At 37.6% G+C, this 144,179-nt stretch overlaps 1 protein-coding gene and 1 pseudogene across 9 annotated transcripts; one reads left to right on the top strand and one right to left on the bottom strand.

Moving 5' to 3' along the window:
* The first annotated feature begins 47,958 nt into the window (after positions 1 to 47,958).
* On the top strand, positions 47,959 to 143,390 carry TNPO1 (transportin 1). 9 transcript variants are annotated; one of them, XM_035291428.2, is made up of 25 exons: positions 47,959 to 48,050; positions 79,001 to 79,114; positions 81,849 to 81,924; positions 86,418 to 86,567; positions 91,982 to 92,088; positions 95,938 to 96,071; positions 102,222 to 102,303; positions 104,942 to 105,064; positions 105,733 to 105,851; positions 111,458 to 111,518; positions 112,076 to 112,244; positions 115,647 to 115,799; positions 116,694 to 116,919; positions 118,443 to 118,614; positions 120,085 to 120,171; positions 121,347 to 121,454; positions 121,585 to 121,743; positions 121,824 to 121,911; positions 125,484 to 125,582; positions 126,350 to 126,445; positions 129,254 to 129,329; positions 130,215 to 130,314; positions 132,802 to 132,876; positions 134,697 to 134,839; positions 137,754 to 143,390. In XM_035291428.2, exons 1-24 carry the CDS (start codon positions 48,036 to 48,038, stop codon positions 134,802 to 134,804), a joined length of 2,697 nt encoding a protein of 898 aa, XP_035147319.1. In that variant the 5' UTR covers positions 47,959 to 48,035; the 3' UTR covers positions 134,805 to 134,839; positions 137,754 to 143,390. The 9 variants fall into 9 exon arrangements, 6 of the variants coding, with proteins under 6 accessions (XP_035147319.1, XP_035147321.1, XP_078221487.1 ...); XM_078365361.1 differs by lacking the exon at positions 47,959 to 48,050 and adding an exon at positions 78,725 to 78,863; XM_078365360.1 differs by lacking the exon at positions 47,959 to 48,050 and adding an exon at positions 78,725 to 78,867.
* On the bottom strand, positions 107,760 to 108,068 carry LOC118151509 (large ribosomal subunit protein eL33 pseudogene; annotated as a pseudogene).
* Positions 143,391 to 144,179: the final 789 nt, after the last annotated feature.

Genomic DNA, 144,179 nt, shown 5'->3' with positions numbered 1-144,179 from the left:
ACACAGAGACTTAATTTGAAAGTTGGTAATTACAAAGATGACAGGTGGATAAATTTACAATGATGGGAACAAACCAGTGTAAAAAGGCTGAGAATACTCAAAATCAGAATGCCTCTCCCTCTAAAGAGCATCACAGTTCCTCATCAACAAGGGAACAAGGCTTGATGGAGAACGAGTGCATCCCATTAACAGAATCAGGCTTCAGAAGATGGATAATAAGAAATTTCTGTGAGTTAAAAGAACATGTTCTAGCCCAATGTAAAAAAACTAAGAACTTTGAAAAAAGGTTTGACGAAATGCTAATGAGAATAGACCATTTATAGAGGAATATAAGTGATTTAATGGAACTGAAGAATACAATACGGGAACTCCGAGATGTATGCACAGGTTTAAACACTCGAATTGTTCAAGCAGAAGAAAGGATATCAGAGGTCGAAGACCAACTTAATGAAATAAAATGGGAAGACAAGATTAGAGAAAAAAGGATAAAAGGAATGAGCAAAGTCTCCAAGTATTGTGGGACTCTGTGAAAAGACCTAATTTACATTTGATAGGTGTACCTGAATGCGACAGAGAGAATGAATCCACACTGGAAAATATTCTTCAGGATATTATTCAGGAAAATTTTCCTAACCTAGCAAAGCAGGACAATATTCAACCCCAGGTAATACAGAGAACACCACAAAGATATTCCTCAAGAAGAGCAACCCCAAGGCACATAATCATTAGATTCACCAGGGTTGAAACGAAGGAGAAAATACTAAGGGCAGCCAGAGAGAAAGGTCAGGTTACCCACAAAGGGAAGCCTATCAAACTTACAGCAGATCTCTCAGCAGAAACTCTACAAGCCAGAAGAGAGTGGGGGCCAATATTCAACATCCTTAAAGAACAGAACTTTCACCCCAGAATTTCATATCCAGCCAAACTAAGCTTTGCAGCTAAAGGAAAAATAAAATCTTTTATGAACAAGCAAGCACTCAGATATTTTATTACCACCAAGAAGCATTACACATAGAAAGAAACAACCAGTATTAGCCTTTCTAAAAATATACCAAAAAGTAAAGAGCATCAACATAAAGAAGAATTTACATCAATGAAAGGATAAAACAGCCAGTTAACATCAAATGGCAATAATCCTAAAATTAAATTGACTAAATCCTCCAATCAAAAGATACAGCCAAAACCCAACGGTATGCTACATCCAAACCCATTTCACATGCAAGGCTACACAAAGACTCAAAACAAAGGGATGGAGAAAGATTTACCAACCAAATGGAGAGCGAAACTAAATAAATAAATAAAAAGCAGGAGTTGCAATTCTCGCATCTGATTAAAATAGATTTCAAAGCAACAAAGGATATAGTGGTAAAAGAATCAATGCAACAATAAGAGCTCACGATCCTAACACCCAGATACATAGAGACTTAGACTCAATGGACAGAAAATTAATATATCCAGGACTCAAACTCAGATCCGTAACAAGTAAACTTAATAAATATTTATAGAGCTCTCCACCTTAAATACACAAAATATACATTCTTGTCAATACCACATCACACCTACTCATAGGTTTAAATGAAATATTGATTGGCCATTAATAATACCCATTTTTTAGAATAAAGTAATATTTTCATTCCCTCTCCCTCTTTTTCTTCCTCCTTTTTCTCTCCTTCACTCCTATTTTTTTCTTTTCTTCTCTCCAAAAAAAAAAAAAACCCCTTATGTTAAGGAACCCTATGATAAGGCTTTCAAAGCCTCCAAGGAATTTGGACCCTCACCCTTTGGACTTTGCAAAACCTTTTAGAAACAAACAAACAAAGTAAGCTCCTTTTCCAAATTAATAAGAAAAAGGATATCCTCATGAAGGATATATAGAGTCCCTAGACAATGTTTGACCAACCCTTTCTTCACCAAGTGATTGCTGATCTAATGAAACTCCAGCCATTAGTTCTCAAGGCCACCTTCATCATTTTGGAAACTTATCTGGCCTATGCTCCCATATGTTCTCTATAAAACACTCCCTTATACACTCAATAAAAACAGACAATCCAGGATAAGATAAAACCCATGAAACAAGACTTTGTACATACAGACAAACAGGACCAAAGTAAGGCAAGCAGCAGAAGAATAAGCTTATAAGAATAAGGTAAATACATATAAATATATCAAATGACATACCTCCAAAACAAAAGATCTAGTTGTTGTCTTATAAAAAGTCCTAGGTCTAGTTGTTTATTATATGGTTTACATTCATTTATTTTTTATTGCATTTTAGGTTTTGGGGTACATGTGAAGAGCATGCAAGATTGTTGCATAGGTATACACATGGCAGTGTGATTTGCTGCCTTCCTCCCCATCACCTATATCTGGCAATTCTCCCCATGCTGTCTCTCCCCAACTCCCCACCTCCTGCTGTCCCTCCCCTATTTCCCCTGACAGACCCCAGTGTGTGAGGCTCCCCTCCCTGTGTCCATGTGTTCTCACTGTTCAACACTCACCTATGAGTGAGAACATGCAGTGTCTGATTTTCTGTTCTTGTGTCAGTTTGCTGAGAATGATGGTTTCTGGGTTCATAAACATGTCCCTACAAAGGACACGAACTCATTGTTTTCGATGGCTGCATAATATTCCATGGTGTGTATGCACTACATTTTCCCTGTCCAGTCTATCATCGATGGGCATTTGGGTTGGTTCCAGGTCTTTGCTATTGTAAACAGTGCTGCAATGAACATTTGTGTGCATGTGTCCTTAGAGCAGAATGATTTATAATCCTTTGGATATATGCCCAGTAATGGGATTGCTGGGTCAAATGGAATTTCTATTTCTAGGTCCTTGAGGAATCACCACACTGTCTTCCACAATGATTGAACTAATTTACACTCCCACCAACAATGTAAAAGTGTTCCTTTTTCTCCACATCCTCTCCAGCATCTGTTGTCTCCAGATTTTTTAATGGTTGCCATTTTAACTGGTGTGAGATGGTATCTCAATGTAGTTTTGATTTGCATTTCTCTAATGACCAGTGATGAGCATTTTTTCATATGTTTGTTGGCCTCATGTGTGTCTTCTTTTTTTTTTTTTTTTTTTTTTTTTGAGACGGAGTTTCACTCTTGTTACCCAGGCTGGAGTGCAATGGCGCAATCTCGGCTCACCACAAGCTCTGCCTCCTGGATTCAGCCAATTCTCCTGCCTCAACTTCCGGAGTAGCTGGGATTACAGGCACGCACCACCATGCCCAGCTAATTTTTTGTATTTTCAGTAGAGATGGGGTTTCACCATGTTGACCAGGATGGTCTCGATCTCTTGACCTCATGATCCACCTGCCTTGACCTCCCAAAGTGCTGGGATTACAGGCTTGAGCCACTGCGCCCAGCCCTCATGTATGTCTTCTTTTGTAAAATGTCCATTCATATCCTTTGCCCACATTTGAATGGGCTTGTTTGTTTTGTTCTTGGAAATCTGTTTTAGTTCTTTGTAGATTCTGGATAATAGCCCTTTGTCAGATGGGTAGACTGCAAAAATTTTTTCCATTCTGTTGGTTGCTGGTTTACTCTAATAATTGTTTCTTTTTCTGTGCAGAAGCTCTGGAGTTTGATTAGGTCTCATTTGTCTATTTTGGCTTTTGTTGCCAATGCTTTTGGTGTTTTAGTAATGAAGTCCTTGCCTACTCCTATGTCCTGAATGGTTTTGCCTAGATTTCCTTCTAGGATTTTCATGGTGTTAGGTCTTATGTTTAAGCCTTTAATCCATCTGGAGTTAATTTTACTGTAAGGTGTCAGGAAGGGGTCTAGTTTCTGCTTTCTGCACATGGCTAGCCAGTTTTCCCAACATCATTTATTAAACAAGGAATCCTTTCCCCATTGCTTATTTTTGTTAGGTTTGTCAAAGATCAGATGGTTGTAGGCCTGTTGTGTTGCCTCTGAGGCCTCTGTTCTGTTCCTTTGGTCTATATCTGTTTTGGTACCAGTACCATGCTGTTTTGATTACTGTAGCCTTGTGGTATAATTTGAAGTCCAGTAGTGGGTGATGCCTCCCACTTTGTTCTTTTTGCTTAGAATTGACTTGGCTCTGTGGGTTCTCTTTGGTTCCATATGAAGTTTAAGGTGGCTTTTTCCAGTTCTGTGAAAAAAAGTCATTGGCAGCTTGATGGGGATAGCATTGAATCTGTAAATTACTTTGGGCTGTATGGCCATTTTCACGATATTGATTCTTCCTAACCATGAACATGGAATGTTTTTTCATCTGTTCGTGTCCTCTCTTATTTCATTGAGCAGTGGTTTGTAGTTCTCCTTGAAGAGGTCCCTTACGTTCCTTGTTAGTTGTATTCCTAGGTATTTTATTCTCTTTGTAGCAATTGTGAATGGCAGTTCATTTTTGATTTGGCTCTCTTTAAGTCTGTCATTGGTGTATAGGAATGCTTGTGATTTTTGCACATTGATTTTTTATCCTGAGACTTTGCTGAAGTTACTTATCAGTTTCAGGAAATTTGGGGCTGAGATGATGGGGTCTTCTAGATATACAATCATGTCGTCTGCAAATAGAGACAATTTGACTTCCACCTTTCCTATTTGAATACCCTTTATTTCTTTTTCTTGCCTGATTGGCTAGAACTTCCAATACTATATTGAATAGGAGTGGTGAAAGAGGGCATCCTTGTCTAGTGCCAGATTTCAAAGGGAATGCTTTCAGTTTTTGCCCATTCAGTATGATACTGGCTGTGAGTTTGTCATAAATAGCTTTTATTATTTTGAGATACGTTCCATCAGTACCTAGTTTATTGATGGTTTTTAGCATAAACGGCTGTTGAATTTTGTCAAAGCCTTTCTCTGCATCAATTGAGATAATCGTGGTTTTTGTCTTTGGTTCTGTTTATGTGGTGAGTTATGTTTATAGATTTGTGTATGTTGAACCAGCCTTGCATCCCGGGATGAAGCCTACTTGATTGTGTTGGATAAGCTTTTTGATGTGCTGTTGGGATCAGTTTGCTAGTATTTTATTGAAGATTTTTGCATCTATGTTTGTCGAGGATATTGGCCTGAAGTTTTCTTTCCTTACTGAGTCCCTGCAGCATTTTGGTATCAGGATGATGTTGGTCTCATAAAATGATTTGGGAAGGATTCCCTCTTTTTGGATTGTTTGGAATAGTTTCAGAAGGAATGGTACCAGCTCCTCTTTGTATGTCTGGTAGAATTTGGCTGTGAACCCATCTGGACCTGGGCTTTTTGTGGGTGGTAGGCTCTTAATTGCTGCCTCAACTTCAGACCTTGTTATTGGTCTATTCAGGGTTTTGACTTCTTTCTGGTTTAGGCTTGGGAAGATGCAAGTGTCCAGGAATTTATCCATTTCTTCCAGGTTTACTAGTTTATGTGCTTAGAGTTGTTTGTAATAATCTCTGATGATGGTTTGTATTTCTGTGGAATCTGTGGTGATATCCCCTTTATCATTTTTTATTGCATCTATTTGATTATTCTCTCCTTTCTTTTTTATTAATCTCACTAGTGGTCACTTATTTTGATAACTTATTTTGTTTATATTTTTGAAAAACTGGATTTACTGATTTTTGAAGGTTTTTTTTGTGTCTCTGTCTCCTTCAGTTCTGCTCTGATCTTAGTTATTTCTTGTCTTCTGCTAGGTTTTGAGTTTTTCTGATCTTGCTCCTCTAGCTCTTTCAATTTTGATGATAGGGTGTCAATTTTAGAGCTCTCCTTGCTTCTCATGTGGACATTTATTGCTGTATATTTTCCTCCAGAGATTGCTTTAAATGTGTCCCAGAGATTCTGGTATGTTGTGTTTATATTTAAAACCAGAAGGCCTAATTTCTTTTTGCAATGACCTAGGCCTAAACAAAGACCTATTTAGCTGCAAATTCTAGAATAACAGAACAAATTCAGCACCAAGAACTCAAAGAAACTAAGCCAGAGATCAGATTACTATTGAGATTAACTCACTTGGCAACATATCTGAAGGGTAAATAGAATTTTGGTACAAGGTGTCCAGTGAGTGCATCTGTTGGCCTAATAGTCCTCAGGAAGTCTTCCAAATGAGGGGCTTTATAGCAATCTTGGTAGAACCTCCATGATTATCAAAAGACCACCACTCACTATCTAATATAAAAAGACAAAGTTAACTTATTGCTTGTAAGAGTAAGAGATGTGGGTCAGGCACAGCCTTTTCCGACAGAACAAATGGCTGATCTTATATAGTGTTTCAAGAAAGCATAGCATTCAGGAATTGGTTGACTCTCAGAAACATAAGTAGGTTGACATCGTCTGTAGAAATGTGAGGCTGTTGTTGATTGGGTATCACTCAAAGACATGCTTATTGGAGTGAGTTTGTCCCTGATTGGCTGACCTTCAGAAGTGAGATTGACAGAGTAGTTGGATTGTATAATTGTGTTTACTGAGGCAAGTTGTTTGATATAATAGATTTAAAACAAGTTATAGTGGCTTCAGAATGATCATTCTTTTCCTATGTAAGAACATTTTTTATTCTCAAGTTCAACAATATAATAAAGGGAGAAAGAAAAAGTCATAGAAATATTGGAGGCTATTCATGGTTCAGCATGGTGGAGCTCTGTCAAAAATGGTACAACTTACCACTTTTAAACAGGGTCAACCTTTGAGTAAGATGGAAAATCTTTGGTATGAGTGAGATTCCTATAGGTAGGCTATAGTTTGTATGGTTGAGACAGTAGAAGAAGGAAAAGATTCTTCTGAAAGAGTTACAATTGAAATTAATACATATTTAGACAATTTCAAAACTTCATTCCCTATTGGGATTATCACTTATTGTATACAATATTCCTTTTTAGAAAATATATTTGTAAACCATATATGTAAATTTGTTGAGAGAGTATTCTGTATTCTGCTTTTTAGTTCTCTTACTTGTTTTTCTTTTTCATTTGATCATTATGGAAGGGTTCTCCTCAAAGAACTTCATATTCTCTATGGTAAGACACTTCTAGTTGAGATTTATGATATCCTTTTCATTTCCAAAGCAACTGGTTATAATGTTATTTGTGACCATAGACTTAGAGCTTCATCATAGAACTAAGCATTAGAGACAGTAACTCCAAATTTACTTTTGGAAAAGAAGATGAAGAAAAAAATAGTGTCAGTATGATTAACAGCTTGATCCCTGGATTTAGACAGTTCCTGGCTCCTCCACTTACGAATTGTGTGTGACCTAGGGCAAGTGACTAAACTTCTCTAGGCTTCTATGTTCTCATCTGTAAAATGATGATAATAAATAATATCTACTTTGTATGGCTATTGAGAGGATTAAAAGCAATAAATTATGTAAAGAGCTTAGCATAGTTCCTGGCACATTGTATACATCTAATAAATGTGATGTATCATTTTTGTAGCTAATTTCTTTAAAGTTTGAAGAGACTTTATGCTAAAATACATAATTAATGTGCTTTTCTTTCCTGTTTCAATTTGTTTCTGCATAAATAAAAATTATTTGTAATATTTTGAAAACATTTACAACACATAAATCTTAGCACTTCACAGCCCTTTATAATAAAAAATGTTGATAATTGTGTTAATATATTTATGATAAGACACAGTTTTACTTGGATAAGGTAACAAGGATGGACCTGTGAGGTCAAAGAAATGTATGAGTTCATTAAGTGTGGCTTAAGTATCCAGGGAATGTGGCTATTTATACTCCTAAAGAATTCACACTCCAGCAACTCTCAGTACATCTAATGACATAATATATGGAACCACAGACCACTGCATTAGAAAATGATGAGGTGTCCATTTGGGGCAGGGCCTCTTTAGCCTCATAAATTGCTCAAATATGTGGGGGCATAGGACTGCAAAAGGGGAAATAATACCCTCGTGAAGTCTGTGGCCCATACCATTGCATCCTGGGTAAATAAAAGTTCTGAACAATACTGTTGAGCAATTACCTATTGAATGTATATGCCATAATATATTTAACCATTCTCCTACTGTGGAACATACTTTCCCCCCATATTTTTTCGTTTTACCTTATAAATGATGATGCCGCAAGCATCATCTTTGTATATAGAGCTCTTTTCTTCCACTGAAGCAGTATGGTGCAATAATAATGAGGCTACACCCTGGAGCCATTCTCTCTACCCTCAAATCCCAGCTCTTCCATTGACCAACTATGGCAATTCATTTAATCTTTGTTTCCCTATGTGTAAAATGGAGATAATAAAATTCCTAGTTTATATGGCTGCTATGAAGATTAAAACAGTTAACATATGAAAAGTACTTAGAAAAGTGCCTGGCATTAATTTAGCATCTAGGATTCAGCATCTAGCTGGTACCCAGAGATGCTCCTTGCCACTTACCATGGGGTTACATCCTGATAAATCCAATACCTAATGTAGATGACCAGGGGATGGATACAGCAAACCACCATGGCATGTGTATACCTAGGTAACAACCCTGCATGATCTGCACATGTACCCCAGAGCTTAAAGTATAATTAAAAAATAAAATAAAATAATACATCATAAATTGGAAATCTGAGTGGTTGAAAGTGCGTGGCTGACTGAGCGTTTCCATTTGCTTGCCCAGAATGAATTTTTATTTTTATACTTTATTAATTTTCTTATACTTTTAAATTTGTTAAGTGTGAGACATTATAAATTTACGGGTTTCCTTAGACCTTTAAATGTATTAGGTGTGAGACATTACCTGATATTTTTAATGTGAATTTATTTCATTGCTACTGAAGATGTTTTTGTAAGTTAAGTGACTGTTTTCTCTTATTTGAATGCAGTTAGAGCTCTTTTGTTTTTAGGGGTTCAGTGTTAGGCTTTAGGTTTTTTTGTTTTATTTTCTTTTTTGTTGCATTTTTGTTTCTTTGTTTCAAGACAGAGTCTCACTCTGTTGCCCAGGCTGGAGTGCAGTGGTGCAATCTCGGCTCACTGCAACCTCCACCTCCTAGGTTCAAGCAATCTCTGCCTTGGCCTCCAGAGTAGCTAGGACTAGAGGCACTCACTACCATACCCAGCTCATTTTTTTGTATTTTTAGTAAATACAGAGTTTTGCCATGTTGGCCAGGCTGGTCTCGAACTCCTGGCCTCAAGTGATCCTCCTGCCTCAGCCTCCCAAAGGGATTACAGGCATAAGTAACAATAGCTGGCCAGGCTTTAGTTTTGACTAAAGACTGACATATTCAAAATTTTATTACTTCATCTGTCATATTTAGTACAAGTATTTCTCACAGTCTGTTGTTTTCTTTTTAAGCTCCTTTTATTGTTTTTCACATTACAGACATTTAAAATATTTGTATAGTTATGTGAGTCCATCTTCTATTTTTTCATTTCTGATTGTTCTATTTTCTTCTGATTTTCTTACAATTTGATTTGTTAATACTTAACTTCCTGTAGTTTTCTCCTAAAGGGCAGAGACTCTGTTAGTCATCTTTGTATCTACATGCCTAGCCCAGTCCCAGCATGTAATGAACTATCAATGTGTTTGTGGGATGAATTGGCAAGTGAAGGAACAAATGAATTGGCCCCAGTAGTCCACAGACCACACCCACTTGAGATTACATAATGAGGTCACATTTTCTTTAATAGCCAACTTATAAAAACTATGAACTGACATCCTATAGGCTACAAGAAAACTATTCTTCCACAGGATTTCCTTTCCATGGATTTTTTAAATGTTCCATTAAATCAGCCAGGCGTGGTGGCTCAAGCCTGTAATCCCAGCACTTTGGGAGGCCGAGGTGGGCAGATCACGAGGTCAAGAGTTCCAGACCATCCTGGCCAACATGGTGAAACCCCATCTCTACTAAAAATACAAAAATTACCTGGGCGTGGTGGCGTGCGCCTGTAGTCCCAGATACTCAGGAGGCTGAGGCAGGAGAATTGCTTGAACCCAGGAGGCAGAGGTTGCAATGAGCCGAGATTGTGCCATTGCACTCCAGCCTGGTGCCTGGCGACAGAGTAAGACTCTGTCTCAAAAAAAAAAAGTTCCATTAAATCATGACTATAATCATTTGTCACCACATTTAGAGTCCAGCAAGTCACTTCACCATCAGATTACCAGCTTCTCTAGAATCCTACTCTACCCTATCAGTTACTCTCCAAGCACAGACTCTGGTCCCTCCCTTAATTATCTAAAGCACAGGTAACACGCTAATAAAACAATTAACAAAAATGTACTGCAGAAGGGAGGACTCAAGATGGCGCTGTGAGAACAACCCAGGATTGGAGCTCTCGTTGAATCCGCAAAGAGGTGAGTCGGAGCTGCATTTCCAGACTGATCTTTGTTGCCCACAGAACGGGGAAACTCCCAAGTATAAAAAAGACATGGGACGCCAGGCAGTAAGTCTGCCTGGCGAAGCCGGCAGCCAGGGCGGCGGCAGCCGGCACTACCCAGCAATCCCCACAGGGCGCGCTTGTCTGGGTGCCCTGTTGAACTGGCAACCTGAGACTTGAGAGGGCTGGACTTGAGACTGAACGAGACTTGGACAGTAGGCCAGCCCAGGGGATAGCAGGGACAGAGCGTTCGCGGTACCCAGTGGGACGAACAAAACCGTGATTTCAAACTATCCCGAGCAGATGGTCCGAGACGCTCTGTGGGGGAGGGGCGTCCACCACTACTGAGGCAACCCGCCCCAACTGAGATACACGCCCACTGCTGACGCAGCCAGCCGTTGCCGAGGCAACCCGTCCCTACTGAGATACACGCCCACTGCGGACGCAGCCTGCCATTGCCGAGGCAACACGCTACAATGAAGAGACTCCGCCGCAGGGCATGGCGGAGACCACAGCAGAGCCTGCAGGAACAGGGCGAATCACACAACAGCAGGGCGGAGACTCGGCAGGCAAACAGTGGCTAGTCTGCATCCTAGCTGGACAGGACACCTCAACAGACATCGAAAAATAAAGCCCGAACCCCCCAACACAGAGCATTTGAGAAAAAAAGGGTGTTTTTTAAATGAGCTCTGTTGCAGCAGAATCAAACATAGCAGCCTAACAGCCCTGAATGAACAACAGAGCTCACAGCTCAGCAATTGAGCTCCTAAAAAGAACAGACTGTCTCCTCAAGCAGCTCCCTGACCCCTCTCTATCCAAAAGACTGACATTTGAAAGGCATCATCCTGGGACAAAGATAGCAGAAAAAAAAAACGGGTAGCATCCCTCACTGTGCCACAGCTGCTAGAGGTGCACCCCAGACAAGCAGGGCCTGGAGTGGACCTCAGCAGTCGTACAGCGAAGGGGCTAGGCTGGTAGAAGGAAAACCAAGTAACAGAAATACTTCATCATCAACAATCTGGGTGTCCACTCAGAGACCCAATCGAAAAGTCAGCAACTACGCAGACAACAAGCGGATAAACCCACAAAGATGGGAAGAAACCAGCGAAAAAAGGAGGAAAACACCCGAAACCAGAACACCTCGCCTCCTAGAAAGGACCAAAACTCCTCACAAGCAAGGGAACAAAGCTGGACGGAGAATGACTGTGATGAAATGACGGAAGTAGACTTCAGAAGGTGGATAATGAGAAACTTTTGTGAGCTAAAAGAACATGTATTAAATCAATGCAAAGAAACTAAGGAAATTAAAAAAAGATATGAAGAAATGATAACAAGAATGGATAACTTAGGAATATGAATGAATTAAAGGAGCTGAAAAACACAATACGAGAACTTCACGAAGCATGCACAAGTTTCAATAGCCGAATTGACCAAGCAGAAGAAAGAATATCTGAAGTCGAAGACCAACTCAATGAAATGAAACGAGAAACCAAGATTAGAGAAAAAAGCGCAAAAAGGAATGAACAAAGTCTCCAAGAAATGTGGGACTATGTGAAAAGACCTAACCTACGTTTGATAGGTGTACCAGAAGGGGACGAAGAGAATGAATCCAAGATGGAAAATACTCTTCAGGACATCATCCAGGAAAACTTCCCCCACCTAGCAAGACAGGCCAACACTCAAATGCAGGAAATACAGAGAACACCACAAAGATATTCTGCAAGAAGAGCAACCCCAAGGCACATAATCGTCAGATTCAACAAGGTTGAAATAAAGGAGAAAATACTAAGGGCAGCCAGAGAGAAAGGTCAAGTTACCAAAAAAGGGAAGCCCATCAGACTCACAGCAGATCTCTCGGCAGAAACACTACAAGCCAGAAGAGAGTGGGGGCCAATATTCAACATTCTTAAAGAAAAGAACATTCAACCCAGAATTTCATATCCAGCCAAACCGAGCTTCAGAAGTGAAGGAAAAATAAAATCCTTTGCGAAAAAGCAAGTACTCAGAGATTTTGTCACCACCAGGCCTGCTTTACAAGAGCTCCTAAAAGAGTCACTACACATAGAAAGGAACAGCCAGTACCAGCCATTCCAAAATCACACTAAATGCTAAAGAGCATCAACATAATGAAGAATCTACATCAACTAACAGGCAAAACAGCCACTTAGCATCAAAATGGCAGTATCAAATTCACACATAACAATATTAACCCTAAATGTAAATGGACTAAATGCACCAATCAAAAGACACAGACTGGCAAATTGGATAAAAATCCAAAACCCATCAGTGTGCTGTATCCAGGAAACCCATCTCACATGCAAGGACACACAAAGGCTCAAAATAAACGGATGGAGGAAGATTTACCAAGCAAATGGAGAGCAAAAAAAAGCAGAAGTTGCAATTCTCATCTCTGATAAAATAGACTTTAAAGCAACAAAGATCAAAAGAGACAAAGAAGGCCATTACATAATGGTAAAAGGATCGATACAACAAGAAGAGCTAACGATCCTAAACATATATGGACCCAATGCAGGAGCACCCAGATACATAAGGCAAGACATTAATGACTTACAAAGAGACTTAGACTCCCACACAATAATAGTGGGAGACTTTAACACTCCACTGTCAATATTAGACAGATCAACCAGACAGAAAATCAACAAGGATATCCAGGGCTTGAACTCAGACCTAGAACAAGCAAACCTGATAGACATTTACAGAACTCTCCACCCCAAATCCACAGAATATACATTCTTCTCAGCACCACATCACACCTCCTCTAAAACTGACCACATAATTGGAAGTAAAGCACTGCTCAACAAATGCAAAAGAACTGAAATCATAACAAACAATCTCTCAGACCATAGTGCAATTAAGTTAGAACTCAGAATACAGAAACCAACCCAGAACCGCACAGCTTCATGGAAACTGAACAACTGGCTCTTGAATGTTGACTGGGTAGACAATGAAATGAAGTCAGAAATAAAGAAGTTCTTCGAAACCAATGAGAAAGAAGACACAACATGCCAGAACCTCTGGGACACATTTAAAGCAGTCTCTAGAGGAAAGTATATAGCAATAAGTGCCCATATGAGGAGAATGGAGAGATCCAAAATTGACACCCTATCCTCAAAATTGAAAGAGCTAGAGGAGCAAGATCAAAAAAACTCAAAACCCAGCAGAAGACAAGAAATAACTAAGATCAGAGCTGAACTGAAGGAGATTGAGACACGAAAAACCCTTCAAAAGATCAATAAATCCAAGAGCTGGTTTTTTGAAAAGATCAACAAAATAGACAGACCACTAGCCAGATTGATAAAAAAGAAAAGCGAGAACAACCAAATAGATGCAATAAAAAATGATAAAGGGGAAATCACCACAGATTCCACAGAAATTCAAACCATCATCAGAGAATATTACAAACAACTCTATGCACATGAACTAGTAAACCTGGAAGAAATGGATAAATTCCTGGACTCCTGCGTCCTCCCAAGCATAAACCAGGAGGAAGCTAAAACTATGAATAGACCAATAACAAGGTCAGAAGTCGAGGCAGCAATTAAGAGCCTGCCACTCAAAAAAAGCCCAGGTCCAGATGGGTTCACAGCCGAATTCTACCAGACACACAAGGAGGAGCTTGTACCATTCTTCTGAAACTATTCCAAATAATCCAAAAAGAGGGAATCCTTCCCAAATCATTTTATGAGACCAACATCATCCTGATACCAAAACCCGGCAGAGACCCAACAAGAAAAGAAAACTTCAGGCCAATATCCATGATGAACATAGATGCAAAAATCTTCAATAAAATATTGGCAAGCCGAATGCAACAGCAAATCAAAAAACTTATTCACCATGATCAAGTAGGATTCATCCCGGGGATGCAAGGCTGGTTCAACATACGCAAGTCTATCAATGTAATTCACCACATAAACAGAACCAAAAACAAAAACCACATGATTATCTCAATTGATGAAGAGAAGGCATTTGACAAAATTCAACAGCCCTTTATGCTAAAAACCCTCAATAAACTCGGTATTGATGGAATGTATCTCAAAGTAATAAAAGCTATTTATGACAAACCAACAGCCAATATCATACTGAATGGGCAAAAACTGGAAGCATTCCCTTTGAAATCTGGCACTAGACAAGGATGCCCTCTTTCACCACTCCTATTCAATATAGTTCTGGAAGTTCTAGCCAGAGCAATCAGGCAAGAAAAAGAAATAAAGTGTATTCAAATAGGAAAGGTGGAAGCCAAATTGTCTCTATTTGCAGACGACATGATAGTATACCTAGAAGACCCCATCACCTCAGCCCAAAAACTCCTGAAACTGATAAGCAACCTCAGCAAAGTCTCAGGATATAAAATCAATGTGCAAAAATCACAAGCATTCGTCTACACCAATAACAGACTTAAAGAAAGCCAAATCAAGAACGAACTGCCATTCACAATTGCTACAAAAAGAATAAAATAACCTTGGAATACAACTCACAAGGAACGTAAGGGACCTCTTCAAGGAGAACTACAAACCACTGCTCAATGAAATCAGAGAGGACACAAACAGATGGAGAAACATTCCATGTTCATGGTTAGGAAGAATTAACATCGTGAAAATGGCTATACTGCCCAAAGTAATTTACAGAATCAACGCTATTCCCATCAAGCTACCATTGACTTTCTTCCCAGAACTGGAAAAAACCACCATGAACTTCATATGGAACCAAAAGAGAGCCCGCATAGCCAAGTCAATTCTAAGCAAAAAGAACACAGCAGGGTGCATCACACTACCGGATTTCAAACTATACTATAAGGCTACAGTAATCAAAACAGCATGGTACTGGTACCAAAACAGAGATATAGACCAATGGAACAAAACAGAGGCACCGGAGGCAACACAACATATCTACAACTATACAATCTTTGATAAACCTGACAAAAACAAGCAAGGGGGAAAGGATTCCCTGTTTAACAAATGGTGTTGGGAAAACTGGCTAGCCATGTGCAGAAAGCAGAAACTGGACCCCTTCCTGACACCTTACACTAAAATTAACTCCAGATGGATTAAAGACTTAAACATAAGACCTGGCACCATAAAAACCCTAGAAGGAAATCTAGGCAAAACTATCCAGGACATAGGAGTAGGCAAGGACTTCATGAACAAAACACCAAAAGCATTGGCAACAAAAGCCAAAATAGACAAATGAGACCTAATGAAACTCCACAGCTTCTGTACAGCAAAAGAAACAGTCACTAGAGTGGATCGGCAACCAACAGAATGGGAAAAAACTTTTGCAGTTTACCCATCTGACAAAGGGCTGATATCCAGAATTTACAAAGAACTCAAACGGATTTACCGGAAAAAAACAAACAAGCCCATTCAAAAGTGGGCAAAGGATATGAACAGACACTTTACGAAAGAAGACATATATAAGGCCAACAATCATATGAAAAAATGCTCATCATCACTGGTCATCAGAGAGATGCTAATCAAAACCACATTGAGATACCATCTCACGCCAGTTAGAATGGCAATCATTAAAAAATCTGGAGACAACAGATGCTGGAGAGGATGTGGAGAAAAAGGAACACTTTTACACTGTTGGTGGGAGTGTAAATCAGTTCAACCATTGTGGAAGACAGTGTGGCGATTCCTCAAGGCCTTAGAAATAGAAATTCCATTTGACCCAGCAATCCCATTACTGGGTATATATCCAAAAGACTATAAATCGTTCTACTATAAGGACACATGTACACGAATGTTCATTGCAGCACTGTTTACAATAGCAAAGACCTGGAATCAACCCAAATGCCCATTGATAATAGACTGGATTGGAAAAATGTGGCACATGTACACCATGGAATATTATGCAGCAATCAGAAATGATGAGTTTGTGTCATTTGTAGGGACATGGATGAATCTGGAGAACGTCATCCTCAGCAAACTGACACAAGAACAGAAAATGAAACACCGCATATTCTCACTCATAGGTGGGTGATGAAAAATGAGAACACATGGACACAGAAAGGGGAGTACTAAACACTGGGGTCTATTGGGGGGAAAAGAGGAGGGCCAGTGGGAGGGGGAGGTGGGGAGGGATAGCCTGGGGAGAAATGCCAAATGTGGGTGAAGGGGAGAAGAAAAGAAAAGCACACTGCCATGTGTGTTCCTACGCAACTGTCTTGCATGCTCTGCTCATGTACCCCAAAACTTAAAATCCAATAAAAAATTAAAAAAAAAATATGTTAATGGGGATCTCTGATCAGAGATGTAGTATAATGTATCTTTAATCAAATGTCTTCTTAAGTACAAGTTAATTCTGTCTCTCTAGTTTATGACTCCATAAAGATAAGGATGTGAATGCTTTCACTACTGTATCCCTAATGCTTATTGTAATGTCTAGTAATGTCTTAAATGTAGTTACTGAAAGAGCAATTAGGACTTGTGGGAACATCACAAAGGACTAAAACAAAAACAAACAGAAAAAAACCATTAAATTTTAATCCAGGTGGGTTAAATTTTAAAATATTAAGAAGAGATATGATCTTACATAAAATTAACATATTTTTGTTTATTGAGAATCTACTTTAGCTACCTGTTTTTGAACATCGAAAACAATGATATTGGAGCAAGCAAAAGTGGTAAATAATATGACTTGTATGATTGGCTGTCCTTTAAAATGTATGTTTACTGTGTGTACGTGGGTGCACACACACACATATAAACGTGTGCATGCATGATAAAAAAATGTACTGCAAACTTGGGTATGAAAGAAGTACAGTGCAGGCTGGGCACAGTGGCTTATGCCTATAATCCCAACATTTTAGGAGGCCGAGGCAGGTGGACCACCTGAGGCCAGGAGTTCAAGACCAGCCTGGGCAACATAGCAAAACCCTGTCTCTATTAAAAATACAAAAAACAGCTGGACATAATAGTCCTAGCTCTTAGGAAAGCTGAGGCACAAGAATCACTTGAACCCAAGAGGTGGAGATTGCAGTGAGCCAAGATCATACCACACTGCACGGCAGCCTGGGTGACAGAGCGAGACTCTCAATGCAGTGTAGAGTCCAACAACTACTAGAAGGAGTTATTTTGGGAATACAATGTGGCAATAGCCAGCTCACCCCACCAATAGAAAATCACCAGGCAACTCCACACTCTGGAACACTGGTCCTAAGAACCACCATGGTGGGAGTATGTATGTATGCAGAGAGGAGAAAGAGCTGTAGAGACAGATGAAGAGATTCATAGAGAAATCTTTCCTCTTCAAATCCATGTCCTGCCTCTTTTGGCTGTTGCAAGGATTAAATGAGTTAAATTAAATAATTCACAGTGGGAGCACCTACTAATGCAGAGTACAGTCTGGCTCATATAGCCAGACAGACAATGGTAAAGGTCAGCGTGCCTTTTACAAGTCTGAGTTATTCTGTCTTAAATAACACTACATGAAAAGCACCAGTGCTCCAAATCCAGGTGGTATTATACTAATCCTAGTCCCCTGACTCCCTTTCACAATTTGAGTCTCCATAATATAGAGTTCAGATCTATACAACCCTCTTGGCACGGTCCAGTGAGACAGTCTCCTATTATCAATAACTTAGACAAAACTCACACTCTGTCTTCCAAAATTAATAAACAAAGAGTACTTTGCAAGGACAGTTCAGCCTAAATCCATATTCTGGGGCTACATATTTTCCCGCTCTGATTTTAAAATGACATACACAAGCCACTAAACCCAATTTATATTTCTAAACTAAACTTGTCAGCTTACTAGAAACTTCAATTTCCTCAAAAAGCAACAAGTGAGTACTTGCTCTAGGTGTGTAATTCAAAAGGCCCATTCTGGTAATTTTCCGAAAACAAAGAAAGTCTGCTCCAAAGATGAATCAATTACTCCAACTTTATAAAAAGAAAACATCTGGCAGTCTTAGTCTGTTTTCTGTTGCTGTAGGAAAATACCACAAACTGGGTAATTTATAAAGAAAAGACATTTGGCTGGGCACAGTGGCTCATGCTGTAATCCCAGCGATTTGGGAAGCCAAGGCAGGAGGATCACTTGAACCCAGGAGTTTGAGACTAGCTGGGCAACATAACAAGACCCCACCTCTACCAAAAAAAAAAATAGGTTTGGTGTCACATGCCTGTAGTCCCAGCTACTTGGGAGGCTGAGGTGGGAGGATCATTTGAGCTAAGGAGGCCGAGGCTGCAGTGAGCCATGACCATGCCACTGTATTCCAGCCTGGGTGACAGACTGACCCTGTCTATAAATAAATAAATTTGTTTCTTACCTTTCTGGAGGATATGCAATCTAAGGTTGAGGGGTCAGCATCTGTCAAGGGCCTTCTTGCTGTGTTATCCTATGGTAGAGGGCAGAAGGATAAGACAGCATGTGAGCAAGCAAGAGATCAAACTTGCAGCCTCAACTCCTTTTTATTCAGCAATAATCCATTCATGAGGGTGGAAAATAAACATCTCCCATTAGACCTCATCTCCCAACATTGCTGCATTGGGGATTAAGTTTCCAACCCATGCTTTTATTTATTTATTTATTTATTTTGAGTCCGAGTCTCACTCCGTCACTCCAGCTCGAGTGCAATGACTCACTGAACCCTTAAGCTCCTGGCTCAAGCAATCCTCCTGCCTCAGCCTCCCAAACAGCTGGGATGGCAGGTTTGAGCTACCATGCCCTGTTGGTTTGCTTACTGGTTCTTAAATCATAATTCTTTTCTTCATTACTTCACTACTTGAGTAAGCTGAGTTCATTATATCTTAAACATCTATGTAAACTAGGCTATGTATCTGTTCAATTACCTCTTACTTCATTTTTTCAACTCATTCCATATTATTTCCACTCATTTCATTTAAAATCCTAGCAGCCAACAAGAATAATTCTTCCTTATAATTTTTTTGTCTTAGAGCATTATATGAAAATATGTCCATTTATTTTGGAAAACAATTTTGGAATCATTATATTGAGTTCTATAAAGTATTCTCAGGTTTTTTTTTTTTTTTTTTTTGAGACGGAGTTTCGCTCTTGTACCCAGGTTGGAGTGCAATGGCGTGATCTCGGCTCACCGCAACCTCAGGCTCCTGGGTTCAGGCAACTCTCCTGCTTCAGCCTCCTAAGTAGCTGGGATTACAGGCACGCGCCACCATGCCCAGCTAATTTTTTGTATTTTTTAGTAGAGATGGGGTTTCACAATGGTGACCGGGATGGTCTCAATCTCTTGACCTTGTGATCCACCCTCCTCGGCCTCCCAAAGTGCTGGGATTACAGACTTGAACCACCGCACCCGGCCCCATTCTCAGGTTTTTTAAATAGGAATATGGTAAATCTATACATTAATTTGGTAAATATTTTCTTTACTATTCACAATCATATTATGTCTTCACTTTCACTTATTTTAAAAAATTATTTCATTAAATTTTTTATAATTTTGTGGATCCCAAAAATCTGAGACAGGTCTTAGTTAACTTAGAAAGTTTATTTTTCCAAGGTTGAGGATGCATGCCCATGACACAGCCTCAGGAGGTCCTGACGACATGTGCCCAAGATGGTCAGAGTACAGTTTGGTTTTATACATTTTAGGGAGACAGGAGACATTAATCAACACAGGTAAGATTAACGCTGGTTCCATCCAGATAAGTCAGGACAACTTGAAGCAGGGAGGAAGCTTCCAGGTCATAGGTAGATAAGAGACAAATGGTCGCATTCTTTTGACTTTCTGATTAGTCTTTCCAAAGGAGGCAATGAAATATGCATTTACCTTAGTGAGCAGAGGGGTGAACAAAATGGGAGGCAGGTTTGCCCTAAGCAGTTTCAAGCTTGTCTTTTCCTTTTAGCTTGGTGATATGGGGGCCCCAATATTTATTTTCCTTTCACAATTTATATGCTTTTGACATTACACATTAATTTCCATATATTTTATTATTTGCTGACATTGTGAATAAAATCTCCTTTCAATTAACTTTTCTAGTTGGCTATTCCTGATATGTAGGGAAGATATAGGTGTTTGCAGACTTATCTTGTATTTGCCCATTTGACCGAATGTTTTTAATATCACTAATAGTTTTGCTGCAGGTGGGAATGGTTTAATTTGGGTCTTCTATTTCTTCAAGTAACAACTTGTTTGCTCTTTTCTCAATATTTAATTCTCATTTCTTTTGGAGGACCTGTGATTAAAAGAAATTTCAGCATTAAATTGGAAAATAATGGTAACAAAAGACACTTTTGCTTTGTATACTTTTTTTTTCCTCTTTTGAGACAGGGTCTTGCTCTACTGCCCAAGCTGGAGTGCAGAGGCACAATCACAGCTCACTGCAGCCTTGACCTCCTGGGCTCAAGTGATCCTCCCACATCAGCCTCCCAAGTAGCTGGGACTACAGGTATGCATCACCACACCCAGCTAACTTTTTAATTTTTGCAGACACAGGGGTCTCACTGTGTTGCCTAGGCTGGTCTCAAACTGCTGGCCTCAAGTGATCCTCTGGCCTTTGCCTCCCAAAGTGCTGGGATTACAGGCATGAGCCACTGTGCCAAGCTGCTTTGTTCATTTTTTAAATGAACAAATGTAAAATGTTTCTATATTTGCTCTACCCTTTATAAAACTTTAAATTCTTAGTTTTTCCTTTTTTGATGTCACAAAATAGCAAAACTATATTCTAACTTAAGGTATTTTAAAACTGGATTTTGTGCTTTTAACGACATATGGTTTTATTACTGAAGTTACTGATCTGTGATTTTTGACAGTTTTCTTTTCATTGAATCATTCACAGATTTAGAGAATTTCCCTGATTCCCCAGTCTTGAGTAGCCTCCCCTCACTCTTTATCACATCCTTCATTTTGCTCTCTACATGGCAGTTATTATTGCTATTTTGAATTGGCTTGTTTGTTTACCTCAGGGGTCCCCCACCCCCTGACTGAATATTGGTACTGGTTCATGGCCTGTGAGGAACTGGGCTGCACAGCAGGAGGCAAGCAAGTATTACTGCCTGAGCTCTGCCTCCTGTCAGATCAGCAGTGGCATTAGATTCTCATAGAAGCACGGACCCTATTGTGAACTGCACATATGAGGGATCTAGGTTGCACACTCTTTATAGGAATCTAATGCCTGATGACCTGAGGTGGAACTGTTTCATCCCAAAACCCTCCTACCCACCTCCCCCATACATACCCACACCCCCAATACCCTCATACCCCCTACACAGTCCCCACCCCAGTCCCTAGAAAACTTGTCCTCCACAAAATCGGTCCCTGGTGCCAAAAATATTGGGGGCCACTGATTTACATGTTATTGTCTGTCTGCTATGCATGACACCCTTATTGGTATTGCTTGCTTTGAAATCTTCATTGGTCAGATCATCATTGCGATGCTAAATTGTGATTACCCTGATCTAGCATTACAGTACTATGTTGGAGCTAATAGAATCCAAAGCTGCTTCCTAAATTCTGGCTTTTCTTGCAGATTACTTTGCAAGTTATCTCCATGCAGAAGTGGCCTTTCTCTCAGCACAGAGTACTATATGGAATTCATGTTCCTCAATTTCTGAGCTAATGTTCTGACCTCTTCTAAATCTTGCTGCTACTGGACACTGGGAGACCTGGGATTTATGTATACTTTGATTCAAAGATTGTACAAACGAGAACCCATAATTGTTAAATATTTTTGGCAAAAGATAATGTATTTCTAAACAAATAATGAGATCAAGATAGCAGCAGTAGATAAAAAATAACACTTGGAATCCAGCCCAGATGTTTTCACTATTTAACATGATTTTGGTCAAGTTATTTATCCTCTTAGAATTCTCTTCTGTAAGATGAGGTAACTGCATTAGATTTATCAATGCTTTCCAGCTGCAATTTAAAATGAATAACCTATTAGGGAAATGTTTAAAATTAATATAAATAAACTACTCATATCTAAATTGTTAAAGTAAACCTTGGTAAACCTTTAGCTACTACTATCTTATCAAAATATGATGATGGGATAGTAAAATTTTTGTACCCAAACATCAAATCGTCTCTTCCAAGTAAATCTCATGAATCATATAATTTGAAGAAGTACTTCTGCAATGGAAAACTCTGGGGTAGTCTCTGGGGTAGCTTCTCTACTTATTCTAGGAACTGCTCCTCCCTCTCTTTTTCATCCTCCCATCACAGCGCAGCTGTAATGTGACCCTTCCTCCTGGCCACAGCAAATCATCTGTGATCCAGGTGTGGGTGCCTCACCTAATCAGAGCCAGTGAGTCTCATCCCCAGGAATTTGGGTCTTGGGTAGGAAATAATACGGAAAGCAAGCTAGTCTCTCATTCTTGAAGCCATAAAATGATAACCTTGGGTGTACTAGGCAGCTATGTTCCCAAGGAAAACATGGTCTACAGAAAAAAGAAGCAAGCAGAGAATCTAATATTGCTAATCCCTAGGCTAGCTGGATCCTTATCTACAATGTAGTTTATTCAACTTGTCCCCATATACTTTCAATAAATTCCTCCTTTTTTTTTTTTTATTCACATGATTTCTAAGTATATTTTTCTTCTTCTTTTTTTATTGCATTTTAGGTTTGGGGGTACATGTGCAGAACACGCAAGATAGTTGCATAGGTACACACGTGGCAGTGTGATTTGCTGCCTTCCTCCCCTTCACCCACATCTGGCATTTCTCCCCATGCTATCACTCCCCAACTCCCCCCCACTGCCATCCCTCCACTATTCCCCCCAACAGACCCCAGTGTGTAGTACTCCCCTCCCTGTGTCCATGTGTTCTCATTGTTCACCACCCGCCTATGAGTGACAACATGCGGTATTTCATTTACTGTTCTTGCGTCAGTTTGCTGAGAATGACGTTCTCCAGATTCATCCATCTCCCCACAAAGGACATGAACTCATCGTTTTTGATTGCTGCATAATATTCCATAGTGTATATGCGCCACATTTTCCCAGTCCAGTCTATCATTGATGGGCATTTGGGTTGGTTCCAGATCTTTGCTATTGTAAACAGTGCTGCAATGAACATTTGCATGCATGTGTCCTTATAGTAGAATGATTTATAGTCCTTTGGATATATACCCAGTAATGGGATTGCTGGGTCAAATGGAATTTCTATTTCTAGGTCCTTGAGGAATCGCCACACTGTCTTCCACAATGGTTGAACTAATTCACACTCCCACCAGCAGTGTAAAAGTGTTCCTTTTTCTCCACATCCTCTCCAGCATCTGCTGTCTCCAGATTTTTTTAATGATCGCCATTCTAACTGGTGTGAGATGGTATCTCAATGTAGTTTTGATTTGCATTTCTCTAATGACCAGTGATGATGAGCATTTTTTCATATGTTTGTTGGTCTCATGTATGTCTTCTTTTGTAAAGTGCCTGTTCAGTTCCTTTGCCCATTTTTGAACAGGCTTGTTTATTTTTTTCTTGTAAATCTGTTTTTGTTCTTTGTAAATTCTGGATATCAGCCCTTTGTCAATGGGTAAACTGCAAAAATTTTTTCCCATTCTGTTGGTTGTCGATTCACTCTAATGACTGTTTCTTTTGCAGTGCAGAAGATGTGAAGTTTCATTAGGTCCCATTTGTCTATTTTGGCTTTTGTTGCCAATGCTTTTGGTGTTTTGTTCATGAAGTCCTTGCCTACTCCTATGTCCTGAATGGTTTTTGCCTAGATTTTCTTCTAGGGTTTTTATGGTGTCAGGTCTTATGTTTAAGTCTTTAATCCATCTGGAGTTAATTTTAGGGTAAGGTGTCAGAAAGGGGTCCAGCTTCTGCTTTCTGCACATGGCTAGCCAGTTTTCCCAACACCATTTATGAAACAGGGAATCCTTTCCCCATTGCTTTTTTTTTCAGGTTTATCAAAGATTGAATGGTAGTAGATATGTTGTGTTGCCTCCAATGTCTCTGTTCTGTTCCATTGGTCTATATCTCTGTTTTGGTACCAGTACCATGCTGTTTTGATTACTGTAGCCTTGTAGTATAGTTTGAAGTTTGGTAGTGTGATGCCTCCTGCTGTGTTCTTTTTGCTTAGAATTGACTTGGCTATGCAGGCTCTCTTTTGGTTTCATATGAAGTTTAAGGTGGTTTTTTCCAGTTCTGTGAAGAAAGTCATTGGCAGCTTGATGGGGATTGCGTTGAGTCTGTAAATTACCTTGGGCAGTATGGCCATTTTCACGATATTGATTCTTCCTAACCATGAACATGGAATGTTTCTCCATCTGTTTGTGTCCTCTCTTATTTCGTTGAGCAGTGGTTTGTAGTTCTCCTTGAAGAGGTCCTTTGCATTCCTTGTTAGTTGTATTCCTAGGTATTTTATTCTCTTTGTAGCAATTGTGAATGGCAGTTCATTCTTGATTCGGCTCTCTTTCATTCTGTTATTGGTGTATAGGAATGCTAGTGATTTTTGCACATTGATTTTTTATCCTGAGACTTTGCTGAATTTGCTTATCAGTTTCAGGAGTTTTTGGGCTGAGATGATGGGTCTTCTAGATATACTATCATGTCATCTGCAAATAGAGACAATTTGGCTTTCACCTTTCCTATTTGAATACACTTTATTTCTTTTTCTTGCCTGATTGCTCTGGCTAGAACTTCCAGTACTATATTGAATAGGAGTGGTGAAAGAGGGCATCCTTGTCTAGTGCCAGGTTTCAAAGGGAATGCTCCCAGTTTTTGCCCATTCAGTATGATATTGGCTGTTGGTTTGTCTTAAATAGCTTTTATTATTTTCAGATACGTTCCATCAATATTGAGTTTATTGAGGGGTTTTAGCATAAAGGGCTGTTGAATTTTGTCAAAGGCCTCTGTGTCAATTGAGATAATCATGTGGTTTTTGTTTTTGGTTCTGTTTATGTAGTGAATTACGTTTATATACTTGCGTATGTTGAACCAGCCTTGCATCCCCGGGATGAATCCTACTTGATCATGGTGGATAAGCTTTTTGATGTGCTGTTGCAATTGGCTTACCAGTATTTTATTGAAGATTTTTGCGTCTATGTTCATCATGGATATTGTCCTGAAGTTTTTTTTTTCTTCTTGAGTCTCTGCAGGGTTTTGGTATCAGGATGATGTTGGTCTCATAAAATGATTTGGGAAGCATTCTCTCTCTTTGGATTATTTGGAATAGTTTCAGAAGGAATGGTACCAGTTCCTCTTTGTGTGTCTGGTAGAATTTGGCTGTGAATCCATCTGGACCTGGGCTTTATTTGTGAGGTAGGCTCTTAATTGCTTCCTCAACTTCAGACCTTATTATTGGTCTATTCATAGTTTCAACTTTCTCCTGGTTTATGCTTGGGAGGACACAAGTGTCCAGAAATTTATCTATTTCTTCCAGGTTTACTAGTTTATGTGCATAGAGTTGTTTGTAATATTCTCTGATGATAGTTTGAATTTCTGTGGAATCTGTGGTGATTTCCCCTTTATCGTTTTTTATTGCATCTATTTGGTTATTCTTTCTTTTCTTTTTTATCAATCTGGCTAGTGGTCTATTTTGTTGATCTTTTCAAAAAACCAGCTCTTGGATTTGTTGATTTTTTTGAAGGGTTTTTCATATCTCTATCTCCTTCAGTTCTGCTCTGATCTTAGTTATTTCTTGTCATCCTCTAGGTTTTGAGTTTTTTTAATCTCGCTCCTCTAGTTCTTTCAATTTTGATGATAGGGTGTCAATTTTGGATCTCTCCACTCTTCTCATGTGGGCACTTATTGCTACATATTTTCCTCTAGAGACTGCTTTAAATGTGTCCCAGAGACTCTGGTATGTTGTGTCTTCATTCTCGCTGGTTTCAAAGAACTTCTTTATTTCTGCCTTCATTTCATTGTTTATCCAGTCAACATTCAAGAGCCAGTTGTTCAGTTTCCATGAAGCTGTGTGGTTCTGAGTTAGTTTCTGAATTCTGGGTTCTAACTTGATTGCACTATGGTCTGAGAGACTGTTTGTTATGATTTCAGTTTTTGCATTTGCTGAGGAGTGATTTACTTCCAATTATGTGGTCAGTTTTAGAGGAGGTGTGATGTGGTGCTGAGAAGAATATATATTCTGTGGATTTGGGGTGGAGAGTTCTGTAAATGTCTATCAGGTTTGCTTGTTCCAGGTCTGAGTTCAAGCCCTGGATACCCTTGTTAATTTTCTGTCTGGTTGATCTGTCTAATATTGACAGTGGAGTGTTAAAGTCTCCCACTATTATTGTGTGGGAGTCTTAGTCTCTTTGTAAGTCATTAAGAACTTGCCTTATATATCTGGGTGCTCCTGTATTGAGTCCATATATATTTAGGATCGTTAGCTCTTCTTGTTATATTGATCCTTTTACCATTATGTAATGTCCTTCTTTGTCTCTTTTGATCTTGGTTGTTTTAAAGTCTATTTTATCAGAGATGAGATTTGCAACTCCTGCTTTTTTTCTTTTTTTTCCTCTCCATTTGCTTGGTAAATCTTCCTCCATCCCTTTATTTTGAGGCTTTGTGTGTACTTGCTTGTGAGATGGTTTTCCTGGATACAGCACAATGATGGGTTTTGGCTTTTTATCCAATTTGCCAGTCTGTGTCTTTTGATTGGAGCATTTAGCCCATTTACATTTAGGGTTAATATTGGTATGTGTGAATTTGATACTGCCATTTTGATGCTAGCTGGTTGTTTTGCCCATTAGTTGATGCAGATTCTTCCTTTTACTGATGCTCTTTAGCATTTGGTATGTTTTCAAAATGGCTGGTACTGGTTGTTCCTTTCTATGTGTAGTGCCTCTTTCAGGAGGTCTTGTAAAGCAGGCCTGGTGGTGACAAAATCTCTGAGTGCTTGCTTGTTTGCAAAGGATTTTATTTTTCCTTCACTTCTGAAGCTCAGTTTGGCTGGATATGAAATTCTGGGTTGAAAGTTCTTTACTTTAAGGATGTTGAATATTGGCCCTCACTCTCTCCTGGCTTGTAGTGTTTCTGCCGAGAGATCTGCTGTGAGTCTGATGGGCTTCCCTTTGTGGGTGACCCGACCTATCTCTCTGGCTGCCCTTAGCATTTTCTCCTTCATTTCAACCCTGGTGAATCTGATGATTATGTGCCTTGGAGTTGCTCTTCTTGCGGAATATCATTGTGGTGTTCTCTGTATTTCCTGGACTTTAATATTGGCCTGCCTTGCTAGGTTGGGGAAATTTTCCCGGATAATATCCTGAAGAGTATTTTCCAGCTTGGATTCATTCTTTTCATCACATTCAGGTACACCTATCAAACATAGATTAGGTCTCTTCACATAGTCCCACATTTCTTTGAGATTTTGTTCATTCCTTTTTGTGCTTTTTTCTCTTATCTTGCCTTCTCATTTTATTTCATTGAGTTGATCTTCGACCTCTGATATCCTTTCTTCTGCTTGGTCAATTCGGCTGTTGAAAGTTGTGCATGCTTCACGAAGTTCTCGTCTTGTGTTTTTCAGCTCTATCAATTTACTCATATTCCTCTCTAAGTTGTCCATTCTTGTTATCATTTCCTCAAATCTTTTCTCAAGGTTCTTAGTTTCTTTGCATTGAGTGAGAATGTGTTCTTTTAGCTCACGGAAGTTTCTCATTACCCACCTTCTGAAGTCTGATTCTGTCATTTCATCACACTCATTCTCCATCCAGCTTTGTTCCCTTGCTGGTGAGGAATTGTGGTCCCTTGTAGGAGGCAAGGTGTTCCGGTTTCAGGTGTTTTCCTCTTTTTTGTGCTGGTTTCTTTCCATCTTTGTGGATTTATCCACCTGTTGTCTGAGTAGTTGCTGATTTTCCAATTGGGTCTCTGAGTGGGTGTCCAGATTGTTGATGATGAAGTATTTCTGTTTCTTAGTTTTTCTTCTAACAATCTGGCCCCTCTGCTGTAGGACTGCTGAGGTCCACTCTAGGCCCTGCTTGGCTGGGGAACACCTGTAGCAGCTGCAGAACAGTAAGGCTGCACCAGTTTCTTCTTCTGCTATCTTTGTCCCAGAATGATGCCTGCCAAATGTCAGTCTGATCAGTCCTTTGTGAATTGACTCTTTGGATATACGGGGGTCAGGGAGCTGCTTGAGGAGAAAGTCTGTTCTTTGTAGGAGCTCAAGTGCTGAGCTGTGAGCTCCATTGTTCATTCAGAGCTTCTAGGCAGGTACGTTTAAGTCTGCTGCAGCAGAACTCATAAAGCCCCTTTTTTTCCTCAGGTACTCTTCCCAGGGAGTTAGGGCTTTTTTTTATGAGTATCTGTTGCACTGTTCTGCCCAGCAAGTAGGCAGTCTAGTCACTGCCTGCCTGCAGAGGCTATACTGAGCTGGGGTCCACCCTGCTCAGCAGGGGTCCTCCCTGTTGCCATGGGCTCCACCCTGCTGCCATGTGTAATTCCCTGCAGTCCTGTTTATATGAGTGTGGTTAGAACTGCCGTGGCGATGGTGGCCTGCCTCTGTAATGGCGGACTCTCTCTGTTATGGTGGGTTGCCTCGGCAACAGTAACCTGTGTCAGCAATGGCAGAGTACCTCCATAGGGGTGGAGTGCCTAGGTAATGGCGGATGCCCCTCCCCCACCGAGCTGCACCATCTGGGTTCAGCTGTGCTTGCCGTGAAACTCTCAACCCCGAGCATTTCCAATTGCAGTTTTTGTTTGTTTGTTTGTTTTCGTGGGGGTGGGACCCACTGAGCCTGATCACCAGGCTCCCTGCCTCAGAGCCCTTTTTTTTTTTTTTAAGTTGAACAGTTGACTCTCTCCCAGGTGTTCCAGTTGCCTGCTCAAAGGGTGCCGGGATCTGTTTGATATCCCATGCGGCGACCCACTGCGCTGGCTGAAACAACGTCGCTGGCCAGGAATCTCCTTGCCTGGCTTTATGTTTAAGTCCCATTTAATCAGATGAATGTGCTAATCTGTCTTCCAAGATCTTCAATTGCCAGTTTAACAGGGCAGCCTGACCAGTGTATTTTGTATGGAGTGCTGCTGCACTGCAGCGTGAGCCGAAACAGCAGCACCAGCCTGAAACAGCCGCACTGGTGACCCGTGGGGCTCCTACACCTGGGAATCTCCTCGTCTGTGGGCAATAAAGATTTGTCTGGAAATGCAGCATCCACTCACCCTCTGCACTTTCACTGGGAGCTGCAATCCTGAGTTGCTCCTACAGTGCCATCTTCTCTGGTCTCCTCAGTTCCTCCTTTTGCCTAAGCTGGTCAGAGCCTGGCTTTGTTTCCTTCTCCCCTGCAAAAAAAAAAAAAAAAAAAAAAAAAAAATCTAAAGTAACACAACTTCTAATAAGATGAAATCTCTCATCTTCAGACAATCTTCCCAGAAGGTATGATTACTTCTCCCATAGCCCTATTTGTCTCTGTGACTTCTATGAGAGTGCCTTGAGTTATCTGCTCACATTACACTTTCCTTTTAAGTTCAAATTTTTCCATTAGCTTAACTAGTATAAGATGTACTTCCTCCAGCAAAAATTGATCTGTGTGGCTTAGAGATATTTTCACCTTGAATCTGTCACTTCTGAGCCCTTCTCCTTCAGATCTCTTGCACAAAGTAATACAGTTGTCTGTTAAAGAATTTACAGGATCTTAGACACAGTAACTATGTATAGATGTCTCTTGCATCTGTGAGATGGGACTTAATTTCAGCTTCGCAGATCTCAAAGTAAGAGAAAAAATAAAAGATGTGTGATAATCTGTAAGGAATAATCTTTTGGACCAAAACAACTTAAGATTTACTAGAATCATGGTAAATCCTCAACATAGCAATGTGATGGCCTCCTGCTTCCTCATCAGTCAAATTCCAGTGTTATATCCACAAGAATTACAAAGTAATAATGTACTTTATATACAAAAACATACTTCTGAGGAAAGAATACAAATTAAACAAAAATGAGCATAAATATGACCAACCAGCATAGAGAAGAGGGTTAATGAGGAAGTGGGAAATGTGTTAAGGGACAGCAATTAATAGCTTATCCACAACTATTGTTGAAATTTCCCTTTGTTTTGAGTTTTGTAGATGTTTTATCAGCTTATATGTTCATAATAAAATCCCTAATGATTTTTCTTTGTAATTTATGCAAATACATATGCCCTTAGAAAAAATCCAGTTCCAAGATTAGAAAGCTTTCCTTCTGTTTAGTCCTAAGGAACCGTGAGATATGTTTTCCCCCATAGGCAACACAAGCCCTGTGAAATGGAGGCAGAACTTTCATGCTTTAAAATTCATTTCTCTAACTGTACAGTCATTACCAGTATGGGCAAAGCAAATCCAAATTACCACTTACACTTCAGGCCAACTAGAAAAGAGACAGTTCTCATTTTAGAAATCTTTAAATCTTCCCTGACAGGAGTGCTAGAAAAAGCATAACATACGGAATCACAAATTGGTCTTTTGACAAACTGCCAATCTATTGACTCTTAAAGGAAGAACAACAGTGAATACTAAGGATAAAACAGAAGTAATAGCTGAGAAGTGCAGTTGAAATTGATCTAAAAATGCAGAGGAAGAAAAAAAGGAGCCAGTCCATTAGAGGTATGACTTCAGAGCCCCAAGGGAAAACCTCATAAGGAAATCTTTCATTACTTTAAAAGTTTGGAAGACATCTTCGTAGTAGAAAGGCTCCATGGTTTGGTGGAATGCACTGCTGCTTGGATATTATGATTCCAGAATTTCTGGTAGAGAAATTAAAAATTATAAACAGACTTTACTATTGCCTTATTTGGTTTCTAGCTCCAGGGATAATTTACTTTAAGAGATATGTATACAGGAATCTTAAGTTTTTAATATGTAAATTTTGCTATAACAATCTATGTTTAAAAATATCAACTTTTCTGGATAGAATGTCTCTTTTTATGAAATCTGTGAATTCATGTATAAATTAATTTTGTGCAGAATTTTCATGACATACAAAACATGAAAAATGATAAGGGAGATTATTTGGATCAATTACATGGCCTAAAGATTATCTAAAAAGAAGGGATTTAGGAACATTGATAACTAAGAAAAAACATTTTACTCAAAAATATGGTTAAATACAATAGGCTTTCCTTATCTTGAGTTTTCTAAATTACTTTTGATGATTGAAAGATTACATTATCTGAAGTGATTCTAAATGTATTTAGCAGAAGTATTTAAGACAATTATAAAAAGAGACAGTAAAGAGATACCAGGGTAAGTTACATGTATGGTCTTAGATTATAGACTTAAGACTTTTCATCATTTCTAATGAATGCACTTACATTTAACCTAACATATGCTACAAATTTCCCTTATAGCCCTGCTTTAGCTGTGTCATGAAATTTTGTATGTTGTATTTTCATTTTGATTCAGTTCAATATATTATTAAGTTTCCCTTCAGACTTATTTGGCCCATAGATTATTCAGAAGTATGTTATTTAGTTTACAAAAGTTTGGAGAACATTTTGCTGTTATTGATTTCCAGTTTGACTTTGTTATGGTAAAAGAACACACACAATATTATTTTATTTCTTTGAAATTTATTGAGCTTTGTTTTATAACAAGGATATGGTCTATCTTGACATTTGTTTCATAAACACTTGAAAAGAATGTTAAGTCTGCTGTTGCTGGGTATATTATAAATGTTGATTTGTTGAGTTCTTCTGTATTCTTGCTGATTTTCTGTCTAGTTGTTCTATAAACTATTAAGAAAGAGATGCTGAAATCTCTAACTATAATTGTGGATTTGTATATTTCTCCTATTAGTACTATCTGTTCACCTAATGATACAGAAGCGGGGCAAGGAAGTGCTAGGAAGGAAATGGTGGGTCCCTGGTGAGGGCTCCACCCCTGGCTCTGTGCCAATGGACCTAGGTGAGGACAGGCACTCCTGTCTTCATACCCAAATATTGTACTTCCCAAAAACACCCTGACCCATCATGTCCCCATGTTGTGTGTATAAAAACCCTTGAGACTCTAACAATCAGGCACACAAGCAGCTGGATAGCAGGAGGATGGCAAGGGGAGCACACAGGCAGAAGAGCACATGACAGGTGCCAGGATGCCATCCACTGGGAGAATGAGGCAGAGTGTGGCCATGGCAGTCAATGGAGAGCCCAGCCACTCCCAACTCTGGGAAAAACTATCTCCCTTCCAGTTCCCCCATCTGCTGAAAGCTACTTCCACTCAACAAAACTTTGCACACATTCTCCAAGCCCATGTGTGATCAGATGCTTCCAGTACACCAAGGCAAGAACCCTGGGATACAGAAAGCCCTCTGTCCTTGCCATAAGGCAGGGGCCTAATTCAGCTGACTAGCAGAAGCTGCCTATGGATGACTAAATTAAAAGAGCACCCTATAATACATGCCCACTGGGGGTTCAGCTGTAAACATTCACCCCTAAACACTGCCACGGGGTCAGAGACCCACAGCATGCCCATCTGTATGCTCTCCTAGAGGTCTGAGCAGTGGGGAACTGAAGAAGTGAGCCACACCCCCAACACAAGCCCTAACAGGGGGACAAGGGAACTCGTCCTGTTCACTACTTTGCAGCTCTGTTGTTTGGTGTAGACACATTTATAATTACTGTGTCTTTTTGGTGGATTGACCCTATATTATTATATATCTGTACTTGACTCTGATACTTTTCTTTGCTCTGAAGCATACTTTATGTGATATCAATATAGCCACTCCTACTTTCTTTTGGTTAATTATTACATGATATAACTTTTTGTCATTCTTTTACTTTCAACTTGCCTATATCATTACACTTAAAGTGAGTTTCTTGTAGAAAGCATATACTTGATGCAGATTTTCTAATCTATTCTACTTGTCAAACTACAATGTTGTAGACCATTTATTTATTTTTGATGTGTTTTTGTTTTATTCTTATACTTTAAGTTCCGGGATACATGTGCAGAACGTGCAGGTTTGTACATAGGCATACATGTGCCATGGTGGTTTGCTACATCCATCAACCCATCATCTACATTAGGTATTTCTCCTAATGCTATCCCTCCCTTAGTCCCACATGCCCTGACAGGCCCCAGTGTGTGATGTTCCCTCCCTGGGTCCATGTGTTCTCGTTGTTCAACTCCCACTTATAGTGAGAACATGCAGTGTCTGGTTCTCTGTTCCTGTGTTAGTTTGCTGAGAATGACGGTTTCTAGCTTCATCCATGTCCCTGCAAAGGACATGAACTCATCCTTTGTATGGCTGCACAGTATTCCAAGGTGTATATGTGCCACATTTTCTTTATCCAGTCTATCATTGATGGGCATTGGGGTTGGATCCAAGTCTTTGCTATTGTGAACAGTGCTGCAATAAACATATGTGTGCATGTGTCTCTATAGTAGAATGATTTATAATACTTTGGGTATTTACCCAGTGGGATTGCTGGGTCAAAGGGTATTTCTGGTTCTAGATCCTTGAGGAATCACCACACTGTCTTTCACAATGGTTGAACTAATTTACACTCCCACCAACAGTGTTAAAGTGTTCCTATTTCTCCACATCCTCTCCAGCTTCTGTTGTTTCCCGACTTTTTAATGATTGCCTTTCTAACTGGTGTGAGATGATATTTCATTGTGGTTTTGATCTGCATTTCTCTAATGACTAGTGGTGATGAGCCTTTTTTTCATATGTTTTTTGGCCACATAACTGTCTTCTTTTGATAAGTGTCTGTTCATATCCTTTGCCCGCTTTTTGATGGAATTATTTGTTTGTTTTCCTACAAATTTGTTTAAGTTCCTTGTAGATTCTGGATATTAGCCCTTTGTCAGATGGATAGATTGCAAAAAACTTCTCCCATTCTGTAGGTTGCCTATTCATTTGATGATAGTTTCTTTTTCTGTGTGGAAGCTCTTAGTTTAATTAGATCCCATTTGTCAATTTAGGCTTTGTTGCCATTGCTTTTGTGTTTTAGTCATGAAGTCTTTGCCCATGCCTATGTCCTGAATGATGTTACCTAGGTTTCTTCTAGGGCTTTTATGGTTTTAGGTCTTATGTTTAAATCTTTAATCCATCTTGAGTTAATTTTTGTATAAGGTGTAAGGAAGAGTTTCAGTTTTAGCTTTCTGCATATGGCTAGCCAGTTTTCCCAACACCATTTATTAAGTAGGGAACCCTTTCCTCATTGCATTTTTTTGCCAGGTTTGTCAAAAGATCAGATGGTTGTAGATGTGTGGCATCATTTCTGAGGCCTCTGTTCCATTCCATTGGTCTATATATCTGTTTTGGTACCAGTACCATACTGTTTCATTTACAGTAGCCTTGTAGTATAGTTTGAAGTCAGGTAGTGTGATGCCTCCAGCTTTGTTCTTTTTACTTAGGATTGTCTTGGCTATTTGGGCTCCCTTCTGGCTCCATGTGAAATTTAAAGTATTTTTTTCTAATTATATGAAGAGAGTCAATGGTAGTTTAATTGGGATAGCATTGAATTTATAAATTACTTTAGGCAGTATGGCCACTTCCATGATATTGATTCTTCCCATCCATGAGGATGGAATGTTATTCCATCTATTTGTGTCATCTCTTATCTCCTTGAGCAGTGGCCTGCAGCTCTCCTCAGAGAGGTCCTTCACATCCCCTGAAAGTTGTATTCCTAGGTATTCTACTCTACTTCTTGCAATTGTGAATGGGAGTTCACTCACAATCTGGCTCTCTGCTTGTCTATTATTGGTGTATAGGAATGCCCGTGATTTTTACACATTGATTTTGTATCCTGAGACTTTGCCAAAGATGCTCATCAAACTCAGGAGATCTTGGGCTGAGATGATGAAGTTTTCCAAATATACAATCATGTCATCTGCAAACAGAGACAATTAGACTTCCTCTCTTCCTATCCCCTTATTTCTTTCTCTGCCTGACTGCCCCAGCCAGAACTTCCAATACTATGTTGAAAAGGAGTGGTGAGAGAAGGCATCCCTGTCTTGTGCTGGTTTTCAAAGGGAATGCTTCCAGCCCCTGCCCATTCAGCATGACATTGGCTGTGAGTTTGTCATAAACAGCTCCCATTGTTTTGAGATATGTTCCATTAATACCTAGTTTATTGAGAGTTTCCAGCATGAAGGGGTGCCAAACTCCATTGAAGGCTTCCTCCACATCCATTGAGACAATCATGTGGCCTTGTCACTGGCTCTGCCCATGGGATGGACCACATTCATTGATCTGTGTATGTTGAACCAGCCTTGCACCCCAGGGATGAAGCCAACCCAATCATGGTGGATAAGCTTCTTGATGTCCTGCTAGACTTGGCCCGCCAGCATTTTATTGGGGATTTTTGCATCAGTGTTCACCAGGGACATTGGCCTGATTTTTTTTTTCTGTCGTGTCTCTGCCAGGTCTTTGCACCAGGATGATGCTGGTCTCATAAAATGAGCTAGAGAGGAATTCCTCTTTTTCCATTGTTCAGGGCAGTTTCAGAAGGAATGGTACCAGCTCCTCTCTGCACTCCTGGTAGAATTCAGCAGTGAATCTATCTGGTCCTGGCCTTTCCTTGGTTAGCCAGGCTATTAATTACCACCTCAATTTCAGAACTAGTCATTGGTTTATTCAGTAATTTGACCTCCTGGTTTAGTACTGGGAGAGTGTCTGCATCCAGGAATTTATTGACCTCCCCTAGACTTTCCAGTTTATTTGAACAGAGGTGTTTATACTATCCTCTGATGGTAGTTTGTATCTCTGTGAGATCGGTGGTGACATCCCCTCCATGATTCTCTATTGTGTCCATTTGATTCTTCTCTCCTTTCCTCCCTATTAGTCTGGCTAGCAGTCCATCTATTTTGTTTAGATTTTCAAAATACAATTTCATGAATTCATTGATTTTTTATATACTTTTTATATTTTCAAAAAACATTTCCTGGATTCATTGATTTTTTTTTTTTTTTTTTGAAGGGTTTTTTTGTGTCTCTATCTACCTCAGTCCTGCTCTGATCCTAGTTACTTTATGTCTTCTGCTGGCTCTGGAATATGGATGGCCCCGCTTCTCTAGCTCTTTTAATTGTGATGTTAGGGTGTTGATTTTAGACCTTTCCCACTTTCTCCTGTGGGCATTTAGTGCTATAAATGTTCCTCTAAACACTGTTTCACCTGTGTCCCAGAGATTCTGGTATGTCATGTCTTTGTGTTCATTGGTTTCAAATAACTTATTTATTTCTGCCTTAATTTTGTTATTTACCCAGTAGTCATTCAGGACAGGTTGTTCAGTCTCCATGTAGTTTTGCAGTTTTGAGTGTGTTTCTTAATCCTGAGTTCTAATTTGATTGCACTGTGGTCTGAAAGACTTTTATGATTTCCGTTCTTTTGCATTTGCTGAGGAGTGTTTTACTTCCAATTATGTGATCAATTGTAGAATAAGTGTGAAGTGGTACTGAGAAGAATGTATATTCTGTTGATTTGGGGTGGAGAGTTCTGTGGATGTCTATTAGGTTCACTTGGTCCAGAGCTGAGTTCAAGTCCTGAATATCCTGAATTTTCTGTCTTGATTTGTCTAATATTGACAGTGAGGTGTTAAAGTCTCCCACTATTACTGTGTGAGAGTCTAAGTCTCTTTGTAGGTCTCTAAGAACTTGCTTTATTAATCTGGGTGTTCCTGTATTGGGTGCATATATATTTAGGATAGTTTTATTTTTGTGAGACTCAGTCTCACTCTATCAACTAGTTTTTGGAGACAGCATCTCACTCTGTCACCCAGGCTGGAGTACAGTGGCACAATCTTGGCTCACTGCAACCACCACCTCTAAGGTTCAAGCAATTCTCCTGCCTTAGTCTCAGGAGTAGCTGGGATTACAGATGCATGCCACCGTGCCTGGCTAATGTTATTCGTATTTTTAGTAGAGATGGGGTTTCACCATGTTACCCAGGCTGGTCTTGAACTCCTGACTTCATGTGATCCACTTAACTTGGCATCCCAAAGTGCTGGGATTATACGCATGAGCCACCATGCCTGGCCCTAGGATAGTTAACTCTTGTTGCATTGACCCCTTTACCATTATGTAATGCCTTTCTTTGTCTTTTTTGATCTTTGTTAGTTTAAAGTCTGTTTTATCAGAGATGAGGATTGCAACCCTTGATTTTTTTTTTTTTCATTTGCTTGGTAAATATTCCTCCATTCCTTTATTTTGAGCCTATGTGGGTCTTTGCACGTGAGATGGGTCTCCTGAATACAGCACACAGATGGGCCTTGACTCTTCATCTAATTTGCCAGTCTGTGTCTTTTAATTGGGACATTTAACCCATTTACATTTAAGGTTAATATTATTATTTGTGAGATTGATCCTGTCATTATGATGCTAGCTGGTTATTTTGCCCATGAGTTGATGCAGTTTCTTCATAGTGACAATAGTGTTTAAAATCTGCTGTTTTTGCAGTGGCTTATACTGGTTTTTTCCTTTCTATGTTTAGTGCTTCCTTCAGAAGCTCTTGTAAGGCAGGCCTGGTGGTGACAAAAATCTCTCAGCATTTGCTTGTCTGTAAAAAAGTTTATTTCTCTGGGTTGAAAATTCTTGTCTTTAAGAATGTTGAATATTGGCCCCCACTCCCTTCTGGCTTGTAGGGTTTCTGCAAAGAGATCCACTGTTAGTCTGGTGGGCTTTCCTTTGTAGGTAACCCAAACTTTCTCTCTGGTTGCCCTTAACATTTTTTCCTTCATTTCAACCTTGGTGAATCTGATGAATATGTGTCTTGGGGTTGCTCTTCTTGAGGAGTATTTTTGTGGTATTCTCTGTATTTCCTGAATTTGAATGTTGGCCTGTCTTGCTAGGATGGGGAAATTCTGGAAAATATCCTGCAGAGTGTTTTTGAACTTAGTTCCATTCTCCCCATCACTTTCAGGTATGCCAATCAAACATAGGTTTAGTCTTTTCACACAGTCCCATATTTCTTGGAAGCTTTGTTCATTCTTTTTTGTTCTTTTTTTCTCTAATCTTACCTTCAGGCTTTATTTTATTAAGTTGATCTTCAATCACTAATATCCTTTATTCTGCTTGAATGATTTGGCTATTGATACTTGTGTATGCTTCATGAAGTTCTAGTGCTGTATTTTTCAGCTCTATCAGGTCATTTGTGTTCTTCTCTAAACTGTTTATTCTAGTTAGCAATTTGTTTAACCTTTTAGCTTCCTTGCATTGGGTTAGAACATGCTCCTTTAGCTTGAAGGAGTTTGTTATTACCCACCTTCTGAAGCCTATTTCTGTCAATTCATCAAACTCATTCTCTGACCATTTGTTCCCTTGCTGGTAAGGAGTTGTGATCTTTTGAAGGAGAAGAGGTATTCTTTTTTGGAATTTTCAGCCTTTTTGCACTGGTTTTTCCTCATCTTCATGGATTCATCTACCTTTGTTCTTTGATGTTGGTGACCTACAGATGGGGTTTTTGTGTGGACACCCTTTTTGTTGATGTTGATGCTATTCCTTTCTGGTTGTTAGTTTTCCTAACAGTCAGGCCCCTCTGCTGCAGGTCTACTGGAGTTTGCTGGAGGTCCACTCCAGATCCTGTTTGCTTAGGTATCACCAGCAGAGACTGCAGAATAGCAGATTGCTGCCTATTCCTTCCTCTGGAAGCTTTGTCCCAGAAGGGCACCTGCCAAATGTCAGCTGGAGCTCTCCTATATGAGGTGTCTCTTGACCCCCACTGGGAGGTGTTCCCAGTCAGAAGGCACAGGGATCAGGGACCAACTTGAGAAGGCAGTCTGTCCCTCAGCAGAGTTCGAATGCTGTGCTGGGAGTTCTGCTGCTCTCTTCAGAGCTGGCAGGCAGGAACATTTAAGTCTGCTGAAGCTGCATCCACAGCTGCCCCTTCCCCCAGGTGCTCTCTCCCAGGGAGATGGGAGTTTTATCTATAAGCCCCTGACTGGGGCTGCTGCCTTTCTTTCAGAGATGCCCCACCCAGAGAAGAGGAATTTAGTGAGGAAGTCTGGCTACCCAGTAGCTTTCCTGAGCTGCAGTGGGCTCCACCCAATTCAAACTTCCTAGGGGCTTTGTTTACACTGTGAGGCGAAAACTGCCTACTCAAGCCTCAATAATGGCAGATGCCCCTCCCCCCCCAAACTTGAGTGACCCAGGTCAACTTTGGACTGCTGTGCTGGCAGTGAGAATTTCAAGCCAGTGGATCTTAGCTTGCTGGATTCCATGAGGGTGGGATCCACTGAGCTAGACCACTTGGCTCCCTGGCTTCAGACCCCTTTTCAGGGGAGTGAACAGTTCTGTCTCACAGGCATTCCATGTGCCACTGGCATATGAAAAAAAAAAGTACTCCTGCAGCTAGCTCAGTGTCTGCCCAAACAGCCACCCAGTTTTGTGCTTAAAACCCAGGGCCCTAGTGGTATAGGTACGTGAGGGAATTTCCTGGTCTGTTGGTTGTGAAAACTGTTGAAAAAGTTTAGTATCTGGGCCAGAATGCACCATTCCTCATGGCACAGTCTCTTACAGCTTCCTTTGGCTAGGGGAGGGAGTTTCCCAACACCCTGCGCTTCCCAGGTGAGGCAACATCCTACTCTGCTTCAGCCCCCCTGTGGGTTGCACCCACTATCTTACTAGTCCCAGCGAGATAAGCCAGGTACCTCAGTTGGAAATGCAGAAATTATCCACCTTCTGCATTTATCTCACTGGGAGCTGCAAACTAGAGATGTTCCTATCCAGCCATCTTGCCAGCCACCTCTAACAATCCTTTTTTCCATTTATATTTAATATAATTATGGATATGTTAGAGCTTAAGTCAGCCATTTTACATTTTGTTTTCTGTCTATTGTCTGTATTTCATTTCTCTGTTTTCTTTTCCTTATCTTCTTGTGGGCTACTTCCTGTGGGTTATTTTTTATGATTCCATGTTAATTTTTATTTTTGAGTGTATCTATTTCTTTTTTACTAGTTCCTTTAGGTATCAAAATTGTACATATTTTTATAACTTTATAACTTACATTTTTTACATGTTTGCTATGGTTTAAATGTATCCCCTCCAAAATTCAGGCATTGCCAATGTGATGGTATTAGGTAGTAAAGTCTTTAAGAGGTAACTAGGTCCTGAAAGTTCTTCCTCCTTAATGTTATCAAGGCCCTTATAAAAGAGGCTTCATGCAACAAGATGGCCCTTAGCAGACACCAGATGCTGATGGCTTCATCTAGGACTTCTCAGTTTCCAGACCTGTGAGAAAATCAATTTCAGTTTATTCTAAATTACTCATTCTCAGGTATTCTGACATAGCAGCATAAGTGAACTTAGATAATATCAATATCAAAACTATCCTAGTGTACTTGTGGTGTAATTTTGCCAGTTCAAGTGAAATGTAGAAAATCTATTTCCCTTTATAGTTCCTTACCTTTCCCCTTTTATAATATGATTATCTTAAGTATCTCCTCTACCAAATCAGATGTTACAATTTTGGCTTTAACCTTCAAATATAATTTAGAAAACTAAAGAGGGGCCGGGCATGGTGGCTCATGCCTGTAATCCCAGCACTTTGGGAGGCCGAGGTGAGCAGATCACCTGAAGTCAGGAGTTCAAGAGTAGCCTGGCCAACATGCTGAAACCCGGTCTCTATTAAAAATACAAAAATTAGCCAGGTGGTGGCAGGTGCCTGTAATTCCAGCTACTCAGGAGGGTGAGGCAAGAGAATTACTTGAACTGGGAGGTGAAAGTTTCAGTGAGCCAAGATTTCGCCATTGCACTCCAGCCTGGGCAACAAGAGTGAAACTCCATCTAAAGAAAAGAAGAGAAAAGGAAAGAAAGCAAGCTCAAGAGGAGACAGGAAGCCTGTTATATTTACTCACATTTTTACTTACTGTGTTTTTCTTGGTTCTTAATGTTCCAATATTCTTTCTTTTATAATTTCCTTTCTGTTTAAAGAATTTTCTGTAGCCATACTTCTAGAAAAAACCTGCTACTGACAAAATCTCTTAGTTTCCCTTCATCTGAGAATGTCATTATTTCCCCACCATTCCTAAAAGATATTTTTGCTGGATACTGGATTTGGGTTGACAATTTTTTCCTCTCAGCACTTGAAAGATGTTGTGTTGCTTCCTTATGGTATCCATGGTTTCTGATGTGAGATCCACTGTCATTCAGATTGCTTTTCCCTTACAAGCAAAGTGACATTTCTTGCTCTCTGCTTCTAACAATTTTTTCTATGTTTAGTTTTCAAAAGTTGAATGATATATCTTGGCATGAATTTTTGCATTTGTCCTATTAGGTTTCACTTGTCTTTTTTTTTTTAATAACAGCTTTATTGTGATACAATTTTTAACCATAAAATTCACTTTTTTTTTTGAGATGGAGTTTCACTCCTGTTGCTCAGGCTGGAGTGCAATAGTGTGATCTTGGCTCACTGCAACCTCCACCTCTCAGGTTCAAATGATTCTCCTACATCAGCCTCCTGAGTAACAGGAATTTCAGGCATGTACCATCATGGCTAGCTAACTTTTTGTACTTTTAGTAGAGATGGGGTTTCTCCATGTTGGTCAGGCTGGTCACAAACTCCCAACCTCAGGTGATCTGTCCACCTTGGCCTCTTGAAGTGTTGGGATTACAGGCATGAGCCACCATGCCTGGCCAAGAATAATCATCTTTTTAAAGTTTATAATTCAGTAATTTTTAGTAGTCTAATTTTAGAACAGTTTAATTACCTAGAAAATAAACTCTATACCTATTAGTCATCACTATTTTCCCTCTCCTGACCCTTGGAAACCACTAATATACTTTGTCTCTCTATATTTTCTTATTTTAGACTTTCACATAATCGTGTAATGTGGCTTTTGTAACTGGTTTCTTTCACTTAATGCTTTCAAGGTTGATTCATATTGTAGGATGTATTAGCACTTTATTCCTTTTTAGGAATAAAGTAATTAATATTCCATTGTATAGCTATACTATATTTCGTTTATTCATTTATCAATTGATAGACATTTGAGTTGTTGCACCTTTTGGGCATTACAAATAATTACAAATAGTCCTGCTTTTTGTACCACTTTTTGTGCAGACGTATGTTTTCATTTCCATTTAGAGTAGAATTCCTGGGTCATATGGTAACTCTATATTTAATTGTTTGAGGAACTGCCACACTGTTTTCCAGAGCAGCTATAGCATTTTACACTCCCACCAGAAATGCAAGGGAGTTCCAATTTCTCCATGTTCTCCCCAATACTTGTTATTTGTATTTCTTATTGAAGATATTCCAATGAGTGTGTAAGGGAGACCTGTGGGGACTGCTCCCATGTGAGGCCCCTAGGAAATGGGCCTCGCCATACGGTGAGCTTGAGCCCGGACACAGATCCCTGGTTGGGGGAGTCGAGCTGAGGGAAAGCAGGAACTGAGAGAGGAACTATATGTTATTCAAAATAATCAACAGTCATTACTTTATGGATATGAGGACTTGGGAGGCATTGTGTCTACTTTCAGCTTCTTATGGTTTATTATCTCATTGTGTTCATTTTGGACCCCTGTTACCTTCATTGCAAAATATTAACTTAAATATTTACACTTGGTAACTTACCGTAACTTACAGGGCGTGACTGTAACTTACTTACCTTGATCTATTGGGCATAACCTACTTACCGGAAGTAACCTACTTACTGGGCATAGCCTACTTACTAGGCTTAACTTACTTACTGGGCATAACTTGCTTACTGTAACTTAAGTACGTTAATCTGGTGTAAACAACTTTAACTTCAGAAAAGTATATAATGAAACACATTACAAAAATAAAATTGCTGCATGAGCATAGCGCATGTAGCCCTCCAGACCTCGCCTTTTCTATCTCCTTTTTTCCGGCGCACGCTCTCTTCCAGGTTTGGGACCCTCTCGCTGGACGAGATTCCTGGGCTCGCATTCAGTTCACAACAAGTGTGAAGTGTCATCTCCTTGTTTTGATTTGCATTTCTCTAATAGCTAATGATGTTGAGCTTCTTTTCATGTGTGTATTGGTCATTTGTGTATCTTATTTGAAGAAATGTCTATACCAATCCTTTCTCCATTTTTAATTAGGTTGTTTTTTATTAATTGAGGTATAAGAGTTTTTATCTATAGTATATATAAATCTCTTATTGGATATGTGATTTGCAAATATTTTCTCCCATTCTATATGTTGTCTTTTCATTTTCTTTCTTGGTGGTGCCATTTGAAGCATGAAAGTTTCAAATTTTGATGAAACCCAACTTGTTTACTTTTTCTTTTGTTGCTTGTGTTTTTGGTGTCATATGTAAGAAGTCTTTTGCTAACTCCAGGTCACAAAAATTTATTTCCATGTTTACTTCTGAGAATTTTATGGTTTTATGCTCTTATATTTTGTTCTATGATCCATTTTGAGTTAATTTTTGTATATAGTATGAAGCAGATGTCCAACTTTATTCTTTTGCATGTGGATACCCTGTTGTTTCAGCACTATTTGTTAAAAAACAAACAAACAAACAAAATACTCTACCTTTTTCCCATTTAACTGTTTTGGCTCCTTTGTTGAAAATTCATGCAGCTTCTTGAATCTGCAGGTTTATGTCTTTCACCAAATTTCAGAAGTTTTCAGATATTGTTTATTTGAGTATTTTTAGCCTTACCCTTTTTTCCCTCTAGGACTCTGATTTCATGAATGTTACATCTTTTGTTATAATCAGTTCCATGAGACTCTGTTCGTTTTAGTCTATTTTCTCTCTTTCGTTAGAGTGGATAATTTCTATTGTTCTATCGTCATTCCTTGATTCATTCCTTTGTCTCCTTTGTTCTGTTATTCAACTCATTTTTTTATTTTCATTGTTGTATTTTTCAGTTCTAAAATTTTCATTTGGTTTATCTTGATATCTTCTACTTATCTAATGAGACTTTCTATTTTTTTCATTTGTTTCAAGTGTTTTTGTAGTTGCTCACTGAAGCATTTTTATGATCTTTAACATCTTTGTTAGCTTTAACAAAGCTTTAACATCTTTGTCAGATAATTTTAACATCTTTGTCTTCTTGGTTTTGTCATGTATTAATGGTCTTTATTCATACACTTTAGGATCTTCCCAGTTCTAGATATGATGAGTGATTTTAGTAAAATCTGGACATATGGGATATTACAAGGTTTTAAACCTTATTAAAATTTCTTTTAGCTGGCTTTTTCTAACATGGTACCAGCAGGGGAAGTGGATATGGGAAGCAGGCACCACCTCATTATTGCCAAGTTGGAGGAGATATCCAAGTTCCTCATTTAGCCCCCACCAACACCCAAGATGGGAGACTCCTTGTTATTGACTTGTGATGATTAAAGTACTGGCTCTTTACTTGACCTTCTCTGATACCACCCTGGGAGGGAGGGGTTGGGGCACCTCTACATAGTTACTTAAATATTTTTCCATAATGCCAACCTGAAGATGTTTCAGGGTAAGGCAATTCTTTTAACTACCTAATAGTCTGAGGAGGATGGGAGTCTAGGCTGTCCATTAGGACTTCGCTGACATGAGTAGGATGGGGGTCACAATTCTGTCTGTAGTTTTGGCTAGAGTATGCATTTATTGTCAAAAAGTTTTCTGTCTGCTATACTCCTTTTCTGGTCCTTCAGCTGGAGAGCAGTGTTTTGATGGGGATTGTTTTGTCTGTGCCATTCATGTTTCTAGGTTGTTGATGTCTAAAATTTCAAGTCTGGTGTATCTAAGGCAAAAACAAAACACAGGGAATTAACCATCATGTTGTTCCTTAGGTCCCAAGGTCTCTAGTTGGTCTGTCTTCTTTCTACCATTTGGAGACTTTTATGGTTGTTTTATGTGTAATGTTCAGAATTTTTAATTATAATTAGTGGCAGAAGTAGGGACACATATATCTACTCCAGCTTCCCAAAAGTGGAAGTCTAAGTAGACCTTTTTATAAGAAGAATCATATTATAATCACTAGGACATATTAATACTTAAAGGAGCTTTAGTTAATTTTTCCTGGTTACTAACTTCCTAATTTATCTTTTTTTTTTTTTTTTTTGAGACGGAGTTTCGCTCTTGTTACCCAGGCTGGAGTGCAATGGCGCGATCTTGGCTCACCACAACCTCCACCTCGGGGGTTCAGGCAATTCTCCTGCCTCAGCCTCCTGAGTAGCTGGGATTACAGGCACCCACCAGCATGCCCAGCTAATTTGTGTATTTTGAGTAGAGATGAGGTTTCATATGTTGGCCAGGCTGGTCTCAAACTCCTGACCTCAGGTGATCCGCCTCCCAAAGTGCTGAGATGACAGGCATGAGCCACTGTGCCTGGCCTTATTCTATTCTAAGTTTGCCTGTATTTAAAAGATTACTTATCTTATTAGGTTTCTATATACTCAGCAATAATTGCCTATTAAAGATGTTTATTTAACAATTTTTGAACCTCCAGACCTATTTTTTCAATAACCGTTCCTCCTTCTCAAACATCTTTGATTTATTTAGTAATATTTTCATTCATTGCCCTCTAACAACCTGCCCCATACTCTGCTAATGAGTTCTTTATATAACGTATCTTATTTAATCTTGTTTCAGACAAAAGAAAGTGAAGCTGAGAAAGACTGAATCAAAATATCGTTCCTCTGCCTGCAAGCTTCACGCTTATTTTGATACCTGACAAAATAAGTATCTTGTCCTTCCTAGGTGAAAGTTTATAGGTATGTTTTCTCCCTCAAATGCTATTTTGTAAATGCTAACATTTTTTAAAATTGTTATCTTGGTAAATTTTTCACCTTTTTAGGTGAAAAATAAAATTTTATTTAAAAAAATAAAATAATTTTTATAATATTATATAATAATTTTAAAATAAATAAAAAATAAATTTGTTTAAATAAAATTAATACAGAAATTTAAAATATAAGACATCTATAATATATTTTAAAGGTAAAAACAAAGTTTATAAGTTTTAACTTCATTTAAAATGTATCAATAATTCTTCAGAGTTTTACCACATGAGCATATTTAGGTATAAAGAGAAAATACTCCTGGATAGCTGCTATTATATGTGCAAACTGTGCAGAGAAAAATAAAATAAGCCATGTTAATAATTTCTTGTTAATGATAAGAAGATTTACTGTTTAAAACATGTATTTTTAATTTGACCTAGAAGAGACAAAAAGGACTCATGTATAAGAATCTCTATTCAACACAGAAATATTTTATATTAATATTTTCAGTCACTTTAATTTTTACAAAAGAATAGATTTAATTTGCTTAACCTCAATTTTAGAACATCTGATAATCAACATTTTTTTCCTTTCAAAATATTTTGGCCAGTAAATCCCCTTATGCTAAATAATATGTTACTCTTTCTTCATTTCAATTATTTCCAAACTATAAATCAGGTGAACTCCTGCTAATTGCTTAGTCAGTAGTATTTATATCTGTCATTATTTGCCAGTCCTTTAGATTTTAGAAATATTTGTGTTTTTTCCTTTAGCAAAGTAGAATGCACATACTACACATCCTCTGATTTGTACAGATCCTAGTCCATGATGTAACTTTCCAAACGCAGAAATAAGCCATTTGTTATTTGGATAAATATACTTCTTCTGGATATATTTTCCTGCCAATAAACTACAATTTAGGAAAGTTTATATTACATTTTTTTCTTAGTAATCCACTCCTATTGGGGGGGAGGGACTGTTTACTCAAATACTATCAAATTAATGTTAGAACACGTTGAAATCATGAGTATTTTAGTTATTTAAAATATTTCCCCTTGCTAAGTTCAATTTCCCAATGATGACAAAATGGTACTTTTAGTCTCAAATTTTAAGTTATATAAACTAGTTGTACCTGCAAAATGACTGTAGTTCAAATGAAAATTAACATGTTTAGATGAACAAATTAATTATCTTAGTAAAAATGTACATTTTCTAGCATTGTGTACTGTAATTTTACCTAAACTAAGACAGGAAGGCAACAACTGTTACACATTTTCAAAACATATACAGCACTTCCAGTAAGAGAGTAGGAAATGCTGGGATTTCTAATCACATTGATCATATGAGGAATATTATCACCAGCATCATCACCTTAGAAAATAAAAACCAGCTAACTATTCAAATTTTAAGTATTTATATACAGTATATTTTATATATATGAATAATCTGGGGGAAGGGAACTGATACTTGTCTCATTACCGTTGTTGCAATTGGGTGTAAAAACGTCCACCATTCCCATTTTGAATCATTCGCTGTACAGAAAATAGAGGACATTTTAATTTCTCATGATGGCAGGTTAGGGAGAGAAGGACTTGTTATTTCGAAGAGCAAGAAACTACAACTTTATAGGATTGCACACCTGGAGACGTAAAAATTTTATAAATCACTGAATTTTAATTACACAGTAGTTTATATGCCAGATACAACACACCTCAAAAGCCTATCTCGTACTAAGCAGGCATCCACCCGCATCTACCTATCGAAGTCATTTCTGCTTTTGACCAGCGACGCTGGAACTGTGTTATTGAGGGACATGTTCGGTGTTGAACAGACTCCCAGGGCACGGCTGTCACTCGGGGGGTCATGCTGGAGTACAGAAGTTGGGCTGGGCAATCACACTGGTGGGCCATTTTGCTCACAGCCCTACCGCGCCGGGTAGCGTCAGCAGCTGCCGCGTGCTAGACCGGGAGGCTACGGTCAGCTCGCCTGCCGCAGGGAGGGCGAGCACTTGTGAGCCCCGCGCCAGGTCCGCGAAGCCTGAAGCTACCGAGCCCGCTTAGAAAGCTCCGCCGCGCGCTGCCGGACGCAGGCCGGCAGGCCCAGCCGACCCAGGCCACAGTTTTCCCAGCCCCGCCGCCGTTGCCAAGGCGACCGCCGCCGAACATTCCCGCGACGGGCTCCGCCCCCCGGCCAATCGGACCGGCGCTCGGTGGAGACCAGATTCTCTTTGTTCCGCAGCCATTTCAGGCCCCAGACTGGAGGCAGCGCCGCTTCGGCCGAAGGCCCGAGCGCCCGAGGCCTCTGGGATGGTGTGGGACCGGGTAGGTGGCGTGAGGGAGCGCGGCCCCGGACTGGAGGGGCGGGGGCGGAGGTTGGGAGCTTCGAAGCTGCCTGACCCGTCTATGGGAGAGTAGCTGGGCTTGCCTGCTTTCTCGGTGCCCGCCCGGCCGTTTGAAGCAGGGAGGCAGCGGCGGCGCGGTTCTAACCCTAACAGCTGCCGGCCCAGGCGCCCTGCGGGACCCGGGTAGGAGGCAGGCGAGGGCGAGAGGAGCCCGTTAGGGACGGCGGGAGCCCGTTACAGGGGGCGGGAAGGGAAGGATGTGATGATCAGGGGAGCGTTTGCCTCGCTTGTTAAGCTGTGGTGTTTGAGGGCCCTTGAGTGCTTCAGTCAGCTGCCATGGGACGGCTGCCTTTCACTGGTTCTGGGCGCTGGCGGGCGCTGCCTGAGATGGGCCAGTCTTTGTCCCGCTCTGGGCCCCTCTGCCCCGATCTGCCGGCTGCGCTCACAGAGCCCATCGTCCTCACATGCAGCTTTCCAATCTCCCTCCCGGCCGTTCTTTCTCCTCGGGGCTTCTTGGCCTCACGACATGTTTACATAATGTTTGTGACTGTACGGGTTTTGCGTGGGCTTGTGGGTTTTTCACTTCTACCTCCACTCCTATGCGTACAAGCAACAGGGAACAACTGCTGAGGAGCAGAACGGCCACCACAATCAAGCTATTTTCAGAATAACTTTCTTTAAAAATGATCGCTTGTTGCTTACTGATTTTAAAAATCAACTGGATTTTGCAAGGATTGCTTACGGTTTAGGTCTGTTATCTTAATTGCTAATTAGGTTGGTCTGTCAGTAGAGATAAATGTAAAAATTCGAAATTGGAGGCTATCTACAAATGGATTTTGACAGCTGTATTAAAAAGCTTAGTAACTGTCCTCTGAAACAGTAATGACTTAAATGATGAATGCGTAAGTGGTATTTTTTTTACCCTAAAGAAAATACACTTTTAAAATTGCAAGACGTATGGTGTAATAGGTGTTTGGAAATGAGGGTTGTAAAATGGCTGTCCTGACGTACTCCCTTTTGGAATAACAAAAGTTCCTGCAGGATTTTAAGTTTCCCTGTTATATCAAAGCTTTCATATGAGAGAGGCGAAGAAGCTATACTTAGTGGAAAAAGGGAAAGTTCCATATTTTGGGAAAGGATCTGTTTTCCATTTTTACCTTACCTGGCACCCTAGTCGTTCAGAGAGAAGGCTGTACCAGATTGAAAATTAGCAACTGCAGAAGGGAAATAATAGTTTGAAGGTGTGGACTTCTTTTTTAGTCTCTAGCTATGCAATGCATAAATGTATACTAGTTTGGCAGTACGATTTTTACTTCATGCAATTTAATGTAAGCCTAATGAAGTACTAGTGTTCTCTTTTTCCTAAAAGGGGTCTCCACCTTGGATTAGCCTTGATGTGATTGTATCTTTGTCCTAATCAGGAATTATTAAATTCCTCCCATTGGAGTATCTATAAAAATCGTTGTTGCACTTCTACCTCAACCCTCAATGGCTTTATTACTATTATATAATGTGAGCAGAATAAGATTTTTGTAAAAATATACGATTCTAATTGTAAGGTTTTCCAGTATCAACACTTGCTATTGTATTCATTGTTTTTATGACTGTGGTTTTTCTTATAATTTTAAAGCCATTCCATGAACTCAGTTTTTCTAAATGTTGTAAATGAACTACTACATTGAAATGTAAACATCCTATATTTAGAAGAATTTCTTGAATTTTAACCATGTTGGATTCTGCAAACATTTTTTTAAGAAAAGAAACCTGGTTATAAAGGAAGTCAAACCAAGTGGCGGATGTAATGAAATAAATTTATCAAATAGAAACTGCAGAGAGGAGCACAGCAGTAAGTGGGAGAGTTATTTTTGTTGCCCAGGGTATAAATTGTGATATTTTTTCCTGAGATTGATATTTGAATACATATTGGTATCAAAAAGATCTCTTCCCCCCTCAAAACAGTTTGGTTTACCAGCAAAAGGGTGAGAAAGCTGAGAGAATCAAAGAAACTAATGAGGTTTTCAAAAACAATGGAAAACAATGCCATCCTCAAAGAGAAAGGATCAGAAACACTGAAATTCCCATGGAGGTTGAGGATCTTTCTTAGTTGGCTGTATTGCCATGGTAAATGTGTTGAGTGTTGGCAGGTGAAGGAGTCTTCTGGGCTGTACAGGGGATGCACTTCACGATGGAAGACATGTTTGCAAGAGTGGTGCCTTAATGCGTATTGTGTTGCTGTAAAAGAATACCTGAGACTGGGTCATTTATAAAGAGAAGAGGTTTATTATTTAGCTCACGGTTCTGCAGGCTGGGAAGTACAAGAAGCATGGCGCCGCCATCTGGTCAGCTTGTGGTGCTGCATCATAAAATGCTAGAGAAGGTCAAAGGGGAAGCCCCTAGGCAAAGTTTGGGGGGAATCTGAGGGGAGGGCCTGGCTTTCTAACAACCCACCCTCAGGAAACTAATTCATGTCCACGAGATCATGGTAAGATTTCAACACGAATTTTGATAGGGACAGACGCACCATATTCACAGCAAGTGGTAACTGATTTGTAGTTACATGCGTACCTGTTAGGAGAAGTTTTCAAAAGCAAGTTTGATTGGGTTGTTTTGAAGGGTCCTTTGAAGTACTACCGTCAGGTGCTGTAGTGAGTAAGAATGTTAGAGTTCTAGAGTCTCAATGCTCAGATGAGATACTGAGATGGGAAATGGGGAGGCAAAGTTGTCTTGGAATTTTCTGGGGTCAATAGAATATAATAGGAATGGTAGCTACATCTTAATCCAAAAAGCTACTCCATGCTAGAGCAAATATTACAACTCAGTATTGAAAAAAAAGCTGATAACTGTGAGACCATAAAGTTGGGATTGATATATGCCTTTTTAACGGTTACTTTTTTAAAACAAAGCAAAACTTTGTGTAGTGTAGAGAACAAGTGCTTTTGCCACACTATTGGTATTCAAATTTTGGCACCTTCTGTGTGACCTTGGGTAAGTTATTTAATCTCACTCTTTCATCTTATAATGTTATGAGGATTAAATGATTTAATAGAATAAGCTCTTAAAACTGAGGCTGTCATGTATTAAGTGTTCTATAAATAATAACTGCTGTTATCAACAATGTCATTATCATTGTTAATTATTTCAGAAAACTATAGAAAACCATCAAATAAAAATTACAGATATCAGTACTACATGGTAACTACTGTAAGCCCTTTGGTGCATTTCTTTCCAATGTTTTTTCTAAGTTTATTGGATTTTTTTCACAGTTGGGACTTTCTATGTGAATAATTTTGTATTCTTTTTTCATCTAGCACCATAAGCATTTTCTTATGCTATTGAGTTATTTTGTCAGCATATTTAATGATTGCATGTTTGTGTGTATCTCTCATTATTAAACAGTTTCTAAATTTTTTGAAGTTATAAAAAAAACTGCAGCGAACATCCTCATACAGAAATCAATTTCTGCATTTTAGATTATTAAGTTAGAATCCCCAAAGCAAAAATATTGAGTCAAAGTAAACATCCAAAGCTCATGGTCCATACTGCCAAATTACTTTTACTTAAGGGAATTTAGTAATGAACTTATTAATATAATAAATCAAGACTACACAGTGTTTATTGTTCCTGTTGCTTGGGATTGGAGGAATAGAGAGTGGATTAACATTTTCCTTAAAATGTACTAGACATCATTTTTAGGCATTTAACCTATATTGTCACTTTCATGTACATTATTCTCATCTTGGCTCTGTGTTATACATGGGAGTTACTTCCATTTTAGTGATGAGAGAACAAAGCATAGATAGGTAAGTACTTTATGTAAGGGCTCAGAGCGTTCAAGCCTGAATCTGAATCTAAATCTGCTTGACTGCAAAGCTCATCATGCTCTTTTATTTGTATACTTTTATATCATATACATATTCAGAATTTTATACTATAACTACAGATCACAGACCACATTTTTAAGATAGTTAAACTGAGCTGGGAATAATGGGTAAGTTGCAAAGTTAAACAAGGCAGGGCTTAACTTTCCACATACATTTTAGAAAAAGAAAATCTTTACCTGGATGAGATATAATTGGTAATGAATATGTAAAACTGGGCTCTAAAGTGAATGCACCAAATATCTCTGGGTGCAACTCTTAATGATCTCAACACAAATAGGTGAGAGAAAACCAAAGAAATCTCAAATTTGATTAAATTTGGGGAGTAAGAGAAATAAAAAGGCCCATAAGTGCTTAAATTGAAACATACATTTAGTAAAACTCCTGATAAAGTAAATGAAGGTTTCACTGGGGAAATAAGCAAAAAAATAATATGTGTTTCCCTTAAGGAGATCAGAACTGCCTACAAGGTGTAGAAAGTTAAATTTAGACTGAAAATTAGAGAAGAAAAACAGACACTCACATTTGAATTATATTTTATAGATGACTCTGAAGCCATGAGTAAAATAATTTATTAGTGGAGCTCCTTTATCCTAGATACATGTTTCTACCACAGATGAAAAAGTTAATCCTAGAAAAGATAAGATTACACTACTTTTGTTTTTACTAAGAAAGGAATTAAGGAAGATAAGTATTTCAGCAAATCATAAATATGCTAAATAAATGAAATAAATTATTAGAATTAGGTGGTATATACCAACATTTTTAAAGAAATAAATATAAAAGTATAGAACTATTGATTATTATGCTACCATTAGAAATTATGTTTTTGAAAAATATTTAATGAAATGAAATATAATATTTTGGCTGAAGCATAGCAGAACTGGGAAATGGTGACAGAGATGGCAAACCATTAAGAACTTTGTATCCCATTTATTAGTGCTGGGATTCTCTTGTTAAGAGATTTACATACTAGTGGAGAAAGAGGTATGTAAATAAACAAGTTCAATAAATATATTTACAGCTTTATGATATAAATCTGTAAAGACACCAAGAAAGGCCAGTAATAGATTTCCTTGAATAGATTAGGGCAAATGTCTGGAGCATTTTGGGAATAGGAACAGCATTTCAGTGAGAATGTCGGGAAACATAAGGATCTGCTGTGTTCTTGGAACTCTAAGCAGTTCAGGGACCCTGGAAAGTATGGAGCAGGGGTCCACAAACTTTCTGTAAAGGGCGAGATTTAAATGTTTTCTGCTGTGCAGGCCATACCAACTCTACCACTGTAATGCAAAAACAATTATGAAACCAATGGTATACCCAGGTTTGACTAGTGGACCTTAATTAGACAAACTCCAATATTTGGTACAGAGGGATTTGGGGAAGAGAGAACCTACTGAGCCTTATGTCACGCTATGATGAGCCATTGAAAGGTATAAAATAAATCTAGAAGATTTATTTGTGTGAATCACTAAGAGCAGAATAAAATAGATTTTTGAAGCACTATACATCAATTTAAAAGGGAAAACAACTCAGTTTTTTAAGTGAGCAAATTCCACAGAAGAGGAAATACCACTAGCAGGTAAACATAGAATGATTTCCGTCACCAGTAGAAAAATGTAAAGTAAAGCAGTGATTTTTTTTTCTTATTATACTGGCAGAAGTGAGAAAAGTTTTGTTAGTATGTATTGACAAAGTTGTACTGATAACGTTGAATAATATCTCCATACAGCTATTTTAAAGTAAAAACATCTTTGACCCAGTGGTTTTTATTTCTTAGAGAAACACATGAAAATATCAGGAATCACATGTGCTAGGATTAGTCTTTGTCAGTAACCACAGACCCTCCAGACTTCCAGTTCACATTTTATCTCTGGCACCCCATTCATAAAAGGGTCTACACTTTTTTTTTTTTTGAAACAGTCTCGCTCTGTCACCCAGGCTGGACTGCAGTGGCATGATTTTGGCTCACTGCAACCTCTGCCTCCCGTGTTCAAGCAATTCTCCTGCTTCAGCCTCCCAAGTAGCTGGGACTACAAGCGCACGCTGCCATACCCAGCTAATTTTTTATATTTTAGTAAAAATGATATTTCACCGTGTTGCCCAGGCTGGTCTTGAATCCACCTACCTCAGCCTCCCAAAGTGCTGGGATTACAGGCGTGAGACATGATGCCCAGCCTGAGTCTACCTTTTTTGAGGAGTCTGACTCTCTTGCCCAGGCTGGATTGGGGTCTACACTTTTTTTAAACCCCTTTTCAACTCTTCATACCATTCATTCTACTGTGCCTTATGAAATTAACGGTCCATCATTGCAAAATCCAGTCTCAACCTATTGGATGTTGTTTTCACTTTCTTGCTCTAATGGAAACTAGACTCTTCCACTGTGCAGTTGTGGCTGTTTTTGTTTGTTTGCTCCATAACTTTCCTCACTGTTTCTAGAGGTGGGAAAGATAACTGTCACTAATCTCCTTACTTCTTTCACACTGTGCTTCCTCCTTTCTCCCTATAATCTTCAGTTTTGAATGATGTCATAAAGGCTCACTGTCCCTCTCTCCAGTCTTTATATTGAAATTGATAGGAATATACATAACTGATCCACCCAAGACCCTGGCCTCTGATTTCCTGGACCACTCTTCCAGTGCTCTTCCCGTCTATGCTGTCAGCCACTCATTCCACAGTGATACTCGTGCATTGTCAACAACTGCAGTCACTCCATACCACAGTTGCCATTTCATGTATTCTGCTCTGTTACCCCTCTTCCTATTTTTGCAGTTCACTTCTAGTGCCTCAGCCCCAACCATCTCCTGACTCCAATGGACTCCAACCCATTGATCCTATTACTGTTCCCCTGCCCCTTACCCTCTTGATGTTTTCACTTCCTTTTACATGGAATTTACTCATCTGAAATTTATGGTTAATCAGTTTAGTCACTTCTTTGGATCCCCTTCCTTGCTCTTTGCTTGTCTGGCAAAACCAGAGCCTTAGTTATAACTCTCTGGGGTTTTCTTGTACTTGCCCCTATGTAACTGAGTATGGCCAGAAAAAAACCACACATGACCACAAACCTCAAGTGGGTCCTTAATGCTGCCCTATGGTTGTACTGTATTTTCCTAGTCTGCTTCCTCTCCCACCTTCTAAATGACTATTTCATATCTTATTTTCCCCAAACCTTCTATATCTCTTTTCCCATCCTCACCTTCGGCTCATGACCTTGCTTCCCACTTTGCTAAGAAAATTGAAGTAATCAGAAGAGAACTTCTGTAGACTCCCCATCACGCCATGTACCTCTGGTACTCTATTCATAAAAGGGTCTACACAGCATCTGCTCAGTACATGGCTGTATTCCTGCCCATTGGTTTAACTGTTCATATTCTTGTCTGCCTTTGTACTAGACCCCATTCTCTCTCATCTGTTCAAGGACTCTGCTTTAGGTTCTCTCCTTCTACATCATCAATTTTGTTCTCTTTATTGAATCATTTCTATCAGCAAACAGATATGCTATTATTTCTCCCCTCTTAGAAAAAAGAAAAACTTGTCCCACTTCCCCACATTACCCCAGTTTTTTGTTTCCTCTGGAAGCAGTATTTCTCAAAATAGTTGTCTGTACTTGCTGTTGCCAAGTTCTCTCCTCTAGTACTCTGTTAAACCCACTCTAGTCAGGCCTTTGTCTGTACCACTCTCACAGAAATAGCTCCTCTGGTTCTTCAGTAGCCCCCATATTGGTAAATGCTCTGTTATTGATTCTCATTATATTTGACCTGTCAGCAGCATTTGACACAGCTGTTTGCTTCCCTTAGCATTGAAACCATTTCTTCTTTGCCTTCCAGGACATCACACATTCCTGGTTATCTGCTGCCTCAGTGCTGGTCCTTGTATTCTCTTTTTCCTTTATTTTCACTGACCTCTTAATATTGGAGAGCCCCAAGTTGTAATCCTTTTTGTTTGTTTGTGTATGTGTTTCTATCTATGCTCACTTTATTGGTAATCTCATTTAGTCTCATGGCTTTAACCGTGTAAATATCAACAATACCCACATTTGGATATTTAGCCCCTCTCCCCAATTCCAGATTTATATATACAACTACCTATTCAACATCTCCCCTAAATGTTTAATAGTAGACATCAAACTCAACATATCTAAAACTAAACTCCTAAACTTCCTCCCAATGCCTACTTTACCCACAGACTGTTCCATTTCTGTCAATGGCAACTTCATCCTCCTGTAGCTCAGACCAAAATCTTGGCCTTATTTTTTTATTTCACTTTTTCTTTTACTCTTCAGATCTGTTCTTTCAGGACAATCTGTTTCCTATATCATCAAAATACATTCAAAATCCTACTGTGCCTCACCACCTCCCCCACTGCCACCACCCTTGTCCAAGCCACTACTATCATATCTTGTTGGATTACTGAAATAGGTTACTACCTGCTCTGCCCCTTCTGCCCTAGCCCCTCCCAACAGTGTTTTCTCAATACAGTAGCCCGAATAAATCTTTAGCAAATTAAGACAGTACCTGTCACTTCTCCTGCAATGGCTCCTGTTATGGTCTGAATGTATGTGTCCTCCCAAACATTACGGGTGTGTGGTGGCACACACCCGTAATCCCAGCTACTTGGGAGGGTGAAGCAGGGGAATTGCTTGAACCCGGGAGGTAGAGGTTGCAATGAGCCAAGATCATGCCACTGCACTCCAGCCTGGGCAAGACTCCATCTCACAAAAAAAAGCCCTAGAGATATCCCTTGCCCTTTGTCTCTTGAGGACACAGCAAGAAGTCTGTGAGCTAGAAAGCAGCCCTCACCAGATACGGAATATGCCTTGACCTTGGCTTCCCATCCTACAGAATGGTAAGAAATCTATTTCTGTTGCTTATAAACTATCTCGTTTATGGTATTTTGTTATAGCAGTCCGAATGGACTAAGACATTCCCTTTCATTCACTCAGAGAAAAGCTGGTCTTTACCGTGGCCTGTGAGGCTCTACATAATCTGCCCAATTGACTCCACTTTCTCCTTACCTTCCTGACCTCATTTACTGTTATCACTGTCCTCCCCTTGCTCACTGGCTTCCTTGCTCTATCTGTCCTGTTCCTACTTTAGGAACGTTAGTTTACCTGGCTCCACTCTCTGAAACGTGCTTCTTCCACATGTCTGCTTGGCTCAAGGGCCTTACCTCCAAGTCTTTGCTCAGATCTTACCTTCTATGAACACCCTATTTAACTATATTCTATCTTGCCTTTCCCCCACCCCCCTTATCCTGGATTCTTTTTTTTTTTTTTTTTACATAGAACATGCCACCTTCTAACATACTATATCAGGGGTCAGCAAGCCACAGCTCCAAGAGCTTCTTTCCTGTTTTTGTACATCCTATTAGCTGAGGATGGTTTTTACATTTTTAAAGGGTTGTAAAAGCAAAAAAATACATGACACATATATGTGACCTGCAAAACCAAAAATATTTACTCTCTGGCCCTTTTCAAAATAAGTTGACACTATATATTTTATTCTGTTTATTGTCCTCCTTCTCCTCTTCCTGCAAGAATACAAACTCCAAGAGGACAAGGTCTTTGTTTTATTTTTTGTTGTAACTGCAGCAAGATACAGATACAGAGCCTAAATGGTAATTATGTTAAGTGTTCACCAATAGATCTATACATTGCAGTAAGTAACAAAATCTATATATAATGACTAGGAAAAATAAGGTGTATTTTGAAGTTTGTTAAAGAACAGGTGTAATTTTTGTTTCTACAGTATCTGTGTATTTAATTGCATAGAGAAGAGCTCTACAAGTATGCATAACCAAATGAATACTAAAGTACTTCTGGAGAGGGGACCAAGATTAAGGGCAATAGTTGAAGGGAGCTTGAATTTCATATATATTATTTGCTTTTCTTTTGTTTAGCAATGAGAAACAGTCACATGTCAATGTTTCACTTTAAGATTTTTTTAATGAAGGAACAAGAAAAGACAAATATATAATAAGAAAATAAAGTAATGAGAGGAAATGGAAAGTAAAGGATGGAGAGCAAAGGAAGAGGACATTACCTTTCCTATATGTGTTATTTGGCCAGCAGTCAATCTGAAAGAGGGGAAGGAGTGAGCAATGTAAATATGGGGTAAAGAGCATGCAAAAGTAAAGCCTCTTAGGTGGGAACAAGCTTAGTGTGATCTGGGGACTAAGATAACCAGTGTGACGAACATAGTGAAAAAGGGGACAGTGACTGTTAGGAGCTAAGTTCAGAGATGGGCGGGCACCCAGATTAGATACAGCTTTGTAGGCTGTGATGAGGGTAAAAGGTTTTCTGTGTGATAGGAAACCACTGGAAGATTTTGAGCAGGTGAAGACATGATTTAATTACAGATTTAATAGGATAATTTTTGCTGCTTTGTCTCAGAGAATGGGTTATGAGGGAACAAAAGAGGAGGCGAGCAGATCTGCCTAGACCATGGACTAGGGTGGACAGCAAAGAGGGTGAGAAGTGGTCAATTCAGACTATATTTTGATGATGTATTTTAAGAGCCTTGAGATATGAAGGAGATCAAGGGAAATAAGAATCATTGCTTCTAATCTACATAATTGGCCTGAACAACTGGGTGAAAACAACTGGTATTTAGTGATACTGGAATGGGATGGAGAAGAGAATCACGAGTTTTGTTTCAAGCCTAGGCGACATAAGGATTTTTAAAATTATCTGGTCATAATGATGTGTACCTATAGTTTTTAAAAAATTTTAAAAATTAGCTGGTCATAGTGATGTGTACCTATAGTTCCAGCTACTCAGGATGCTGAGGTGAGAAGATTACTTGAGCTTGGGAGGTCAAGGTTGCAATAATCTGTGGTCATGCCACTGTACTCCAGCTGGGCAATAGAGGGAGACCCTGCCTTAAAAAATTAAATAAAATAAAGAGTTTTGTTTCAACCAGCAGTTTGAGATGCCCATTTGACAAACAAGTAGATATCTTGTCAGATGTTGGATACTTGGGTCTGGAATTCAGGGAGCTTTTAATGTTGCAGACTGATGAGATTATATAGATAGAGAATAGAAGAGGGTCTAGGATATTGAGGGGAGCCAGCAAAGGAGACAAAGAGTAGCCAGTGAGATATGAGGAAAACCAGTGAGATGTGGCACCGTAAGAGGTGAAAGAGTGGTAATGGTAACCTGCATTCAGCACTGTGAAGAAATTAAGATGAGGCCAAGAAGAAATTGCTGGGTTTGGCACCATGGAAATCTCTCAGTGGAGTGGAGTACAATCAGAGACAGTGACTATTTACAACTTTCGAGATGTTTCTATGAACAAAGGGGAGTGGAGAAATTTAGTTGTGGAGGATGAACAGAGTCTAAGCTGGTTTTTAAAGATATTATTTTAAATATAATATTATTTAAACTTACAGAAAAGTAGTACAAATAATTCAGAGAACTCCCATATTTACTTTACCTGGATTCACCAATTTTTAACATTTTGCTACATTTGTTTGCTTTGCTCTCTCTCTCTCTCTCTCTACACACACACACACACACACACACGCATGCACGCACACACGCACGCAAGCACACATTTTTTTGAACATTTGAGAATAGCCTGCATACATCTGTGCCTCTTTAGCCATTAATACTTTAATGTGCGTATCCTGAGAGCCAGGATATTCTCTTATGAAACTGCATACAGTGAGCAAATTCAGGAAATTTTATTTTTTACAGCCCACAGTACAGTTTTGCCAGTTGTCCCAGCAACATCTTTTGTAGCATTTTTTTTCTACCAGTACCTGATCTGGTCTAGGGTTTAATGTTATATTTGTTGTCATGTCTTTTTGGACAGAGAGGTATTTGCAATGATCATTATTTCAAAAGGACAATTTAAACATTTCTGGATGTGTATTATAACTCTTCATAATGGTAGATCAGTTTAGTACCTCATCCTGATAAACATTAGGACAGAAGGAAGAGCAAGAAAAGTGAAGATTCTTAAACTTTATATGTAAATTTATCAGACTTAGGCATAAATGATGTGTTTTCAGAGTTATTGGTACTAATTGTTTAGAAAGATAAAACAACTTGGGATTCTTTTTTTTTTTTTTTTGAGATGGAGTTTTGCTCTTGTTACCCAGGCTGGAGTGCAATGGCCTGATCTCGACTCACTGCAACCTTCGCCTCCTGGGTTCAGGCAATTCTCCTGCCTCAGCCTCCTGAATAGCTGGGATTACAGGCACGCACCACCATACCCAGCTAATTTTTTGTATTTTTAGTAGAGACAGGGTTTCACCATGTTGACCAGGATGGTCTCGATCTCTTGACCTTGTGATCCACCTGCCTCAGCCTCCCAAAGTGCTGGGATTACAGGTGTGAGCCACCGTGCCCGGCCAACAACTTGGATTCTTTTGTGATAGGGTTGAGTTGGTAGTAGTATATGGACATGGTTTAAGAGTTTTTCAGGGAATTTGTTTCAGCTCTTAAAATGCTGCATGTCAAACCTTTATTCAAAAATATTGTGAGACTTAATTTAGGAAAAGAACATTAAAGAGTGAAACATTGGAACTACAGTGCTTCAGAATAGGCATTAGAATGCTCCACTGGGTTTTCGGTTCAGTGATGAACACAGTTTTCTGTTACACAGTTTTGACAGGTACCGAGTAAAGACTTCTGTTGGATAGAAGCACAAGTTATGATGAAAATTTGTCTCTGACATTTTCAACCAAAGATTGTTCCTGCTATTGAATATGACTTCTGCAAGAAGTCATCTAAGGCTACCACAGTATTGTGCTCTTTCACAGGATCCCAAGTATTTGCTGAAAGAATCAAGTGACATGTAGCTTTCACTTAGGTAACTTAGACCCAGAACTCTTGACCAATTGAGTTGAATACAAGTTTCCCTTAAGGACAGGAGTGGCTTGGAGAATTTCAGTAGCAAGTATAAGAAGTAATGCCAGCTTTTGCATGTGAATTATGACTAGCTTCATTATTTATAGTCATCTAAATGTTTACTTCTAGAAGCTGAAGGGAACATGGTCTTTAGTTGCTTTATAGGTGAGGAAATAAACCAAATGAGAGTATGTGATTGGTGTAGGATTGCCCAGCTTGCTATTCTTAATGCAGAGAATTGAGACTAGAGCCCCAGATTCCTGATGCCCTTTCTTTTTTTCTGATGTTATTTTGGCTCTTCTTGGCACAGAAGACTTAAAGACCCTTGGAGGAAGGTAGTTATCCCCATGCAGTTATCCTGGGCTGTTAGCTGTAGACAGGTTGTGGCTGTGAGTTAAAGTGTCTGCGTCATCCTTCCCTTGGCCTAATAACCCTGCCCAAATAAGAAACAGTGAAACCATAAAGGGATTATAAAGGTAGGAGATTTTTCTGGAGTCTGGCTTTAGCACAGATAATAGCTCTGAATCAAGAGAGTGGTATGGTAGTTTAATATTTAATGTAGGAATTTGATGGCGAAGCTCAAGAGTCAGTAGAGAAATAAAAGGATGAGACATAAAAAGGATCAGCCACTAATAAAAATTCTAGCTTTGTTTAAACCGTATGTCCTAATTGGCTAGAGACTTTTGTTAGATACATGGCAGGCAATTTTTATTTGTTTTTTTTGTTTGTTTGTTTTGTTTTGAGACGAAGTTTCGCTCTTTTTACCCAGGCTGGAGTGCAATGGCACGATCTCAGCTCACAGCAACGTCCGCCTCCTGGGTTCAGGCAATTCTCCTGCCTCAGCCTCCTGAGTAGCTGGGATTACGGGCACACACCACCATGCCCAGCTAATTTTTTGTATTTTTAGTAGAGGCAGGGTTTCACCATGTTGACCAGGATGGTCTCGATCTCTTGACCCTGTGATCCACCCGCATCGGCCTCCCAAAGTGCTGGGATTACAGGAGTGAGCCACCACGCCCGGCCGGCAATTTTTATTTGTAAAGCAGAAAACACACACTCTCACTGGAGTGCGATTCCCGTAGAGTTTAAATTGCTCAGCAGCTAGGGCAAAATTGTAATTTTAGATAAAATCGTTGTATTCTGATTCTGGGAAATACAAACTCCTGAACATCTTGAATGTTTTTGAGCAAGTTCATCAAATGCCTACCCACATACTGAATTATTGAATTGAATAAACAATTTAAATTAATAAGTTAAGAAATCTTAGGAATTTCTGAATTCATCCTCTCATTGCAGGTGTTTTATTATCATATTGGTAATTTCCAGCTGTGATATTACATCTCTTAGCTCCTTTGAGATATGGAGTGTACGAGCCTGGAAAATCAAGTATTACCTGAAAGTTAGCATCATAGGGAAAGTAAATTGCCACTATCCCTACATCTCTCCTGGTGTAAAGTGTTAGTAAAATGAATATTGTGAGGTGTTTTTTTCTGCTGGGTGGCATCAGTGACAGTGATTGTCAGTGCTCAGAAACAAAATAGTGTAATTTGGAAAAGATAGGGATAGAAAGGAGAGGAGAAGGATAGAAGTAGTTGGGGAAAGAATTCTGTTGTATATAAAGAGGTGTACACCTGAACTGGCAGATGACTTTATTCTGGGTTTTCTCTACTCTTTCCACTCAGTTTACTCTCCACCCATCTGGGTATATTCATTAGACTCCATACCTTTCAGAAACTTGCATGTCAGCTCTCAGATATATATTGGTGTTCAAACCTAAGGAAATTAATTCCCATGGCAGTCATCAGCCTTCATTGTACCAACCCTGCAGTTCCTAGAGAACTCCCTGATGCTAAAAACTGTCTTGCTTCCTGATAGCTTTCTCTCTCTCTCTCTCTCTCTCGAGGAGTTTTGCTCTTGTCGCCCAGACTGGAGTGCAATGGCGAGATCTCGGCTCACTGCATCCTCCACTTCCCAGGTTCAAGCAATTCTCCTGCCTCATCCTACCGAGTAGCTGGGATTACAAGCGCCCACCATCACAGCCGGCTAATTTTTTTGTTTTTTTTTTTTTTTAAAGATGGGGTTTCACTGTGTTGGCCAGACTGGTCTTGAACTCCTGACCTCAGGTGATCCACCCACCTCAGCCTCCCAAAGTGCTGGGATTACAGGAGTGAGCCACCCTGCACGTCCTGACCTTATATTTCTAATCCATGAATGACTTAAAATAAACCTACTCTTCTCTCCTAGACAAGCCGAATGAGTTATTCCCCCTCTTGAAAATAAGAGAACTTAGGCCAGGTGCGGTGGCTCATGCCTGTAATCCCAGCACTTTGAGAGGCCAAGGCAGGTGGATCATCTGAAGTCGAGACCAGCTTCACCAACATAGAGAAACCCCATCTCTACTAAAAATACAAAATTAGCTGGGCGTCCTGGTGCATGCCTATAATCCCAGCTACTTGGGAGGCTGAGGCAGGAGAATCACCTGAAGCTGGGAGGTAGAGCTTCTAGTGAGCCAAGACTGCACCATTGCACTCTAGCCTGGGCGACAGAGCAAGATGTTGTCTCAAAAAAAAAAGAAAAGAGCTTAATCAGGATAGCAGTATTAGATAAAAATTCAAATATATACCACATGATTATATATATTGCATAATTATATAATAAATGTTGTGACAAACTAGTCTCAAAATGTTTTTGCTTTAAGCAAAAGAATTTGAACATTTTTAAGGAGTTCTTCCACCTCTGCCTCCATATGTGCTGGGATTACAGGCATGAGCCACCACACACAGCCCCTTTTAATTTGTAATATTGATTTCTGGTCTCGATTTCCCCATTTTTAAAATAAGAGGATTGGATAGATGTTGTCTAATACTCATTTCATTCTGAAGATTAGATGCTACGATTGCCATTTTCTAATTACAGTTTAAGTTGATAAATTTTTATTTTGTGGGTTGAGGGGAATGGATGGTGATAAAGACATGATATTCAATTGGCCAATAACTTCATATCTATTTGTAAGATTAAAATAAACTTTTTAACCTAAGATTCAGTTTTAGGGTCTATGCTTATAAACCAAACACTTTCTTAATATGTACCGTAGATTAACATTATATTCTGCGTTCAGTGTAATTTCAGATTTCCTTCCCATCTCACATTTTATTCTATTTTTTATACTTATGAATTTTTATATGTCCCATTAATTTTGGTCAAGTCTCAATATTTCTTTATCACAGTAATGGAAAAATACACTCAAACACTTACAGAATATATGATGTTGTTTTTTCTACTAAACTTTTAGTTATATGATAGTCTATGATATGACATTATTTCCTACTGATTTTTTCCCATTTGTGAACCATCTCTATAGAATTTTCTTGTCTTGTCTTTTGCATATGAGGTTCACCCTTCGTCAACTACACTCATGCATTTCAGTGCATGATGGACTACATATACAACGGTGGTCGCATAAGATTATAAAAGGGCTGAAAAGCTTCTATTGCCTAGTGATGTCATACTGCAATGCATTATTCATGTCTGTGGTGGTACTAGTGTAAATAACTGCTGTATACTACTACACTGCCAGTTATATAAAAATATAGCATATATGATTATGCACAATACATAATACTTGATAATGATAGTAAATAACTATTATTGGCTCATGTATTTACTATGTTTGTTATTGTTATTTTAGAGTGTATTTCTACTTATTTTTTAAAAAGTCAGTTGTAAAGCCGTCTCAGTCAGGTCCTTCAGGAGGTATTCCGGAAGAAGGCATTGTTATCATGGAGATGACAGCTCCATGCTTATTATTGCCCCTGAAGACCTTCCAGTGGGACAGGATATAGAGATGGAAGACAGTGACATTGATGACACTGACCTGTGCAGGCCTAGGCCAACGTGTGTGTTCGTGTCTTCATTTTTAACAAAAAAGTTTAAAAAGTAAAATAAAAATTAATATAAAAAGCTTATAGAATAAGGATATAAAGAGAAGATATTTTTGTATAGGTGTACAATGTCTTTGTGTTATGAGCTGAGTATTAAAAGAGTCAAAAAAAATTTTTTTTGCGATGGAATCTTGCCCTGTCACCCAGGCTGGAGTACAGCATCACGACCTTGACTCACTGCAACTTCTGCTCCCAGGTTAAGTAGTTCTTCTGCTTCAGCCTCCCAAGTAGCTGGGACTACAGGCGCATACCACCACATCCAACTAATTTTTATATTATTGGTAGAGACGGGGTTTCACCATATTGGCCAACCTGATCTCAGACTCCCGACCTTGTGATCCACCCACCTGAGCCTCTCAAAGTGCTGGGATTACAGGCATGAGCCATCACACCTAGCCAAAATTTTTAAAAAATCTAAAGTTCATAAAGTAAAAAGTTACAGTAACAGCTAAACAATTAAGGTTAATTTATTATTGAGGAATGAAAATGTTGTTTAATTACAGTAGTAATTAAACTACAGTATTGTCCTAGGTGTTGGCCTTCACTCACTACTCACTCTCCAACTCACCCAGAGCAACTTCTGGTCCTGTAAGCACGCTATACTGATAAACCATTTTGTTTTGTCTTTTATGCTTTAGTTTTTATTTTTATGCTTATTATCTTTTTATGCTCTTTTTACTCTACCTTTTATATATTTACATATGTGTACATACACAAATACCTTTGTGTTATTATTGCCTACAGTATTCAGAGCAATGTGCTATACAGGTTTGTAGCCTAGGAGCCATAGGCTATACCATATAGCCTAGGTGTGTAGTAGGCTAGACCATCTAGGTTTGTATAAGTGTACTCTATGACATTTCTACAACAAGGAAATTGCCTAACAATGCATTTCTCAGACCGTATCCCTGTCCTTAACTGACATGTGACTATACTTAATTTTTGTACTGATTAAATTCATATCTGCTTTAATGTCTACTACTTGATTTCCATTTTTTTATTTGTTCTTACTCTTCCAGTATTTCTGTTATCACCTGCCTTAGTCTGTTCCTGTTGCAAAATACCTTATACTGCGTAATTTATAAAATAATAAAAATGTATTTCTCATGGTACTACACAGGCTGGGATGTCCAGCTCATTTGATGTCTAGTGAAGGCTTGCTCTCTGCTTCATAAATGGCATCTTCTTGCTGCATCCACACATCAATGAAGGGATGAACACTGTGCCCTCACATGGTGGAAGGGGAGCAGAAAGGCCAAACTGGCTCCCTTAAGCCATTTGATAAGGGTAAGGGTATTAATCCCATTCATGAAGACATAACTCTCATGACATAATCATTTCCTATAGCCCCACCTGTTAATACTGTTGCATTGAGGATTAGGTTTCAAAATGAATTTTGGAAGGACATAGACATTCAAACCATAGCGTTCTGCCCCTGGCCCCCCAAAATTCATGTGCTTCTATCAATATACATCCATTCAATCCCAATACATTTATTCTATCCCAATAGCCCCAGAAGACTTAACTCATTCCAGCATTCATTCAAAAGTGTGAAGTCCAGAATCTCATCTAAATCAGATATGGATGAGGCTCAAAGTATGATTCATCTTGAGGCAAATTGCTGTCCAGCTATGAACCTGCAAAACCAAGGAAGTCCAAGACCCAACAAAGCAAACAAGGTTAAATCTTAAGGCTCCAGAATAATCTTTGACTTTTATGTGTTGTCTTCCAGATACAGTTGGGTAGGGGTTGGTACCCCAAGGCTCCAGGTCATCCTGACCCCATGGCTTTACTGGGCACAGCCTATGCTTCAGCTCTCATAAGTCAGAGTCCACTGCCTGTGATTCTCCCAAGCTGGAATTGTATGCTAGTGGTTCTTTCAGTCTAAGCTCCATTAGGTATTGCCTTTATGTAGGTGCTCTGCTGTATCCCCACTCCCACTAGGCAGTACCCTAGTGGGGACTCTCTGCAGTGGCCCCATTCTGTGGCAGTGCTCTGCCTGAGCCCCAGTGTTTTTCAGGGTATTCTTTGAAATCTAGGTGAGGTAACAGTGCACTCACAGCTTGTGTATTCTATGCACCTGCAGTGTTAGCACCATGTAGAGACCACCAAGGTTTACCACCTATACCCTCTGGAGGGGTAGTCTGAGCTGCACCTGGGTTTGGTTGAGCCACAGCTAAGGTAACCAGAGTGCTGCACTATAATGTGTGTAGCAGAGCCCTGAAATCATTCTGTTCCCAAGGCAGTGGCATTCTGGGTTTATAATAGGCAAGTTAGTCACAGCCATCTCTGAACTGCCTTTTGGATCATTCATCCACTGTCTTGATGAATAGCACCTAGCTTTTTTCTTTCCATACTAATCTCCTTATCAAACAGGTTGAGAATTTTTCAAATCATTAAGTTCTGCCTTCCTTTTAAATTCCATCTTTAATTTGTTTCTCTCTTCCTGCATCTTATTATAAGCACTCAAAAGAAGCCATGCCACACCTTGAACACTTTGCCAAATATCCTATTTTATCACTCTTAAGTTCTGCCTTCCATGAAACACTAGGACATGAACACAATTCAGCAAAGTTCTTTGCCCCTTTGCAACAAAAATGGCCTTTCCTCCAGTTTCTAATAACATATTCCTCATATCTGTCTAAGAGACCTCATCAGAATAGCCTTTACTCTGTATTTCTACCAATATGGACAGGACCACTTAATAAATCTCTAAGAGGATTGAGGCATGTCATGCAGCTCTCCTCTTCTGAGCCCTTACTAGAATAGCCCTTTACCATCCAGCCTCTACCCTTTACCCAACTGCAAAGCCACTTCCACATTCTTAGATATTTCTTATAGTAGCACCCCACTTCTTAGTGCCAATTTGTCTTAGTCCATTCCTATGCTATAGCAAAATATATTTGATTGGGTAATTTATAAGTAATATAAATATATTTCTCATACTTATGGAGGCTGGGACATTCAAGTTTAAGGCACCAGTGAATCAGGTGTCTCATGAAGTTTCGCTGTCCACTTTGTAAGTGACACCTTGCAGCATCCTCACATGGAAGAAGGGAAAAACACTATTTTCTCACATGGTTGAAGGGGAGCAGAAGGGCCAGACAGAGTCCCTCAAGCCCTTTTGTAAGGGCATTAATTCCATTCATGAGGACAAAGCCCTCATGACAATGACAGTCACCTCCCAAAGTCCCTACCTCTTAATACTATCAAAATTGGAATTAAGTTTCAATATGAATTTTGGAGGGATACATTCAAACCATAGCATCACTTCATTAAATGACAAGTTAAAGAGCCCATTTTGATGTATACTCTTTGATCGTATAAAAATCATCTAAGAAATCTTCATCTTACTGTTATCTGATGGTACAAACTGCCATCAGTAAATCTGGGTCTTAATGACAATTTTAGTTGTGAGTGTGGTGTGCAGGGAACAAACATTAAGTACTGACTGTTGTGGCACTTTACATTCTCATTTAATCTTCTCATCAACCACATTTCACAGATGACTAAACTGTGGCTCAAAAGATTGGACGATTTTCCTAAAAAAGACAACGTCAATAATTAACAGAACTGGGATTTGAGCCAATGAGTGTATGACTCCAGAACTCATGCTTCCTCTACTCCATCTTGTTGCTTATCAGCAACAAGTAATGTGGAACAAGATTCATTTCAGGAACTAAACTTGTAAAAATCGATTCCCTTTCAAAAGTTTTTTCTGCTATGTCTGTGTTTTCATAACTGAAATCTGACTAATTTATGCCCCTGTTGTATGTGAGATTTCTATGAAGAAATGAACAGTTAGGTAAAAGCTAATGTTAATCAGCCTACTAACCACTTAACTTTTTTTTAACCTTTTTATTTTGCTGTCTGAACTGCTCTGATCCTTCTCTCATTCAGCCCTTACCAATAAACACAGTGCTATGTTCCTTTTTCTGCATACGCTTGAAAATGTGAAATACTATACTTAAGGATAGTTTTGGACATGAATAAGACATTTCTGGAGCCCTCTCCCTTCAGAATTTCAAGAGCATTCTAATACCAATAAAAGAATATGCTCGTAGTTATCAAAATGACCTACAATGGTTATCCCAATGTGCTAATTCTTTTTTAATTATCAGCTCAGCTTCCTATCAACTGTATAGGTATGTCTCACTTAATTAATATGTAATGTGGATTCTAAAGTATTTAATCATACCTTTTATTAACTTATAATTTCAGATGTGTTTCACAGGAAAATATTTAGCTATTTGCATCATAGCCTTTTTTACCAGCTCCTTAAATTCAGTAAATATAGCTATAATTCGTAATGTGCCTGGTGCTCATATTTTGTCATTCAATGCCATTATTTTACCAAGAGTACTTGCTAGAGTACTACAGCTTGACTCTATCTTTTATGAATATCATCATATAAATCAGCAGATGTATAATCAGTGTAGAGCAGTGTTACTTTAAGACAAGCTATTCTTTTAATTGATTATACTTACATATTTAATGAACTATGAATTAAAGGAATAGTTTGGAGTAGTAGAAACATTGGACCAGAAATAGACATTCATTCCAACCCAATTCTTAACAATTACTAGCTGAGTGATTTTTGGCAAGTGACTTAATATCACTGAGATGGCTTCCTCAGCACAGGGTAGTTTTTAAAATCAAATGAGGTAAAATATGAAAGTAATTTGAACCTTATTAAGCACTGTTTTTACTTAAAACCACTTGGCAGTGATAAGCCAATGTTCTGAAAGGAAATTTACAATCATGTTATAATACTCAAAGAAGGCTTTTAAAAAGCTTTTTTTTGTTGTTAAATCTGTGTCACAGAAATGGAAACTATTAGAGTAGAATTAACAATAGACATTGACAGTAGTCCATTGAACTACTTAACAACTAACTCTCCAGTTGAATGTAGCAGTGGGACAATCCCTAGTAAAGCACATTAATGAATTCTATAATACGAAAAGAATCAGGGACCTAATTATTTTGATTAATTGGTTTTTAATATGTGGGCTTATTTAGAAGAGTTTATTTTTCTGAATGACTTAATATTGCCATTTGAAGAAAGATGTAGTTATCATTGGCAAGATAAGTTGATTTGATATACAAATTTAAATCATATTTTGCCAGTTAAGGATCATAATTTTCTAGTGTGTGTTGTTATTATTTACTGGAGATAAACTTACTTCCCCCAAAACTTACTTTTCCCAAGTTCCCGTTTCTGTCTTAGAACTTAACAAGTTCTAAGGTAAGGGCTGAATGAGAGAAGGATCAGAGCAATTCAGACAGCAAAATAAAAAGGTTACAAAAAAGTTAAGTGGTTAGTAGGTTGATTAACATTAGCTTTTACCTAACTGTTCATTTCATCATAGAAATCTCACATCTCTACTAAAAAATATACAAAAATTAGCCGGGAGTGGTGGCACATGCCTGTAGTCCCAGCTACTCAGGAGGCTAAGGTAGGAGAATTGCTTGAATCCAGGAGGCATAGGTTGTAGTGAGCTGAGATTGCACCACTGCCTTTCTGCCTGGCAACAATGGAGACTCCGTCTAAAAAAAAAAATAACTGAAGTGGAACTTCTTTCCCTTCTCTGTCACTGTTAATTTACAAAGTAAATAAACATTGTACTTAATAGTTCTTACTATGAAGTACAAATTATTATGTAACTTTAAACAATATGTTCTTATGTTTTGGTTTTCATTAAAGACTTTTAGTGATTAGTAATGTTTCCCATATTAATCAGTGCAGTCTGCATTCTGTTCCTCTTTTTCTGTTTTCTGTCATTTCTGGTACTGTTAGAACAACACTGCTCATTAGAATAAGAAATAATGGAAGTTGCCAGGAGCAGATATATTGATTTAATATAATGGTTCTCAACTGGCTATAAGTTCCTAGTAATTATAATGTGCAGTAAGGGTTGAGAACCATGATTTAAGTTGCTTAAACATACATGGAGAGTGAAACCAACCGTGAAGGTTAAATCTATTTTAGAACTCAACAGGGAGCTGGTGTTTTGAGGGTGACAATGAGATAACCAAAAGTTAAATATATGGGAGGTATTACTCCTGTCAGCTTTTTTTTCATTAAAAATGAAAAACTTGTTCTCTGAAAAGCAAGATGCAGTTATCATGTCGGAAGTGATTGACCTGAAGTAGACATTCATCAAGATAACTGTTGAATTATTGGTGATGCATGGAATAGAAAGGGAAAGAGAAGTATAATGCAGACCATTCATAGTCTGCTTGCTGTTAAGTTCTCAAAGGGTAAGTCACATGTTTGTGGGGTGGCAGAACAAGAATAATACAGCAGAGTAGCTCAGTGCATGGGCTCTGGAGTTGGGTGCATCAGGGCTTGAGTCCTGGCTTTGTTTATTACTGTCTGTGTGACCTTCAGCACATTGCTTAAGTTCTCTTAAGCCTGTTCCTCTTCTGTAAAATGGAGATAATCATAGTACATATTCATGGAATTAAATGAGATCATATATTTAAAGAATTTAACATAATAACTGGCACATGGAAGAACCCATCAATGATAACAGGGTTGCTGTTTTATGAGTAGGCACAGTTCAGACTTTGGAATCACACAGGTTTCGTTTTGAATGCCTACTCTGCCACATACTAGCTGGGCAAACTACTTAACCTCTCTGAACCTTGGTTAATATAAAATGGAGTTAACATCTACCTCATAGTGTTGTTGTGAATATTAAATTGGCTAAAATATAGGAAGCATCTGGTTATAGATTGGGTTGAATTTTGAGATTAAGTTTTCCTTCTTATCACTCACTTTGATACCACACTTTTTAAAATGTTTATTTGTAAACTTTAATTAGCATTTGGTAGGCATGTCTAGTCATCTTCAAAGTTCTTCCAGAAAAGGCTACTTAAGAATACATTTATTCAAACTTTCCTTAGTACCTATTTTCCATTTTCTGTGTTCTGTTAATCTCTCAGCTCTTAGATGACAATAACTTTGTAATGCCAGAAAGCTAAAATTTTAATTTCTTAGCCTAATTTTTTCAAGTGGTGAACTAGATGATTTACCCATCAGTCAATCAAAGATGATTAAAACCCATGTGCCCGGCACTGTGTAACATGAATTATGGTCCCTGCCCTTTTAATCTAGTTGAGCTCATTTCCACAATTAATACAAGCTCAACAGTTAGTTTTGCATTTCCTTCTTTCTTGATCCGTAACCTCTGATTATAGACTCTCTTAAAAGACTTTCTAGTTGCACTGATAGCTATAATTTAACAAGTTTGTCAACATTTTGATTGTTTGACGTTTAAAAAAAATCTCATTTTTTAAAACTATTCATCAACGGCCTGTAAACTTTTCCTTCATACCTGAACTTTGTTTCCATTTCTCATAGAAGTTTTATTAAATAAGTATATTCTTTAAATTGCATGCTCTTTCTAGATCATTGGATATCTGATTTTTTTTTCGTCCTTGCTCATAATAGCATTTTTCTGCAAAAAAAAAGTATAAGAGACATTTTCTGTGGAAGTCTACATAGCTGATTCACATTCAGTAAATGATTCAGCAAATTTCTTAAGCTGTTTTGATTTATCTGCTTGTCAAATAAAAATAATACTTGCTACCTACTTACAGCAGAGGGGTGTTTTGAAGATTATATTTAGAATGTTTTTAATTCATTTACTCAATGCTATGGAAATATCTCACTTTTATTGTCATATTATATATATACTACTGCTTTTTTAGATCTATTATAGCTTTTATGATGGTGAAGTATGATTTTACTTTTCTCTTTTATCTCACCATAAAGGTATCAAAATATATGTTCTTTAGTATGCAAATGGTTGTATTTATGAGTAGTTTCACAATTTATAGAGATTGATGTTTCTTTTGGAAAGGCAGTAAGTATATCAAGGGCTTCCAGACTGGACACTGGAGCCAGATTAGTTGGATTTTCCATTTACTAGCTGAGCAACCTGAGGCAAGTAACTTCTCTGTGCCTCAATATACGTATTTGTAAAACGTAATTGATAGCGTTACCACCATGGAGTTGTGAAGATTAAATTAATTTAAATATGTAAGTGCTTAGATCATTGCTTGGTACTCAAAAAATATTAGCTGTCACTATTACTAACAAAATATTGCATGTGTTTAAGTCTTCAATACTTTAGTACCAGAGTTATTGGTACATGTTGGCTCTCTATGAAACATGCCTAACAAACTGGAATTCCATTTTATATGCTGATTGGACAGTTAGGTCTTCCTGTGACTCCTGCCCTCATTATAAACTGATGGGTTTTAAAAATTATCTTTATTATTGAAATATTACACATTCTAAAAATTGACATAATATTGAAGTTATAGGGCGAAAGATGAGCCTCACCTTCCCTGTTTCTGTTTTCTAAGAGGATTAATCCTTCTCCAGACTTTTGTTTGATCATGTCTTTTATTAATTTAAAACCCCTTTCACAAGCTTTGTATTATCCTTAAAATAGTCCAAGCTTCCTAACATAGTCTATGAGGTCCTCCTAGCCTCACCTTTGCTTTTTGGTAATTCCTGTTAGATGTCTGATAAAAAGTCACTTTCTCAAGGAAGTCCTTTCCTGACCTCCTAACTGGATTAGCATAATGTCTTCACAGCCCTTTGTACTTTCCCTACCATAGTCGTTCTCCGCTAAGGCAGTGCTACTCTCTGGAGGTATCCTAGTGACTGGGAGGTACTCTTGTCATTTACTGGGTAGTGCTGAGCGTTGCTAGATGTTCACCATGAAGAATTGTCCTAGTTTTGTATGACTTGTAAATGTCTCATTAGATAGTCACAAAGCTGTAAAAAATCTGTTTATAGATACCAGAGCCAAGAGCCTAACTCAATTTTACATATACACATGGAACTTTTTGCAGAGTTTTAATATATGTTGAATTTTCTAGGAATAAAAACTGTGATTGGGCACGGTAGTTCACGCATGTAATCCCAGCACTTTGGGAGGCTGAGGGGGGCGGATCACTTGAGGTCAGGAGTTCGAGACCAGCCTGGACAACATGGTAAAACCCTGTCTCTACTAAAAATACAAAAATTAACCGAGCCTGGTGGCGCATACCTATAATCCCAGCTACTCCAGAGGTTGAGGCAGGATAATTGCTTAAACCCAGAAGGAGGAGGTTGCAGTGAACCAAGACCACACCAGTGTACTCCAGCCTGGGTGACGGAGCTAGACTCCATCTCCAAAAAAAAAACTACTGTGTTATTGAAGTATTGAAGGACAATTGTACCTCGTTTGTTTGGATCTCTACCAAGAGTTGTTCACCAGTTGGGGAAATGATGTCACTAATAGTAACATTTCTCATAATCATAGTGATTCAACATATAGATAGAAACATTTAACTTTGAATTTCATTGAAATTAGAATGAAAAAATTTTAATTGAACTAGATGATGGGGGCGGGGGAATGCATCTCTCTCTCCTGGTGATGTATTTGCTTTTCTCTCTTTTCCTATTGTACTTTATCATATACTTCATTCATTGACAGCTCATCTTCCTCTCTCTCCAAATGAGAACTTAGTGGGGATAAAAACTGTATTTTACTTATCTTTGAATCTCCAAAATTCACTGAGCACATGGTAGTTGTTCAACTTAATATTTACTTGGTTGAATTAATAACAACAATAGTGTTTATTCAACAAGTATTTATTGAATCAGACTCTGCTAAGCAAAGAGAGTGAAAAGACACTGTCCCTGCTCTCAAGGAACATGTGATCTATTGCCAGGACTGACCTAGAAATAATTATAATACAATATGACAATTTCTAAAATGGAGATAGCTATAAACCATAGATCTGTAATAAAAAATACACTTAAGTCTTGTGGGGAGATCTTGGAATAATGACACAGAAGAGAAATAGTATCCAGTATCAATCATAGTGCCAAGAAAGACTCTCAATAAATATTTGGAAAATCAGTGAATGAGGGTAGCTCTAAAGAGTGAGAAGGAGTTTGCCAGTTGGTCAGGTTTAAAGAGGGCATTCGCAGCAGGAAATTACTATGCAAAGATTTCCAAAGTAGGAGAGGTTCAGAAAGACTTGATGGAGCATGAAGTTGGAGGTTGAGTCATAGATAAAAGTGTCCCTGAGGATGATGAACCAGATCACGAAGAAACTTATTCCATGAAAAGAAGTTAGATTTTATCTTGCGGATGCTAGAAAGCCCTATTTTTCAAATTATACATATTATGTGCCAGGTACCTATGATCCACATACAGAGTTAGTATATTCCCATTTTAGGTTTGGGAAACTAAGACTCAGATTAATTAACTTGCCCAGTTTTTCATGCTACTAAGTGGAAAAACTAGAATTCAAATGTAGGTCAGTTGAATCCACATCTCCAGACTGCTTTTTAAACTATACTTTACAGACTATCCAGCAAGGAAGAAGCTATATGTTTTTACTTTTCTCAGCCAGTCTGGCTTCTTTACCTCTTCTTTACATGATTTTTAACTGTAGCAAATTCAAAATTTTAATGTAAATTTAAGTTAAAAACTTGCTCATGTGTAAGCTTTAGTCTTCTGAAATTCCAAAATGGTATCAGTAACTCACCACTTGCAGGCTATTTTTTTCTGGCGCTATTTTCTATCTTGTTTTTCAAATAACTGTCTTTGGGTTGTTGAAAATCCTTTTTTTTTTTTTTTGGTCACCATTGAATGTCATGGGCCAATCAGGCATGAGTTATGAAGTTAATATTAATGGAGTATGATCTAAGGGAGCAATATTTGAAGTACTACTTCCTTTTTTTTGAGACATTTAGAGCTGAGCCTTCAACATGCCAAAAGTATACTCCAAGTAATATTTAAATTTTATAAGAAAATCCAATATCGATATTCTATTTAACTAATATAAATGTAGTTTACTATTTAAATAAATGATTTTTACCTCATATAATAATCCTGATGTGCTTGGTTCACTTGAAGTATTTCAGAGTTATCTAGTTAACCCTGCAATGTCTGGCTACCCTGGGGTATAAGATTTTTCCTGATTTTAATGACTTTTAAAATATGGTAAGTTTTGGAGATGGATGCCACTTACTGTATACTTAAAATAGTAAATGTTATGTGTGTATATTTTATCACAATTTTTAAAAAGATGTGACAGAAAAGTTCAAAGAGGTCTAAGATCTCTTATCAAGCAGTTATCTGAATCAAATACATATATATATATATATTTGAGACGGAGTCTCGCTCTGTCTCCCAGGCTGGAGTGCAGTGGTGCGATCTTGGCTTACTGCAACCTCAGTCTCTTGAAGCGATTCTCCCGCCTCTACCCGCTGAGTAGCTGGGACTACAGACGCCTGCCACCACACCAGGCTAATTTTTGTATTTTTAGTAGAGACGGGGTTCCACCGTGTTGTCCAAGATCCTGACCTCCATATCCTGACCTCATGATCCACCCACCTCGGCCTCCCAAAGTGCTGGGATTTCAGGCATGAGCCACCCAGACCCCCGGCCTGAATCAAATATTCTTGAGAGCCTCTTGTTACAGATAATTTGAGTAAGGTGTGGGGAAACACCTATTCCGTCATCATAGGCTAATCAAATTAAATGTTCTTAATACTAAGCTGTTTGAAAAGAAAAAGAACCCTATTTATTTGACAACAGAAATAAAAAAGGAAGCATGTATTGGCCTGATATTATGGTGCAGCCATCCTCAGGATGGATATGATAATGAAGATGCCTTTCAGACTTGACTGCTATTGGTTCCTTGCTTTAGTTTCTTGTTTAAAAGGGAAGCTAGGCGGTTAAATGGGCTATCTGAATGTCACCTCAGCAGGTGGGGTATGCCTGTAGCAGCTCCAACTCTAATATTACTAAGGCTCAGACTTTTAGGTTCCCCACCCCCACTAATATCAGGGGAAATTAAATTGTCATTGGTTAGCGTCATAAAAATTAAAAGAATGTGCTGGTGGAGATACAGGAAACATTCATATTGTTGGCATGTGTGAATTGCATAACATTTGGGAATGTAATCTGGTAATAACTGTTTAAAATTTTTAAATTCACAGACTTTTTGGCCTAATAACCCCACCAGGTTGCCACTATTATGTAGGGACATTGGTACAAGAATTTTTTTACTGGGTTGTTGGTAGCAGCAAAAATGTAGAAGCAATCTGGAAGCCAATCAGGAGGTCATTGGAAAAAATTATGCTCTATCCATTCTCAAGACCAATGTGCATCTATTAAAAGATGAGTTAAATTTGTATGTATTGGCCTGGAATTAAGGCCATGTCTTATTATGTGTAAAAAAAAAGTTGTAGAGTTAATATTAGTGTAGTATGGAGGATGATCTAAAATAAGAGGAAAACATATGTATGAGATTAGAATGTAGAAAGATTCACATCAAACTATTAAAACAGATTCTCTCGGGAGCCTGGAGATAGGATTTAATTAACTTGTCTTACACAACCATGTTGTTTTATTTATTATAATATTTGTAGTTTTTTTTAAGTTTCTGAAATTAAGAGAGGGAAGGGGAGAAATCTATAGTGATAGAGATTATATTAGGGATTATTTTGGGAAGGGTTGATGGCTGGGATTGGACACAAAAGAAACCTCTTCATACTCAATGATCTCTATCCTGAGGTGGGTATTGGTTACACAGATGGGTTCACTTTGTAAAAATCCATCTATGGATTATATGCTTATCATTTGTACAATTTTATGTCTATAGTGTATCAAATAAAAGTATATAAAATTAAATGATGGCATAGTGGTATAATGGAATACTATTAACATTTTATTGAAGTATTTTCAATAAATAATGATATATGAAGGCAAGAAAAAGGACAATCCTACTATAAAATGTAATGTGCATAAAAACACATAGAATGAAGACTAGAATAAAAACACTACAGTATTAATATATTTTATGTCCAGATGGTGATGGTTTTTGTTTTGAGGTTTTTTGTTTAAGAACAGTTTATTAAATTTGGTCATTTACGAAGTCATCAGAACTTCGTGAGCAAAGTCAGATTACAGAATATAAAGCAGAAAAATAAGAGTGAAGGAGAGAGGAAAAGACATTTAAAAAAAAAAAGAAGAAAACTAATTAGGTGAAAAGGTAGTTGTTTTTTTAAACCCCTACTAGCAAGGGACTTTTCATGTTAAAATTCCTCTCTATCAAACTGTTTGGTTTTTACAAATAAATCATGCTTGACACTTACATTTTGTTGTTTTTGTTTTAACGAAAATTTCAGTGATATGATAGCTTCAGTTGACTGTAGCAGATGTAACTTATAGTAGCTTTAAAAACCTATATTCGTGTCTCAGTCTTCACTGATTAAGTGTGGTAGATTGCTCAGATCTTTTTTCACCTTAGTTGCCACATGGAGGCAAATAATACCTCACTAGGTTGTAATGAGAATCAAATGAGAAAATGTAGTATGTGAAAATACTCTAATGGAATTAAACATTATGAAGTTGTAAAATTACATTATTTTACTTGTATTTCCTTCGACCCAAAGTCCATTACTTGTGGAATGTAGTTACTTCTTGATGGAATTTATTTCACTTAATAGGAGTTCAAAAATTGAAGTTTATGCAGGAATGCAATTTTTTTTAGTCAAGTTCTGCAAATGTTGCATTTAATGGTTTTCGAGGAGTCAGTTGTGACTGCATCAATATTTTAGACTAAATATTTTTAGTGCTTTATATATCAAATTGAAATGTAAACATTTTGATTGCTTCTCACTAATTATTAGTGAACTGTCAGGGAAAATAACTTTCTGTAACCTATTTCAGTCATTTTGCGTTAATTCACCATATTTTGTAAAATAATATACCCAAAACAGATCTCTTCAGGTGTTCCTCGGGTGTTTTGATAAGGGCTTGACTTTTTATTAGCCCTTAAGTCAGTAGTAATCTTCCGGACGGAATTAGAGATGGGTTGGGTTGGAGAAAACTGCATGGCACTAGGACCCAGGGGGCTCCGGTGAGCGGATCTTGGGGCCAGATTGCAAATTCGCGGTGACTCAGTCTGGTCGGCTCCTTGCGCTCGGCGGCCGAGGCGGCGGCAGCAATAGCAGCAGCAGCAGACGTTGGCGGCCGGGCTGCCAAGAGCAGTTCCACCGGGTTTCACCGTCTGAGACTTCCTTCGGGACACCCCAGGCAGGTCGGAGGCGTCTGGGGATCGCTGGGGTTGTGGTGGCGTGGAAAACAGGTCCGTTGCGCGCGGGAAGCCTCCGGGCCTATGCACCGGGAGTAACATTTGCTCGGTCTCTTCCTGTGTCTGGCTTTATTTGCAGCAAACCAAGATGGAGTATGAGTGGAAACCTGACGAGCAAGGACTTCAGCAAATCCTGCAGCTGTTGAAGGAGTCCCAGTCCCCAGACACCACCATCCAGAGAACCGTGCAACAAGTATCCTTTCCAAGGCCTGGCCGCCGCCAGCGCAGCTCGCCCCGCGCCGCGGCCCAGTTCCCGGTGGCCGGGGGCTCCGGTTGCCCCCACCTCTGCCCCTCCCCCGCCCTCCGAGCCTGGCCTCCTCCCTGTGTCCGCGCGCTGGGCAAGCCGTCGCTACCCCTGCCGGGCAACTGGCGAACGCGGCCCTGATGCCTGGGCCAGGGGCGCCGCCGCGTGGGGCTCACGCCGCCGAGGCCACCGGCTTCCGGCCCGCGGGAGGCCGGGGCCCCTGGCCGCCACCAGGGATCGCACGACATGTGCGCGGGCCGGGTCGGGCCGCCCCGCCACGTCCCCGCCCGCCGCTGACCTGCTGCGGGGTTAGAGAGCGGGCGGGCGGCAGCGGGTCCGGGCCCACACAATGCGCCCCGCGGGTGGGGGCGGCGAGCCGAGCAGGAGGCCGGGTGGAGGGCGCTCTGTGCGCGGCGGAGCTCGCCGCCTGACTGGCCAGAAATGGGTGGAGCTGGCGCGGGGTTTGAATTGCAGCTGTATGGGTCCTGGGTGTTTTACCAGGTCCTTGCCCTAAAAGGGCTGGGGACCTTACAGGTCGGGGAAAGGGGTCTCCGTGCCTCACCCTCGGGTTACTGGTGTTAACACCTGTTGCTGGCTCCCTGGCACCCAAGTTAGATTTTCTTTTTAAAGCTTTGGCTCAAGGCTGACTGAACAGCTATCTAGGTCTTTACCGAGTGTGCTGGTGTAGTAATCCTGTTGTTGGGGTTTTAGAGACCGAAAAGGTGAAAAGAACCAAAACTCTACTATGTATGCTTGGTGTTGTGCCCTAAACCGTGCTGAAATGGAGAGCTCTTACTGGATCCAGTAAAGGAAACATTCACTCATTATATCATGACTAACCTTTAAACCCCGATCTTTTAAGCCTAAAGAAGTTAAGTCTATTTTTTGCAGAAAAGCCTCTTGATTTCTATTGTCAATGAGCAGCAAAATTACTTAATATGGAGTTCGGTAAGTAAACTCTTCGTGTTTATTTAAATTCAAAACATCTATATACCTGTAAAGATGAAGTTACTTATCCCGAGGGATTCGAAGAAGTACTGCATTGCTGTAAGTTAAACCTTCAGTAGATAACAAAATGAGTACTTACTTTCTTGGTTAATGTAATACTTAGTGGAAGGGATAATGATTTATATCTGCTTGGATTTTTAAAGCCGTTTTGTTTGGATACTTCTAGTTCTGAGGAAAGAGCAGTTTTGGAGTGTATTGCAGTTTATGTCTTGTAAACCCTGCTATGGCTCACTCTTAATTTGTGTTGTCATAGTTCTAGGGATGATAGAAATTGTTGTTTGATTAATTGCGGGCATTATATGATACATTTACTAGTTTCTTAAATTAGCTAAGCCCAATCCCGCATTGTAGTTATTCTGTGGCAACATAAATCATAATTTCTTGTTTTTGTCTATATTTATTAGGCACCTTATAAATGCTGAGTGCTGTCCTTGGGCCGGTAGTCAATTTACAGTTTATTCTGTGTGCCTGGAACTTAGTATGTCCTCCGAGTAAGAACAAATTTCTGTTACTGTGAGAGGAAAACAACTTTAGCTAAAAATATGCACTGCTGTTTTCAGAGTGCCTTATTCTTTTGTCTCTCCTAAGAAGAGAATATAGGCTTTCAAGTACTTTTTGAAAGACCACTGTATGAGCATAATGAGATGTAGCTCAGGTTGTAAGAAGGTAAACCTTATCAGGAAATAGTTTTGAAAAATTCATTGGCATATCAGCATGCTGTTAATCTTGACCATTCTCTAAAACAAGAATTACTGTCTTGGTTGGAGAAAGTAGTTACACCTTGGAATTTTACTAGAGAATATTTTGCTGGTTCATTTACATTCTGACCCCTAAACATTGAGGGTTTTCAAGTGTGTAATAAATAGCTAATAAAGTGTTCCTACAGTTTGATTCTTGGATTTAATCAGAAATTTAGGTTTGTTGGGTAAAAAGCATTTTAATCTTTGTGTGTAGTAAAACACAATTGAGAAGCTTATTAGGGATTGGGAGTCAGGACTTGAAGAAAGATGTAATAGAGCATTTTCTCACAGCTGCCTCCCAGCAGCAATGAATTACATACAAATTGGTGTCACTGGAAATGTTAAATTTAGGGGGTAGGGGGAAACAGTTCTACACCTGTAGTGCAATAATCTCATAATGCTGACTTTATAATAAGATATATATAGCCTTGTGCATAAATGGCACTTTGTCTTTTTGGATGCTAAAGAACAAATGAGTCTGATAAAAGTATCTTTTTTTTCTTTTAAGTTAACTCATTCTATAAAGTTAATTTCTTTAAATGATCTTCAACTCTGAGAGACTTGTTTCCATTTGGAATGCCTTTATTTTTGTCCTTTTATTCCTAAATACCTTTCTGTTTAGAGTGGTTTAAAGTTGAAATCTAGGAATTTTTTTGAATATGTTTTGCTATATTGAGCATGCTGAAGCTGGAGCTTTATGTTGTATTGCATGTAATTGATACATATCAGCCGTAAAGCAACTAAGAGGTTTAGCAAGCACTAGTGTGTTTTTGAAATAGCATGTTGATAGATTTACTAAGACATCTTTATTCTTAGTTAAAAAAAAAAAAAGCAGGACTGAACATATCACCAGAGAGCCTTGATTTTTAGACTAAGAATGCTTAATTCTTCTTGAGATTACACAGAGAAGTTTCCTTAACTACTGTTTGTTCTAGAAACTGGAACAACTTAATCAATATCCAGACTTTAACAACTACTTGATTTTTGTTCTTACAAAATTAAAATCTGAAGGTAAGTAGGATTTGTATTGATAACTATTCAAAAGTTTCTTTAAGACCTGTTTAAATGTACTAAGAATTATTTCAAAAGATGTTATTTTGTCGTAACCATGTACTTTATAGATGAGGGATGAACAGTCTTAGTTACTACTACTCAATATTTACATGCATAATAAGCATTCCTTTTTTTATGTATATACAGAGTATCATTCTGTCACCCAGGCTGGAATGCAGTGGCTCGATCTTGGCTTACCATGACATCTGCCTCCTGGTTTCAAGCAGTTCTCATGTCTGAGCCTCCCAAGTAGCTGGGATTACAGGCGTGTACCATGTCCAGTTAATTTATTTTTTATTTTTATTTTTTTTTAGTAAAGACAGGGTTTCTCCTTGTTGGCCAGGCTAGTCTCGAACTCCTGGCCTTAGGTGATCCACCTGCCTCAGCCTCCCAAAGTGCTAGGATTACAGGCGTGAGCCAGTACTCATTTTTAATTGGGTATTTGTATAATAAGGTGCTTAATTCTTTACAAAAGAAAAACTTGTTGCAAAGTCTACTTTAATGTTCTGCTTCCATGCTTACAGATGGATATAACAGAGGTTGTAATACAAAGATTGAATGTTAGATTTAATAACTGAATATATGTATGTTTATTGTAGAAAAAATGGAAAGGTCATCTAATCAAAATGAAAAATTACTTATCCCATTTTCCGGAGATAATTATTGTTGATCTCTTGAATTATATATCCTTCTGTGCTCTTATATGGCCACATAATGTTTTTAAATTATTTAGCAAAAAGTGGGATTGTTTTATTAAAAAGTAGACTTTTGTAACTTTTAAAAATTCTAACAGTATACATGAAACTTTTTATGACTCTTAAATTTAAATTTAAATGATTTCTATAATAGTTTAAAGCCTGAATAGTCTGATTTTTAAATGACATAGTCATTTGATTATTTCTAATAATATGTCATGTATCCCACTAGACATTATTTCATAAATATTGCATCTCTTTGCCATGCAATTTGCAGGCTCAGGAGAGAAAAGTGGACAAAACAGACTGCCCTCAAGGAGTTTATGTTGTAGTGAGAGGTGTTTTTCATAGCCTTATTTGAGTATTCTCGTCTTGAAAGATTGTAGACACATAGAAGTCAATTAAATATTTATTAAGCAAATGATAGTGATTAGTGTTTTAGAAGCCATGGTGCAATTAATAAAATCACTGCACTTGGAATTGGGGAATAATAAGTTTTAGACAACCAGACCATCTGTAAAGTTTTGGCTCTAAATTCTGACAGATTAATGGTGTTAATGTATAGTAAAATCTTACTGATTTTGTATTCAGATTTTTATAATTCATACACAGAGTAATTTCTTTTGAATTATTTTCAGTTTATTTTGTAGTTAATTTTGGGGATTTTAATTTGTGAATGAAGGACACAATAGAAAATTTAGAACTCTAGATTTTAAGAAACTAGGAATTCTTCAGCAATTAATATTTCTAGTTTGACAAATATATTTGTGATACATTACTTTTTAATGTAGAAATTTTACTGACACAGTTTGTGATTAATCTGTTTCTTTTAAAGAACTAAGATATTTATAAATGGATTTTTCTAATCTGTAATTGTTTTTTTTTGAAATTTTTAAATTTATTTTCACCAAGCTGTCCACTTTCGTGTTCTCATCCTACATTTCAATTATTAAGATTGTTAGAATATTATACTCTTGAGTAAAGCTTTCTTGGGATATAAGGATACTTCAGGCCAGGCAAGGTGGTTCACCCTTGTAATTCCAGCCCTTCAAGAGGCCGAGGCAGGAAGATTGCTTCAGGCAAGAAGTTCAAGATCAGCAACATAGTGAATGGTGAAACTGAAAAAAAATTAGTTGGCATGGTGGCACACACCTATGGTCCCTGCTACTCAGGAGGCTGAGGTGGGAGGATCACCTGAGCCCAGGAGGTCAGAGCTGTGGTCAGCTGTGATCATGCCACTGCAACTCCATTCTGGGTGGCCCTGTCTCCAAAACAAAAAAGGATACTTCAGAAGTACTTAAAAAAAAAACACACACACACAATTTGTTCAGTAATGGCAAGAGAGTTTGGAAGCCATTGCTTCCACAAATACATTAATTACAAAACCATGAAATGTTGGAAAGGATTTTATTCAGATTATCTTGACCCTAAAATGTATTTTTTCTGTTCATTGTGCAGTTTCTCCAAGGATGCAGTAGTTTTACATTGGTATAACACTTGATATTTCTTCTTGTGTTTATGCATTTATTTTTTTTCCTTGGGAAGATTGGGACACAGGTTTGCTGCATGCTGTTTTCCATTAAAAAAAGAAATTTGTATCATGGCCATTCATATTAAAGCAGCAATACAAGTAACATTTTAAATGAAAATGCTTATTTGATCATCTCCACTGAGTAAAACTTTAGATTTGTAAGAGACCTCAGATCAGCTGGTCTGATTCTCTCACTTTACAAATGAACAAATTGAGGTTCTACTTAATTTTTTTAAAAAAGGAAATGGTTAGTCGTTGAATTTTTAAAATAGACTTTAAGAAAGTATATACTTTTAATTTTGAATTGTTTCACCTCATGTTGTGGTTTATTAAAACTCTTAATCTTGTAACCTTTATGGTAAAAACAATATACTGTATTTCTTATGAACAAAGTCACACCATATAAAATAATTACATGGATGAATTATGACCAGATAATTTAAGACAAGTTTATTGCTTGAAGAAGTTAAGTATCTGACTTCATTTATTTCATGGCTGTTTTTAACTTTTAAGAGAATTTAAAAGTATGTTTTGTTTTAAATTACTCATTGGAATGGGTTGTAATTGAAAATGGAAAGTAATAACTGTGATGACCTGGATGGAGTTTGTGTGCAGAGAAACTGCTCTTTTTCCCTCTACATGTGTTTCAATCTTGAGGATTTCAGTGCCAGAGTTTGGGAATATCATACTAACTAAAACAAACTTGGGGTATATTATTTTTTAATAAGACAGGTAAAACAATGGTATTTCAATAGCATATTCTGTTTAACACATCAGCTCTTCATCTTGTAGCCCTTTAAGAGGAGGAAAATACTAAAGAATGAATCAAAGTCCTTAGTTTTTTCACATGTGCAGTGGGGTGAATGATCCTTGCCTCATGAAATTGAAAGGATTAAATGCAGTGCCACTTGGAAAACACACAGTGTAATACATCATAAGCAGTTTGAAGATGTTAACTATTGCTAATATTGTTGGTGTTGATGCCAATTGGTAAACCCATCAGTTGTGCTCTACTAGTATTAAGTTGCTTTTTGAAAATTTGTAAATACTATCTATGGATTAAACTTATTTTAGGTAAACTCTTTTTAAATGTTTTTGAAGTTTTTTGTTTTTTTTTTTTTTGCTTTTAAGTTCAGGGTCAAATGAAAAACATGATATAAATTAACACTAATTATATTTGTTATGTGAAGATGATCTAATATATTCTTTTGTGCACTTAATTTTTCAATAGGATATTTTTTTGACACTGGAGGAAGAAAATTTTTTTTTTTTTTTAATTTTTTTTTTTTTGAGACAGTCTGTCGCCTAGGCTAGAGTGCAGTGGCATAATCTTGGCTTCTCCACTTTGCAGCCTCTGCCTTCTGGGTTCAATCAGTTCTGCCTCTGCCTCTGCCTCCCAAGTAGCTGGGATTACAGGCACATACCACCATGCCTCGCTAATTTGGGGTTTTTTAGTAGAGATGGGGTTTCACCATGTTGGCCAGTCTTGTCTCAAATTCCTGGCCTCCCAAAGTGCTGGGATTACAGGCATGAGCCACCATGCCCAGCACTAAAAAAAAAAAAAAATTTTTAAGACAGGGTTTCACCATGTTGGAGGCTGGTCTTGAACCCCCGACCTCATGTCATCCGCCTACCTTGGCCTCCAAAGTGCTTGGATTACAGGCATGAGCCACTGCACCCGGCCTAAAAAATAGGATATTTTTAGTGATTAATACTTCTAGCCTTATAATGATGTTTATATCAGGTAACAATAAAGTTTGAGCACAGTGGTCATATATATAAACTAAATTAACTCAAACTAAATCAGTGATTCTCAACCAAAGGCAGTTTTACCCCCACCCCCCCCCCACCCCCCCCCCCGCCCAAGACATTTGACATTATCTGGAAACATTTTTGGTTGCCACAACTTTGAGGGATGCTGCTGGCATCTATGGCTAATGATGCTATTTAACATCTTAAAATGTACAGGACAGCACCCTACAACAAAGAATTGTCAGTATGTCAAACTGTTGTCACAATGTCAGTAGTGCCAAGGTTGAAAAGCCCTGAACTATAAATCATAGAGCTAATCTTTTGTTAATCAGTTCTAATTATTTTTACCTGGTTAGAGCAAGTTTGAATGTCAATCAACTTTTGACTATAAATATTTTTTTAAATTACTGTTATTGGCACATTTTGAAATGAAAACTACTTTAAAACTCAATACTATTATTATTTTATTACAGATGAACCCACAAGGTCATTGAGTGGTCTCATCTTGAAGAATAATGTAAAAGCACACTTTCAGAACTTCCCAAATGGTGTAACAGACTTTATTAAAAGTGAATGTTTAAATAATATTGGTGACTCCTCTCCTTTGATTAGAGCCACTGTTGGTAAGTTCTGTTACAACAGTTTTACTTACTTTGTAACTGGGTCATTTTTAGAGATGACAGATTATTTTGCTAGGAATTTTTATCTGTTTCATGTTAAATTATGATGGGGGAATCCTTTCATTGCTTTTAAATGCTTTAAATGATGTGATCATGGTAAAAGCTCTCATCCAGTAAAACTGGTGACTTCTGGATAAGAGGAGAGCCTAATCAAACTTAACCAAATCAGAGTTGGTTAAAATGGGGCATCAACAAGTGATAATTATTTGCAGACACTACTTTTTCCTGAGCATGCAGATAAGAGGTGTTTTTTTTGTTTGTTTTTTGTTTTTTTGAGACAGACTCTGTTGCCCAGGATGGAATACATTCTTGACTCACTGCAACCTCCACCTCCCAGGTTAAAGCAATTCTCCTGCCTTAGCCTTCTGAGTAGCTGGGATTACAGGCGCCTGCCACCATGCCCGCCTAATTTTTGCGTTTTTTAGTAGAGATGGGGTTTCACCATGTCGACCAGGCTGGTCTCGAACTCCTGACCTCAGGTGACCCGTCCACCTCAGCCTCCCAAAGTGCTGGGATTACAGGCCTGAGCCATGGCACCCCAGCCTGGAGTTCTTATTTTTTCCTAGCATAACACATGGGATGTAATTTCTTGTTACACTTTCACATGTAACGAAATACTTTTTCATTGTTTATGAAAAATCTAAGTTTATAGGAGTCTAGATTTTTACTATTTTCTCTCTTGTTTTTAAATAGTTGCCTTAGTAATACAGCAGCAACTTTTTAGTCTTTTCAGCGTGTTCAGCTTATTTTCTGGGGCAATACAACTTTCTCTTAGTTTATGTAATACTGAATTAACATGCTCAATTATAGTAATGTATAAATCTATTTGGAAACACACACAGCTGGCTGTTGGTTAACACATTGACCAGCCAATGGAAGCAGTAATAACCACACTCTACAGTAGCCTACTAATGGGCAGCCTTTAGTATACCATGGGCTTAAGCAGCTAAATTTTACAAGGACCTGGAAAGCGTCTGTTAATCTACCCAGGTTGGTTAAATGAAAGTCAGTTTAAAAAGTCACATGCTTTCGTTAAGAGTTCCTTGCTGGGTCGGTGGCTCACACCTGTAATGCCAGCACTTCAGGAGGCAGAGGCAGATGGATCACCTGAGGTCAGGAATTCAAGACCAGCCTGACTGACATGGTGCAACCCCGTTTCTACTAAAAATACAAAAAAATTAGCTGGCCATGGTTGCTCACACCTATAATCACATCTGCTTGGGAGACTGAGGCAGGAGAATCACTTGAACCTGGGAGGTAGAGGTTGCAATGAGCCAAGATTGCGCCATTGTACTCCAGCCTAGATGACAAGCAAAAATCCTTCTTAAAAAAAAAAAAGATTTCCTATTTTGTCTTGTCAGTTTGTGAAATAGTCATCTCTTGCTTATAAAGCATTGGCTGTATGATTTCTCTCCAGACATTCTTGCATTAAACAGTACCATCATTGATACCGATTTTAAATGTAATGGGTAGAGGACATTTGTGGTTTGAGAAAAGGGACTCCCTAGATTACTCTGATGTACCCTTGTACCTTAAGTTTTTACGTACTCTTGACACTGGTCAAAAGAATGGTGGGTGTGTACCAGCCTTTTCCATTTCAGATCCAGGAGAGAAATCCCCATACATAAGTAGAATGGAATTTGGAAGAAAGGTGGGTTCCCTCTGAGAATTGGCAACTCAGTTGAAAGGAAAGCAGAGGATGTAGAAACTAGATATGAGATTGTTTCTTCCTAAACTATATTTCATTATAAACCTATTTTTAAGTGCCATTGGTCCAAACCACAATACTTTGTGTCTTTAAATTGGAAAGATTAGAAGTAATAGTATTGGGGAGAGAATAATTGGTTTTATCTCCCAATGAGTACTTTCACCTTCCATAAAGTTTTTGAACATGTTTAGGAGCTGATTTTATCTTGGGAATTAGTAAGCAGTTAAGTATCTTCTGACATATTTCACAACAAAGATTGGTGAAGTTGACTTACGTGGGCATAATTTTTATTTCTTGTTGTGTATTAGAATACAAAAGGTCTTTCATTTTAGTTTGTTTATGTTGAGTAGATATTTAAGTATTCTAATTGTGAGGGATCACTGGTTTTCAACATAGAAACAGCTTTTTTTTAGTTGCTTTTCTCTGCTTTACTACAAATAAAGGTGCTTCAAACAGCTGCAGTATATTTTCAAATAACATGTCTGAGATATGCTAAAGCAATTAGGAATGTGAAGGTGGTTGTGGGTAAAATTGTGGATGAAACAAAATTGACCATGTACTAATGGTTGTTAAAGGTGGCTAATGGATATATTTAGTTCATTATACTTCTCTATTTTTGTATATATATGTGAAATTTTCTATTTTAAAAAGTCTGTAATATTAACTAGATAAAACAGCTCTCAGCTTGAAATAAGTTAGTTAAAAATGAGAGTTCGTTTTTGTCCCTTCTCCCTTCACATCCCCCTCCTCCCCTGCTTTTTGATATGTATTAGTGAAGTTAGGAAAAGTATGATTGACAGATTCTTCCCAAAGACAGGGGAAATTATTTTGGGGGTACCAGCATTAAGACTGTGAAGTTTTAATTTTATAATTTTGTCTTGCTTCAGGAAAATCGATGAGCTTATTTAAACACATTGGTGTTTTCCAGCAAATCTGGGAAGTTGGTTTTTTTTTTTTTAAATCACCTAAATTTCTTAATCTTAGGTTATGTGAGAAAAATATTTAAAACACTTCTAGGAAAATATTTTGTGAGTGAAATAATTTTTGTGGGTTTCTGAAATCTCTAGGAATTGGCAACAGGCTCTTCATCACTTACTAACCTTCACAGAAAATTCTTGATATATGTATAGTAGTACAAGTACCCTGGCTCAACATTATCAGTTGGATATATAGGACTCTATTTCTCTAGACCAGAGTTTTCCAACCTCAGCACTTGACATTTTGGACAGGATAATCCTTTGTTGTTGGGCTATTTTTTCTGTGCATTATAGGATATTAATCTCAGCACCCCTGACCTCTACCCACTGGATATCAGTAGCAGCCACATACCCTGTTGTAACAACCAAAAATGTCTCCAGACCATGCCACATGTTGGGGTCAGGGAGGGCCTTACTAAGCTCCTTAAGGGCAAGGACCATGTGGTATTTTTATATTTCTTAGCACCTATTAATATTTACAATACTTAAATATTTTAATTTAAAGATTACTGACTATAAAAATAGACTTGCAGCTTTGGCTTTTAAAAATTTTATGAACCTTAACAATACGTATTGGGAATCTTATCAAGGAAGTCTGTTTGGAAGAGACCACATCTTAATGACTGTGTGGTAATTCATTAGATGAAGGTAAAGATGTACCTCTTATTTAGAGAGTATGCAGTCTGTAATTTTATTATTTCAAGGAGTATTTTCTTGTGTACGTTTGTACAGCTGAGGAAAAATTTCTATGGAGTTAATTTGTGTAAGTGGCATTACTGGGTCAAAGTGTGTTTAAACAGTTAAGATTTTACTAGGTGTTGTCCGGCATACTGATCGCATTCCCATATTGTTTAAATACTGAGAAATATGTGTCACTTTTCACTTTTGCAGCTGTGCTAGGTATTAGATGCTTCTTATATATGGATGAGATTATGGGTCCAGATAAGTTTGTTATTGTATCAACATTCTTTAGTGTTCTGCTAGCAGAAGTAATGAATGTCAGCAGTTTGTTAGTACCAAGTTGTAGATTGGGTTTAATTTTTGTTATTTATTGCTTGTTCACAGTCTTTCTTAAGTTATGCTTGGTTTCTTTTAGGCAGATCCAGATCTTTCTCATTCCCTTAGTTCTTGTAACTTTAGGAAAGGCTAATTTGCAGGAAGGATCGATCAGGTCTTGCTGCTTTTGGATTTTACTGGAAGGCTATTTTATTGTAAGGGCTCTATCTTGAAAATGCTATCAGTACATTAATTCATGTGTGTGTGGGGAATAAATTTGCCAGGAGCTTTACTTTCGAGATTTTTTTTTAAAGTTATTTATCATTGGGAACAACCTTCTCTAAAGGTAGAAAATTTATACACACAGTGGTATTTACTGTTCCGTAATAGTCATTGAATGTTTACTAGATGCCAGGCATTTTGTATATATCTAATTGAATTTTCAAAATAACCCTATGAAGAGGTTTCTTCTTTCATTTTTGCATACTCATATTTGCAGCTTAGAGTGCATATAATTTACCTATTGTTAGAGTGTATACTCTTCTAGCACTAAAAGATCCCTAATCACTAAGCATTTTATATCACTAACATATTTACTAAGACAGAAAAATGTTAACACAAAACTTATCTTACATTTTTGTGTATTTGCATAATCCATTGACTATCACAACTCAGCTGCACAACACAGTTGAGATAATCTGTTCAGTCACAACATGATCAGTGAGCATGGGCCACCCAGCCTCTAAGATCATCTTTCTGGCGATTCATTCTTGATCGAGTAAGTGGGAACTGTTGTAGGAGTGTGTAGTCTGCTTACATGAGGGAGAGTGTTGTAAACAGTAAAACATGTAGGATTATTCTCAAATGATGCTTATCTACTTTAGTTTTTCCTACCATGATCCTTGGCTCTGATTCCAGATTAAGTCAGGGAGCTATTTTTGAATTCTTAATGTATCTTGTATTTGAACCTAACAGACTCATAAGTTCATCACACAGTGTTTAAGTGCTACTAACATTTTGGCATATTTTCTTTCTGTTCTTTTGTATGGATGAATTAGAGCTAATTTTAATTGGTGGAGCTATTCTTGATACTATGCAAAAAAGGACGTTGCAGTCTTGGTAAATTTAACTCAAAAAAAAAAAAAAAACGTTGGGGGTGAAATGTTGAAAAACAGTACTAGAAACATCTGGTTTATGTGTGTTCCCCCTCCCCCCGACAAGATATGTAAAGGTGATATGGGTGTTGTTGGTGAGTGTTGTTATTGAGACAGGGTCTCACTCTACCCTGGCTGGAGTGCATTTTCACAATCATGGCTCACCACAGCCTCAACCTCCTTGGCTCAAGTGATCCTCTCACCTCAGCCTCCTGAATAGCTGGGATCACACGCATACACCATCACACCCAGCTGATTTTCTTGTATTTTTAGTAGAGACAGGATTTCACCATGTTGCCCAGGCTGGTCTGGAGTTCCTGGACTCAAGAAATCTGCCCACCTTGGCCTCCCAGAATGCTGGGATTACAGGTGTGAGCTACCACACCTAGCCAAATGTTATTATTTGCATAGTTTGGAAACTTTAGGCTTGAGACATTTAAAAATGTGTGTGTACACAGTTGCTCACATGGCAATACCTAACAATGCTATTGGATTTCCTAAAGAAGTTTGTTTTTGTCCAAGGTATTTTGATCACAACTATAGCCTCCAAGGGAGAATTGCAGAATTGGCCTGACCTCTTACCAAAACTCTGTAGCCTGTTGGATTCTGAAGATTACAACACCTGTGAGGTAAGGATATTTGCTTCAAATGTAATTGAGTTTTTTTCTATTTTTCTTGTCATGTTGTATATTAGCAGCTTTTGGGAAAAATACCTCTTGAACATATAGCTTCTCAAAACTTAGAATTACCTTTGTGTTATTTTACATTTGTAAATCATTTATTTTTTTATAAAAACTGTTACATTATAAACCTCTTTACTATATTTCACACAAGGAGGTATCTTATTTTTCTGTTCTAAAATTATTCTTAGATGTATATGTATGTAATAAACAGTTTTTGTCACGCTTAATCAGTTAAAGACAGACTGAACTTTACCAAATTCCTGGACCATGAGTATTTTTTTAGCTGTTCTAAATTGTTTTTACGCCTCTTATTACGTGAGATATCTAAGGGATGCTGAACTTTTGTTTTTGTTGTTGTTTTGTCTTTTGAGACAGAGTCTCACTCTTGTCACCCAGGCTGGAGTGCAGTGGCACCATCATAGCTCACTGTAGCCTCAACCTCCTGAGCTCAAGCGGTCCTCCTACATCAGCCTCCCAAGTAGCAGGGACTACAGGCAGGTGCTACCATGCCAGACTAATTTTTTCTTTTTTTATTTGGTAGAGGTGGGGTCTCACTGTTGTTCAGGCTGACCCCGAACTCCTGAGCTCAAGCAGTCCTCCAGCCTCCGCTCCCAAAGTGCTGTGATTACAGGCATGAGCCACTGCACTTCACTAAATTTGTCTTCGTTTTTTGTTTGTTTGTAACAAGGTCTCCCTCTGTTGCCCAGGCTGGAGTGCAGTGGTGCAATCTCGGCTCACTGCAACCGCCGCCTCCTGGAATCAAGCAAAACTCCCACCTCAGCCTCCGGAGTAGATGGGATTACAGGCATGAGCCACCATTCCTGGTGAATTTTTTTGTATTTTTAGTAGAGACAGGGTTTTGCCATACTGGCCAGGCTGTTCTCGAACCTCTGGCCTCAAATGATCCAACTGCCTCAGCCTCCCAAAGTGTTAGGATTATAGATGTGAGCCATTGTACTGGGCCATTGTCTTAATCATACGTTAACTCTGACTTGTGAGGGGGTTTTGCCACTTATTAGATCGTTAATCCTTTTCATTTGGGGAAAGAGAATGATTTCTCATGGTTAATGGATACTTTAAGTATCTCTTGTGGTAGCAGCCTTCCAATTTGGGTAGAAATCTATTTTATGTGGAAACCGTATTCAGTGTTTTGACTCCATAAAGCAGCGACTCTTCTACCTTTCAAAGAGCAGAGGTTAAAGGCAGGGCAGGCACAGGAATAGCCTATCAACAACAACAACAAACCACAGGAATAACCTAACCTAAAAGGGAAAAAAAAACCAACTGGGCTTGGTGGCTCACACCTGTAATCCTGAGGCCTACATGGATGGATTGCTTGAGTTCAAGACCAGCCTGGGCAACATGCTGAAACACTGTTACAAAAAATTAGCCAGATGTGGTGGTGTGTTCCTATGGTTCCAACTACTCGGGAAGCTGAGGTGGGAGAATGGTGTGAACCTGGGAGGTAGGCTGCAGTGAGGCAAGATTGCACTATTGACTCCAGCCTGGGCATCAGAGCAAGACCCAACTCCAGAAAAAAATACACCTAGCCACACATAAGGTGGTATTAGGACATGGCAGTTTGTTGCCTGACCTATCTTGGAGAAAGGGAAATAGGGAGAGAAGATAGGGAGAGGGAGAGTTAGCTAAATAGTGCTTAAAGCCACTTTTCTCCCTTCATAAAAGGAAAAGAAAAATTCTTAGTTCTCATATACATAAAAATGCTTTGGGGCCAGGTGTGGTGGCTCACACCTCTAATCCCAGCACTTTGGGAGGTTGAGGCGGGCAGATCATTTGAGGCCAGGAGTTTGAGACAAACCTGACCAACATGGTGAATCCCCATCTCTACTAAAATACCAAAATTAGCTAGGTGTGGTGTCATGTGCCTATAATCTCAGCTACTCAGGAGGCTGAGGCAGGAGAATCACTTTAACCCAGGAGGCAGAGGTTGTAGTTGGCCGAGATTGGGCCACTGCATCTCAGCCTGGGCAACAGAGCAAGAATCCATCTCAAAAAAAAAAAAAGAAAATGCTTTGGAAATACACTGATAAGATTATAGAAAAGCTAAATAATAAGTCATCATGGGACAGTTGATTGCATTTAAATAGTGCTTTGATATGATAGTAGTAACATAAAAGAAGATCAAAATTTTAAGCACTTTCCAAGAATAAAAAATTTAAGCTGCAGTAATTGTGAAATTGTTGAGCTACTGTATACTACATAGCATTCATAAACGGTGCTGCCATCCATCTGAACTGAAGATAGTGGTTTTCCAGATGTTTGTATGGAGTGATTGCTAAATGTTTGTTCTTATTTGAAATTTTTAGTTGCCACATGGGTAAAAAGTTACATTTAATTTGATGTAATAGGCTTTCAGAAGTAAAGCTTTTTTTCTTTTTTTCAAAAAAAACTTAAATATGGCTAGTTTCGCACGACAATTAAAGTTCCTGATGTTTAATGCATATTAAATCAAAGACTGAAATTATTGATTAAATTTTAGTCTTAAAAATATTTTCAGATTTAATATTTTTAAGACATTATAAAGTCTAAAAGGATGTTGGGTAATTTCCTTAAAGGATTTTACCTTCTGTTGAACACTTTAAAACTGTACTATGGAGAATAAGCACCAAATTGCTGCAGATGGAATTATATAATATAAATAGTAAAGTAGGTGTTTGAGGTAACTAGTAGGTTACATGTTATGTACAAAGGCTCTGGATTGCTTCCTTTAGTATTAAAATGGTTATAGGAAATGGTTGCCAATTTGTGTTGCCTGCCCTTGCAACAGATTTTGTCGCCAGTTACCTGATGAATAACTTTTATTTTTTGAGATAAAGTTTAGCTCTGTCACCCAGGCTGGAGTGCAATGGCCCCGTCTCGGCTCACTGCAACCTCTGCCTCCTGGGTTCAAGAGATTCTCATGCCTCAGCCTCTGGAGTAGCTGGGATTACAGGCATGTGCCCCCGTGTCTGGCTAATTTTTGTGTTTTTAAACAGCCACCTCACCATGTTGGCCCGGCTGGTCTCTTAACTCTTGACCCCTGGTGGTCCACCAACCTCAGCTTCCCAAAGTGCTGGAATTGTAGGCTTGAGCCACTGGGCCCAGCCTAAGTAACTTTTTAATGGTATTAATGACCTCTCTATGCTTCAAAAAGAAAAGTATTACAGTGTTTAAATACTGTTCTTTGTAAATGTAGTTTTATATTTAATTTCAACAAACTGGTATTTAATCCTTGCCAACCAAAATATCCTTCACTTCTAAGTCATTTAATGCTAAAACTAAAATGTACCCTTGTGTTTTAACTGAGATTTTACATACTTGGTGGTATAATAATTTGTTTTAAAACTGAATGTCAGGGTGGGCGTGGTGGCTCATACCTTTAATCCGAGCATGTTGGGAGGCCGAGGCAGGCAGATCAGCTGAGGTCTGGAGTTTGAGACCAGCCTGGCCGACACGGTAAAACCCCATCTCTACTAAAAATACAAAAACTGGCTGGGCACTGTGGCGCCCACCTGTAATCCCAGCTACTTGGGAGGCTGAGGCAGGAGAATCACTTGAACACAGGAGGCCGAGGTTGCGGTGACCCGAGATTGCACCACTGCCCTCCACCCTGGGCAACAAAGCAAGACTCCATCTTAAACACAAAAAATTTGAATGATTAAATTTACGGATTTTAGAAGGAATTTTATGTGGGCTGAGAACATTAATCCATACAAATTAGTCAACATTCTTCAGTTTCTTTTTAAATGGCTTCGTTTTTAACAAATTCTAATCTTTTAAATGTGTTTTTTACAGGGAGCATTTGGCGCCCTTCAGAAGATTTGTGAAGATTCAGCTGAGATTTTAGATAGTGATGTTTTAGATCGTCCTCTCAACATCATGATTCCCAAATTTTTACAGTTCTTCAAGCACAGTAGTCCAAAAATAAGGTACTTATATTGCCAGTAATTCTTTAACTCTGATATAAACCTGACCATTACCTTAGTTTTCATTACCTGATATTTTTGAGATTAGCAGAAGATACTGGATGTTCCACCGAGGTGAACATATGTAATTGAAATTAACTAATAACAAAACCTGTGAAATGTTGACTCTTCATGAGGAAATTTTCATTAAACATAAAAGTTTTCTGCCTTTTAGAGTGGTTAATTATATTCATGATAGTTAACAGGCATCTTCTAACTTCTTTTATTTAAGGCTGAGATTAGTTGTGATTTTTTTTTTTTCAGCTTTGATTTTAGAATCAGTATACTACATGCACAGGTTTGTTACAAAGGGGTATTGTGTGATGCTCGGGGTTTAGAGAACAAATGAATCCATCACCGAGGTGGCAAGCATAGTGCCCATTAGGTACTTTGGCTCTCTCCCTGCCCCTTCTTGTATTCCCATGTCTATTGTTACCTTCTTTACGTCAATGTGTACCCAGTGTTTAGCTCCCACTTACAAGTGAGAACATGCAGGTATTTGGTTTTCCATTATTATAACATTAAAATAATGTTATTCCTGGCATAGTTAACTAGATAGGAGTTCATGTTTCCAGGAAGTCTCCCCTTTTTAACATTTTCACTAAGATAATGAAAATGTGGTAATATACATACTTCACTTTTTGTGACCAATTCTCAGTAGCTGAAAAAACAGCTGGGCCTGGTGGCTCATGCCTGTAAACCCAACACTTTGGGAAGCCCATTTGGGTGGATTGCTTGATCTCAGCCTGGGCAACGTGATGAAACTCCAACTGCACAAAAATACATAAAAATTAGCTGGACATCTTAGAACGAACCTGTGGTCCCAGCTACTTGGAGGGCTGGGGTGGGAAGATTGTTTAAGCCTGAGAGGAGGAGGTTGCAGTGAGCCAAGATTGTGGCACTGCACTCCAGCCTGGGTGACAGTCCAAGACGTTATCTCAAAAAAAAAGAAAAACCAAAATCCAAAAACCATGTTTCTGGTAAATGATGCAGAATTACCAATTGCTAGTAATTAAATATTAATAAATATTTTTTCACGATTTTTATTTTGTAGATGGTAATTTGATTAAAACATTAGGTAAAGTTGAGTGGTTCAGAAGTATTTCTCATAAAATCACAGCCCTTGGGGATGCCAAGGCAGGAGGATTGCTTGAGGCCAAGAGTTAGAGACCAGCCTGGGCAACATAGCAAGACCCTGTCTCTACAAAAAATAAGTTAAAAAATTAACTGAGAGTAGTGGTGTGTATGCCTGTAGTCCTAGCTCAAGCTAGGACTTGAAGGCTCAAGTGGGAGAATCACTTGAACCCAGGAATTCAAGGCTACAGTGAGCCACTGTGCTCTAGCCTGAGTGATGGAATAAGACCCTCTGCAAAAAAAAAAAAAATTCCATTCAGTGAATGCGGATTAATACCCACCTGAGAGTCTGTTGTACATACTCTTAGCATTTTTCTTTTTAATGTATATTTGGGTAAATATCTACTATAAATATATACTAAACATATCATCCATCTTTATGTTATCTTATTCTACATTATTATTTAATACCTTATTAATGTAGTTTAACTGGCATTTACTATGTACTCTTAAGTGGTCTTCCCTCTCAACATAACTGTTGGACTTCAAGAATATAGAATTAGGATATAGGAAACTATACTCTATTGCCTAGTTCTATAGGCAATGACTAAACAATTTAAAAATAAGAACCACTTTATCAGACTTGAGGCACACAGACTTGAATGATCATTCTTAGCTGATGACATTCTCAACATGGCCTACTTGTATTTAGCCTTTAGTTATATATTAGTTATTTTTAATAACATAAGCACTCAGATCCACCACTTGAAACAAAATGAAGACCTTGACGACTGTCTACATCTAAATCCCAACTTCATACTTCCCTTACATTTCTTGTTAGATAATTTTATTACATGCATCTACAAAGAGTATGCAATACCTCTGTTTTTAGCATTATAAGAACTGCACAGGACTGAATGTAGTTGTAAGCAACTTTAATGTTGTTAAGATTCACCTGTACTGAATCACTATAGCTCATTTTGACTCCTGTGTAATAGTCCATTGCATGATGATTAGACGGCTTATTTATGTACTTTTCCCCAAGGCCTATGGGTGGCCTCTAGGTTTTCAGTAGTGCTGCCGAAAACACTTGTATACTTTCCTCTGTCCATCCTGTAAGAGTTCTCTTAAATAGAGATATAAAATCTAGGAAAGAAATTTCTGGGACACAGGCAGGGCAGCTCCTCAAGGAAGTGATATCAAACTTTTTCTAAGAAGTTGCACCATTTATACATTTTAAGTGTTGCCAATCAAATATATATTTGATGTTTCATTATAGTCTTGATAATACTCTTTGCTGTCATTAATGATGTTGAGCATCTTGTATGTTTATTGCCATTATCTTGTTCTTGTCTTCTGTACTTTTTTCCACTAGGTTATTTGTACTCCATTGATTTACAGGAATTCTCATTCTTTATCAGTTATGTGTGTAGATAATATCTTCCCCCTTTTTGTCTTTACTAAGAGTTTAAAATGTTAAGGGCTTTTTGACATTTAAGAGCTTAATATATCTGGCATCTGTGGGTGTGTGCTACAAGATAGGGAAACACTCTGTCTTTTCCATTGAGGTAACTTTTTCTTGTTGTCACATTTATTTTATAGTTCCTTCCTTTTCCCCATACATTTAAAATGTCACCTCTGTTATATACATAGTTATATATGTGCATAGATCTATTAATGGACCTTTTATTTTATTCCACTGCTGTTTTATGACTAAAACTTCAAATTGAATTCTGATATGTCTCAGAGCAATACTTGGAGAGTTTGAGGCTGTTTTTTAAAACAAATTGCAGTTACTTAAAGTTTATAACATACTGCAGTGAATTTCTACACAGCAAGAAAAGGTTTGTACAAACAGTTCAAACCCTATGAAGATAATTTTTCCATATTTTTAATTGTGTTCTGGGATATTTCAACTTTAAAATTTTGGTTAATGCTGCTCTTATTTATAAAGGTAAATTTGTATTCTGTCCCAGAATGGAATGAAAATAAGGCCTACAGTTTTACAATGTATAAAATTGACAGAACTTTTAAAATAATCATAAACGGCAGGCACAGTGGCTCACACCTGTAATGCCTGCACTTTAGGAGGCCGAGGCGAGTGGATCACCTGAGGTCAGGAGTTTGAGACCAGCCTGGACAATATGGCAAAACCCTGTCTCTACTAAAAATACAAAAATTCGCCAGGCATGGTGGCATGTGCCTATAATTGCAACTACTCAGAAGGCTGAGGCAGGAGAATCACTTGAACCTGGGAGGCGGAGGTTGCATTGAGCTAAGATCACACCACTGCACTCTAGCCTAGGTGACAGAGTGAGACTCCATCTCAAATAAATAAATACATCTTCTTTAAAGAGTTTTACCTTCTAAAAATATGTGTTGAAGAAAGGCTAAAAATCAGAATTTGACCTGAGATATGCAGACTTTCAGGATGAGAAATTAGAACTGAAAATATACTTCACTTAGCAGAATGACCCTGGGCTTACTAAATAACCTCAGATGTTTCTAGGGAGGATATTTTCTTATAATCTATGAGGAAGAGATCATATTGGAAAAAAAATCATTTTTTAGAAACAAATGCCATTTATATGGTATCAGACTTATCTAATTAAGAAATTGATATTGATTATGAAGATGTGACACAAGTAATTATTCTGCCTTTGTTACAGCCTTTGATCACCAGAAATCAATACAAGGAAGTTTATTTTTATATACAGAGATATCCACAGCATTCCAAGTTTATCATCTATGTTTCTAGCCTAGATCTGATTCCTTTTATTGGGAAATGATACTTAAGAGCTTACAGTATGAATGCCTTTTATTTATAAATTCTAAAATTGTCAAGGTTTATGAAAACCCTTGTTGGAATTTACATTGGAATAACGTTAAATCTGTAGATCAATTTGGGAGAAATAGGTCATTTTCACAATACTAATTGCTTTTTTTTTTTTTTTCTTTTTTGAGACGGAGTTTCGCTCTTGTTACCCAGGCTGGAGTGCAATGGCACGATCTCAGCTCACCGCATCCTCCGCCTCCTGGGTTCTAGCAATTCTCCTGCCTCAGCCTCCTGAGTAGCTGGGATTACAGGCATGAGCCACCCTGCCCAGCCGATTGTTTGTATTTATTTGTTTTGAGATGGAGTCTTGCTGTCACCCAGACTGGGGAGTGCAGTGGCACAATCTCAGCTCACTGCAACCTTTGTCTCGCAGGTTCAAGCAATTCTCCTGCCTCAGCCTCCCAAGTTGCTGGAATTTCAGGTGCATGCCACCACACCCAGCTAATTTTTGTGTTTTTAGTAGAGATGGAGTCTCACCATGTTGGTCAAGCTGGTCTCAAACTCCTGACCTCAAGTCATCTGCCCACCTTGGCCTCCCAAAGTGCTGGAATTACAGTCATGAGCTACCATTCCTGGACTACTTGCTTGGTTTCTGTTTTGTTTCATTTTTGAGACATTCTCATTCTCTTGCCCAGGCTGGAGTACAGTGGCACTGTCTCAGCTCACTGCAACCTCCACCTCTCAGGTAGCTGGGATTACAGGCATGTGCCATCACACCCAGCTAATTTTTTTGTATTTTTTAGTAGAGATGGGGTTTTGCCATGTTGGCCAGCCTGGTCTTAAACTCCAGACTTCAGGTGATCTGCCTGCCTCGGCCTCCCAAAGTGCTAGGATTACAGACTTGAGCCACTGCTCCCAGCCAGTAGTATTTTTATAGAATGAGAAAAACAGACTTTAAAGGATAGGCAGCTTATCCTGTGCTGCACATTTAAGTGGTTGAGTTCCCCATAGTATGCTTTTTTCACTTAATGTTATGTTAGTAAATGTTTATGTGCTTTGCTATAACTGCAGAACCAAAAACCAACTGTGTTTTTGGCACAGTGGTTAAGGAAAAGAAAGGTTCTCATGGGGTTATATTTCAGAAGAGGAGACAGGACAGACAGTGAATAAGTAATACAGTTTCATACAGTGATAAGTGCAATGGAAAAATAATGAGATCAGGGATAGACTGATTTGGAGATATTTTATATAAATGGTTCTCTGTAAAGGAAACATTTGTGCAAACTGTGAACAAAATAAGGAAGTAAGTCTATAAAAGATGGTGAAGAATGTTTAAGACAGAGAACAGCAAGTGAGAAGGCTCTAGAATTAGGAATCAGCTTTTTAGAGTGACAGAAGAAAGAAACTGGGCTGTAGCAGCGTAATAGGAATTGAAGTTAGGGGTTAAGGGAGGAGTCACAGTATAAAGGAATATCTAGGCAAATGGTCAGCAAACTATGACCCAGAGAGCCAAATTTAGCCCACCCATGACCTGCAAGGTAAGGATGATTTTTAAATTTAAGTGGTTGTAATTAAGAGGGGGAGAAAAAATGACAACAAGGTTTTAATGTGGCCCATGAAGCTTTAAATATTTACTGTTGGCCTTCTATTTTATTGTAGCAATCTGAATGAGGGTGTAGTGTGGTCTGTGTGTGTCAAACAGGTTGTAGTGGCTTTTGGCACAGTGGAAATCAGGAAACCAATTACAGCCTCTTTCAGTAACCCTGGTAAGAGATGAGAGATCATGGCTTGAATGAGAGAAGTGAGGCAGTGAGAAATGATTGGATTAAGAATAAATTTTTAAAGGTGATGCCAATAAGAACTGCTCAACAATTGAATTGCATATTCCAGAACACATGGACTATTCTCCATTTTTAGTTTCAAAAGGAATGGTTACCCATTATTTTTAAATCTGTGGGTATCTTAAAAAAAAATGCCCCTTGCCCAACCTCCCACTCTTTAGGGGTATGCACTATTAAAGATTTGCACATGCCCTTTCCAACATTTTTCAGTTACTTAGAAACACATAATGCTCTGCAACTTGCATTTTGACTTGATATATCGTTCAAATTCTTTCTTTGTTGATACAGAAGTTTGACTCTTTTTTTTTTTAGTGGGTATATTAATAAACATACATAATTTTATGGAGAAATGATTTTGCCAGTTTTCTATAGATAGAAAAAAGTTACAATGAGCATATGTTAAATGGTAAACTTTGTTTCTAGGTCTCATGCTGTCGCATGTGTCAATCAGTTTATCATCAGTAGGACTCAAGCTCTGATGTTGCACATTGATTCTTTTATTGAGGTAAGACTTGTCCTCCCCACCCCCAACTTTTTTTTGAGAAGGTTAGGTGATGCTAACTGCCTATAGTTTTGCTTTAAAACAATAATCACTTAGAATTGTAAACTCAACATTTAATTAAATGATTTCTGATAGTATTAAAATTGGATAGAGATAGACTATTTATTGTTAGCTGAAAAAGCACTTCTTTTACTAATGTTTCTACTTGTATCATTATGTAAATGCTGATTAGGGTGGTGGGGGGATTGTTTAGTATCTTGACTACTTTAAAATTTTGTCCTTCAATATACTGTTCAAATTGCATATGGAAACCAAATCCCTCAGCTAATGCAGTTTTTGAAATGTGAAAAATTGGTGAGGTTAGATTAAGTTGATTTGGTAGAATCTGAAGGCACAAACTATAAGGACAGTATTTTCCATTGGTTTCCATTGTAAAATTAGAGACATCAGGAAAAATTGACTTTAAAGGCATTTTGAACTTTCTGATAAAAGCAGAAAGAAAAGAGCATAATTTTCTGGCCAGGAACCATAAGCACCACAATTTATTTTCAAAATCTCTGCTACTTGATAACAGTTAGAAGGATTGTTAAAGTTCCTTAAGCACCTTCATTTTTATTTTCATCAAATGGATTTTTAAAAGCCCTTTAGAGGTCAGACTGCTGATATTACTGTTGGGAAATTCTAAGGAAGCGTGTGGAGGAGATCACATTACATTTTTTTCTCGTCAGTTAAATTGACCAGGTTCTTTCTGAGCATCTATTACCAATAGTCTAAGAGTAGTAGCCATAAAGATCCTTTAGCCAATTATAAGTTAAAACCAAAATGCTTCTTAAATAGTTTTACTGACTACTACCTACTATGAAACAGACATTGTGCTTGATTCTAGGGATACCTAAATTTTATGCATGCAAGAAAAAAACAAAAGAAAATGTTTTCTTTCGGTCTAGCCTTGTCTAGTCTAGAGGTGGTATAATGTAGTGGGTAATATTAGAGGTCTGGAGTAGATTATTGGGTGTTCAAATCCCAGCTTCTCAGTTTAGTAGCTTTGTAAGCTTGGATGCTTTATTTAACTGATGTTATCTTTATATCATCTGTCAAATGAGCCAACGATTGACCTACCTTGTTGGATTGTTATAAACCTAGTTGATATAAGTAAATTGGAACAATGCCTGCCACAGAAAGTAAGCACTTCATATTAGCTATTAAAAGTATTAATAGTAGTATTTCTGTTGTAATTATCTTGGTGTTTCCTTTTAGTATTTTTCTTCCACGACTTAATAAAGGGAATAGTGATAGACATACCAGCAGTTTATAAGGGAATATAATTTAAAATAAATGAAATTGAATTCTCTCTGAAAATAAAAATTTCACAGGACTATACTTAGCAAGTGAGGCAGAAGCATTTTCCAACATTTTAAAAAATATTTTGCTTTACTATTAATATGTTAATATTACTTTATTACTTAATAGTGTTACAGGATTTAGCCAGTTCTTCACCCTACAAAAACAGTAAACCTCTGGAGGAAGTGCCTCTAAAATATAGTAGGCCCTCAGTAGTAATTTGCCAAGTGAATAAGTAAACAAGTTTTATTCATTTGCCATTGTTTTCATGGTATCATGCCCGCTAAGTCTAAATATTGATGAAAAGTTTATGGTTACCAGTACATGGCTATAACGTATAACCTTGGCAAAGCTGGCTATTCAATGACAGTAGTAACAAAAGTGACAAATGCAAGGTGATGACATTGTATATCCCCACCCCCAACCCAGTTGCTATTCTCTAGAGTAAATTCTTGAAATTTTTAAATAAAATTTAATGGAGGATGCACTGTTAATGGCAATGCCTGCTGGGAAAACAGTGCTTTTCTCTAAAATGTATGATGAAAACAGGAACGACATAGTTTTGAGAGTGTCAAATGTAGAAGCAGAAACTGGAGAAATGAAAATTTTTTAAATGCTGCATTAATACTTCACACAGTGTCCCATTTGATCATTGGATTTCTCTTTCTTTCTGGTGGTTAGCAAGTTACTTAACTTCTATTAATTTGTTTCCTAATTTGTAAAATTGAATAACATCTTAGAGTTTTGAAGATTAAACAAAATAGTCTATTGTCCATTCAGACATTGTTTTTACCTTGCAGACGTACTTGTAGGAAGCAGCGTAATATTTATTACTAATTTTATTGACCAACATCAGTTTAGGGTTAAGTTGGAAAGTCAGTATATATTAATATTTGTCGATTATTGAACCTTTATCACCTTTTTATAGAACTTGAACCTATTACCACCTCTCACCTTAAAAATCAGGCTTGTTAAGGAATAGTCTTTTGTTTCTGCATCTGGGTAAGCTAACAAATGCTCCTGTGTTCTAATGACATGGTTTCTTAAAAACTAAAAATTTGCTCAAAACACAACTGATTGTACTCTCACAGAAAAAAAATAGCTTTTCATCTTTTATCAAAATCATAATCTTTATCAGTTATTCCACATTTAATTCTTATAATCTAATATTGTAGGCCAATTCAAGTCAGTTTTTGGTACCCTATCTTCATAGGGTTAATTTAAATGTCACCAACTTGCAGATTACTTACTGTGTGTAAACCTTTCTAAAACTAGAAAAAAATTATTTCTTATGCAACAGAATCTCTTTGCATTGGCTGGTGATGAAGAACCAGAGGTACGGAAAAATGTGTGCCGAGCGCTTGTGATGTTGCTCGAAGTTCGAATGGATCGCCTACTCCCTCACATGCATAATATAGTTGAGGTAACACTGGCAATTTAAAGGCTCTTTCCTCATCTTTCCCCTAAAAGAAATACTAGATACAAAATACAACATACTGTATGGGGAGGGGACTATAAAGTAATTATGATTGTCTTAAAATTATAAATTATTTTTATGGGGATTTTCATGTTTCTGTGTATAATTATACATAGTGTGTATAGCTTTGGAAGTGTTTTAAGTAGAATGTTATTTAGAACCTCCTTTTCACTTCCAGAGTTCCATATGGTAGAGAGAAGGGAGGATCTTTTTCAAAGGATGCAGTCTAAGATCTATTAAAAGCCTAGCATTCATGATATGCAGCAACTCATGCTAAAACTTTAGGAAACACGCAGGTGCATAAGATAGGCCTGGTTGAAAGTTTAGCGGTAACTAAAGTGAAGAAATTTTATCAGTTTTGAAATTCACATTTCAAAAATCTCACTGGTATCATTAAAAAAAACTACACAGAAACAGTTGATATATTCACTGAACGCTTTTCATTGAGTAACATTTTAAATTTAACTGTACCTTATAGTCAGTCACTCAGGAAACTTTTTAAAAATTCAAAAGCCTTGGTTGAAAACCACAAAGTCAGAAACTTGCTAGATAATAGGACTGAGTTGTTATTGTGTGATTTGAACTGACTAATATTAAGGATCCTGTGTTTCTAGTACATGCTACAGAGGACTCAAGATCAAGATGAAAATGTGGCTTTAGAAGCCTGTGAATTTTGGCTAACTTTAGCTGAACAGCCAATATGCAAAGATGTACTCGTAAGACATCTTCCTAAGTAAGTGTTCCCTCTTAAAAATGCTGCCTTGTTCTTTAATTTCTTAAGTGATCCTTCATTTTCATATTTTTAGAAAATTCGTTCTTGCCATCAGGGAGTGAGATTCTAAAGAAGCCAGACTTCATTTTATTGTGGGTAGAGAGATTTTTTTCAAAAAGCAATTGTCTATTTTAATTTTTAAAAATTATATAAGGATGGTTTGTTCTGAATTATAATTGATTTTGAATAATTTGTGGCACAGTATTTTGTGTTTTTTTGTTTTTTAACAATCCTTGGGCCGGGCGCGGTGGCTCAAGCCTGTAATCCCAGCACTTTGGGAGGCCGAGGCGGGTGGATCACGAGGTCAAGAGATCGAGACCATCCTGGTCAACATGGTGAAACCCCGTCTCTACTAAAAATTACAAAAAATTAGCTGGGCATGGTGGCGCGTGCCTGTAATCCAGCTACTCAGGAGGCTGAGGCAGGAGAATTGCCTGAACCCAGGGGGCGGAGGTTGCGCTTAGCCGAGATTGCGCCATTGCACTCCAGCCTGGGTAACAAGAGCGAAACTCCGTCTCAAAAACAAAAAACAAAACAAAAAAAAAACAACAACAACAAAAAAAAAAACAATCCTTGGTATTTAATCACAGACCCTATTGTGAGGTGGTTTTTTTTTTTCCAGAAAAGAATTTCCCACTAGTTGTCATGCAACAAAATTTAGTTAACTTAATGTTAAGCCCATGTTTCTAAAGTAAAGTAATAAAAGCTCATGGGAGAAAACTAAATTGCAGAGAATTTTGTATTTTCTGCATTTTCACCACCCTGAGTCATCACATTTAATATTTTTGATGTCATCTTTTAATGTTTTTTTCTGTGAAAGTACCATATTCTGAATAACATGTATTCAGGGTATTTGAGAAGAAATTTGATTTAATAATGCATAATACATTAACATGACATCTCGCCTATAGTTAGTGCTTGAAATTTTAAATATACTATTTAATGGTTTGTTCTTTTCAGTTATTGTATACTGTGTACTTTCCTCCACGTCATTAGTCTTTAAAACTTCAGTGGAGGTATACTGTTCCATCAGGGAATACATAACCATATTTACAGCAATTATATATGTGTACACTATAGAGAGAGGGAGAGACTGTTCTCTGCCATTGAATATTTAGGTTGTTTTGGCTTTTATTTTTCTTCATAAATAATCCTAGAGTGAACGTCTTTCTTTTTCAATAAAAGGTTATTTCTTTTTGTTCGAATTCCTACGAGTGATTTTTTTCCTCAAAGAGTATGAGCATTTTAATGGTTCTTCATAATATTCCAAATAGCTCTCTAGGAAATTTGTAGGACTTTATATCCTACTATGTCTAGTCTATCACAACTTTGCCAGCCATGAATTTTAATATCTCAAATCTTAGCTATCCAGATAAGGGGAAAAAAAGGATTTTAGTATCTCTTAATATTAAAGGGTTTGTTTTTGTTTTTGTTTTTCAGATGTTTATGGTACTTGAATGTTCATATTTGGATATAGTCAACTGAGTTTTTTGTTTGTTTGTTTTGGTTTTTTGTTTTTTTCCACCATCAAGAAAGCAGCAGTTCCAGGCAGTTTATTTGGAGGGTAAGGTTAAGCAAGGTGTGGTGCTTAATTTTAATTAAATTAAATTTTGAACATTTGTCATGTCTTGCTTAACCTTACCCTCCATATACACTGACCAGATTTTTTTCTCTTTAGGAAATCTATTGGTTATTCTTTCTTGTCTCTTTATTTTGCAATACCACTTTAATGATACATTTGGGTTTCTGTGGGGTCATATAATTCTAAAAGTAATAGATACTAATTTTTATAAAAACTGCAGAGATTTTCTTTTTTTCTTCAAGAGCACAAATCCACTTTTATTCATTGATTTTTCAATAGTTTTAATCTTAGGGGTACACAGTCATTCCGACTTGGTGTCCAATGGCCTCAGCAGGAAGATTACTTTGAAATTTGGCACGAACCATGCCATTGTTTCCATGGGCCCACATTACTCTGGTTTTGTTTGGTTTGCCTCCAGGAGTCTCTGTATTGTTCTTTGTTTTATATACATAAGCACATCTCTTTCCCAAAGAGAATTCTGTTTCATCTCATGCATAAACATCTTCAATTTTAAGAAGAGCTATGTGCTTCCTTTGGTTTTGAAGACCCTGCTTTTAGCCAGCAGAAATGGCCTTGGACCACAGCATTCCAGACATATTTCCTTTTAGAAGTCCTATTCCCAGCAGGCCCCAGCTATTTGCCCCCAAATTTCAGCAGCAGATGCTTCATTTTAGAGATTTTATTAATGAACATCTACAGTGTAACATTAGAGATAATGCTGAAAATACGGAATTATACCTGGGTACTCTAACTCCATCACTACGCTAATATAGTTCAAATATTCCTAAAATAAGCAGGAAATTAAAAGATTAGCACCACCCATTTTGCTGTGCTAATTAGTGCCAACATTAAACAACTCAAGCCAGTCATGACTGAGCTTGACTTATGTCTTCCCTACTACTGTTAGACGAGATTTCACTGTATTGCCCAGGTTGGTCTTGATCCTCCAGCCTCAAGCAGTTCTCACTGCATGGCCTTCAAAGCATCAAGATTATAGGCATGAGCCACTGCACCCAGTGGGAGCCATTTTTATCTATAAAACAGCTGTTTTTATTTTTTTTAGATAGTATGTTGACAGGATAGCAGAATATCAACATCAATCTGATTCTGAGATTAAAAAGCACATCAAAATAACTTGTTTTTCCTACTTGTTAACCAGACTTGCTTAGTATAATATGAGCAAAAAGTGTTTCCATAGGAATTAAAATTGTATGTGTTACAAGATCGCTCATAAATATACACTCATTTAGAAAGCATCAGTGTAACAGTGATTCATACCTATAACCCCAGGACTTTAGGGGAGTCCAAGGCAGGCAGATTGCCCTAGCTTAGGAGTTCAAGACCAGCCTGGGCAGCATGTGAAACCCCATCTCTACTAAAAATATAAAAATTAGCTGGGCATGGTGGCACATGCCTATAATCCCAGCTACTTGGGTGGCTGAGGTAGGAAAGTGGCTTGAACCTGGGAGGTGGAGGCTGCTGCAGAGTGAGACCCTGTCTCAGAAAAAAAAAATGCACCAATGTAACAATTTTTTTTAACTAGTGCTATTTTTATTATTGAACATTAATGTATTTTGTGATCTGGTATAGCAGCTCTTGATTTCTCTTGTTTTTACAAAAACATTTTGGCTTTTTCCCCACCTTTATTCTTGTACATTAATGTCTGATAAGGCTGTTGTGTGGATTATTCCTGTAAAACAACCCAATGCCCAGCGCATATTTAAGTCTTTAGTAAATGTTTATTGTCTGTATTATTAACTTTATGTGATGTTGCATTAAAAAACTCATTTTTGGTTAGGTACAGTGGCTTACATCTGTAATCCCAGCACTTTGAGAGGCTGTGGTAGATGGATCGCCTGAGGTCAGGAGTTCAAGATTAGTCAGGCCAACGTAGTGAAACCCCATCTCTACTAAAAATACAAAACATTAGCTGGGCATCGTGGTGCACACCTGTAGTCCCAGCTACTTGGGAGGCTGAGGCAGGAGAATCACTTGAACCCGGGTAGCAGAGGTTGTGGTGAGCCAAGATCGCGCCACTGCAGTCCAACCTGGGTGACAGAGCAAGACTCTGTCTCCAAAAGAAAAGAAAAAAAAAAAACTTTTGTTTTTTATGACTACATATGGGCTTCAGGATAAATTTTCACAATAAGACCTGTTCAAAAATAATAATTTGTCTAACATGATTAGACTTCATCAGGCACATGCCAGATTACCACGTAGTCACAGTTAATTTCCCTATCTTACTGTCTGACTTCATTTTTTCTTACTTGCCCAGCTTTGCCAGCCAGTCCTTTATTTCCTGCAAACCTTACTAGGCCCATCTGCCACCCCATGCCAAGGCCCTCGATCTTTTTGTGTTTAAAGTGATTCTTTTATTTTGAGACGGAGTCTGCTCTGTTGCCCAGGGAGTGCAGTGATGAGATGTCAGCTCACCACAGTCTCTGCCTTCCAAGTTCAATGATTCTCCTGCCTCCCGAGTAGCTGGGACTGCAGGCGTATGCCACTATACCCAGCTAATTTTTGTTTTTAGTTGAGATGGGGTTTCACTGTGTTGGCCAAGCTGGTCTTAAACTCCTGACCTCGTGATTTGGCACTAGGCCTAATCTGATTCTTTTTCTCTCTTTATCTGACAAACATCAGAACCACAAATAAATTATACTAACCCAAAACATCTGTCTGCCCTGCTCTAGACTAATTGAACTCTGAACTCTCTTTAACCAAGCCACCAAAAATTTTCCTTTGGGGAAGGTTACACTCCCCTGGGAGAAGGTTGGCTGTAGAAATCTGTGGTCTTCAACCACAAGTGGACCCTTCATGATCTGCTAATTCACTTTCCAGATCAGCTTTTATCCTTTATTCACCAGGAGCAACTGTTTCAAACCTTTATCACTCTTTTGATGTTCTCTTAATTCACTTTGAGCAGTTATAAAGAAAGCAGGTGACCCTTTATCTTGCCCCAAAACTTACAGATAATCTTTTCTTTTTTTCTCTCTCTTTTTTTTTTTTTTTTTGAGAGACAGAGTTCTCACTCTGTTGCCAGGCTGGAGTGCAGGGGTGCAATCTTGGCTCACTGCACCCTCCACCTCCTGGGTTCAAGGGATTCTCCTGAGTTAGCTGGAACTGTAGGCAGGCACCACCACGCCCAGCTACATTTTGTGTTTTTAGTAGAGATGAGATTTCACCATATTGGCCGGGACGGTATCCATCTCTTGACCTCGTGATCCGCCCACCTCTGCCTCCCAAAGTGCTAGGATTACAGGCATGAGCCACTGCGCCTGGCCCACAGATAATATTTTCATATGAGTTGTCCTCTCCTAACCAATTTTCTATTTAAGGTCTGTAGAGTGTAATTTTTTTTTAATCCCCCAGAGACCTCACCGTACCAGATATTCACTCTTAAATTCTCTCTGTTGCCTTATTTTCCATAATTTTTAAACATGCTGCTGTTTTTTCTGTATTCAAAAATAACTAAAACAAGTGGGACTTACTGTCTTCACTTCTGTAACCCACATCTTGTTAATTCCTCATTATATTATAGTCTGATGTCTGTTCTCACCATTTCCCTGAAATTGTTGACAAAGATCATCAGTGATTAACTCTTAGTGATCCAGATACACCTGGTTCTCCTGCAGAATGCCTGTAGCTTTCAAATTATAGTTCTGTGTAAGTCTTACCTAGTGAATTATGCTAGCTATAATGTTTAATTACTACTAATCGTTCTGTTTTAGAATTTAGAAGGACTTTGAGCGTGAAAGTTTGGCTGGCCAACATTTCTTAAACCTATCCAGGGGATTTTATATTTCACTGCTTCCTTTTCTCAACATTTCTTCAGTAAATGAGAGCAGACATATATCACTGAATAGGTTCAAAAACAATATTACCAGTGATTATCTCACTGGTTTTATTAGCACATATAAGGTTAAGTCTTCCTAATTATTCTGTTGAGATCTTTAGGTCTTTGTTTCATTAATTTCTTTCTTTATAGGTTGATTCCTGTGTTAGTGAATGGCATGAAATACTCAGATATAGATATTATCCTACTTAAGGTAAGAAGGCTTTTTTTGATCAATAGTGAACATGCTTTTTATATTGACTTAGTACATCTTTGAATTTGGTCAATAAAAGATTCATTGAGAATAGATCTCCTGTAAATAGACTTCCTATTACCCATAATGGGCTATAGAAGTTTAAAGATGGAAGCAGTAAGTTTGAGTAATGATAAATTCTTGCTTGATTTGGTACTAGATGGTGACATTGGTAGGGTTATCATTAATTTCCCCTTAATTACTTGGAGTTAATTTTAAAATTTTCTTACATATGCCCCTCTGAATTTGATTCAGATATACTTAGATTATACCAGCCAATGAGGCCATCTAGTTGGCTGAAAGGGCCATATAATCTAATAAATGTGTTATGTCAGTGTATTCACCCCCCTGCAAGTAATACGTTCTATACATGGGAGTGATTCTTAATCACTCTGGAAGTATACTTAAAAATCCTGTGCATGACCACATCTCTGTATATTCTGTTTCTCTTGCTCATGTATATATTATTAGCATCTAATGAAAGCCACCAAAATTTTCCTTTAAAAAAAAAACAACAGGGTGATGTTGAAGAAGATGAAACGATTCCTGATAGTGAACAGGATATACGGCCACGTTTTCACCGATCAAGGACGGTGGCTCAGCAGCATGATGAAGATGGAATTGAAGAGGAAGATGATGATGATGATGAAATTGATGATGATGATACAATTTCTGACTGGAATCTAAGTAAGTAAGAAAGGGAACAGCACAGTTGCCTACTTTGGTAACTTATTGGGATATAATTCATCTGTTTTACAATTTACCCATTAAAGTATATAATTCATTAGTTTTTAGTATATTTAGAGAGTTGTTTAATCATTACCACAGTCAGTAGAATGTATTTTCATCACCTCTACCCATTAGCAGTCACTCCCCATTGTTTACTAGCTCTGGGCAACTGCTAGTCTATTTTCTGTCTCTGGGTTTGCCTATTCTAGACATTTCATATAAATCGCGTCATACAATGCATTGTCCTTTGTGACCATCTTCTTTCACTTAGCATAAAGTTTTCACGGTTCATATTGTAGCAGATATTAATACTTCATTCACTTATATTGTGAAATAATATTTCATTATAGTAATATGCCACCTGTTATTTAAACATTCATTGGTTGGTGGACATTTGTGTTTCTCTTTTTGTAGCTGTTGAGTAGTGATGTTATAAATACTCATGTACAATTTTGAGTGTAGATGTATGTTTTCTTTTTTTTTTTTGAGATAGGTCTCTGTCACCCAGGCTTGCACAATTGTGCAGTGGCACAGTCATGGCCCAGTGTAGCCTTGATCTCCCCAGGCTCTGGTGATCCTCCCACCTCAGCCTCCCAAGTAGCTGGGACTACAGGTGTGCACCAGTACACCTGGCTGATTTTTTGTTTTCTATTTATTTGTCTATTTTGTAGGGACGGTTTCACCATGTTGCCCAGGCTGATCTTGAACTTTTGGGCTCAAGCGATCCACCCACGTTGGCCGTGGTTGGATTATAGGCATGAGCCACCATGTCTGGCCCAACATGTTTCCAGTTCTCTTGGGTATACATTGAGGAGAAGGATTGCTGGGGTCATACTGTATGTTTAACCTTTTGAGAAATTACCAGGATGTTTTCCAAAGTGGTTGCACCATTCTGCTTTCCTAGTAGCGTTGTCTGAAGGGTTTCAGTTTCTTCACATGCACACTTGCCTTATATCTCTTTATTATTTATAGTCATTCTAGTGGATGTGAAGTGATATTTTATGGTTTTGGTTTGCATTTTCCTGGTGGGCCTGCTCTTACTTTATCATCATTACATTCTTAAACTATCTTAAATATTCTTAAACTATCATTTCTCAAAAGGTTGTTTATGTTTTAATACTGTAAGAACATTGCCACAAGCTTTTTTGGTTTTTCTAACATGAGTATTTTTTGTGTGGTAATTTGCATGAGAATTGGCTATCATAGGTAATTCTAAAATAATATAAGTTACTTTGTTATATTTTAAACTTATGAAATATGCTTTTTAAAATATGTTAATTTCCAACCTTAGCTGCAGATCACATCACCTGTGGAGCTAGCATTCCAGCCCACACTTCCTAATTGGGGATGAACCTAAACACCTGTGTTCTGATTTTGCTTGCTTGCTTGCTGATTTTTAAATCTCTACTGCCCTAGTTCAGGGTGTCTCAACCTTAAGACTATTGGCATTTTGGGCCACATAATCCATTTTTTTTTCTACGTATGAATGCCACATCATGCACTTAATTCTTTGTTGTGGGGGCTGTCCTGCACATGTAGGGTGTTGAGCAGTATCCATGACCTCTGCCCAAAGATGCCAGCAGCACAAAACACAATTGGGACAACCAGTGATGCCTGCAGGCATTGCTAGATGTTCCCTGGGGGAACAAAATCACCCCAGTTTAGAGCCACTACTCTAGTTCAAAGTGTTTTTAATAATTGTGATTAAAGCGATTAAGGACAGTCATTACCAGTCTGGGCTGTGTCATTCGTTTGGTTATATAATGTAGTTCCTCTGTTGCCTCTTTAGTTTCCTATAACTAACATTCTATTTTAGAGTGCCTCATGTGCCAAGCACTAGACCAAGGACTTTGCACGCATATCAAAATCCTATTTAATCAAAGATAAGCATAAAGTCATATTTATATTTAAGATTTCCAACAACCTTGAGTAAGCAAGAAAACTGCAGATAGAGAAATTTACCCAGGATTGGCATAGCTAGTACTGACAGCACATTTAGTATTGGAATACAAGTCTCACTCATTTAGACAACCCATGGTGTTCACTACTATTACAAATTACCTCCCAGCATATCCCTACTTTCAGATTGGGGAAGCAGGATGGCTTAAGATAATTACACAGATAACTCTACAAAAGTAATATACATGGATGGGTGAACACTTCGTCTTCACATCCCGTTCTTTATATCCTTCCAAAGCTTTTCTGTGCATGGTTGGATAAACATACATAGATCTTTTTTAGAGGAGAAGCCAATTTCTAAAAGTGAAATCAGATTATATGTACTCTTCTGCTTTCTTTCTGTATATCGTATGCCTCATTCTTCATCTGTACATACAGATTTAGATTTCCTTCTGTTGCATGTCAGTATACTATTTAGTTGTGTGGTTTTACCATGTGGTATAACTAAGATCTTTATTGATGGGTAGGTGTTAATTTCTGGCCAGTGTAATAATTTTTTTTTAAGGATTTTATTATTGTCTAGTAGTTTGTGATTAACTATTTGCTATGCCTAGTTCACATCGGAAAATTTTGGTATTTTCTTAGTCCACTTTGTGCTAGTATAACAGGCTACCTGAAGTTTAGAATGGAGGAGCTGCATCTGGTGAGGACCTTCTTGCAGCATCATCTGATGACAGAAGGACACACATAAGAGAGAGCTCAGTTCATGTTTGTAATAAGCCAATTCTTTTGATAACTAACCCACTCCTGCAAATAATGATATTAACCTATTTATGAGGGCAGAACCCAACCCTTAAGACCTAATCATCTGTTATTAGACCCCCACCTCCCGTGTTTGTTGCTTTGGGGATTAGTTTTCCAGTACATGAACTTTCAGGAACACCTTCCTACCCATAACAGAAATGATACCTTGTTGTTCTTTTCATTTTTCTGTTCTTGTCTGAATTATTATGTTAATAAAATCTGAGTTGATTTATACTTCCATAATCTTTTTAGCATTTGTTTCTCTTCATGTGCTAGTGACTGTTGTTGCAAGTTTTGTGTCTAAATTCCAGCTAAGTAATTGTGTATTTAATTCTAGATGATCTATTGCTGTAAATGTTAAGTAGAATTAATAATGTTTGTTTTGCTGCATGATTCTAACATGATTGTATCATACTGAGTGGGCATCATATTATAAGCATTGAATTGAATGTAACAGTATTTTAGTTTTTCTGTGTAGACAGAATTCTAGTATGACAGTCGTGTACAGAATACAATGTCTTCACAATTAATTTGCCAAGTAAGTTCTTGTCATAAAAAGTATTCATCTTAATAGAAAATGTTTTAATGTGACAGACTACCTCCTATTTAATTGAATAAGAAGTTAATGTAATGTTTTTGAATTAAATATTTCCTTAGGAAAATGTTCTGCTGCTGCCCTAGACGTTCTTGCAAATGTGTATCGCGATGAACTTCTGCCACATATATTGCCCCTTTTGAAAGAATTACTTTTTCATCATGAATGGGTTGTTAAAGAATCAGGCATCTTGGTTTTAGGTGCAATTGCTGAAGGTGAGCCTAAGTCCAGTTTGAATTATATAAGTTGGCTTCTTACTGCTATTAGGTACTAATAAGCCTAGGCTACTTTAAGGAATTTCTATTTTGAACCAGTTAACTAGTATTAAACAGCCATGGGTTGGCTTCTAACCCCAGCCATATATTTTGCAAAATGTTTTTGTTATAATAAAGGGAAAAGAGGACATATAATAAAGGGAACAGAGGCTGGGCATGGTGGCTCACGCCTGTAATTCTAGCACTTCAGGAGGCCAAGGTGAATGGATCACCTGAGGTCAGGAGTTCAAGACCAGCCTGACCAACATGGTGAAACCACAGCTTAACTAAAAATGCAAAAATTAGCTGGGCATGGTAGCACATGCCTGTAATCCCAGCTACTCAGGAGGCTGAGGCAAGAAAATCAGTTGAACCCAGGCGGTGGAGGTTGCAGTGAGCCGGATCGCACCATTGCACTCCAGCCTGGGTGACAGAGCAAGACTCCGTCTCAATAAAAAAAATTTTTTAAAAGGGAACAGAATGGAAGGGTCTGATGTCTGAAGCATCCCCATTCCTTTAAAAAAAGAAAAATTCTTGATTTCTTAGGTAGTTATAGGAAACATGATAAGGCAAGACTGTCATCATTCTCTCTATATAAAGGGTTATTATTGATTCTGTCCTGGCAGTAAACATGTATTAAAAGAAATTAAAACACTTTATAGGCATTTCTGAAAGCCATAATTTGTACAGCAGAGGTAAAATTAGGTCCTAACCCTACTATAAGATGCTTATTACCGTATGTTTATAGCAGTGGAAATATTCTGAATTTTTTCATAGATGCATGTTTTATTTTCATAATCAACCAAAATAATGTTAACCAAAATTTAGCATTTTGAAAGATTTTTTTTTTTCTAGGTTGCATGCAGGGCATGATTCCATACTTGCCTGAGCTTATTCCTCACCTCATTCAGTGCCTCTCTGATAAAAAGGCTCTCGTGCGTTCCATAACATGCTGGACTCTTAGCCGCTATGCACACTGGGTAGTCAGCCAGCCACCAGACACATATCTGAAGCCATTAATGACAGAATTGCTAAAGCGCATCCTGGATAGCAACAAGAGAGTACAAGAAGCTGCCTGCAGGTGGGACAGATTCATAATACAGTGTTCTTTGTGGAAGTGAAAAACTAATTTTCAACGTTGTGATTGAGTGTTGGTGTTAAACCTTTAATGAAGTGTTTCATAGTTGAAAATTTTCCAGTTACATCAGAAAGCTTAGTTTTCTTCTTCTTGGAGTTTTTTGCAGGATCTATAGCTTTTGGGTTTGCATATTAGCATATTTTATACATTTTGTTTGGCCAGAATAATTTTGTCATATGTGGCTTTTACCTGATGATTTTATAGATCTAAATGTGACACTATACATCAAACTTTGCTGTTTATTCCTTGGCTCATTTTTCTTACTCAGTAGTTATTATAACAGAATTATTTTATGCCCTAATTCCCTCAGAAATCTGAAGTAGTGATGACAGGGCTACTATCTTGAAGGAATAATTAAGTTTGAGCAGATTGACATCCTTAGACTACAGGTCAAGCACCCTAACTCCATAGAAAGTCCCACATGGACCTGCAGTCAGTCACTTACCAGTTACAGCTCTTGGGTGCTTAGTAGTTCTGCTCCAGTAGCCATTCTGTTGGTTGGTTTGGAGGCTATCTCTTTAGATCAAAGCAGCAGTTGCTTTTATTACTTTAAATATTCCAGTTTCCTGGAGCAAACCTTTATGTTTTAAAAAGGCTTTCTGCTTATGTTTATAGCTCTTACTTTTTGAGTAGATTTACTTTTACCATTGACCTTGGGTAGTAGGAAGAAATCACTGTTGAACAAAGGAAAGTAAAATTTTATTTTTTTCAAATGGAGTCTCATTATCATCCAGGCTGGAGTGCAGTGGTACGATCTTGGCTTATTGCAGCCTCCACCTCCCGGGTTCAAGTGATTCTCCTGCCTCTACCTCCTGAGTAGCTGGGACTACAGGCATGCGTCATCGTGCCCAGCAAATTCTTGTATTTTTAGTAGAGATGAGGTTTCACCATGTTGGCCAGGCTGGTCTTGAACTCCTGACCTTAAGTGATCCACCCACCTCAGCCTCCCAAAGTGCTAGGATTACAGGCATGAGCCACCAGGCCCAGCAGAGAAAGTAAATTTGAGTTTGACCTTGATCATCTGAAGCAGTCATATTTGGAAGATATTCTTAGTAAAATGAGACAAAGTTGAACAGGGGAGCTATGGTGATTAATACAGCACTAAATATTTTTAGGGGAGGGAGGATATAGATTATGTTTGGGATCCTATAGTTTATTCATTCAGTATATAGTTTTTTTAAGCTATTAATTGTTAAGCATATACTAAATGCTGAGTTTACAGTCCCTGCCATCTTGAGACTTATAGGCTAATAGGAAATACAGAACAACTACATAATTACCATTTATGGTTAAGTGCTACAGAAGAAAACGGTAAATAATTCACAGTGCTGATTACCAGGGCTTTCATTAACAGATGGCTTAGACCATTTTAGGAAATTTCTGATTGGGCAAAATGGAACATCAACATTTTAGAAATTAAGAGATATCTCTTACAATCAATAAGTATTTTTTTCTTTTATTAACAGTGCCTTTGCTACCCTAGAAGAGGAGGCTTGTACAGAACTTGTTCCTTACCTTGCTTATATACTTGATACCCTGGTCTTTGCATTTAGTAAATACCAGCATAAGAACCTGCTCATTCTTTATGATGCCATAGGAACATTAGCAGATTCAGTAGGACATCATTTAAACAAACCAGTAAGTATCTGTTAAGAACTATTTGGAAAATAATCTGTAGCATAGTTATAATCAATAGGTTAGCATATATTTAGAGATGAAAATGTTTGAGAAGGTGTGAATAGTCTCTGCTACTTTAAGAGTATAGATCGTACAAAGGCAGCAAGTATATCCCCTTTCAAATGATATTCTTCTAAGTATATACTTGGTGCGGAAACTACAGCAGCATTTCACATGAATGCTCTGATACTTCTTAGAATGACTAAAGCAAAGGGGTAAAAAGTTTTTATAAATCTGGATGTCTACTTTGACTTAATTCCTAGTGTTTTTGTATCTACCATATCTAGACACCTTTGTTTTCTCAGCAGATATGGGGAGTACACTGTATAAAACAATTAGAAATTGGGTTAATAGGTTTTAAAATGCTCAATAATAGTGTAGAAGTGCCTTGTTTCCAGTAGTGTTACGAGGAGGATGGATTTGTCTAAGGATTTAAGTGGTATTAGAATTTTAATATAGCTCCACATACCCTGCTGAATAAGACTTATTCTATATGATTACTGTATCAGAAGTCTTAAGAAATTGTTTTATTTTTAAGTTACACTTAAAATTTGGTATGGGACAGTTTGTAGGTTTGCTGTGCTGTTGGTTGTTTGGTTTGGTTTCATGGGGGCTTGTTTTCTGAATGTCTTTAGAATCTGTGCCCTGTTTACATGATGTTTATTTACTTCATTCTATGGATCATTCTTTAGTTGGACACTTAAATGTCTGTTTTCCAACAAATGCATCTATGTAAGTTTACCTGTTGATTTTAAAATGTACTATATAGTAATAGCCATATTACTTGTTAAAGCTTCATGACTAAAAAGAATTTTTTTTTTTTTTTTTTTTTTTTTTTGAGACAAAGTCTCACTCTGTCACCTAGGCTAGAGTGCAGTGGCATGATCACAGCTCATTGCAACCTCCACCTCCTGGGCTCAATCTACCACCATTCCTGGCTAGTTTTTTGTAGAAATAGGGTTTTGCCATGTTGCCCAAGGCGGCCCCAAACTCCTAGGGTCAAGTGATCTGCCTGCCTCAGCCTACCAAAGTGCTAGAATTACAGGTGTGAGCCACCATGCCCAGCGCCAGAACTAAAAATACTCTGTAACTAAAGAGAAAAGCTTAGATCTTCATTGATTGTGATTTCAGAAGTAATACATTTTGATTAGCTGTGTATTTATTGATAGACATTTTATTTCAAAAAGGCTGAAAGATCACTATATCACTAGTTCTAGATCTAAAACTAGAACATGGTCATGTAAATATAAAGGTAGGCAAAAGAAAGGAAAATTTTAAAAGGGACTATGTAGAGGGAAGGATGACTCTTAAAATGCCTTTTGTAATGATTTGACACAGTTGCTCAAAATGGATTTTAATTTTCAAAGACTCAAAATGGTGTTGTTTGCATATGATAGTAGAACTTTATATGTGTTTCATCATTGTAAATAGGAATACATTCAGATGCTAATGCCTCCACTGATTCAGAAATGGAACATGTTAAAGGATGAAGATAAAGATCTCTTCCCTTTACTTGAGGTATGCAGGACTAGTAATATTATCTGTTACCAAAATACATGTTCAAATCCAAAATGGGTATGTGATAAGAAAAGTGTTGATAAATTTATATTCTGAAGTAGATGAAGGAAATTATACATGTTATTCTCTAAACTGTTCTACTTAATTGATAATAAATTATAGTTTTAAATTCTCTTATGTTATCTACTCTCTATACCAGGAGACACATACACAGGGTATATATATTTTTACTCATACGTATATGGGAAGTAGTATTGGGATTTGGTGCCAGTAAGGAGGTACTTTATTTATAATTTTACAATTTGAAAATGTTTCCATGTGTACTTACATTTCTTTAACACCCCTCCCGTTGCAAAATGTTATATGGTGCTCTAGTAACTGAACATACTGTGAAATGCTGTCACTTAAACTTAGTTGAATTGACATTAATAGAGCCAGTTCAGTCTTTTTCATTCTTGTTCCCCATTATTTCAGGAGTCACCAACTCCTACCATGGATTGTCCTTAGCCAGAGAAGTTAAATTCTGTGACCATGAGCAACAACTATTTCTGGGCCCAACAAAATAAGAAGAATCATATGGTTCATTTTTTGTATACAGTTGTCCCTTAGTTTCTGCAGGGGACTCTTTCCAGGACTCCTTGTGAATACCAAAATGAAGGGATGCTAAAGTTCCCTATGTAAAATGGTGTAGTATTTCCATATGACCTATGCACCTCCTCCCAGTATACTTTAAATCATTTTTTAATTCTAAATACTTGATTCAGGATTGGTTGAATCCATAGATACAGAGAGCCAACTGTGTATATATTGCTTTCCAGCAGGGTCTCAGAATATGCCCAATAAAGTCCATTCACAGCATTGACCATGATGGGAGCATGAAATGAGCCTCTTAAATTAGAGGAAAATATATGAACAAATGATAATCAATCTGTCCTTGAAGGATAATGTTTTTTGTAAAAACTTTTCTTCTGAGTAAACCTGACCTGATTGGCTGGCAAACTAACAACAGTGAATGACTTCCAAAAAGAGGTTTGGAAAGAAAAAAAAAATGCTACTGTAGAAACTAGTAGAGTAGGCTCCTGAATGACCAGGATCCTGTTAAGCACAGTTTCAAGCATTCATCATCATCTTCAGTATACCTAGAAAATTTAGCATGTGTACTTTATTCTTTCTAGTGCCTATCTTCAGTTGCCACAGCACTGCAGTCTGGCTTCCTTCCATACTGTGAGCCTGTGTATCAGCGTTGTGTAAACCTAGTACAGAAGACTCTTGCACAAGCCATGGTAATTATTTTAAAATGTCTTTCCCTTCTTGATGTTGTGGATGTTTTTCTAAAGATAGGCATAACGTGTACAAACTTTTTCAGTAGTTAATTAAAAACAAACTTTCAAAAAATATTGTATCTAATTTCAGCTAAACAATGCTCACCCAGATCAATATGAAGCTCCAGATAAAGATTTTATGATAGTGGCTCTTGATTTGCTGAGTGGCCTGGCTGAGGGACTTGGAGGCAACATTGAACAGCTGGTAGCCCGAAGTAACATCCTAACACTAATGTATCAGTGCATGCAGGTGAGACTTGGAAGATGAAAATGAATTGAAACCTGTTTCTCTGTGTCACATTGGGGTTAATTTCTTCTTCTTTCTTGTAGGATAAAATGCCAGAAGTTCGACAGAGTTCTTTTGCCCTGTTGGGTGACCTCACAAAAGCTTGCTTTCCGCATGTTAAGCCTTGTATAGGTATGAATATTTTCTACTGCTATGAATATGATTTTTTAAAGTTATTTTTACATCAGCTTTGTTTTTTATTATTAAACTGAAATTGCATGGAATCCCAGCAGTTACAAATGTACACTTTATTGGTTAAAGTAAAGCTGTTCTGATTGAAACAGACAAGATGGAGGGAACCCCTGATATTTCCTGGCACTTGCCATCATTTTAGCTTTTTAGGCACTTCTGTGACTAGAGGAAAGCTTAGTAATAATGCTTTAGGGTAAAGGACATGACCGTCATCAGGGAAGCATTGGTACCATAGGCTAGTTCATAGATCCTTTTTTGAGTAGCCTCCTTTTTGGTAGAGGTACACAGAAATAGTAATAATCAGGTTTTCTTCTACAATAAACCAGCATAGCCAGGCGCAGTGGCTCACACCTGTAATTTTAGCACTTGGGAGGCCAAGGCAGGCAGATCACCTGAGGTCAGGAGTTCGAGACCAGCCTGACCAACATGAAGAAACCCCATCTCTACTAAAAATACAAAGTTAGCTGGGCATGGTGGCACATGCCTGGAATCCCGGCTACTTAAGAGGCTGAGGCAGGAAAATCATTTGAACCTGGGAGACAGGTTGCAGTGAACCGAGATCGTGCCATTGCACTCTAGTCTGGGCAACAAGAGCAATACTTCATCTAAAAAATAAAAAATAAAATAAACCAGCATTCTTTTTAGATATTGCAGAAAACTTTTAACAAATGTCACTTTAAATAATGAGGACAGGCATGGTTGCTCACGCCTATAATCCTAGCACTTTGGGGGGCCAAGGCAGGCAGATCACTTGAGATCAGGAGTTTGAGGTTCAAGACTAGCCAAACCTAGTCAACATGGCAAAACCCCGTTTCTATTAAAAATACAAAAATTAGCCAGGCATGGTGGTGGGCTCCTGTAGTCCCACTCACTCAGGAGGAGACTAAGGCGGGAGAATTGCTTGAACACAGGAGGTGGAGGTTGCAGTGGGCTTAGCTCTCGCCACTGCAGTCCAGCCTGGGCAACAGAGTGATACTCCATCTCAAGAAAAAAAAGTAAATAATGAGTTGTTTCTGTTTTAATAGCATAACATTTGTCTTGGCCTTTTGTGACAATGATAAGGAATTTCTTGAATATTGTACCCTGAATTGTTCTCAAACTATGGATTATAAACGAGTTATGGGATTTTTTTCCCGTTTTCTGTATCAGCATGTTGGGTAACAATTATTTGAACACTTGATTTAAACCTTAATTTAAAATATTAATTGAATGTTTTATCATCTGACATAGTCATTCTTTTGAATAACCATTTCTAAACTTTGAATAGTAACATTAATTATGATATATTAGCAACCAACAAGTTGGCCAGGTATGGTGGCTCACACCTGTAATCCCAGAACTTTGGGAGACCAAGGTGGACGGATCACCTGAGGTCAGGAGTGCAAGACCAGCCTGGCCAACATGGTGAAACCCTGTCTCTACTAAAAATACAAAAATTAGCCAGGCATGGTGGCAGGCACCTTTAATCCCGGCTACTTGGGAGGCTGAGGCAGGAGAATCACTTGAACCCAGGAGGCAGAGGTTGCAGTGAGCCAGGATTGCGTCATTGCAGCCTGGCGGATAAGAGTGAGACCGAGTCTTAAAAAAAAAAAAAAAAAAAATCAAGTTTAAGCCTAACAGTGTAATGAATTCTTTTGGGAAGCTTATCATTCTCATATTTATCATCTAATCTAGTTTTTTAGTTGAAACTTACATGAAAGGATTTAATTTTTTTATTATAAAGTTTTTAAGACATAGAAAAGTAGAAAAAATTTAACAAGCCTCCTAGCATCAAGCTTCAACTGTCCAGTCATGGGTCAGACACACAGATCTCAGATATTTTGGAGCAAATCTCAAACATAGCATTAGAAGTCTTAATATTTCAGTACATACTATCTCTTCTTGTTTTTTTGTTAAACCATGTTTTTTTTTCTAAAGAGTTTCCCATTCTGTGGATTTTACTGATTGCATCTTTCTGGTGTCTTTAACATGTTCCTCTGTCCTTTGTATTTACTGTAAATTGTTTTGATACAGAGACTGAGGTTTAATGAGATTTACATTGTTTTGTTTTTAAGACTTTATCAATGGTATTGTGTACTTTCTTAAGGAGGTACATAGTGTCTAGTTGTCCCTCCCTTTTTTTTTTTTTAAATGTTATCAATCATGATAATTTTCTAGATTAGTGATTCTCAACCAGGGGCAGTTTTGACATTCAGGGAACATTTGCCAATGTCTGGAGACATTTTGTTTAACACTGGAGAGGTGCCATTGATGTCTAGTGGGTAGAGGCAAAGAATGGTGCTAAACATAATACAGGAGACAGCCTCCCTTCCCCTCAACAAAAAATGATCTGGCCCAAACTGTCAATACTGCTGAGATGAAGAAACCCTGGCTTACTTCTCCTGATTTATTAGGAGTTAAAAAATTATAATATACTAGCTGGGCATGGTGGATCATGAGGTCAGGAGTTCAAGACCAGCCTGGCCAACATGGTGAAACCCCATCTCGACTAAAAAAATGCAAAAATTAGCCAGGCATGGTGGCACACACCTGTAATCACAGCTACTCGGGAGGCTGAGGTAGAGAATTGCTTGAACTGGGAGGCGAAGGTTGCAGTGAGCCAAGATCACACTGCTGCACTCCAGCCTGGGTGACAGAGTGAGACTTAATAATGAGAATACCTATATAGAAAGACATTTCCTATATCAATAAATTACTACCCTGAGGTAAAATCATATGGCAGAGGCAGGATAAATACTTGATTCTTTTTTTTATTTACCCATTTTCAAAATAATGAATTGATTCCTAGCATCCTCCAAAGGTATCTGTTATGTTTCAGAGTTTAGTTTTCATTTGGTTTTTTTTAGTGCCAGTATGACTTCATGATGTTCAAGCTTTTGTACTGCTTGCAGTGAGAACTTATGTTGGCTCCTGGGTCCTTCATTATGACAAGATAGTCCACTTATTTTGTACATTTTCTGCCTTTGCCTGTAGTGTGGGAGTCCTCTTTTCTTAGTGGAAAATGATATTCAGAGACCACAGAGCACAAGAGTGAAAGTTGCTTTAAAAGCCAAAATCATTGTTTTTTTTTTTTAAATTTGTGTATGAAATACTAACTTTGAAGAAAATTCCATTCTTTTATGTTTTCTCCTCTTACAGTATGACTTTTCTTAGTCTGATGACAAGAGATTACTCTGACCAACTCTTTTTAGTAGTATGTAAAATATAACCGAACTTGTATTTTCTCTTCTTCTTCATATGAAAGTTCATTGGCCAGATACTGCTTTCTTCAGTTTCTTAAGATAAATATTACCAACCCTTTAAGAAAATATTTTTAAATACAATTGCCTAGATTTTTTCCACTAGTTTTTAAATTGCTGTTGCGATAGGGATTTTGTTGTTGTGGTGGTGGTGGTGGTGGTTTTTTGGTGAAACATTTCTTGCTTGGATTTCTTTTTCAACCTAGACTTCCTTTAAAGTACAATTATACTGCTATTGAACAGTTTGTTACATAGTTTAAATTTTTTTTCTAGCTGATTTCATGCCAATATTGGGAACCAACCTAAATCCAGAATTCATTTCAGTCTGCAATAATGCCACGTGGGCAATTGGAGAAATCTCCATACAAATGGGTAAGATTTTTTTCCCTATTTAAAAGCATAAGGCCCGGCACAGTGGTTCACACCTCTAATCCCAGCACTTCAGGAGGCAGAGGTGGGCAGATCACTAGAGGTCACAAGTTTGAGACCAGCCTGGTTGACATGGTGAAACCCCATCTGTACTAAAAATACAAAAATTACTTGGGACACAGTGGCTCATCCCTGTAGTCCCAGCACTTAGGGAGGCTGAGGCGGGCGGATCACAGGGTCAAGGGATCGAGACCATCCTGGCCAACATGGTGAAACCCTGTCTGTACTAAAAATACAAAAATTAGCTGGGCATGGTGGCACACACTCCCAGCTACTTGGGAGGCTGAGGTAGGAGAATCGCTTGAACCCGAGAGGCGGAGGTTGCAGTGAGCCAAGATCATGCCATTGCACTCTAGCCTGGCGACAGAGTGAGACTCCATCTCAAAAAAGAAAAAAAAAATACAAAAATTACCTGGTATGGTAGTGGGTGCCTGTAATCTCCACTATTTGGGAGGTTGCAGTGAGCTGAGATTGTGCCACTGTACTCCAGCCTGGGTGACAGAGTGAAACTTTGTCTCAAAGTAAATAAATAAAAAAGTATAAATTTTTAGGTTTCTTGATATTTTTGTAATTGCTTTAACTTTAATTATTTGTATTTCTTTGTTTATATGACATGTCAGAGTTAATAAGGGAAGCAAAATATTTCACATTGATGTTTTAACATTCAATTTTTTTCTTTTTTGTTTTTTTCTTTTTGGGATGATCTCTAGGTATAGAGATGAAGCCTTATATTCCTATGGTGTTGCACCAGCTTGTAGAAATCATTAACAGACCCAACACACCAAAGACATTGTTAGAGAATACAGGTACCATATGACTGAACTGTTTCAGTGAAGAAAACATTTGTTGCCTTTTAAAATATGCGTAGAGAAACCAAAGCAAAGCTAGCTTTTAAAATCAAGCTTATTTTGTATTTAATTGCTATATTCTCAGTAATAAAATGTACTGTTTTAGCTACATTCTATAACCAGTTTTCAGTGGTTATATATTCAGTGGCATAACCATTAAAACACCTTTCTCCCCTATTCCAGTGTTTTAATACTTCCTAAAATGGATCCCAGCTAAGATAACTATTGAACCATCTGAATTTTGCTTTTAAATTAATTCAGAGAGTTACTGGGAGCTGGGAAGTAATATATTCTTTTTAAATCTGTCCAAATGTGGTCAAAAAGATTCAGTGGCAAATTGGTTAACAATGACATATGTAGTTTGTATGTCATCATATAATATTCTTTGAATTGGGAATTTAGGCAGTATGTTATGGGATTTTTTTTTTTTTTTTTTAATTAGGAAGCTTGTTTCTCTTTTGCATTTATAGAGAGCATGTTTATCTTAAAGAGTACCTTCCATACTATAGAACACCTTTGTGGGTGGATTGGATCTTTTCCTTTCTACCCTCCCTCTTTGCTGCTAACAATGCAGAAAGACAGAAGTTTTGTTTTCATTCAGGCACATTCCTTTCTTTACATACCAAGATAATTCCCATAATTTATTTATAATTCATGAGTGTTCTTCCAAAATACTAGACAAAGGTTAAAATAGGGTTTTCCAAATAAGTTGCTTTTCAAAGGCATTTTTATTTGTATTTTTAGATTATAGAAGGTTTGTTTTATTCTAATGCTATTTAAATTGATAATGTTTATTGGTATGGAAGGAAATCTTTTAATTATGAAGCAGTTATCTGGCTGTTTGGCTGTATGGGTACTGTTTATTTCACAAAGTGAATTAGATTTTCTTGCTGAAAAGTACAAAAATCTGTATAGGATGGATAAGAAATCTTGTTAGAATTTTATCTTTTCAGAATACAGTACCTATACATGACATTCAGATTTTGAAATACTTGCCATTATAAAATTATTGTTGAACCTAGAGAAACTTCTATTTATTTTTAAATGTGAATGCTTAACTGCAAATAAGTGTTGAGTGTAATGTATATGAAAGTTTCTTGTGGGATATCAGCTGGTGAATTTGTTTCATAGTTCGTTAAACAAATTGGCTTTATGTATAAGATTATATTTTAAGTATGATTATACCCTAAATAAATTAGTTGGCAATACCCTAAAGTTGATAGATTAAATTGATATTGAGAAACACATTTGGGATTCATTAGATTACCTCTTATCACAAGTAGCTGCATAAAGAATTGCCTTCTTTATTTCTTACCCATAAAAGTGGGTTTTTTTAATTATTAAAATCATTATGAATGTCTAATATCTAGATTTTAGCAGCTTTTAATTGCCACTGTCTCAGTATTTTATAAAGCCAATTCCTTAGTATGCTGTTAAATTTGCTTTTTTCCGATTAGTATATCCTACACTGAACTTTTTCAATGGACCATCATCTGCTTTATTGCATGTTTCATTGGATTGTTCATACTTGCCTGTTTAATGAGAATGTTGCATAGTTTGTGTCTTTTGAACATAGGTTTTCTTTCTCTTGCTTCATATGAATCTGCTGGATTTTAGTATTATCTGTGTAGTTTGCTTCAAGTAATCCTAAACATTTTTCTTTATCCCCACCCTTTTTTTATGAAAGGTTAACCTGTAAGTTTTTGAGAGAACACCATTAAAGCACTTCATGGTTTGTTTTCTGTTTGTATTTTTCCCCGTTGTGTATGAATGTATTTATATGTACGTACCTTTGAATTGCAAAATGCAGTTCTGAGTTGTACTTGTTTTAGCTCTTTGTAAGTTTAAAGACTTCCTGAATTTTTATGGTGAATATATGTTTGCCCACTTTAAAATTGTAAAAAATAATAGTATATAATTAGTAGTATAATGTGTTATCATTTATTTTGTGCTATACCTTTAATAGCAAACACAGAATAAGTATTTTTTCCTGTAGTCCACGTATCATATGTCATTGCAGTGGACTGTAAATTTCCTTTCTTAGAATTTGATTTCAAATATGGCTTAAATGAACTTTTATGAGTTATCAAAGAGGTTTGTCAAAATGAGATTCGACATTGTAGCATAGCAATATTTGAATCCATTCATTTAGTGAGTATCATGAGACTTAAAATCTGACAGTTGATTTTGATATAACAAATTTCCACTGGTTGGTTTGGCAAATGTTAAAGAAAAAAATTTTTCTAATTACCAAAAATTTGGTTTAAATTCCCTAGATAATTTCCAAAGAATGGAAATCACTTTCACTTGTATTAGTTTGAGATCGTTGATAGATATAATCACTTTTACTGATACTTCTTTAGAAAAAAACCATAGATTTTATTATTAAATTCTGAAATTTTGGCTGGCTTTTGAATGATTAGCCCGTTTAACTGCTCATCTTATTAACAGAATGATACCTTGACTCTTGATTGAGCGAGAAAAGCAATTTATCATGGTTTTTGGTGTTCTCTCAATCTTTAGATTTTTTTACTTCCTTTTGTTTTTCTTTTTCCAAGAGTATGCCATATATGTTGCTGCCCCTTATTTTAGGGGGTGGTAATAAACAGCACTGGTGAAATCTTATGTTTATTATCATACACAAATTCTGTTGGTTTCTGTTTCTGAGTTATTTGTTGTTTTTTCTTTATTTTTTCTCCTTCCCCCTCATTTGCTCATGTCTTGGTTGGCGTTTGGTGGTGTATAACCGTGATTGCGTTACCTTAGCAATAACAATTGGTCGTCTTGGTTACGTTTGTCCTCAAGAGGTGGCCCCCATGCTACAGCAGTTTATAAGACCCTGGTGTGTATTATTCAATCTTTTTTTTTAATTCATTTTTCTTCACTCTTTCTTTCTCTATCTCACTTTTAGATATATTTTCAGTTGGTTACAAAAATCACAATCCTTTATCATTGCCAACCATGTGACTAATCTTGTCCTATCAGGTTTGTGAGGTTTTTCAATAGCATCGTCATGTATATTTATTTTATGTTGTGGCTAACGACTAATTGATGCATGGGATAAGATTGTCACATGCTTGCTGTGTTAAAAAGCTTGATTATACAGAAAAAGCATTTAAATATCCACCAGAAAAATAAAGATGCATGCAAATTCTATAAATTTAGGTTTTTGCATTATGTTTCTTTTTTAGAATTAATTTGGAAACTTGGATTGCATTAAGAAATACATGTTTAAATTTGTTATGTATAAAAGTCTTATTTGCTTGTTAATGTAAAAGTTAAACATCTACACCATAAGCTATATAATAACAGTTTATATTGTGGCACAGTATCCTATGTTCTGCTTCTTTCAATTGATAAATCTTTCAATTCAAATCATTTTAGTAGTGTTTAATGGAATACAAGTCATGAGTACAGTTTTAAAAGTTAATTTGGTAATTTGCTCTTGGCTCAGACTCATTAATAGTTTAAATGGGATATTCAAATTAGTTATCTACTTCATAGATGCAATTTGTTAAGAAAATGTAGATTTCACTGTTTCTACTGTATTGAGATATGGGCCCAACATACAGGAAGTATGAGTAAACAAAACTTAAGCTTTCTGAAAATTCTTTTAATATAACCATTATCTATACTGTGGTGCTTATTCCATTAAATACTGTCCATTAGTATTGTAATTGAATCTGCTTGTTACTTAAATGCTAAACTCAATTCTGTAATTCAATAGGTGCACTTCTCTGAGAAACATAAGAGACAATGAGGAAAAGGATTCAGCATTCCGTGGAATTTGTACCATGATCAGTGTGAATCCCAGTGGCGTAATCCAAGTAAGATGTTCACAAAGATTTGTTTTTAGTGTCTGGTTAATACAGTTTTAAAGGAAGAATATTTTAATACTTTAATTATAAAAAGTTAACTATTTTCAAAGATACTGAAATACAATTAAACCTATCTTGAAATTGTAATGCCTTTTTTTTTTTTCGCTAATTTTTTTTTTTGTCATGAAATATTGGGATTCCCACAGCAGATTGGGACAACAAGGTTATATTTTTGTCTTGAATCAGGCCATGGCTTCTTTCATCTAAATTTAAGACCTTATTTATTTATTTTGTCCCTGCCTCCCATCCTTGGATATCAGTTTGCTGAATTTGAGGATATCTACACTTAAGAGAGTGATCAAATAGTGGGAATATTATATCTCTGTTCTAAATAAAATACTTTGAATCAGACTTAGAAATAATGAATAAAATGAAATACAAATCATTGCTTTAAGTGCTTTAATTTTGAGTGCTTATGATTTATTCATCCTTTGTTTTCTAAGTTCAAGTTATATGTAGACATTTTAACTATTTCGCAGTAGTATTGAACATGAGTCCAGTTAAGGATTTGGATCCAACTGCCAATTTTCTAGACACACAAAACAAAAGCATATTGAACTATACCATGTATATTCAGTGAACAAATGCTAACTGTAGGACTCTAGGTTAATACCTGGATTCTTTAGTAGGCATGTTAAGGAAAAGAAAGCATGGAAGGAAACCTGTATACTACAAGAGACCCAAGATACATCAGAGCAATTTAAAAATATAGTTGAGGGAGGGAAGCAAAGAACTAAATTTCGGTGTCCAGAAATACACACAAGAGTTACAAAACTGCCCCAGAAAAATGCTTTTATAGCAGTACCTCTCTCACATTTCTGAATTTTCAAGAAAATTGAGCCGGGCATAGTGGTTCACACCTGTAATCCAAGCACTTTGGAGGCCAAGACGGGCGGATCCCCTTAAGTCGGGAGTTCAAGACCAGCCTGACCAACATGGTGAAACCCCGTCTTTTAAATAAATAAATTAATTAATTAAAATAAAATAAAATAATAAAAATAAAAATTGAAAGTTTCCACTTCCAAGAGGGGTGTTTTGAACATTTTTAAATTGTGACTTTTTGATGTTTCCTAGCTTATATTATGGGTTTTGTTAACTTGGGTTTAGAAATATTAATTCTCAGTTTTATAACATTAAATTGATGTAGGTGGTAGACATTGAAAACCTATAAGTTAGAATTAGAAAATAACTTCTGACTGATTTCACATTTATAAAGTATTTATAACTTACTGTTAGAACAAGCCAGTGCTATCTTGAGAGGTTTCTAGTTACAAAATAAGCTTTTGGCATTTTCTGGGTTTTTTTAAATACTTAAGAATTTTGTGTGATCTCAGATGTGTGTTAGAGGTATCTGATATGACATGTACTACCTTTTTAAAAACCAGCTTCTGACCAGGATTTTATTGTCTTTCTCTTTGAATTAATGTTGTTAGGTGATACATGTGTGATCATAAAATTGCTACCAATTTAAGAGTTGGTAGAAATTTCTGTTTTTTAATTTTTATTCATATACCTTATTTGGCTGTGATTAAAATAAAATGTCATAGGCTTGTTTACATTTAAATTTTTAACATCAGATTTGTATTCAGAAGACATAATTTGAATAAATTGTGTTAAGCAAATGACATTTTATGTTTGCTTAAACATTTTATACAGATACTGTAGTATTACCAAATTTTTTTAAATTAGTGAAGTTTTTTTAATTTAATAGTAAAATTTATGGTTCACATGTCAAAACTTCAGCAATATGTTGAATATTGTTTGTTGAACTGTTAATGTTTCAATATGATAGGCAAGATTGAGCGAATATTTTAATGAAATGCTTAAAGCATATTGTCATCTTGTTCTTGTAGTCAGAATAGCCTGATTATCTTTTAAGTAACTGTCCAAAAGTAGGGTTTTTTGTTCTTGTTTGAATTGGGTATTTATAATTACATAGTTTTTCTTCTAACTTTTGGTTGTTTGTTTAAATTGTATCTGAAAATGGATCTTGAAATCATTAATTTCTATATTTCAAATCAAGATCATTTAATATATATTTAGCTAGCTCTAAGTTGTTTCTAGGCCACTCAGAACTATAAGATCATTCATTTTGTTTTTCTTTAATCCAATAAATGAAGAGGTATTTTTATGGATGTCGATTTGGTGCTTTCAGTTCATTTCTGATGCTGAACATTTACTGCACAGGGGGGTTATTTTGTTGTATGATGCAGGACATTAAATTCCAGTATAAACTGACTGAGTTGAGGTTCCTTGACCGTGGGCTAATAGGGACAGCAATTAAGGTAATTTCTTCTAATTCCTTATGATTATAGTTAATTTTTAAATGTTTCCTTTTTTAAGCTAGGATTCTATTGTGATATAAACTCTGAGGTTTACATGTATCTTTTGCTGAGTTTGACCTTGTATCAATCTAAGATATATTTCTTGTTACAGGATTTTATATTTTTTTGTGATGCTGTTGCATCATGGATTAACCCAAAAGATGATCTCAGAGACATGTTCTGTAAGGTAACTAATAAGTCTTTATGATGCATCATCTTGGGACTGTTAATATCCTAGTGGACAACTTAAAATTATGTTTACATTTTTTGTGAAACTTCAGCTCTTCCAGTCAGTATTGATAGAATATAACCTTTATTCTTGGTAACCAAGTTGGCTTGGTCTTTTCCTAAAATACAGCAGTGACTCTATCTGCAGAGCGCTGGCACTTTTAAAATGTTTTCCTGGCCGGGAGCGGTGGCTCAAGCCGGTAATCCCAGCACTTTGGGAGGCCAAGACGGGTGGATCACGAGGTCAAGAGATCGAGACCATCCTGGTCAACATGGTGAAACCCCGTCTCTACTAAAAATAGAAAAAATTAGCTGGGCATGGTGGCGCGTGCCTGTAATCCCAGCTACTCAGGAGGCTGAGGCAGGAGAATTGCCTGAACCCAGGAGGCGGAGATTGTGGTGAGCCAAGATCGCGCCATTGCACTCCAGCCTGGGTAAAAAGAGTGAAACTCCGTCTCAAAAAAAAAAAAGTGTTTTCCCAAGCATACCATTAGTTTATGTGGTCCATTATTTCATTTAAGGAAAATAACATGTTTTTCAAGAATGGAAATGGAGATTTGGAGTATAATCTGAAATAGAGTAAATCTAAATGGTCTCCACAGGAGTAACCCTATGTCATTATTTGCTTTGTTAATCCCCTTTTTGATTAACTCCTTAGTACTCAACCACAGTAAAAAATAAAATGCAATTACATATTTGAATCGCCCAAGGTTAAAATTAGTGAATTAGACTTTATTGTGAATTCAAAGCTTTTATGTTCCCAGTTTGAAAAAAATATGACATAAAAATTGTATTCCTTGGATGACTTTTGTACTTCTTTGTTTTTCATTAGTATAGTATCAGAGGTTTCTTAGAGTATATCTCTTACTAGAACACTTAGCCAAATTCTAAACTTCTCAAAGCAGGAGTTTAAGCAATGCTATGAGGTGCTTTTAGGCAAGGCAGTTGTATTAGTCCGTATTCATGCTGCTGATATGCCTGAGGATAGGGTGCAGTGGCTCATGCCTGTAATCCCAGCACTTGGGGAAACCGAGGTGGGTGGATCACCTGAACTCAGGAGTTCAAGACTAGCCTGGCCAACATGGTGAAACCCCATCTCAAAATACAAAATGCAAAAAATTAGCTGGATGTAGTGGTGGGCGCCTGTAATCCCTCTTCTTTGGAGGCTGAGGCAGAATTGCTTGAACCCAGGAAGGACATGGAGGTTGCAGTGAGCCAAGATCACGCCATTGCACTCCAGCTTAGACAACAAGAGTGAAACTTTGTGGGGGCGGGGGGGTGATATGCCTGAGACTGGGTTATTTATAAAAGAAAGAGGTTTAATTCTACTCACAGTTCCCTGTGGCTGGGGAGGCCTCACCAATCATGGTGGAAGGTGAAAGCCACATCTTAACATTGCAGCAGGCAAGAAAGAGAGAATGAGAGTCAAGTGAAACAGGTTTCCCCTTAACAAACCGTCAGATTTCATGAGACTTATTCATTACCACACAGAACAGTATGGGAGAAACAGCCCCCATGATTCAATTACCTCCCACCGGGTCCTTCCCACAACACTCGGGAATTATGGGAGTACAATTCAAGATGAGATTTGGGTGGGGGGCACAGAGCCAAAACAAATCAGCAGGGAATTATATGGAATCTTAAAAGTTTGAGCATTGCTACTTTAAAATGGGTAAAATTTATAAATAACAAAATCAGTTGTGTTAGATTTCAGAAGCTATGCAGATCTGAGTTTTTCTCTTTTGTTATTGATAGATTAATGGTTTTTCACTCTTACAGATCCTTCATGGATTTAAAAATCAAGTTGGTGATGAAAATTGGAGGCGTTTCTCTGACCAGTTTCCTCTTCCCTTAAAAGAGCGTCTTGCAGCTTTTTATGGTGTTTAATCTGATACACTTAAGCTGCAGTCCCAAAATTAGGGGTAAGTTATAAGAAGTTTGGAAATTTTCAGGATGAAAGTTTTGTTAGAGCTATCATTTCAGACTACTAAATAGAATAAAAAGCTATTCGTTTTCTATAGAGGTTGAATAAAACATAACCTGATATCATGCTATCTTGGGCTTTAAATTTAAATTACTTAAGTAGGCCGGGTGTGGGGGCTCATGCCTATAATCTCAGCATTTTGGGAGGCTGAGGTGGGCAGGTCACTTGAGGTCAGGAACCAGCCTGGCCAACATGGCGAAAACCCATCTCTACTAAAAATACAAAGATGAGCCAGGTGTGGTGTGTACACTTGTAGTTCCTGCTACTTGGGAGGCTGAGGTGGGAATATTGTTTGAACCTGGGAGGTGGAGGTTGCAGTGAGCCAAGAATGTGCCACTGCACTCCAGCCTGGGCAACTGAACAAGACTCTGTCTCAAATAAGTAGAAAATAAAATTACTTAAGTGGAGGCTAAAGAATTTTTTTTTTAATGAAACCAACAAGCCAAGAAAAATGAATAGCTCCAGTCTGAATCATAGGAATAAAGAAATCCATGTTGGTACACTGGTTGGATTTCTCGACATTGATTTAACTATTCCTTTTTATTTCTTTTTTCTTTTTTCCTGCAAGAAGATATCAGCATTCATAGTGGTGGGGTAAAATTGATTTCGTTTTGGAGCATGAATTTAAAGTCTCTGATATAACAAGGACTTTCCATTTTATGTGCTTTGAAGGAAAACCCAAGTAGAATTGAAACTGGGTTTTGGCCCAGTGTTTTTCACTGTACGTTTCATCGAGTACCTACCATGTGCCCAGCACTATATTTTAAAATAGATAATTAAAGATTCTGTTGTAATTTGGGATGTTGGAGGACTATGTCCATTTGAACTCTTGCTCCTTGATCTTTTCTGTACTTAAATGGGACTAGCAATTCTCATCTCTCAGCTTTGGTTTTGTGACTGAGTTATGTAGAGGATTAATGTGATGCCAGAAGTTAGTATGTTGCCTGGCACACTAAGTTCACTCAGTAAAGATTAGGAACGTGGGCCAATACAGTAAATAACAGGGTTTTGACATTCATCTTTAGATGTTCAACATGACTTAAGACATATTTGGAAGCCAGAAGATGTGCTGAATGAGCATGTACAGAAGATATACACCAAATTGAATTACACCTTAGATTGAATTGGAGGGGGTTTTTTTGGCTTGCTTGCTGCTTGTTTACTCCAAGCTAAAATTTAAATCTGGAAAGATTTTACCATCCAAGTTGTCTAACCCAGGAAGTAGTAGAAATGGACTTGAAGCCTCTGTAATGTGTCAGAGCCCTTTATATGCGTTGTACCACTTTAGTCTTGAGTCTTCAGAGCTATTTTCCAAAGTGGCTTTGGCATTTGGAAAAGTACTGGATTTAATTTATGTTAAATTATGAGAATGCAAAAGATGAGAATGACTTGCAGCTTCAAAGGTTCAACAAGAAGCTATAATAAGGCTTGAGCACTTGGAGATGTATTACCTCCATGGTCTCATCACCAATTTTGAAATAACTGTTGTAAGGCAAGGTATGAAATAGTTCTCAGTGTTCTAATTAGAGATAAAAGTAGATCAGTATCTTTTATTCCTGTATTTTTGCACTCCCCTTCAGAGGCAGGAGAAAAAGGGGGGTTGCTAGTATTTATACACAGATGGATTAACCACCCTCTCTGAATTAACATGAACATTCATAAATGTCCAAAATGTAGCATATGTGGATAGTAGAGTTATGTTTGTAAAGGACACTATCAGGTAGCAGTTTAAATCTCCCAGTAATTTAACCTTATTTTTTAATATCTTTTTTATCATTAAAACTGGTTCGCACAGAGAAAAGTTCTTACAAGGAAAACCTAGTGACTGGAAGATAATGGAAATGACCAAGTGAAATAGGATCAGAATGATAACTAATTAGGAACATTAAGAAGGGAAATGTAGGTGGGGCTCAATAGCCCACACCCGTAATCACAGCATTTTGGGAGGCTGAGGTGGGAGGATCGCTGGAGCCCAAGAGTTTGAGACCTGCCTGGGCAACATGATGAGACCTCCATTTCTATGGAAAAAAAAATTTTTTTAATTAACTGGGCATGGTGATATGCACCTATGGTCCCAGATACTCAGGAGGCAGAAGCAGGAGGATTGCTTGAGCCCAGGAAGTTGGGGCTGCAGTGAGCCATGTTCACACCTCTGCACTCCAGCCTAGGCAACAGAGCAAGGTGCTGTCTCTACAACAGATAAATAAATGTTAAATTTGTTCTTTTTCTCTCTCCTTTTTCTATTTAGAATTTGTTTTTTGATATTTACTGAATAAGTGACCTTACTGTGATAATGAACACTTCTAGTGCCTTATAGGCTAAAATATCAGACATCCCCAAATAACAAATGCTCCTTTTTTTTTTTTTTTTTTGATAGGTTGGATTTTTGTTTGCTTAATATTGGGAAGACTGGGGAAATAAGGTGATGTTTTCATTCTAAGGAGTGTCCTAAAGAAAGTGCTATTTAATTTTGAAGAAAGAAAGGCCACTTGTTATATAAGAAATAACCAGTTCCCATTGGGTCCCATTTTGCAAAAGGGGAATAAAGAATTAGACTGACAGCATTATACAAGGCACATTTCCTCTATACAAAGTGTTGTACACCTTTCTATACAACTCTTCTCCCAGCTTGGCCTCACTTTTCATACCTGATGCAGCAAACAATTCAGCACCATAGGAGAGGGAAGTAGCATGGTCATAAGTGACTAACATGATCTTAGGCAGTTTGTCCAAATTTCTCATTTTCTTTGTAGGTAAAGGTAATATTCTTATTTGATTAATTTTGTGTTCCGCTGGCTTTGAAAGACAAATGATTGTTAAAAATAAAATTGTTTTTGTTCTTTTTCTTATAGGTCCTTCAGTCTTGGAGACTTATGAGGGAGCCTCTGCACCCAGGGAAAATGTTACCCTTTACAGGGGGGAAGGGTAAACCAGTAGGGAATACAGTACAATCCCAACCCTACTGGGAGGGGTGGGAGGGAGGTGTTGCCGTCACTGTATTAAGTCGATGTTGGGAAACGTTTTAACATCTGGAGCCTTTGTGGGTGGAAATATGTCTCCAGTTACAACTCTGCACTGGATGTGAAGAAGCAAAAAAAATCTATTCAGTCTACTCACAAAACAGTACATTGTGGAATATTATGGGGAATTGTACCAAAACAAGAACCATATAAATGATGCATAGGGACAAGAAAGAGGAACAATTCTATAGCGCACAATAAAGGAAACCTAAGAACGGGAGTTGAAAATAGTAAAGAAACTTTTTTTTTTTATTTAAAGTTTTTTTATATAAGTTTTCCCACATGGTGGGGCCTTGTTTTGCATGTTGATGAAGAACTACACAAACAAAGCTAATATAGTTAAAATCAGCTTGCCTTCCCATAGTTGAAGCAGGTTCTTGGAAGTTACAATTTAAGGTACCCCAAAAAAGTTTGAAATAAAACAAAACATACATAAACAATGAAGCACCCTGTGAAATGCCAAATGAGTCACTCCTTTTACCTTTTTTGGGGTGGGCAGGGAGGGAGGAATAAATGGGGTTGGGCATATCAAACTAAAGATGACATCTTAATTTTGCATTGAACATTAATGTAGCGGATATAATTTGATGGTTGTACTTCATTAGATTTAATTTCTAGGCCAAGATGTTATTTTTTAAAGTGCAGTTTAAGGTTCAGGCATGCATTCTGGCTCATAGTGGTTGAAAGTAATTTAAATTAGTGGGAAAGTAGCATGCTTGCATCACATAGAGTGAGATTGGTATTCATTTACCTATGTTGCGCCAGTTTGTGTTGCAGTTTACCAATTCAATATAGCCCTGCATTTAAAGTTCCTTTTTAAGATTTGTGGATTTTATTTTTATTAAGAATATAGATATATAAAGTACTGTAGTTTACAGCTAGGCCTTGAAATATCTTTTTTAGGATCTGTTAGGAATAAGATTGATATTGTATTGTGTGTAACCTGCACAATGTGGAAAGCTGATATACCTGTGCAAAATCTTTGCCTCTGTGCTGTCAGTGTGATGTGCTTTCTGCATGGTTATATACTACTAGTGATTTTATCAAAACTTCTAAAATTTAAATTACATGGTAAAAGATCTGTAAAAGGCTGCATAAATGTTAGTTGGCACATAAAGACAATTGTAGAAGTTGAAAAATGATTGCTCTATTTCAATGTTTATTCCCACTCAACATACTGCCTTCTAAGCTTCCTTTTTTTTGTTCAAAGCATGATCTTAAAGATATGTTTAAGTTAATGGATGTAATGCAGGGTTCCTATACTGTATTTTGGCGCATGTTGGTGGCCCTCTGTGCCCTAGATAAATGCACACGAGGTGCAAGTTAAAAGCTACAGAGTGAAAGTTGGTTTGGATCCTCTTCATTTCATTTGTTTAGCTTTTCTGTTATTTTTCTCTACTTACATGTATTCCTGTGAATAAATCCTTAAGTTAACCCTTTACTTTTCCTTCCATGTGTATTTTCTTATATACTGTGAATGTGAAAACCTAACTGGTACACTTGATCTTGTGTCCATATGAAAGTGCAAGTCTTTATTAATTTGGATTGCCTGAACAGTGTATCCCATGATGATGAAGGAAAATGGAGAGATCTTTCTTTTTAACTCTGCTGGTCAGAGATGAAGCCACACCTTTCCATTTTTCAATGCTGCATATTTAATCTGCAACAAAAATGTTAAGCCATAACAGCCTTTTTATATTTTAGTTTGTCACCTTTGCATTGCAGAATAAATACTGAATAACCATTTTTATAAGCAGTTGCTCCTCTTTGCATGGTTCTATTCTCTAAAAGTGTTGAATGATACAGCCATTGCACTGAAGTTTGAGCTGTGTGCGTGTGAATTTATACTGTTTCAAAAATTTCAAATGCATGGTAGCATGCAGAAAGGTTTTTGTTATATGTGTGTGTGCGTGTGTGTTTTTGTTTTTGTTTTTAACATGTCCTTTCACCCTTCCTCTACTTTGGCTTTGCAAATTTCAGTCTGTAGAGCCTGAAATTAAATTATTTTATAATGCCTAATATTTTTTAAATTGTAAGTTGGATTCAGAGGGTATATGGCATTTTGCTTTCTCGTACCATTGGTTCACTGGGAGCTCAAAATTTGCCTCCCTGTTAGTCTTTAATAACTGAGTAGAGTAGCTGTTTATTAGATTATAGTGATATTCTGTCGTGCTTCAAATACTTAGAATAATATGACAGATAATATTCTGGAATATTTTAAATTGAAATGACCAAATTCAATTTCAAGCAAATACATAAAAGCAATCTTCAGTAAAGTTATTTGCACCTGTGATTGACAATTCTGTATTGACTAAAAGCAATATTGTCTGGTTAAAAATTAGTTTCCAATTAGGCAGATGTGTAAAACTATTAAAAAGCTACCCAGTTTTATAGTCACTTGACATTTTTTAATTTAAATCAAATTTTAATTTTAAAATAGAAAATAAAATTAAGTAAATATGACTGGCAACCTGAGATTGAGTTGGAATTTTTTGTTTATTTTTCCCCTTGAGGTTATTGTTTCTTCCTAATTTATATCTCAGATACATAGTGTAGAACAGGAATTTGCAGAAGCCATTTAAATTATCTTTTGAGGTAAGCTCTGATATAGCATTTCCAATAAAACCTAATACATCATGGGATATATATAAAGCAACTTTATTTCTTGTGGTGTAATCTTAATAGTTTTGAATGTTGACTGAATGTCTATGAAATTGTGAGTTTGTCTTTGTTACATTCCAGTGTTTCTGCCTCTTGGCATGCTTAAAGCACGGCTTACTTCATCTGCTCCTTACACACTAAAATGCTGTTAGTGTGCTCAACTACAGAAATAGCCGCTGCTAAGTGATGTAGATTTTTCTACTTGAATATTTTTATGTTGTAGGAACCTCAGGAGGTCAGTGTTTACTGTTTTATATATGCCTTCTTTTTCCTGTTTGAGCTTCTCTCTTTGAAGGATTCTAACAGAACAAAGCTGCTGATCAACCTAAGTTGGAAACAGAAAGTGTATTTAATATAACTTAAATGCATGTTTGGCAGTTCCGTGTTACAGTCCATTAGCAGTGAACTTAGTGCCACAGGTATTCATTTATTCAGGAAAGAATTTTGCTTTTTGTATTGTCTAATCTCTTCAATGACTTCATACTGTGTAAAAAAAAATCACTTTTTTATATTTTTTGGTTGGTTATTTCCCAAGTAATCAACATGTAAATAATCTTTTCAGAGCCAGTTCTGATGCTTTACATTATTGCTACTTGATTTTGTTACGCAAGTTAGATTTCAAAATAGATTTTAAAACACTTAACCAAGCCATTACATCTTAAAAACAAAACAAGTAGCATACATTTTGTAATTAACATATTGATAAACACTGTGATTTTTTTGGTTAAGACTTTTTCATTGATCTGAATTGCTTAAATTGCATATATTATAAAATAGGATCAGATGTATATTTTAAACTAATTTCAGTGGACTTTCCTCTTGAAATGCTTTGTCTACTCAGTTATAAACAGATACAAGTTTTATCTCAGGTGAATATTCTTGTATTGTTTTTGCTTTGGTGACATATGCTTATAAAGGGTCCTCCTACTTACATTCTTTGTTTTTTAGTGTATTTCATTGAGAATCTTTCCATTTAGTCTGATTTTCTTCCTAATATTTTAGCAGGCTGGGGTGGTATGAAGCCTTCCTGACAAGCCTTTTGCGTGCAGGTTTACCTGAAAATGAGCTACAATTGGTCCTCATTTTCTTCAAACTCTCAGAACAGGAAAGTGGAAATTTTTCTCCTCTATATAAAATTATTCTGCCTAGCAGAAATTCCAGAAATAAATTTATTACATCTTAAACTCGTAGTCTAAATTTAAGTCCTTTGCCATGAGAAAAAATGGGTTTTTGCTTCATAATTTATCTATATTATTCATATTGAATGTATTAACAGATAATGGTGCAAAAGCATTCTTCCCAGGGGAAGAGTGTATCATGCATTACTGCAATTTAAGTCCTTCCTTTGATAGTACTTTAAAACACACACAGCTTTGCTTACTGAATTATTTTGGAAATAATACAAGGTGGGGAAATTAGCTGTTGCTACTAGAGCTGTTAATGAAGTGTAGGCCTTGGAACCTTTAAGAAAACTGGTCTTCAGATAGTTAAGGGCCTGGGATAATATAAGTGAAAAGTCAGATCAATAATGAGCTATGTTGTTAACAATATTATCTAGTAAGTATACCATGCAATATAACATTATGTACCAACTTAGTGCATTTTATACTATATTAAATATGGAGATATTTCTAATGCCTCTCTAAAATTAAATTTTACATAAAAGTTAGTTTTATTCACCTTTAGGGTTTCCAGATGACTTGTGACTAATTTTTTTCAATCTTACATAGATCTTTCCCCCATTAACATTACTTACATAGATAATTCTTTATGCCTAATTGTTATACATATTAATTTTTAAGGTATACGTTTAAATTACACAATTGTTCATTGTGGTTTGTATCCCAGAATATATTGTGTTTTTTAAAAGATGCATAATAGCTGAATGTATGCATGATTTTGAAAGAAGTTAAAATGGTGATTTTTTTTTCACCTCTTGTACATTTTAAAACCAAGCCAAATCTATTTGCCAAGCAGTTTATCGCTAATTAGAAAATCAGTAGTTTTCCTTTTATTACAGTTTTTGTTTATCTACCATAGAATCTCCTTACACTGTGGCTTGGTATTATGCAAGATTAGCTATTTCACAGGTCTTACATCTTCCTAAAACCCTACTATAACATGGTTAGCCTATAAGGCAGTGTTGGTCCCCTTCTGATATCAGCCTCATAAAGGGGTTCCACTATACTTTCCGCATATTACTCTTGTTGTTTTCCTTTGTGAATATATAAGCAAATTGAGCTTGGGTGATTTTTATGGAGACAATAATTAGACAATACTGTATAATTAATTTTACTTAATAGATTATCATCTTGTGAGAAGAGCTGTTTAAACGTGGTAAATGACTTCATATTACAAAACAGTTTTACACTTAATGGGTTAACATTGGGTGCAATAATTTAGTAGCATAAGCTTTAGTTATAAATAACTGGATCTTTCTGCTGACAACTTAGGTTGTATGAGTTATGCTTTAAAAGCTTTAAATCTGATGTTTTCTGTACCTGCCACACTATGTTAGAATGTGTCCTTCAAACATGTCCTCCTGCAACTTCTCAAACTGTACTAAATTGATATTTCTTGAAGTCTAACTCTGTGCTAACAGATCTCCATTTTAAATAGAATACGGTTTTAATTTTTGATAAGCTGCTGAATTTTAAAGAGAGTTTTTTGGGGCCACCAAATATTTTGGATCATGCAGAGAATATATATTGTACTGTAGTAATTTTGTATTTACATTTGTATGATGTGACATAATAGATGTGAATGTTAATCACTGCTTGACTATGTTAATAAAGTTGTTTAACTATAGATGTTGCACTCTGATTTTTAATGAAAGGAAATGAGTTTTCTTTTTGCCTCTTACCCCATTTTGGGTCTCAATAAGCCTTGTGTTTTTTGGGGTTTTTTCCTTGTTTTTAGTTTGAGGGTTTTTGTTTTGTTTTTTCCTTAGCTTACACATTAGCATAATTTTGTTGTTGAACATTGTTTTTTAAAATAAATGTTTTCTTATGTGTATAGTATAGTAAAAACCTTGTTTTCCCAGATTTTAATTTAACTCCTTGATACGTTTTAAGCAGTTGATTCTACGTTCAGCAGTTTGAGGATGGGGGAGATACTATCTATAAAAAGGGAATTAAAGGTGAAATTGTGAATATAAAATTTTGATGTAAGAATAGATTGCGTGATTGTGTATAAATGTATGTCTTATTAAGGCTTTCTGTTTATCCTTTAAAAAATTGAGATTTGTGATTTTGGGAATTAACATTGATAAAAGTAGTAATTTTGTCTTCAGGTTATAATCTATTAATATGGTTGCATGTTACTAATGTATTAACACATTTCAGGGAGTATGTGTGCATAACTGTCATATAGTGTCCTTTTTTTTTTTTTTTTTTTTTGCTCTGTTGTCCAGACTGGAGTGCAGTGATGTGATCTCGTCTCACTGCAACCACTGCCTCCAAGGTTCAAATGATTCTCCTGCCTCAGCTTCCTGAGTAGCTGGGATTACAGGCGTGTGCCATCATGCCCAGCTAATTTTTATATTTTTATTAGAGATGGGGTTTCACCATGGTGGCCAAGCTGGTCTCGAGCTTCTGA

This window comes from Callithrix jacchus, chromosome 2 (genome assembly GCF_049354715.1).
Source record: "Callithrix jacchus isolate 240 chromosome 2, calJac240_pri, whole genome shotgun sequence".
Classification (NCBI taxonomy): domain Eukaryota; kingdom Metazoa; phylum Chordata; class Mammalia; order Primates; family Cebidae; genus Callithrix; species Callithrix jacchus.
This window is presented reverse-complemented; position numbering and strand designations above follow the sequence as displayed.

Excerpts from the sequence above, each read along its gene's own strand:
- TNPO1 (XM_035291428.2), top strand. Across the intron at positions 102,304-104,941 it reads ACATTGATTCTTTTATTGAG|AATCTCTTTGCATTGGCTGG; the intron begins GTAAGACTTGTC and ends CTTATGCAACAG. Across the intron at positions 112,245-115,646 it reads AATTTCTGACTGGAATCTAA|GAAAATGTTCTGCTGCTGCC; the intron begins GTAAGTAAGAAA and ends ATATTTCCTTAG.